The sequence below is a fragment of the Lycium ferocissimum genome, chromosome 7, assembly GCF_029784015.1.
Source record: "Lycium ferocissimum isolate CSIRO_LF1 chromosome 7, AGI_CSIRO_Lferr_CH_V1, whole genome shotgun sequence".
NCBI classification, from domain to species: Eukaryota; Viridiplantae; Streptophyta; class Magnoliopsida; order Solanales; family Solanaceae; genus Lycium; species Lycium ferocissimum.
Genome location: NC_081348.1, coordinates 33,757,872 through 33,901,542, shown reverse-complemented (window position 1 = coordinate 33,901,542; position 143,671 = coordinate 33,757,872). Strand labels below are relative to the sequence as shown.

General features: G+C 35.4%; 13 protein-coding genes across 16 annotated transcripts in view; 6 read left to right on the top strand and 7 right to left on the bottom strand.

Moving 5' to 3' along the window:
- The window catches only part of LOC132064543 (uncharacterized), an 8,837-nt gene extending 2,052 nt beyond the window's left edge, over window positions 1-6,785 (bottom strand). Inside the window, exons 1-7 of the mRNA XM_059457552.1 lie at window positions 6,467-6,785; window positions 5,775-5,831; window positions 3,546-3,623; window positions 2,394-2,447; window positions 1,370-1,452; window positions 862-961; window positions 724-786 (exon numbers count right to left, since the gene is read on the bottom strand). Coding sequence (XP_059313535.1) covers window positions 724-786; window positions 862-961; window positions 1,370-1,452; window positions 2,394-2,447; window positions 3,546-3,623; window positions 5,775-5,831; window positions 6,467-6,721 — 690 coding nt within the window. The 5' untranslated portion in view covers window positions 6,722-6,785. The remainder of the gene's footprint in view (window positions 1-723; window positions 787-861; window positions 962-1,369; window positions 1,453-2,393; window positions 2,448-3,545; window positions 3,624-5,774; window positions 5,832-6,466) is intronic.
- Window positions 6,786-14,144: 7,359 nt separating this feature from the next.
- LOC132062740 (agamous-like MADS-box protein AGL19) lies at window positions 14,145-15,342 on the top strand. Its single transcript, XM_059455248.1, has one exon. It carries the CDS (start codon window positions 14,187-14,189, stop codon window positions 15,192-15,194), a length of 1,008 nt encoding a protein of 335 aa, XP_059311231.1. The 5' UTR covers window positions 14,145-14,186; the 3' UTR covers window positions 15,195-15,342.
- A 1,151-nt stretch (window positions 15,343-16,493) lies between these two features.
- On the bottom strand, window positions 16,494-22,919 carry LOC132064541 (YTH domain-containing protein ECT1). Its single transcript, XM_059457548.1, has 10 exons — window positions 22,763-22,919; window positions 21,603-21,658; window positions 20,915-20,976; window positions 20,262-20,388; window positions 19,362-19,411; window positions 18,876-19,271; window positions 18,183-18,692; window positions 17,758-17,970; window positions 17,153-17,323; window positions 16,494-16,973 (listed from the first exon to the last, which is right to left on the bottom strand). Exons 2-10 carry the CDS (start codon window positions 21,628-21,630, stop codon window positions 16,842-16,844), a joined length of 1,689 nt encoding a protein of 562 aa, XP_059313531.1. The 5' UTR covers window positions 21,631-21,658; window positions 22,763-22,919; the 3' UTR covers window positions 16,494-16,841.
- Window positions 22,920-26,697: 3,778 nt separating this feature from the next.
- On the bottom strand, window positions 26,698-32,185 carry LOC132064540 (leucine-rich repeat receptor-like serine/threonine-protein kinase BAM3). The gene is made up of 2 exons (XM_059457547.1): window positions 29,271-32,185; window positions 26,698-27,409 (listed from the first exon to the last, which is right to left on the bottom strand). Exons 1-2 carry the CDS (start codon window positions 31,873-31,875, stop codon window positions 26,991-26,993), a joined length of 3,024 nt encoding a protein of 1,007 aa, XP_059313530.1. The 5' UTR covers window positions 31,876-32,185; the 3' UTR covers window positions 26,698-26,990.
- A 40,874-nt stretch (window positions 32,186-73,059) lies between these two features.
- Window positions 73,060-77,354, top strand: LOC132064539 (large ribosomal subunit protein uL3y). Of its 3 annotated transcripts, none has more exons than XM_059457544.1 (6): window positions 73,060-73,197; window positions 74,776-74,878; window positions 75,600-75,710; window positions 76,019-76,323; window positions 76,439-76,848; window positions 76,938-77,354. In XM_059457544.1, exons 2-6 carry the CDS (start codon window positions 74,794-74,796, stop codon window positions 77,194-77,196), a joined length of 1,170 nt encoding a protein of 389 aa, XP_059313527.1. In that variant the 5' UTR covers window positions 73,060-73,197; window positions 74,776-74,793; the 3' UTR covers window positions 77,197-77,354. The 3 variants fall into 3 exon arrangements, with proteins under 3 accessions (XP_059313527.1, XP_059313528.1, XP_059313529.1); XM_059457545.1 differs by having other exon boundaries at window positions 73,070-73,183; window positions 74,762-74,878; XM_059457546.1 differs by having other exon boundaries at window positions 73,077-73,197; window positions 74,785-74,878.
- A 4,226-nt stretch (window positions 77,355-81,580) lies between these two features.
- LOC132064538 (uncharacterized) lies at window positions 81,581-83,843 on the top strand. Its single transcript, XM_059457543.1, has 3 exons — window positions 81,581-81,922; window positions 82,616-83,001; window positions 83,378-83,843. Exons 2-3 carry the CDS (start codon window positions 82,702-82,704, stop codon window positions 83,519-83,521), a joined length of 444 nt encoding a protein of 147 aa, XP_059313526.1. The 5' UTR covers window positions 81,581-81,922; window positions 82,616-82,701; the 3' UTR covers window positions 83,522-83,843.
- Window positions 83,844-84,266: 423 nt separating this feature from the next.
- On the bottom strand, window positions 84,267-91,975 carry LOC132064537 (MACPF domain-containing protein At4g24290). Its single transcript, XM_059457542.1, has 7 exons — window positions 91,178-91,975; window positions 90,226-90,464; window positions 89,457-89,658; window positions 88,334-88,402; window positions 88,052-88,238; window positions 86,478-86,644; window positions 84,267-85,188 (listed from the first exon to the last, which is right to left on the bottom strand). Exons 1-7 carry the CDS (start codon window positions 91,436-91,438, stop codon window positions 84,508-84,510), a joined length of 1,806 nt encoding a protein of 601 aa, XP_059313525.1. The 5' UTR covers window positions 91,439-91,975; the 3' UTR covers window positions 84,267-84,507.
- Window positions 91,976-100,274: 8,299 nt separating this feature from the next.
- Window positions 100,275-108,219, top strand: LOC132064536 (coatomer subunit delta). The gene is made up of 12 exons (XM_059457541.1): window positions 100,275-100,370; window positions 100,994-101,052; window positions 101,200-101,239; window positions 102,995-103,218; window positions 103,456-103,698; window positions 103,812-103,992; window positions 104,796-105,100; window positions 105,623-105,815; window positions 105,919-106,072; window positions 106,897-106,959; window positions 107,048-107,144; window positions 107,912-108,219. The coding sequence occupies exons 2-12, from the start codon at window positions 101,050-101,052 to the stop codon at window positions 107,999-108,001; spliced, it is 1,593 nt and encodes a 530-aa protein (XP_059313524.1). The 5' UTR covers window positions 100,275-100,370; window positions 100,994-101,049; the 3' UTR covers window positions 108,002-108,219.
- Window positions 108,220-114,099: 5,880 nt separating this feature from the next.
- LOC132064535 (uncharacterized) lies at window positions 114,100-117,254 on the top strand. Its single transcript, XM_059457540.1, has 2 exons — window positions 114,100-115,184; window positions 116,074-117,254. Exons 1-2 carry the CDS (start codon window positions 114,839-114,841, stop codon window positions 117,012-117,014), a joined length of 1,287 nt encoding a protein of 428 aa, XP_059313523.1. The 5' UTR covers window positions 114,100-114,838; the 3' UTR covers window positions 117,015-117,254.
- A 126-nt stretch (window positions 117,255-117,380) lies between these two features.
- Window positions 117,381-122,212, bottom strand: LOC132064534 (stromal 70 kDa heat shock-related protein, chloroplastic). Its single transcript, XM_059457539.1, has 8 exons — window positions 121,545-122,212; window positions 120,228-120,480; window positions 119,667-119,746; window positions 119,410-119,552; window positions 119,220-119,318; window positions 118,913-119,102; window positions 118,429-118,827; window positions 117,381-118,200 (listed from the first exon to the last, which is right to left on the bottom strand). The coding sequence occupies exons 1-8, from the start codon at window positions 122,091-122,093 to the stop codon at window positions 117,793-117,795; spliced, it is 2,121 nt and encodes a 706-aa protein (XP_059313522.1). The 5' UTR covers window positions 122,094-122,212; the 3' UTR covers window positions 117,381-117,792.
- Window positions 122,213-125,724: 3,512 nt separating this feature from the next.
- On the top strand, window positions 125,725-126,297 carry LOC132062739 (histone H3.2-like). The gene has a single exon (XM_059455247.1). It carries the CDS (start codon window positions 125,773-125,775, stop codon window positions 126,181-126,183), a length of 411 nt encoding a protein of 136 aa, XP_059311230.1. The 5' UTR covers window positions 125,725-125,772; the 3' UTR covers window positions 126,184-126,297.
- Window positions 126,298-127,140: 843 nt separating this feature from the next.
- Window positions 127,141-131,283, bottom strand: LOC132064533 (phosphoribosylamine--glycine ligase). Its single transcript, XM_059457538.1, has 4 exons — window positions 130,942-131,283; window positions 129,996-130,369; window positions 129,152-129,682; window positions 127,141-128,035 (listed from the first exon to the last, which is right to left on the bottom strand). The coding sequence occupies exons 1-4, from the start codon at window positions 131,162-131,164 to the stop codon at window positions 127,628-127,630; spliced, it is 1,536 nt and encodes a 511-aa protein (XP_059313521.1). The 5' UTR covers window positions 131,165-131,283; the 3' UTR covers window positions 127,141-127,627.
- A 2,338-nt stretch (window positions 131,284-133,621) lies between these two features.
- Window positions 133,622-141,836, bottom strand: LOC132064532 (shaggy-related protein kinase kappa). 2 transcript variants are annotated; one of them, XM_059457536.1, is made up of 12 exons: window positions 141,565-141,836; window positions 140,649-140,741; window positions 140,513-140,572; window positions 140,169-140,441; window positions 139,140-139,214; window positions 137,681-137,737; window positions 137,453-137,593; window positions 137,321-137,371; window positions 136,425-136,520; window positions 134,969-135,052; window positions 134,774-134,876; window positions 133,622-134,088 (listed from the first exon to the last, which is right to left on the bottom strand). In XM_059457536.1, exons 1-12 carry the CDS (start codon window positions 141,709-141,711, stop codon window positions 134,000-134,002), a joined length of 1,269 nt encoding a protein of 422 aa, XP_059313519.1. In that variant the 5' UTR covers window positions 141,712-141,836; the 3' UTR covers window positions 133,622-133,999. The 2 variants fall into 2 exon arrangements, with proteins under 2 accessions (XP_059313519.1, XP_059313520.1); XM_059457537.1 differs by lacking the exon at window positions 137,321-137,371.
- Window positions 141,837-143,671: the final 1,835 nt, after the last annotated feature.

The window sequence follows — 143,671 nt, the reverse complement described above, 5'->3', positions numbered from 1 at the left end:
TACAACAAGAGTAGAAAAGAAGGATGGTAGGAGAAGTAGAGAAACTAGCCATGAGCTACTAAGATTACAGCGAAGTTCCAGCTGAATCGACTTAGGCGTAATTAGCATTTTCACAACAGAAAAAAAGTACGCCGAACGTCCCAATTTGTGTGGCATATTTGACTAGAGACGGAGTTTAAGAAAGAAATGAAAGACTTTTGATACTTGTGGTCTATCTAAAAAAAGCATTAAGACATTTGTGTGGCTATAAATCATCTCGTTAAGGGTAAAATGAGAATTTTTAAAGTTGCAAATATAGAGAAGTTACATTCTTTTTGGGATAGACTAAAAAAGGAAAGCATTCCCACATAAATTGGGACAGAGGGAGCACAGTATTTTGATTATATCTTGATTTTGAACTATACTTACATATCATTCAAGCTGTTACAAGGCCTATTTTCACATGATACAACTCGAAATGAAGTTTATTTTGTAGACATTATTCATCCATGTCATGGAAATGACAACGCCTCAAGAAGGAAGCCCAGCTAGCATTAGAGGACAATTAAAATTATGGATCTCCTTACAGTGGCGAGACTTCATCCCATAGTCCAGTTTCTAGTTTTAAGGTACGCATGGAAAATCAAAATTAAATAAAAAAACACTGCACGTGGCCAAGGAAAGACAAGTTGCGCGTGCACAAGGAAAGAAAAGTTGCGCGTGTCCAAGGAAAGAAAAGTTGACCTGACAAGCAGCTGCTCTGAAAGAACTGAAGTCATGACGTCCAACAAGAATGTTGCATGCCTTCTGGAAATACACAAACAATTTCGTTATATGGGATCATAATACCAACCTTAAAAATGATATGTGCAGCTAGTCAACCTGCATGGCAAGAAGATCCAGATTCTCAGGCACATGCCAAGCCCGGTCTCTCTCAAAGCTTGATACTGGCTCCGGCCCAGAAAACAAGCGGTAGAAGTACCTAAAACAAGATTCCCAATAACCAGCACTCAATCATTGATCTCATAAGCACAAGTGTCACACGGAAAGACGGGGGAAAACAAATTTAGCATACAGTTAAGTATGTGAAGGGGATAATCGAATAGAGTGTTTCAGCACCTTATGCGAATAAATAGTTACTTTTGAATATAACCACTGTTATCCTGTTAAACATCGACTCTCAAAATGGATTAAAGAACAATCAGGAGCAGCAACATACATACAGATAAATAACACCATCCTAGCTGGACAGAAGACTATTCACTGCAGCTAACCTCCCACACACATCACAAAAATCAATTTTAAGAGATGGGATGTCACATGGATCATATATGCATGGACAGATTGACTATACAAACTAATTCTACGCAATCAAGATATTGGTGCCTACGTGCGTTCTTGAGCTTTGTATCTGGCATGAAAATCGGGTGGAACACGCCGAACATCAATAACCATTATATCACCCTCATTCTTCTGCAACCAAACCATAATGAACAAAAATGGTCAGTACTTCCACATAGAAGATTAAATACCAGCTTGGGAACATGAATTACTTAGTTGAACTATCAATGATTACTTCTAGTTGTTTGGTACAGAAATTAGTTGGTATATAGGCCTTTCCAGCCCTTCCTCTTTTTTTTTGAAACTTCTCTTTTATGTTCCAACCGTGGGAAATGGCTCTTGTCCTTCCACATTTACTTTCACTACTCCTACCTGATTGAATTGTAATCTAATCCATGGGAACTGACTGTCTCATACGTTACAGTTTTGCCCCTATAAGTCTATATAACCTTGTTCACCACATAAAAGAGTTCTAGTTTATTTTCCATGTAAACTCCTTTTTTTTGCCAAAAGTTTTGCTTTTACACTGACCAGTTATATCGCCCATGGTCCATTTGAACCAAAATTATCCAAGTATGAATTCAATAGCGACCTTTGTATTCCACACTACATGGTGAAAGCTACAAATTGGCTGTAACCCACATGGAGAGATGATGGTGCGATAGATGTGGTAACCTTGTGCATTTCAAAAGAAGATGCAAACCTTTTGGAAGCTTAAAGTGAATGTAATGACCTTCATACTTTCTCTAATTAAGATTAGGTGCATTGTGAGAAAAACACTTTAGCCCACCAAAACTGTCCAACAGTTGCACGCTGTGCACTAAGGATGAGATTATTAGACAACCCTAAAAACTCTGCAGATTCATTCTACAGAGATAGGAGAACTTAAAGATTGGAACTTTGACGAGCCCCCATACGCGCATAAAAAGAAGAGAAGTCCCCAAATAAAAAGAAACTGAAAGATAGTTCCTCAAGCAAATTCATGGGAAGATCAGCAAAGTTCAAAATCAAGACTTTTGGAGGATTGTACAAAATTACAAATATCAGGAATCAGAATTTGTTAGATAATAGACCTGTAAAAAGTGGTTCACAGCTCTTTTTACCACCAAAGGTTCATGAGGAGGTAACTGCATGAGAAAAAATCAAGCAATAAGGATTTAACAAAGCTAACTTAATTGGATAAGAGGTAGAAACAACTTTAAAAGACAATTATTTAGTACTGGAATCAAGCAGACTTGAATAGTGTGGAAACAATAGAGAGGTTTCATATACCAACTCCAAATGATTTTGAGATTGAGGCATAGGATTGATTGATTGAACAACTAGTTTTACATCATTAGTAAAGTAATTTTATGAAAGCCAATTGTACGTATGGAAGAAAGAATAAATAGGATTCATATTACTTTCTTCTGGATACTGATTACCAAATAGTTTTAAAAAAAATGTGTGGACACAGTTCATAAAGAGAGTTAGAATGAAGAGGAAACAGACTATCTTTCTTCCGAATACTAATAACCAAGAATTTGAAGAAAAGTTGGATATCGTTGATAAAAAACCATTGTTATTCTGTTGACATCATGACGCATCCACATGTTCTTTGGCCAGTGTCAATCCATGACACATCCAAGTCTTGAACTGTCAGGCGGCAGGAAATTGATGTCAAATAATATGAAATTATAAAAAGTCAAACTTGATGGGCATAAAACCAGAATGTATTAACCACAGTTCAAAGACGTGTATAAATCTATCGATGTCTGACATGTCTCTAACACTCAAGATGATAATATTGGATAGTTCATGTTCCCTCATCCAGAACTGTTGTTCTCCACAAAGAAGAGATACTATATAAAAGCTCATTGCAAATAAACTGGAACTCAGTGTCAACTTTTTACTGCATAGAAGGTCCACTTCCTTTTTTTTTTTAAATTATCACAGGTTATGGATAGTGCAGGTCAGCGGCAAGATTTAGCATGAGGTCATGCAGTTAAACAAATTAGAATTTAGTTAGAGGCTTATATATTTGCAAGGAATAGCAGAAAATTGGTCACGCAATCGCTAGTATAGAAAAGAATGCGGGGCAAATAATACAACCTAACAGAAACAGGATGATAGCAAAATTTCACTGCATTAAATAAAGGATTGAAGGTGCTCGTGCAGTGCAGATATTGTGGAACTTCAGTTAGCATAAGATGAGCATTTTATTAAAAATACAAATAGAAAAGTACCACTTCACCAGGTTTCCTTTTGCTTATCCTTTCGACATCTACATGGCAAACATTTGATAAAGCATGTACTCCAGCATCCTAAAGATAAATCCAAGCAAGTTGTAAGTGTGTTGATATTGAACATTTTGGAAACTTCCCGAGAGCTAGAAAGAAGACATAGATAACCAGCTTTCACAGGAAATGAGACCCACAACAGAAAGGAAAGAACATAACTAGTAAAAGGATGTCCCCGGAAAGCGACAGTCATTTTTTTCTCTTTTGAAGTCGCACATCTCTACAGAGTCTATTATACAGTCGTAATTTCTAAAATAATCTTTTTAATAACCAAGAAATCCCAGAAGGGTTAGGATGCACCATTCGAAACTCGCTGGATCATCAGCCCACTCCTCTACCCTTCTCCACTTAAATACTAGGCTTTTCTCAGCAGCAGAGTTCAAACTGTGACGTGTGCATAACCAACAGGCTACATATCACATGTTGCGCTCTTTTTTTTAATAAGGTATGTGTTGCGCTCTTAGCACTAGATCAAAGCCCTGGGCGTTATTTCTAACTGAGCGTTATTTCTAAAACTTTCATTAAATTAAATGTTCTTATATTAAAGCATCAGATACTTCCCAATAGAGAGTCTTCACGACTTTTATCTGACTAATGCATGTAGGTTGCTATATCCATGAATCTCAGCCAGAATTAAAATCAAAGCCATTGCATCTTCCTTTTTTGTGAATAAGAAACTTGCTTGGTAGATAATGAGCTCGTGCCTCTATCCTTTTCCACTTAAATACCAGACTTGGTTCATTGGCAAACCCATAACGTGTACCTAGGACACATCCCCGGCAAAACTACTTTTCATCCTTTGTGTTTGAACCAAAGTCCTGGACGACAGAGCTCCATTATCTAATTGAAGTCTATAAAATGCGACAATTTTTCATCCAATGACCAATTTATGCACATTAACCATAAAAGCCCTGTTCCAACATTTCCACGACAATGTTGGGGCTAATATCTACATCAAACTCTACCAATTCAGAGAAATATAATATGATGGAGATGGACACCTTGTGCTGCTTCTAACTTCATTTTTGTCATTTTACATTTTTGTACACAATGCCTTAATTTAAGAGAAAGGAACTAAATAACTAAGAGACTGCAGTTAATAAGGGGGTCTGCTATTGTTAACTCCGTACGACAAAGTAATTGAAGAGAGTCGATACACATTTAATAAACCACCTTTTAGAAGTCTTTTTTTTTTTTTAATGACAGAAGTCAATTTATTTTTTCTTTTACTTTTCTAAAGAACCACTATCAGATGCTATTTCGCTCTCTTGTTGTACCACCATGGAACTTTTACTCGACCTTCTTTTGGCTTAAGAAGGTTGTTGTGAGATTAAGAACCATTTCGGAACTCTAGATGAATGGGCATTCTAAGGCAGGACTTTTAGAGATTTCCCCTTCTTTTCCTTGATATTGATGAGAGGAACTAATTCCATTTTGGACGAATTTGTGCCTCTTCCTTACGAGTTACAATACCTTACAGAAGATATTTCTTTGACACCTCTCATTCTCCAGTGATTTCAATTGCAAGTTTCTGCCAATGATAAAATAGGGATGGAAGAAAATAGAACTGATTTATATAGTTCTACTGAAATAACTGAATACGGACACATAGGAAAAAAGGTGGAAAACCAGAAGGAGAGGGGGTAAGAGCTAAGTTAACTCGGACTCTTCGAAAGTGTTGCCGCACCCGGGTTGGATCCTCCAAAAATACACTACTTTTGAAGGGTCCGACACGCACCCGACCGACATTTTTGGATAGTCCGAGTAACTTAGGGTAAGAGTATAGATGAGAATGTGTAAGAACCTGCTACAATACTACTATTCCTCCAATAGCAGTAAGTAAGGGGTACATATTTCATAGAAAGGAAAACAACATGTTGTTAGAAGTCTAGAGGAAAAACTCATGTTGATATTTCCATATTAAGTGGATTCTTTTTCTTAGTATTATTATTCTTTTTAAATTTGGTAAGGATTTCCATATTAAGTAGATTTAAATTCAAAAGGTTGAATTTTGAAGACAAATCATAAACATTTCCTAATACTCAAAACAACCAATATCGCATCTGAGCTCCGGAGAATCCACGTTACATTTCTGATGCAAGATATGAAACAGGTTATAACAATACATTCACACATGGTTAGGCATAGCTTATTACAGTTAGAAAAAAAACTTACAGTTCGACTCGAGCAAAATACTGATACTGGCTGTCCAACAAACTTCTTGAAGGCTTCCTGCATAATAAGAAAAGAAGAGTAAAATTCAATATCTTATTGCCATTTTCACACCAAACACTGACATAACTAAATGCCACCAATATATACATGCGCTTGTGTAGCAGGTAGATGACCAATCATCAGAGAATTTTCCAACATGTATTCTCAAAATCAACAGATAAGAAAATATGTTTCTCAAGTGATGAATTTATCCAACAGAAAGGGTCATATACAATCGAAAATAAGCTATATTTACCCTCCGTTATACTTTTTCAACGAATATACCCCTACAGGTAACAGTCGTACTTTAGAGTTATATTTACCCCTCACCCGTCAAAACTCGCTATATTTACCCCTCACAAGTATCAAGTGATGCATTTATCCAAAAACCGAAAGCCTTACTCATTAACCTATACTCCCTGCCTCTCAAAATACTTGGCGTCCTTACTAAAATACTTGTTGCTTTATTTAAGTAAGACAAAATTAAGTAGCTTATTCCCATTTTACCCTTGTATTAGTAGCCACATTTAAGAGATGTCATCATTGATTGAGGAGAGATATGTTAAGAGGGTAAAACAGTCAATATGTTACATTATTAATGAAAAAAATGTGACAAGTATTTTGGGAGGGAGGGAGTAAATGATAAAGTAAACCTGAAGAACACCAACGACAGTTCTGCAATTAGGTTGTTGCTGTGCACCAGCAAAGCGAGTTCCTATATACTCGATTGCTATAAGGTAACGCTGTAGCTTAGGATTAGGATTCATTGTTGACTCTTTCTTATCGGTGATGTCGTCGTCGTTTACCTTGGCCAGTTTCGACGGGCGTAAGGGAGATTCAGGCCGTAGATCCAGCGAGTGCTTAGTAGTTTCAGAGATCAACGGCTCTGATTGATCGTTGTTTGTCATTGCAGACTTGTGTAGTTTCTCAACGTTCGAAATGTAACGAGGGTTTAAGGGAATGACTATTGGATCAGCCCCAACGTCTTTTAATTTTCAAACCGTTTGTCCATTTGAAAAGATAATTCAAATTTATTTTACAATTTAGTCCAATATCAATTTCAATTTTTTTTTGTTTAAACACAACTACTCCTGTTTTGAACTATATATGGAATTACAAGTCTTCAACTTAACTTTGGAAAGCAGGAAAAGTCATTAAACTAATCCTTAACCAATATATTGTAAATTTATGGTTGTGATATAATTAGAAAAGATTCATGATTCTGAAATTAGATCGTGTGATTGAAAGTCTGTAATACCCCGTAAATTCGAGTTAGGTGTGAATGTGTATAATGGTTGTTAATGTGATATTTTAACTATATGAATTCCTTCGGCATGAATTTAGGTGAAAGATAGTTGTTATGAAGTCAATGTTATGAAGTCAAACCAAATGGCGAAGTTCGTAAGAGTTCTTAAATTCGTTTAAGTCTGAGATAGTCCTCACTAATGCCCAGTTTTCGGCTAGTTACGTTAGGAATCTGAGAAAACTCAAAACACAAAAGTTGTAGATCTTTGAAATACCTTTCCAACCATATATGGTGGAGTTCAATCGAAGCTCTGTGCTAGGCGTTAATTATGCCCGTTTTACTGGTCACTATGCGGTTTGCGCGAATAGGTTCCAGCTGCGCGATCGCGCACTGGAGGCAGTGTTATTGCCTTTACTGCGCGGTTGGGCCGCTCACTGAGAACGACACTTTAAAAGCCTAACTTCTTTATAAATTTTTCCCACTTTGTTTTGGCCGACTTTTTAGAGGAAACGAACCCTAAGTACCTCTATCAAACTCTAAGGTAAGTTCTTGCTCAAACCCCATTGATTATTACATCACTTTAACATTAAATTAACACTAGTTCATCCTTCAAAACCCTTAGATTCATGAAACTCAAGAAAGAGAAAAAGAAGGGACGTTTGAAAATCCTTCAGAAAGGTATGATCCTTTATTTTTCTGATGTTATTGAAAAGGTTTAGATTAGTGTAGGGTATTAGAAACAATAAGAATCCATGGGTGATTCATGGGGGAAGCAAGAACACGAAATTGACTTAAAAACCCTAGTTTCGAAAAAAGGGTGCAAATTTTAGGGAAAGGTGAAAAGTTCTAATCTTTATCATCTAAATCAATTGTAGAGTGATTGTTGAACCTCGGAAAACCCATTTGGTAGCATTATAGCGGGAATTAAGGTATGTCTCTTTTTCGAACATACTCTTAATCGTTTCTTTGGCAAGGTTTCATGTGCATGAGGGACAAGCCCTCATGGAACCTTTGGTGTATTACACTATACATTATATTCATGATTTTGTCATCGAAGGTTTATTGGAACTGATTTATGAAGCTTTGAACTTTGAACATGATTTACCCCTATACTTTGAACTTGATTTCGGAAAGCTTGGATATTTCACGTGTCTTGCCCTATGTATGAATTTTGATGAAATTGAAACTTACCTAATGACCTGAACATGGTTTTTAAATCTACTAATGACTTGATGTACCCCTACTAACGGAATGTTGAACGTAATCCATAATAAGTAATTCGGCTTCCATGTTATGATTGTGATTCGACATTATGCCATGATTCTATTGTTTGTGTTTGGCCTAGCTACTCGGGAGGAAGGGTAGTCACTATGGATCCTAGTGGGGTTAGCCTATCCATTCGGGAGGAAGAGTGGTCATTGAGGCTTCATAACCCTGGTGTGATTTTTTCCTAGCTATTCGGGAGGAAAGGTAGCCATTGTGGGTTGATAACGCCGATGTAGTGCTTCTATGCAGTTTAGGGAACCTCAAATGGTCATCCCTGTGTTCTATTGATTTGGGCCTGTATTGGCATGTGATATACTTTAGTTGCCTGTGAATGGCTTGTTGATATTCTTGAGTTCAGGATTGAAAAGAATTAAATGGGATAAACGGCATAATGAGTTAAAGTTGATTCACTTCTTCTTAAATGATTTCTATTGATGGTTATTAAGTTTGATGATTTATCCTAACTCTGAATTTCATACTACTTTAATTGACAATGTTTTAACGATCCTTATTATATTATTTTGTTATATTAACTATTGTCTCCCAGACAACCCAGTACTCAGGCATACCATTGTTATATTTGATGGTGTGTCAGGTAACGTTGAGGAGCAAGTTCGTGACACGCGTGTAGACTAGAAGAGCTTGCTACTTCCAGACTTTTGGTGAGCCCACACCCTTGTTTCGTGGGACGCCCCTATCTTAGTTATTGCTTTTAGTTTCTGGGTTGCGTCTCAAAGTTAGGCTATGCTTTATTTATCATCTTAGAGGCTCCATAGATAAACGTTAATAATGTGGGTAGTTGTTGAAGTCAATGTTTGACTCATTGAGATTTGCTACGTTCTTATGACGCTACATTTATATTAGATTTCCGTTGTTTTATTTCATAACTGTGATCATGTTCAATTAACTAGTTATAATTATTGGAATAAATAATGAAAGATTGTTAAAAAGGAATTTGATGTTTATTGATTCATAAGGTACTTCCGGTGTAGATTATAGCATCGGATGCCTGTTATGTCTGGGGTCGGGTTTGGGACATGACAAAGTCATCGAAATTTTGAAGGAAAAAAAGAAAGAAAGAAAAAAAAAGATCCTACAATCCTAAATGAGAAAATTTCATGGTGAGGGGTGCAAAGGGGGCAAAACTAATCCATGCAAAATAAGCTAATCCCCTTGGAAGCAAACTATGATCACCCAAAATCAATCAATCGAATGGACGTTATAATAAAACTGATACACCGCAAAATCTAAAGAAAGAATTCTATAAAGCTATTTTTGTAGTCTTATAGCTCTAACATTTTATTTATACCTATTAAACTAGAACATTCTAATAACCACATAGATGCATTTGACACTATTGAGAATATATTTCGTAACATTCATTCATACTTCTTCATTTAGAACATTAAGTTTCTCTTGGTTAAATTTGTGATAAAAATAATAAAAAATTAATTATACATATATATAATCTCTGCAAAACCGACGGCTACGATTGTGTAACAAATCTTTTTCTTACTAAGAATAATTATTGATTTTGTTGCTAATGATCAAGGGTCTAAAAATAATAAATCTAACAGTTGGAGTTATTAAAGAACGGTAGCTGATCCCAGCATAGTGGGTCTTGAAAATAACAACGGTCTTCTTATTTCAATACTTACACGCTATAGTTCGTGAGTTGGAGGCTCAAGCTGCTGCTGGTTTGGGTTGCCCCCGTGTCCCGTGTCCAGTCCTACAATTACATGGTATTTCCGAGGGTGGCTGAGTAGGGCCTTTGTGTCCAATCCTACCAGGACATGGACGTGCTAGACAACACGCATGTCTTATTTTCGAGGTTGGTTGAGCTGGGCCCCTAGGTCCAGTCCTACCAGGACATGAACATGCCGGACAAATATATGGTAATTTTTTCAACAATTTTGACCAAACGGACTTGTGATCAAGTAAGAATCTAAGAAAATCAATTAATGGGATACAAAATAAAAGTTTACGGCTCTTTCCTACTTTCTTCAATTAGTTCTTTCTCTTCCAATAGTACTTAACATTTTAGGTTTTTCATCATGGCTTTTGCTTTCATGCTTAATGTTTTTTTTGAATTTGTGTTCCTAAATTGTGAAACAAAGTGCACCATTACAAACTTCACTTTCTTCTAAACATGCATGGTTGCAAGGACATTTTAATCCGGGGCCTTAAGTATATACACATACACAAAAAAAAATTAGTAGTGCTATTTTTTCATGCTTGTTGCCTTGTACTTTACATAGTAACACAAATATTTTATAATAGTGAGGATTAATTCAAAGTAATAAGATATTAGTCATGTGTTTTAAATATATTACCTTGGATGTCGTTGTAAAAACTTTATTTAATAATATGAAAATTTGATTAGTTTAATTAAAAGTTCTAAAATATATATATTTCTCTTATACTGTGTGTATTCATGTATTCCAATTGTTTTTATATTTTACTAGTAAGGAACGATCAGTTCAAGAAATTATGAGCTTCTCAAGTTGGTAGTTTCCAATTTTTTTGGTTCTTTAAGATTCTTCACAACGTATAAATTGTAATTTCTTGTTCTCTTCTAAATATTTTTTACTGAAATTTAAAAGACCGTTACGTTATTTTTTGGTAGTTGATGCCTGATGGTAACGGCTGTTGAATAGGGTGAGCATAGTTTGGGGGTTTGCTCTAACATCCTGTTGGATGGTTGTTACTTATTGTATCACATTGTTAATTTAAATGTACAATGTTTATTTTGATTATTACTTAAATTATATTGTATAGTATTGCTAAATTCGTTGTTATATAACGACAAAAACTGTCATATTATGTAATGATTGATTTGGTGTGATCGTGTCGTTACTTTATTTTTTCATCTTGCTCTTACTTATTTTTAGTGACTCTACCCTGTACCTTACTCCTTTTTCATAATAATATAAGTTTATTCTTCATATTGCACGTGTGTGACATTACAAAATGATGAAAAACCATACAATCAAACTAAATAGTTATATTCAACAAAACAATATAATACAATACATTATGAAGTTACATGTAACAACCATCCAAACAAGCTGCAAGGTGTGATAGGTTCAGAAAAAACAAAGAAGAATTCTTTCCAGAATCACCCAATTGCCAGATCACATGTCATTAGACATTTAGAATAACTCTTTGAAGTTTAACATTAATGATGTTACATTTAGGTTTTACTAGAAATAGGCTACAGCTGGCAGATTTCATTTTACTGACTTGGCATAATCCTAAGCAGGTAGAGCAAAACTGGAAGGGATCTTCTCCCCTGTTATGCACTATGGAATTAGAACTCTTCACTATAACTTTAGAAAGCAGGAAAAATTCATTACCCTCAAATAACATATTGTAATTTATAATTATGATTTAATTAGAAAAGATTCGAGATTCTGAAATATCTTGATTGAAAGTAATTGAATTTTTTTTTCCTACAATCCTGAATGAGAATTTCACGGTGGGGGTGAGGGGTACAAACGGGAGGCAGAACATGCGGAGTTTTATTAGCAAAACCTAAAGAGAGAACTCTATAAAGTTATTTTTGGAGTCTTATAGCTCTAACATCAGTTATCTACACTTTACTAAAATAGAACATTCTAATATAACCACAGAGATGCATTTGATACTACTTCCCCTCTAGAGGGGTTGTTCGACAGAAAGATCTCCATTTCCAACCCAGCGTTGAATTAAGTACCGAGAAGAAAAAGGAGAGCTCCGGAGGGGGGGGTGGGTGAGGGATAAAAAAAAAATACTATTTTCTCCGCCTCAAATTATATGTTGTGGTTACTAAAAATAGTTGTCTAGTTATTTGTCATTACAATTAATTATTTCTTCTCCATTCCAGCATTAGTAGAAATTAGACATTAATGAAGATGACACATAAATAGAATAAACATTTAATGGAGAACAATTATAATTTAGACACAAAAGTAATCAGATACTCCTCCTAATTAATATTTCAAGCGTGTAAACAAAAAAACAACAGATAATTTGAGATGGAAAGAGTATTGGGAACATATTTGATAACATTCATTTATACTTTTTTAGGACATCAAGTTTCTCTTAGTTAAATTTTGTGATAAATTAATAAAAATTTAATTTTATATATCTATTAAATCTCTGCAAAATCGACGGCTACATTTGTGTAGCAAATCTTTTCTTACTGAGAATTGTTCTTGAAAATAATTAGAATCTTGGGAAAGCGATTTTGTAACCGATGATCAAAGGTCCAAAATTAATCAATCCAACGGTTGGGTGTTTTTTTTCTTTTTTCTTTGGAACGGCAGCTGAGTCTTGAAAGTTGGTTCATTTTTTTTTTTTTTTTTTTTCTTCTCTTATTTATCTGAGTAAATATCACAAAAGGTCACTCAACTATGAGAAATTATGTAGCAAAATCATTCAACTTTGCTTTCTATCAATAAAGTCACCCAACTTGGGTTTTTCATTTATAAAATCACTAATAGCCTGTTTGGCCAAGTTGGCGAAAAAACAACTTATTTTAAAAAATACTTTTTTCAAAAAACAGTTTGTGTTTGGCTAATTAATTTAAAAAGTATTTTTGAGCAGCAATTAGTGTTTGATCAAGCTTTTAAAAAGTGTTTTTATGTGTATTTTTCTCAAAAGTACTTTTCAAAAAAGTGCCTTTCGGCAAAAACTATTTTTTTTAGCTTCTGAAAAACTGTTTCTGCTACTCCCCAAAAGTACTTATTTTCTCCCAAAAACTTGGCCAAACACTTCACTTTTTTTAAAATAAGCACTTATTGAAGAAATAAGTACTTTTGGGGGAAAAATAAACTTAGCCAAACAGGCTATAAGCCAAATTTGTCATAAAAATATCTAACATGACATTAATAAACAAATTTTTAATGTCATGTAGACATGAACCCCCACAAATAAAATAAAATTAATGTGTTTTGTTCTATTCTTATTCTCCTTTTCTCTCTTTTCCTGCTTCATCAAACTGGTGAGTAGTTATTTTGTTTCTTCTTTTTTTTAAAAAAAAAAAATTAAATCGCTTTTGATATATTCTTCTTGTTGTTTCTGTGAGATACAAGAGGTTTTGGGCTTTATTCATATACTAGATGCAATTATAAAAAGAATTGAATGTACAAAATACAAATATATTATATATAAGGTAATAAAAGTTGACCAAGTAAGAATGTAAAGAAAATCAGTTAATAGGAAGTAAGAATCTAAAGAAAATCAATTAATGGAAAGTAAAAATCTAAAGAAAATCAATTAATGGGATACTCCATAAAAGTTGATCCTCTTTCCTTTTAAAATTTTGGTAAACATTGGTATTTTATTTTAAACAAAACATTAATTAATGCATACACATACCTTCATTAATGTAAAAGAAACCCTTTTCTCCCTTTTATAAAAGGTTGTAAACGTTCCTTTTAGTTTCCTTTGTTCATTGAAGCCATATTTGAAAGGGAAAAAAAAACTCCAAAAGGTACTTTCTTCATATACTTCTTTCTCTTCCAATAATAGTTACTGGCTTTTGCTTTCATGGTTATATTGTGTTTTCAAATTGGTGTTCCTAAATTGTGAAACAAAATTTACCATTACAAACTTCACTTTCTTCTCCTAACCTCCATCTCTATTTGTTATTAAGTTTTTTTTCACGTTGGTTTCTACTTTTGTGTAGCATTCACACATTCCACAAAACAATACTTTTTCTTTTGTAGATTTTAGTTAGAGAATTTTCTTAGTACATAAACGTTAGTACTATATTGTTTTTGTTTATGGAGAATCTTTTGTTTGAGTCTCAAAACACAATAATTTGCTTCACTTGAAAATTTTGCTTAATTTTTTGTGGTAGATCAAGAAATAAGGAGATGGGGCGTGCAAAACTGAAGATGGAACTAATAAGCAAGGAGAAAGCAAGGAATGCAACTTTCAAGAAAAGAAAAGAAGGCCTATTGAAGAAGTTGTATGAATTCACTACTCTTTGCAATGTCAATGGACTCATGATCATGTATGGTCCCAAACAAACCAATGGATCCAATTCTGACCCTGAGATTTGGACAAATAGTAGTGGGAGTAGTACAACTAAGAACTTACATCAACAAGAGATTAAGAATCTCATCGACGAGTACAAAAAAGAGAGTAGTTTGCAATCTGGTAGTACCAAAACCTTTGCTTTGTCGGATTATTTTGTCGATCGAAGCAAGAAAGTTGAGGAGGAGTTGATCAAGTTGAGAAAGATGAACATGGAGAAAAAATACCCATGTTGGCTAGAGTTCATGGATCAGTTCTCTGAGTTTAAGTTGAGAGAATTTTTAACTTTGTTGGATGACAAAGTTGAAAAAGTGAAGTATAGAATTAATTTGCTCAAAGGGAATAATATTGCTAGTCATGAATATTTGATGGGAGGAACAATGATTGATCTGGGAGGAGGACAAGCAACAAGATTAAGCCAATTGACTCATTACAATGATAATGTTATGGTCCAAGGAGGAATGGAATTGGGAGGTTATCATCATGAACAATCGCAAGCTCCAATTTATCCTTACTGTAATAATTCCATTATTAATCATCAAGAAATGATGATGCTAATGATGAATGAGAATGATTGGCAATGTAATAATGGTGCATCATCCTCATCAAGTGGCAGTTGCAACAATAATATGAGGTGCGCATTGATGAAGTATGAGACTATGATGATTCACAACGACAACATGATGAGTAATAATCAATTGACATATTCACCGTATGCAGCTCCAACAATCCTGCAGCAAGCCCCATGCATGATGATGCCAAGTGCTTTGCCCCAAATGCAACATTCTTGGAGGGATAACGAGCGAGATGAGAAAGTAATATTCTCACCTTATTTGAGGAAGTAGCGATATAAGTTTGAGTTTTGTATGAATTCTTAGAATGAAAGATCTTCCTTCAGCTTCGAAAGTCAGACAATGAAACCATTCCCTCTATCAGGAATTTATTAGCATTTTGGTTATAAAGGATTACACTCTTTGGTTTTAGTGTTTTGAAGTAAGAGTGGTCCATTTTAGGACTTGTTTTTATTTCCTGTGTTAGCAACTTATCATGTCTTCAGCACTCCAATTCATTTTCTTTAAATCTAATCCACAAATTTCGGTTTAGAAACCCTTGAAGAAAGAATAATAATAACAACTTAGTGCAAGGAAAATACCAATCGATATTTTCAGCTTCAAACTTTAGTATCTTTTGTCTTGTGATGCTCTTTTTCCGTTCTGGTTTTTCCTATTTTCCTGCTATGCAAGTTTTAAGTGATAGCGAAGTGATTCTACTGGTCTGTTGGGGAAGGGTGGTGTAACTTGTGCTATGCGGTTTAATTATGAAGTTATGCTCGGGTTTTTCTTTTGTTTATTGATTTTGCAAGTCTATTTCAATTTGCTGTACCTTGTTCCAGTTTGGGTTGATAGGTATGTACTGGTTACTTGAAAAGGATATAGCTTGAAGTTGAACTTGGCGTTTTGGGAATTATATATTTTGGAGTTAATTGTTTTTATTGTAAAAGTGTGGTTGGAGCTCCTATGATTTGTTGGATTGATTGATTTGGAACCATCTTAGTTTGTGATTGATTTTTGTGTAGGTTGTCGTTATCTTTGGGAAATATATGATCATGGATTGTTATATACTATGTTATTGTATATACTATGATTAGCGACAGTTGGAAAGTTGTTTATTTTGGTATTCTGATATTTGAGGGAAAGCTCTTTCCTTTCATTGAGTCAAACTCTTTATCTGTAATGTGGCTTTAATGGCGTCTGTATAGTCTTAAAGAGTTGGCGTCCAAAGGAAAATGGTTCCTACTTTTAACAGACGTATAGAAGAGACAAGAATTTACCATCGTTAAGAACAATTGGTCTATAATGTTAGAACCATCAATACAATTAACTACTACAAGATATATAACGAGACAAGTCTTCAAACGGACCGGTTTTGGATACAGAGCGAACGAGAATCTTCATTACTTCAAGCTTCAACGAGGGTCCCTAACACATTTTAAGTTTTTTTTTTTTTTTTTCCTTTTGTACATAAACAAATTCTCAAGATTGTATGAAAATTTGTGAGCAGTCTAGCAAGAAGATACACGGGATCCCAGAAATCCCTCAACTGGTCATCTCCCACAGAAAAGTAATATGATGACAAAAAGGAAATATAATAGAACTTAAATTCTTTATCAAAGTAAAGCGAAGCAAGCACTGGGAGGTGGGGGTCACTTTTTTCTTTAACATCATCAATACTGCAAATCTAAAACAAAAGTAGAGATCTTTTGGGAGTAAACAAACATAGCAAAGTCAACAGAAAAGAAACTGAACCCTTTTTCCTTCCTTAAAGATGAGGCAAAACTAACAAAATAACTAGAAAATAAACCCATCCCAAAAGCCACCAGCGGGAGGAGAGTATGCCTATAAGCTAATTAACAAAAGCAAAGGAAACGAGGACACGTTTGATACTTCACGACTACCTAGTCATAAAAAAGCCTCTTGGAGGCAACCTATGATTCACACACTACTTTTGAATGGCCTTGAATTAATTGACAGGTTTTTGGTGAGAGAAACGAGAGATGCAGTCGGATCAGCCGAGTTGATCTTCAGCTCCTCCTCAAGTACCTTGTCTCCTCCTTTGAATTGCTTCTGCACCACAGCAACATTAAAATCATAACGATACTTTGAATTCACTACAGATGTTGTCTAAACGTATTTTTATCTAGTGTGAGCTTCAAACAGAAACAACTGTAACATGTAGGATCCAAGCTAAAATGCAGAGCTGCACTACTTGGTGAAGAATATAAAAATGCACAGGAGAAACTCACAAGAGATTCAGCTTTTTCAAATACATCAGCTTGAATAGCTGGTTTTGGACTCCTTTTAGCCTTGAGCACTTTCTCACGCTTTTCATAGAAATTGAAATCATCCAATATAGATGTCTTCTCTGAGTAGTTCTTAAGTATGTTAAGCATTTCCAAACCTTCCTTCAACCCAATCTGGAATGACAGCATCCTCATTAGATCTCTAACTTTATAATTAAGAATCGAAACAGAAGTTGAGAGGCGGGGAACAAATTCAGAGAGAAAACAGTAACTTCAAATTCTTAGAGGCCGTTTGGATTGGCTTATAGCTTAAAGCTGTTTGCAGCTTATAAGCTGAAAAAAATAAGTTGGGGTAGTCCAACTTTTTTTTTTTTGGCTTATAAGCTGTTTTCAGCTTATAAGCTGCTTTAGATAAACTAAGTTAAATGGGTCCAATTATTTTTTTGAGCTTATTTTAAGCATAAAATGACTTTAAGCTGGCCAGCCAAACACTCAAAAAAGCTGAAAACAGCTTATAAGCCAACTTATAAGCCAATCCAAACGGGCTCTTATTCTCCCATTCCAATAAGAGAGAGAGACTGAACCAACTATTAAAAGACTGAATATACCTCCTGAGTATCTCTGCTATAGGTCACAGGTCTATTATCATTGTTTTCAAGGATGATGTGCCTGAACTGTGTGTTAGGGACATCTTTAACTATGTGCCACTTCACTGGGAAGAACCCACTCCACTTATCAAGCTGCCAAAAGTCCATGTTTCTGTTGAAGTCAACCTGCCCAACCATCTCAGCTACACCTAAAAACTGTCCACTTCCGTTAACCTGAAATTCCAAAGAGAAGAAACTCAGAAAAGTTACAGTAACACCACCCATAACATTTAAATGTGCAAGTAACATGCAAACAAAAACAAGGGGAAGAGGAAAGAGCTTTTATACTGAGCATCCATTTGAAGACACGTTCACAAATGAGAAAATCAAGTTCGGATGTAATTATTTCTTTGTAAAGGAAAAACATGAGACAGAGTATAACTTACTGAAAAGAAGAGGAACACTGGACAGCTTGAACCAGTTCCACTTGCTTTACCCTCAGCATCACGGAAGGCAGTATCCAATTTCTTGTTTCCATTAGGAGTACTTGACCATACATCATATTTGACACACTTGTGAATATCATCTTCACTGTATGACTTGATAACGTAAAACTTTGCATTATCATACTGACTCTTGAAATCCTCTTTGTTATACTTCTCCCTCTGAATCATTGGCCCAAGCTGTTCCTCCTCCGCAGATGGTTTTGCAGGGGTGCTCCTGCTGTTGGCGCGGGGACCACGAGGTAACTCATTTGAGGCCTCAAACAGACCATTTCTGGTGAAATTTCCCCGTGGTTTACTTCTGTAGTTCACATTCCACATTCTACTGTTTGTTTGATAGTTAATGGGATCATAAGGCATGAAAAAACCTTGATTTTGACTGGTGTATGATGGGAAATCCCCAACCATATGAAACCCCTTAACCAGGCCACCAGACTGGACATCAGACTGAAACTGCCAAGACAGGGGAAAACTTGTTAAAACAACAACACGAGAAAACACTCCTTCAAAGTCATCACTAATGACACTAGAAAAAAGCAATAGAAAATTAAGAACTTTGGCATAGATCTTCCGAAAGGCATGAATACAGTTAAATAGTTAATGAAACATTGACCTTCAGGGGAACATTAAACTGACCTTGTTCACTGGATTGAAAGGCTGAGCTTGATGGATAGACTTTGGCGGATTTGACATGGCAGTAGACGGTCGACTCTTTGGGTTAAAAAGAGTGGTTGCGTTTTTGCTTGAGAAAGAATTATTCACTTTTGAGGAATTAAACCCATTTGACTTGACTGGATCATTTCGGCCAAAAGATGATTTAACATTCCCGGATTTGGGAGCAGTGTTATTGGCGATATCTGTGCAGTACGTTGAACCCCATGAATAACATGGCATGGAATCTGAACCATATGAGGCAGGATGCTGAAGATATCCAGAATAGGGCTGCTTCCCATCGCCTCCCACAAATCCAGCACCGTAAGGATTATAGCCAGGCATATAGTAGAGAAGGGAACCGTTATCTGATTGAACACCCTGATAACCACCATATTGCGTTTAAATTGTCAATCGACAAAGCAATTTAAGATAACACACCACTTCAACTTATAGAAATGGTATACTTACCGCATTAAAGTAAGCTTGATCATCTAACTGATTAAAAGTCCCATTATATCCTGCAAAAAGCAAATTCATTACACATTATCATCCCAAACGTTTTAATAGTTAATTAATAGCAAAGCAAAAACATTTACATCCACAAATCGAACTTTAATGAAGGAGTAAAGACCTGAAGATTTAAAAAAAATTAAACGGGGCCCAGGTTGCTATCCAACTACACCTAAACTATCCCCCTAGTTGCACTTCTTCGCTTCAGTGATCGGCTCCTGCTATTTCTGCCAAATCCTCCTAGTCCTTTTTACCTATTAGTCTCGGTAGCATAGAGAATTACCTACTTCCATAACCAGTAAAAAGAGTTAAACACCCCTTCGCCCACCCACAAAAGCATGAATTCATTGCTTGCTTTATATTTCCACTTCCGTTAGTCTTTTCTTTTCCAGTGTTGTCAGTTATAATTTTCTTGACAAAATTTCCATAAAAAAAAATTGAATATGAAATGCACCACAATTAGTAAAAAAGTACCAAAGGATGTAGGAATCTCTCGCTAAGAATATATAAAACATATGTTAAAGATGCAGTTTGTCATAAGTCAACCCTAATAGAATGTAACAAACATAGGCTAACGTGTTCTTCTCAGCATTCTAGACAACTCTGTCTCAGAAGCTCATCTCCCTAAATTTGACTACTACTTGACAACTGATGGAACGATAAGAAAACAATTAAATCTCTTACAATATTTAGCTATATGTATATGATATACAAACACGCACATACTTTTCATAAAGATAACAATAACCAGTTTTATGACAAGTAAAAAACAGTTTTGTGGCATATTTTTTCCATTATGAGTGAAATAGGAGCTGATTCGAAAACTAAAGGAACAATGACAAATCCAATTTATCTAACCTGGGTAGTAGTAATCGCAATAGCTAGTAGGTGGATAATAAGCACCTTGCTCTGCAACTGGTGGTTGATCAATTTCACCCTTGATGCCAGTCACAGCTCCCAAGTCAGAAACTTCTTTTTTTGGAGCCTGTACACGCTATGTATTTTACAGAACATCAGAAGAAAAAAGAAGGAACGAAAATGTCTACAGAAAACGAGACGATACGCATGATCATTTAAGTCAACCAAACAAATGAAGACGCACAACTGAAAACATGAGGGGTTTAAGACAAAAGATGTAACGACTCCTCAAACCTAGGTATAATATTTGTGCCCAACCAACCGCCCCACTCAGGTCACAATCCCCTTTTCTTTCCAAAAGAAATGGATCAACAATAGCAGAAAATAACCTATGACTTTGGGCAGAAAAGATAATCAAGCGACGAATGCAGAAAAAGGGTGAGAATTCCAGTCTAAGAAACAAGACCTTCCAGCAAAATACAAAATAAAAATGGGGAAGCTAATTGCTCTATAGCAAAAATTATTCACATACAACCCCTTTTTTTTTTCTTTTTTCTTTTTTTTTGGAGTAAGGTAACATATTTTTACATACAACAATCTCAGTACCACAAATATAGCATGTGAATAAGAGAAAGAAATGAGTTGCTGCATACCAAATCCTTCTCCGTCAGTTTAGTAGAGGAATCAGATTTCAGTCCTGGAGCAACAGCTTCAGCTTAAAAAAAGTTAAGTCATGACAATAGTATATAAGTCCGTACTTCAGGACTTGACAAAAGAACTAGTACTTTCAAATGGAGGACCTCTTTTAAAAGGAAAATCCAGATTTAAATAGGGATATTGGGTTAAATTCAAGCGTGATAGTCTTATAGACAGTAGTCATCGCACATCTGCTGCAAGCACATGCACCTAAGACTAGGACAATAAATTTTTGCAATGGTAGTCCCTTGCTATTTCAGTGTGCAATTTCTATCCCCACATAGGAACTTTAGAAAACAAAGAAAAGAATAAGAGATCAAAGCTGTTTCGTGAAAACACCCTTTTTTTTTTCAATCGGAGATCAAAGCTGTTTCCTGAAAATACATTTTCAAGTGTTCAGATTTCATAGATTACTGTACGGAAATTGTTGTCGGCCACTTCTTTGAGAAATTAAAAATTCATATATTATTCCCAGTCACCTCCTAACATTCTGAAATCTGCTTATCAGCAAAAAATAATCATACTGTGGAGCAATCCAGGTCATATTAAGAACCACGTCCCAAAAAATTTCAAACAAGCAGTCAAGCAGCGAGAAATTGTATACAGGATTCACGAGCATTCCAGAATAATATATTAGCAGGATACGTTTTTCTATTATCTTCTCTCCAGCCATTATAAAGCTTCAAAACCCAATTCCTGACCTGCGACCAGTTGACGAAATGCATAAGGTAAAAGTAAAACAGAAACTTGGAGAACATATAATCATAAACAAGTTCTTAATAATTAAAAACGAGGCGAACAATTTTAAGAAAACATAATTGTTAGCTTCAAAATCACGATATTACGAAAAACTTTGTTTTCGTGACTAGAAAAGAAGAAAACAACCCATGGAGACAAGAAAGAGCTTTGAATTAAACACATGCCTTAAAATCATATGTAGACAAAGAAAGACAATAAAATTATGTAGATAACAGAATATGTAAAAAGAATCAAAAAACAAGATAAATTCATGCCTAAATATATGGAAGTAAAAGATAGCCTATCAAATGTATTGTAACGAGTAAAAAAATGGTTGACCAATGAAGATAAAGGGTGGACCTTATCTAATTTCCAATGATTACCCACAAACAATAATTGCCCATAAAACAAGGGCAAAGTAAATATAGTCCCTCAATCCTATACTAGTGGTTATGCTTAACAAAAATTCAAGAATACCAGCAAACTAATAGGAACAACCACAAATAATAGGAAATTTTCTGGAAAAAAATATATCAATTTATAAGATAGACTAAACTAGGGTTAAAAATAAATCACCCAGGCCTTAAAAAATAAATGGAACACAACACAAACGCTTCAAGAGTTGAATGTCACACGTGTGTTCACATCTTCACATGAAAAAAGCCACCATAAAGTTTTTTACCCCATACAGAAACAAGAAATAAACTCACCTATAACTCAATAAAAATAAATAACCTTGTCTAATTCCAGTGTAAAATAAGCAACAAAAACAAAGGTAATAGAGCAGTCAAACCCACCCCCCCCCCCAAAAAAAAAAAAAAAAAAGAGAGAGTATATCATGTGAAACTCAGTAAAAATCTTTCGAATAAAGAAAGTTCAAATCTTTTTTTTATCATGTGTTTCGTAAAAATAAAAACCCAAAAACACTTTTTTCCGATAAAAACACATGAAGTAAAACAAACCCACAAAAAATCTTAACGTTGTAGATCTTTCTAACCCTACCAACAACTCTTTTACTTTTTAACAGCAAAAAATAACAAAATAAAAAGAAACAAACAAAAACTAACCTTTTACAAGAAAATAAACAAAACCACCGATCCGATAAACTGGAAAACCGCTGTTGTAATAGAAAAGCGGTTTCCCTGTATTGAAAGGTTTTGTTTGGGGAACGAAAGAGGGAAAATGAAGGAAGGACTGCGCGAGTGTATAATAGGAGGCGTCTAGTGTAAAGCTACTGTGACTAAACCCTTAATTTTGATCTAACCGTTGATATTGTTTTCTTGATTTGGTTGTCAACTGATCTGGGCCGTTGATTTTATAGATTCTTTGTTTTTTCTTATTTGAATGGTGGACAAGCACTATTGGAAGAGTCCAGTTGTTTATTGAAAAATCTAATTGTTTTTTTTTTGTATTATTGAGGAGATATTTTAGATATTTAATTTTGATTGGGATATTTTTAAATTGAATTAAAAAATGGATCAAAGTTGTTGAGATATTAGGTTTGATAGTTAGTGACAATTGACATCTTTGTTTTTTTTTCTCCTTACAATTTGGATTTAATGAGAAAAGGAAAGCATGTGCATTAGAATGAAAACATGACACATAATCTCAAACATTCCTTATCTAGGCAATGTCTTTTTTTGATAAATATCAACGTATAGAATTGAAATATTAATATCAAGAAAAATTATCTAGTTTATTAACTTGTCTTTTTAGAGTAAGAATTTACAACAAAAGTATTAGTCTACTTAATATCAAATTTAAAATAGCTCGACAAAGAAAAAAGTGGACTCACAAGGTTTTTCTTATTTATGTTTTGACGAGATTGAAAAAGATATCCTTTCTTAAATTAATTGTAAAGAAAAATACCATGAAAAAATAAGGCGATAATATGAATAAAAGACACTAAATATTCAATGGAATATATATATATATATATCAACAATCAATTCATACTAAAATCCATAGGTGTGGAATCATCTATAATTAAGAAGTCTAGGATAAAGGTAACATAACATTGCATAGAATCTCATTTACTTTATGCATATTGTATAGGATTATAATACTATTTTTATATTTTTCAATTAATATTATTGTATTCATTTTAAAATGGGAAAAGGACACTGTGTGTCCACTCAGCCAAACTAATCCCACATTTAACCACTGTTTGGGGTTAATCCCACTAGGTATCCTGTTCTGCTCAAATTAATGTTAAAAAAGTGGCTTAAAAAAAAATAATGTTAAGGTCGGCCCAATGACTTAACAAAAAAAAAAAAAAAAAAAAAAAAAAATTGTATCGACTAAGTCGCCACAAAAACGTCGCCGCTAAAGGGCTGCTACAGTATATATACATATGTTGGAATTATATATACACTTTATATACAAAAATTATACAGTTTAGATACATTTGCTGGAATTAATCATACATTTATTATACATAAATTATACGTTAATTATACATTTATTATACACATATTATACAATAATGATATGAAATTTATTTTAACATATACAATAGTGATACATATTATATACTACAATGATACGGTTTCTATAATACATTTTTTATATGTATGGTACACTTTCTATACAAGACTGATACAGTTTATATACACAAGCTGGAATTATATATACACTTTCTATACAAAAAATGATACATATTATATACAAAAATGAAACAATTTTCTATTCTGTACAGGACAGTTGCACTGTGTTGATACATATTATATACACAAATGATACATATTATATACAAATATGATACATACCTTAGAGATTCATATTTTATACATTTTCTATACATTATAGATAGGTATTGATACATATTTTATACACAAATGACACATATTATATATAAAAATAGCATCAAACATTTTTGTGTTTGGCTTTTTATTTGAAAGTTGCCTTATTTAAGTTTTGGCTAATGGATGGGATTAGCTTAGTGGGTATAATTTGGGTTTAGAAGAATTGTGGCGCCGGGTGGAATTAGTTTCACCCGACCGGCCAATTATGTCCTTTTCCCTTTTAAAATTTATGATTTGGGCCTCGTTGAAGTGTTCAAGAAGGATACGAGAATCCGAAGGCGAAGCAATGTTGAAGATTGGGCTACTCGGTAATTTTTAGAGTCTTACGGGCCTCAACATTGGGCTACTCTGTAATGGCGTGCGACTCTTGTGAGCAGGACCAATATTCGGGCAATTTGCAGGATTGGCCTTCGCTGGGGGTGGTCTTTAATTTTTGGCCCTCAAATTGGTGGTCTTTAGCTTTTATCCTTCGCTAAAAATTTCTTGATTTCGGGTTCGAACCCCCGCTCAATTAAATTTTTTTTAAAAAAATCGCAAGGTAGAGTTTGGATTCGCAAAGCAGAGTTTTGGCCTTAAGACAAATTTTGCAAAATTCTGCTAAGGCTTGCGGATTCAAACATCTGCCTTGCGATTTTTTATTTTTTTTATTGAGCTGGGTTTCGAACCCACAACCTCGGAATATTAAGCGAAGGACAAAACTTAAAGACCACCAATTTGAAGGGAAAAAATTAAAGACCACCCCAAATGAAGGACAGTCCGCAAAAAAATGCCAATATTCGAATGGTTAATTCAGTAGCCAATTGTAAAATGAGAAACTTACCTAAATGTACCCTTCGGCCATTTAGTTTACCAAATATGGCCGAAGTATACACTATCTATACACTTCGGTTGTATAGGTATGTATATTGTATGTATAGATATACATATGATATGTATATGTATGTATACTATATGTATAGGTATGTATAATATATGTATTGTTTATATACTTTATACACTACCTATACACTGTGTACATATTTTGTAAACTAGACGACCAAATGGTATTTGAATGTAATTTTCTCTTGAAAAATTAAACTAATTCTCCATACATAATGATAAAACCAAACAATATCAAAAGTGTGAAAAAAATGGTCCCACATTTTCAGTTGGGGAGTCATATAGGAAAGTTACAGAATCTATAATAGATCAATGTACAAAATTTTGTAATTAGTTACAAGGTATTTCACTTCTCTTTTCTAAATTTTAGTATTGCCCGAGTAATATTATGGTCGATCGCTCATAATTAGTCATAAAAATAGCAGCAAGACGACTTCTATCTATAGTACGACTATTTCTATTCTCAACTACTCCACAGTCCACTGGTCCACTGTATGTGGGCTATTAATTCTTTGTAGGAATGTGAGAATATTTGGGAGCCTTATCATTTGATAATAATCCTTGTGATCATTTTCTCAGATGTTAAACTTAAGAGTTGATTAAATAAAAGGTTAAGGTAAAATACAATCGAAATTGATATGGATGTAATACTAAATATACGTATCTAGCAGACGGAATCCCCCAATTCATTTGCTTGAGGCCCGATAGAACAAACACTTGATATGTACCCTGATCCAGTCCACGTTGAAAGACAATGTGGGGACAACCGGACAATTGTACATATAGCCGATTTGAGGATCACTATTTAAGTTATAGCCATATGTGTTAAATTTATAAATTTTGGTAAGTTTAACCGCTTAATAATCAACTTCAGATTTATGAAATTAAAGTTTAAAAATTCATCTCTGAGGTTACAATCTCATATATACAAGTCCGAAGTTAGACATGCCAAGCCTAACTTCAGAAAAATGTGTAAAGTTTGGTGTATTGTTTGTGCAAGTTAACTTAAAACATTTTTTCGTACGATATTTGGCTTGACAATCTTAATTTCATATATTTTGTCTAAAGTTTGGATTGATATTGCAAAATCTCAGACTAATAGTCTCTATTAGCTTGGAATTAAGGAACTTTAATTATCCAAATCTTCTTCATTGTTAAGTATTATTCCTTAGGTATTGGATATCAATATAATTAACATCCAAAATTTTCAGGTTTCCTCATACACACATAAACAAAACGCAGGGAAATGAGATTTACTGCCTTTTTGAATTTTGAAAGTAACAACACCAACAATAAACAATTAAAACTTGAAGAACCAATTCACCCGTAAATGGAATAATATATACCTGTATATCCATATGATACAAAAAGCATACAAAACCAACTTGGGCTTGCCCTGCCCTTGCCAAGAAATTAAACACCCCCAACCCTAAGAATTAATCAAAAGCAACTAACTACTAGTACATAATACTAGTTATAGTCCTACTTCTCTTTGTCACAAAAACCCTATCCTTAAACAAGTAGAAAGAATAACAAGAAGTTAAAATTATAGAACTATAGTGAACTCAAGCACCTTCCAAATTAAGGACCATAAAATAAAATTGAAGATTGGTTAAACCAAAAGTTCTTTCCGAATCTTTGGACAAGTTTGGTCTTTCTCAAGGCTCTTTAGCTTTTGAGAAACAACTTTCGAAGAGGACGGTTGGTACTCAGGCGATTGTTTCGGGAACTCTGACAACATCTGAATGACTTCCCTCATTTTTGGACGTTCTACGCTATTTTCTTGGATGCAAAGCATAGCAATAAAGAACAAATGCATGGCTTCATCTTCAGGCACAGTGGTTAGCCTTGGATCCACAATGTGTGTCACTTGTTCTCTTTTACAATTTGTTACTCTTTTACTCCATTGCACTATGTCCACTCCATCACCAAATTCACCTACTGGACGACGCCCTGTGATAAGCTCCAATAGAACCACGCCGAAACTATACACGTCGCTTTTTTCGTCTACTCTCAATGTGTATGCATACTCTGCAACCAATTTAAAAAAATAGGTTAACATTTGTGAAATGTATATGGATTTAAGGTGGGATGAAAAACAGATAATCGAAGTTATTAAATATGTTTATCCCATTCTGCAATTGTGAAATGTATATGGATTTAAGGTGGGATGAAAAACAGATAATCGAAGTTATTAAATATGTTTATCCCATTCTGCAATTGTTGCGGTAACCTGGTGACTTCACACTTGGAGCTATACGTGTCTAAGGAGAGTCAATTAACACCCCTTCGTCGTAAAATTATATTGTGTAAACTGTAGATAAGTCTTTTTATTTTTTATTTTATGTATATACTATACGATGAATCTACTTAACTTATTCATGTGTTTATTTTTTTTTATATTTTGAATTTCTTAATTATTTTTGCACTACCAGGTTGAAACATGTAACCACAAATACCTTACATACTTATAGAGTAACTACCATTACTTGTAAAGGGTGAAGCAATATTTAAAGTTTATAAAGTATGAACTTGTCTTTGAATGCATAACTTAATTTTAGTTACTAGGCAGACACTTAAATATTTATACGTATTTAATGGATTTTCTAATACAATTCTAAAGTCAAAAAAAATTATTGAGTTTTGTCAAACTCAAACCTAATATTATACTCCATCAGTCCCATAATAAATGTCACTTTAGCCAAAAAAAAATTATCCCATAATAAGGGTCATTTTAGGAAATCAAGACATAAATTGACTTGCTTTTATTTTCAATTCTACCCTTGGACAATAAGGTAACATCTAAATGATGATCGGAAAAGCTACATAGTAATTTGGTATTGTTGGATTTCCATTATCAAAAGGATTACTACTTGTGCATGCTCTAATCAAGATAAAAAAGTAATTTGTTTTATCATATAAGAGTAATTTAATAAACTTCACATTGCATTATTAATTTATTAATATGCTTGTTTTTTTGTTAAAGTGACACTTAGTATGGGACGAAGGCATTAGTTTCACCCCTAATTACTAATTAAATTGAATCCTTTTTAAGAAGTGCATGTTGATTGTTGAGTTGGCAAGCACGACAATCGACGGGACCTATCTTGTGTGTCAGTCAAGTCAGATTTTTGACCCACTTTTGCAGACTGATCTTCTATTGGGCCCCCACTAGGACTCTCTTTGGCACAGAAATTTAAGTTTTATAGTGCTCTCTCGTAAAACGTGGCCGTTAGATACGTTACAATTACCCAAAAAATTCTAAACAAAGCACTAAACTTATTTCATTCGCTGCCTTGAATCACGGGTGATCTTGGGCCTGTCACTTTAGCCCAACGAGGCTACTCCCTTACGGCGTCGTTTTCTAGTAACTAAACATTTTTCCTACCACTTAACTTTCATTTGTCTCTTGTTGAAGAAACTCCAAACCAAGAAAAATATGCAGTAAAATATTTAACCTAATTTGTTTTTCCTTTCAAAGTCACTACTTACAAATAACCAAAAGGTCCAAGTGAAGATGAATTGAGTTTTGAACAGCGGACGACATGTTCATGTACTTCAAAGAGATATTCTATGACCGATTGATAAGACTAATTGTTGGGTATTAAAAGTCAGTCGGCCCAGAATTATGCATTATTTGTACGACCATACAAAAAAATGAGTATGTCAGAGTAGATATACCTAACTAAATTAACTAACCAGGGTACATATATGATTGTACACAATAATTGCTCCCCTCACCCTCACCCTCCCCCAACCCCCAACTCACAAGGACTTAAATTTCGTACAGAATGTGTATTTTGATATATTATAGCAAATTGTGTTTTTTAGGCTATTAGTTTCACTTATTATATACGATTATCTGTAATCTATAGAAGTTGAACTAACGTACCAGGGGCAATGTAACCATAGGATCCAGCAACAGCAGACATACTCTCTGAGGCACCACCATCCACCAAGAATTTAGCAAGTCCAAAATCTGCAACATGAGCTTCAAAGTTTGAATTCAGCAAAATGTTGTTGGATTTAACGTCTCTGTGAACGATCAACGGCGAACAATCGTGGTGAAGGTAGCACAATCCTTTAGCAGCTTCCATTGCAATTTTGTATCTCAAATTCCAGTTCAGGAACCCTCCTTTTTTCCCATGCAACGCCTCTCCTAAGCTCCCATTCCTCATGTACTCATAAACAAGGAGATTAGTTTCCTTGTTGGAACAAAAAGCAACTAGTCTTACGATGTTCCTATGTCGAATGTTGCCTAGTGTCCGAATCTCCGCTCTGAAACCATGATCATGGCTGTTGTTGCCAAAACCAAGAAGTTTTTTCACTGCAATTTCAACCCCACTTGGCATTTTCCCATGGTACACAATCCCGGCTCCACCTCTGCCTATCACATTTCCATCTTTCACACATTCAAGAACGTCAGCAACACTGAAATCAACCTTTTGAAATGCTGTCATTTTCCAAGAATCCGCGCCTGTTTTCTTGAAAGACTTGGCCTTGATGATAGCCGCAGCTGCAAAGACTAGTGAACAGATTAACAACCCGAGGGCGAAGATTAGCTTGAAATCTCCACGAGACTTTCCTGGCGGATCGGTAATTAGTGTGAAATTGCAAGGGTTGTTTAGTAAAGAGCCACAGAGTCTAGGATTGCCCGCGAAAGAAGTGGCATTGAAGTATGCAAATTGGCCTGATTCTGGCAGCTTGCCTGATAGATCATTGAATGAGAAATCAGCAGTTGTGAGACTTCTCATTGTACCAATTGACTTTGGTATGGTCTCATTCAAGTGGTTTCTTGACAAGTTCAAGTAGTTCAAGATTCGGATTTCAGATATTCTAGGTGGAATTGAGCCAGAGAAGTTGTTTTGGCTCAAGTCTAGGTAGGTCAAGTGGACACAATTGCCTATTTCAGGGGGAATTTCACCATAAAGAGAGTTTTGACTGAGGTCAATTTTTAAGGCTTGTGAGAGTTGACCTATAGAAGGAGGAATAGGACCAGAGAATTGGTTCCCTCCAAGTGAAAGGATTTGAAGGGAAGTGAAATTAGAGAGGGAAAATGGTAAAGAACCTGAAAGTTGATTGTTTGATAAATTTAACTGACCTAATTTGGCTGGTTTTGAAGAAATGTTACTATTTTCTGATAAGATACCAGACAAATAGTTGTTCTGCAGCTCAACTAAGTTTAAATCAGGCATGTAAATGAATCCATTTGGGATGCTACCATTCAAGTAGTTTTGTCCTAATCTCACCCTAACAAGACTTGAACATGTGCCTAAATCTTCTGGAATTGGACCAAAGAGGAAATTCTTGAGTAAAATCAAGATTCTAAGTTGCTTTGAGGCGCACAAGTCTTTAGGAATTGTACCAGTGAGCTTATTTGAAGACAAATCAAGCTCTTGGAGCTTCTCATTTTGGCCTAACTTCTCGGGGATAGTACCGGTGAAATTGTTCATCCAGAGACCAAGAACCTTCAGGTCGGGATAATCAGCGATGAAATCCGGTATTGAACCATGTAATTTGTTCATGAAAAGATTGAAAAGCCTTAGCTGCTGGAGGTTAATGAGCTCAAATGGGATTTCACCAGTAAGTGCATTGGCTGAAAGATCAAGATTGACCAAGCCAGTGAGGTTTCCTAGTTCCCTTGGAATTGGACCTGAAAGAAGATTGATATGCAAAAAAAGTGTGTTAAGCATTTTCAAGTTCCCTAATTCAGGAGGAATTGAACCATCTAATTCACAACTAGAAATATCCATGTGAACAAGATTCTCCAACTTCCCAAATTCCTTAGGAATCCCACCTACAAAGACATTGAAATATCCCAAGTAAATCTCTTTCAAGTTGGTGAGATTCCCCAAGGATTTAGGGATTCTTCCATGCAAGTCATTTCCAGCAAGTGACAAGTACTCCAACTCAATCAAATCCCCATAACTTTCTGGAATTCTGCCATAGAAATAGTTGCCACCCAAGTCCAAGTACTTGATTTTCTTCAAGTTCACCACTCCAACAGGAAGGAAAGATGAAAAATTATTGTTGTAAGCATCAAGAATCTCCAAATTAGCCAAACTTGAATAGTTCCAATCAAGATTTCCACTGAACAAGTTGTTTGAAATGTTGAGAGACTGAAGACTGCTCATATTCTCAATCTTGATTTCACCAGTGAAGTTGTTGCCATCAATTAAGAGCTCTTCAAGCTTATCTAGGCTTGAAATGGCAGGGGAAACAGAGCCGTAAAGGTCCATGTTAGACAGGTTTATCGATATAACTCGGCCTTGTAAGCATTTGATTCCCACCCAAGAATCACAAACTGAGCTAGGATTTGAAGTGTCCCAAGAACTCAAAGCAGGATTTGAGAAGTCAAAGCCTTGTTTTAGGCTCACCAAGGCATGAAAATCAGTACCAATAAGAGGAGAAGAAGGAAAAGAAGAAATGGAAGTACCCACTAGAGTAAAGAGTGTGACAACAATGAGGGGCAACATATTTTCTTGGAAGTTTTTCATGGAAAGTGAATTTGGAAGGACTTGAAGAAGAAACAAAGGGACTTATTATGAGGCTTTGAGGAAATGGATTTTGTGTAAAAGGAGGGAAAAGTTGAGGGAATCTGAGAAACTTCAGGTGTAGATAGATTTAAAGAACCAAACATCTTTCAAAAGAAAGAAAGTGAGTCTTCAAGATCAAGGAAGAAGCTAAGCCTCCCCTTTTCCTCTCTTTGCTTTTCCCTTTTATCTCTCTGTGAAGAACACATCAAAGAGGAGATCAAAGTTAGTTTTTTAGCCTAAAATAAATGGGATTTCATTAACTATTAAGTGTATATATGCAGTAATGAACTTCTTTGAGCAAAGTAACAAAGGGGAAAAAAAGAAAGACAAGGAAAGCAGGGTCCCTACTGACTTTAAAAAACAGCCGTTGGATGGGGAAAAAACAGAAATTTAAAGTTCAGATTATGAGACAAGTAAAGTTGATACTCTCCGTATTCAATATGACAAGAATACCCTTTAACTTTAAGTGGAAAACACACTTTAACTTAAGTGAGAGATGATGAAGTTGCACTTTCAGATAATCATTCATGAAGAATGGCTGAGTTGGTATCAATTTTCTGATATGATAACTATGGATAAAGATTTTTGCCATTGCAATTAAAAAAACTCAAAGAAACAGGAAAAAGGTATGCATATGTAATCAATGCATGCCACTATTACAGAGTGAATGTTGACCCAAGATTGATAATGATTAATGACACACAATGGAGGACTATAGATTTAGCATGCTAGCCAACCAAGCTAGCTACTGTCTGATCATGTGGAGAATTAGGGTGCACAGAAGCCTTCACATCTATTATTTTTAATATTATAACGTTTAATATGCTAACAATATAATTTTTCCTGACTTTATCAATGTCTTTACTTGTTATATATAACAAATAACTTATCTTATTTTTTGTGTTACTAATCCGACTTATTACGAACCGTTATATAGAGAAAATTTTATGGTGTCTGTGTATAAAAGAACTTTTTTCTATATTATAGACACTCATATGGATATACATGTTTAATTTGGAACTCTATTACTTAAATTTCCTTTCTGTCATAATTGAGCACTAACAAAATATCTACATCTAAGATTATAATGACATATTTTTTCCTCTCTTTTTTTTTTTTTTTAATTTTTAATAGTTTTAGTATTCGAGCCAGCTCGGGTACACACCTTAATTAGTTTCCAGGGATATATCTGCTACCTAGCTCCCACCAGCACAAAAACTATAATGACGTCACAAGCGTTCCATGCATGCATAATATCTATAATGCAAGGGTGAAGAAGTAAATTACTAGTGATTGATCCTCTTTTCTTATCTTGGGATAACTTTTTCTGCATGAGGTATGTTCTGGCAGTAGATGAAATAATTAACCTAAAATTAGACTAGAAAAAATACAATTTGTGTACTTCGTATAGAGTATCTTATGCAAAGTAAGAAGGGGTTAGTTTTCTAAGTCCTAAATTGTGATTCTTTTCTTACAGTACAGTTCCTTGAAGTTGGAGACATGTGCCTGCAACAAACAGGGGTAAAAGATGATGATTATTAATATATCATTACAATGTTTTGTGAGGAATGATCAATATATAATTGTGTAGTATGGATAGGTTGCATGGAAGAAACAACCAGAGAAGCTTTTTTGATCTCTTCTTTTTCTTTCTTTTATTATATGGTAAACTTGCTTTATTCCTTTCTCTTGTTGCTTGCCCTACAGAAAAAAACTGGACCAATTCTCCATGTAAATGTGTGTATTATTTGGGCTTTATTAGAAGATGGAATAGTCCTAAAGAGAGGGCTGCAAAAGTTAAAGCAGGAGAGGAAGACCATATAAACATTTGCTTTTGATCTTCCACGTCAAAAGAAAAAGCAACATCAAGAGAAAAGAAAAGAAAAAAAAGGGAAAATAATGAAACAACTTGTTGATCTCCCTTCTCTTCACATGGAAAAGCGTGCTCTTGTATTGTGTTTAACTTGGAACACTTTCAGAAAATCCATGGACCCCATGCATGGAAAACAGTGCTGTGGCAATATCTGTATGCAGTTCCAACAGTGATCCTTTTTTCCTGTTCTCCAATATCTGCTTTAGGTCCTGATTTATTTGGATTAGTATTGGTAAATCTCACCTTGAAAGGTAAAAGAAGTGACATACCAAATGTCATTTCATTCGCATGACTTGAATTGGAGACCTCTTGTCCTTATGCATGAGTACTTATACAACTCCAGCAGGACAGTTAACGGTCGTAGTTCCAATAGTATGAAATGAAAATTATGAGAGATTAAAAATTCAAATCTCAATATAGCCAAAAAGTTATCAATAATTCTTTCTATTTAAATAACTTTAAGTGATTAGAGTTATGTGATATTTATGTTGTTGATAATGATAACTGATGAGTATAACTTAGAGAACAAGCGTAAAAAGTTTTCAAAATTTAAAGAAGTGTCTAGTAGATTCACCTTATCATATGTTAAGGTGCTCAATCAAAACATATCGTAATTCAAATGTATAAATGAAATTTACTGAGAAATGTATTCAACCAAAAAAATTTGAGATACGCGCAAGTTAACTGTGACACTATCATTATTTAAAAGAAAAAAGGAAATGTCCTTAGCCAATATATACTACAGAATAGTGGAGTGGCTCCACTCATGTTTAAAACTCTCATGCAAGGGTAGACTATTTTTATTGCGGGGGTAAGAGTGCTCTTTTGAGGTGTCCCTGTCCATCAATTTGATGTGCAGCAGATCTACTCTTGTGAAGGGTCATTTTCATGTGCCTATTGGCCCCTTAATAAAACTATACTAGCTAGAGAATACATGTTGTCCCAATAGATTCAACAATATGATCATCTTATGCTTCAGGGTCCAAATTAAAGTCACACCATATATAGCCTTTCTTCTTCTTTTTCGCTTCAATTTCAACGCCATAATCAATTCCTATGTATGTGTAGACACTCACACACTATAGCCAGAAGCAGAGCCAGAATTCGAAGCTTGTGATTTCGGAGTTCTAATTCTTTAAAATTACTGGGTTCTTAATTAATAACTTGTACATATTTGAAAAAAAAAAATAATACGAAATAGATGGTTCGGACAAAAGCTACTGGGTTCGGCCGAATCCATGCCCCAAGGGCAAGCTCCACCTCTGATCATAGCAATATAATTCAATTATCCAGGACTGACTAAAAGAAGATGAGTACTAGTAGTATTACCCAAAAAAAAAAAAAAGGGGCAGATGCAATGCTTCAAAGATTTATGTGTTGAAAGCTTGCATATCTTTGGTATTCAATATGCACTTCATACATGTCGGAGGAGCACTGTATTCCCCATGTGAATATCATCCATAATATAGTTGCGCGGAACATTACTAGGGGTGTTAGGTTTTCCATAAAAGTATAAGTGTTCAATTGAATGACTTTTCCGTAAAACTACACACTATTAGAAATTGAGGTTTTTCCCTTCGATATTTAGTAAAAAATTTGTGTAATAAAATATAATTTTCCATCAAACTAATTTACTAGGAAAACGCATGGTCAGAAACATATTTTCATAGAAACGCTAGGAAACTTCCTAATTTTTTCGTGTGAAAACACTACTATTTAGATTTTTTCCACCAACATTAAGTGGGAATAGCCACTGAACATTTTCAGTTGGAAATGTCAGCGAAAAAACAGTGATTTTTCAATAGTGACAACTTGTTTATTTTACCCGATTTATGTTACACCATTCACAAATGTGGATTAAATGTTACTAACTGTAGTGATAAACATTTCTATTATATATAAGCACGGTAGGAGGACGAACACAGCTCCCAGCTTGTACCATAAGCTTCACAAATTGTACACGCAATGAATGCTTATACCATAAACTATATAACTTGTACACTTTATTCAACTATTTTTATATCTCACGTGTACATATGTCATAGTACTTAATATTTATTCCCTTCTCATGTATAGACGTATGCACTTCAATTTTAATTCTTCGACACATTTATTTCCTCGGTGCACTTTTACTTGTTCACTTTTGACTTTTCATGTTCTTGCTGAATATTTATTCTCTTCTCATGTATAGACATATGCAATTCAATTTTAATTCTCCTACACAAATTTATTTCATCCGTGCACTTTTACTTGTTCACTTTTGACTTTTCACGTTCTTTAAGAATTAATAAATCCCACGTGGATATATGCCATAGTACTGAATATTTATTCTCTTCTCATGTATACACGTGTGCACTTCAATTTTAATTCTCCGACACATATTTATTTCCTCCGTGCACTTTTACTTGTTCACTTTTGATTTTTCACGTTCTTGCTGATAGAAATGCACTTCAATTTTAATTATCCGACACATATTTATTTTCTCCGTGCACTTTTACTTGTTCACTTTTGACTTTTCACTTTATTTAAGAATTAATAATAAAGTAATCCCTCCGTCCCATATTTCTTGGCCACATTAGTTGACTTTTCACTTTCTTTAAGAATTAATAAATGAAGTGCTTTCTTCGTCCCATATTACTTGGCCACATTACTATACTTGACTTTTCACGTTCTTTAAGAATTAATAAAAATGAAGTACTCCCTTCGTCCATATTACTTGGCCACATTACTAAAAATATGTGTCTATTTTTCTATTCTATATTTTTCTTCTTTTCTATTTCTATCTAATATATATAAGTGTGAAGAGAGGACTAACACAGCAATAGAAATTTATACAACAAGCTATATAAATTGTACATTTTAACCAACTACTTTTTTATCCCGCGTGGTCATATGTCATAGTACTGAATATTTATCTCTTCTCATGTATACCCGTATGCACTTCAAATTTAATTCTCCGACACATTTATTTCCTCCGTGCACTTATACTTGTTGACTTTTGACTTTTCAAATTCTATAAGAATTAATAAATAAAGTACTCCCTCCATCTCATATTACTTGGCCACATTACTAAACTACTTTTTTATCCCACGTGGACATATGTCACAGTACTGAATATCTATTCTCTGCTCATGTCTACAAGTATGCACTTCAATTTTAATTCTCCGACACATATTTATTTCCTCTGTACACTTTTACTTATTCATAAATGAAGTACTCAACACTACTAAAAATATATGTCCAAATTACTTGTTCATTTACAAAACCAAGATAAAATTAATTAAATCTTTCATATCTTATCCCTCTGTCCCAAATTACTTAGCCACATTACTAAAAATATATGTCCAAATTACTTGTTCATTTACAAAACCAAGATAAAATTACAAGACAAAATTAATTAAATCTTAAATGTTCTTGAAAATAGTCAATTTTGATTCGAATGTATTTATTAGAGAGAGATATGGGTAAGCTAGTAAAATACATCTTTTATTTCTGATTTCTTAAAGGGCGTACAAAAGGGAAAGTAATAAGTAATATGGGACAGAGAGAGTATATATTTTACCAAAATATTCATATTTATTGGTGTAAGTCTCAATAACCTTCGAAAATAATTTGAAAATGAGTAATTAATGTGAAGGGTAAAATTAATAATAAGAACACACAAATATTCACTCATTAATTCCATGGAAATCAATGGCCAGCCCCTTCTGTATGATTCTCCCCACTCTTCTTGCGTTGCTTAGCTTGATGATCCCCAACAAACAACAACAACAACATACCTAGTAAATTCCCACAATGTGGGCTCTGGGGTGGGAGGGGGGGGGGGGAGAGTGTACGCAGACCTTATCAAAGGTGAGGAGGCTGTTTCTGAAAGACCCTCTGCTCAAAAGAGAACAAGACAAAAGGTCAGACAAGGATAAGCATAACAAAACAATATGAAAACGAGAAGTAACAAGAAAAAGGATAACATGTATACAAATATGTACGCCTATAATATATGCGTAATCGTTATCTTTATATACAATCAACATAATTGAAGTATCGTACTAATTAATAAATACCATATTGGTTTCTTTCCCTTGATATGTTAACGTGGACAAGTAAAAGTAAACAGAGGGAGTGACTTTTAACCCCGTTTTCCTTCTTTCTCAATACTTTAAACGTGAAGAGAGGACGAACAATAGCAATGCAAATTTGTACCAAAAGTTATTTTAATTCTCCTACATATAACTTGTTCACTTTTGACTTTTCATGTTCTTTGAGAATTAATAAATGAAGTATATATTTTATCATAATATCCATATTTATTGGTGTTGAAAATGAGTAATTAATGTGAAGGGTAAAATAAGAAGAAGAATTTATTTTCTTGATATGTTAACGTCAACAAGTAAAAGTAAAGGGAGGGAGTGACTTTTATCCCCGTTTTTCTTTTGTCACTTTACTTATTTACTCTATTTTGCAGTCTCTGATTATTGTTTCTTTACATTTATAAAATGTATTACTTTATATTTTCATTTCAGAATTAAAATTTGGTAATTTACGATATAACATATATCTTTATAATTTTGATTTCTTTGTAACAGTTTGTTTTATCTATAATTGTTAATATAAAAAATTATATTATATTTTTTAATTAATTTAATAAAAATATTTTATTAGTTTTGCTTTTAAAAAATTCAATATATACAACAATGGTTCTTATGTTTGGATCTGAACAGTTAGTTAATTAAAATGGATATCAACCTGTCGGTATACATATAATATATTAAAGAATTTTAAAAGAAAAAATCTAGAATCAAAATATTAATTTTCCCTCATATTCTTAATAATTTTCTTTTTCACATCGATGAACAACTTTCATTGTCATGACAATGAGAAAAAAGTCCGACTCTTTCCATCTCAAAGACTTAATTCCATCATATGTTTTTAATTTTTAAACTCCATTTTTTAATTATAACTAAAGTGATGGTACATAAAATACATTTTGTATATGTTGCTATATGTAATAACAATTAGAATGTTTTTAAAAGTTATTTTCAAAATACAAACCTTAAAGACTGACTAATTAAAGTGAATAGACATGTTCGGCCCGTGCATCACACAGGCATGTATTTCTAGTCTTTCTCTAATTGTGGTTGATACATGAGTTATAGAAAACAAAACTACATAGATATATAATCACGCCAATACTCATATATATAGGGGCGGATCCACCCTTAGGGTGGAGGTGGCATGACTCTCCCTAGATTGATATATATTTTTATATAACTATGTTGCAATTTGTTTAAACAAGGTTAAATATTTGATCCTGCCACCCGCAGTGGCAAATTAGACAAAGGTGTCATGGCTGGTAGACACAAGTTTAAATCTATCTTGAACATTTTTCGACTTCCGTTTCTCTTGTGCTTTTTAGTTCATTTGTACCAGTCATTTCCCTTTTTGGCTCTCCCAATTTTCTATTTATCTTTTTATTATTTATATTGTCTTTCCTCTATTATATTATTTTATCTGTGATCTCTAGCGAGAACACACAAAATAGAAACTTCAAAATCCCTTACATTAAGCTCTTAATCTCAAATCTGTGAGTATTTAAATCGAAAAACTTGGGTCACAATGAGAATTTTGGATTGAGATCAAAAGTCAATCTTTTTATAATTTCTTTTATTGATTACTCCCTCCATCCATGTTTATTTGTCTATGTTTGACTTGGGACACTCTTAATAAGCAATAAATAAAATGAGAAATGAATTTGAGTACTTAATAATAAGGGTAAAACAGGTATAAAAAGGTAAATTATGTCTTGGGTTTTCAAACTATACACTTACATGTAAAAATAGACATCTATTTAGTATAGTGAATAAATAAAAATGGGCGGAGGGAGTGTATTATAAAAATTCGTGCTTTTCTATAATTTTTAAATTCAATTTAAATCACTTTACTAATTAAATTGTGATGGAAATTTCGTAAGCATTTCTTAGAAAAAACATGAAATTTATGTTTATTTTTGAGAACTTATAGTTATCTAATTCTACATTTACTTATGGGGTGTAATTTACCTACTGAAGAGTTTTTCTATTATTTTTCTTATTTTGATTGGTGTAATTCCCTTATTGAAGATGTTATTTTACTTGTGCAAGCTCATTTTTTAATAAACATAAAATATTTAAGTTCTTTCTTTGAAAATGTTGATTTACTTCTGTTGTTAATAGGTGTGGTTCCTTGTTTAAGATGCTAATTATGTTCGTTTCTTGAATTTTGAGATATAATTTTTATATTTGCAAATAACGGCCTATTAAGTTGACCCGAATAAACTCAAAAGAGATGAACCCGACCTAAATACACGGTCTTTGAAGAAAATTGTGGCACCCTCTCCTTCAAATCCTAGATCCGCCTTTGCATACATATATAAATATATATATTCTATTTTCGTTCATAGTTCTCTTCATCGTAATCATTAAGTAGAATTAATAGGAATTTAACAGCTTTACGCGTACAACATATAGAAACACTTACATAAAAGATAAAATAATTGACCTGCGGTGACAAATAAATATTAGTACAATAGTGTAAAGTATGTTTTCTACATTTACAGTGGGCAGAGCAGCTCAATGCACAAAGCATCCCACGTTAGCGGGGTTCAGAAAAGAACCGCACTCCTAAGGGTGCATGGCTCAAACTCATAACCTATGAAGACAACTTTACCATTGCTCACAGGCTCTCCTTCGTTGTCTACATTTACGGTGAATATGATTAATTAAGTCCAATCCAAATTGTTATGTGTCGACTTATCATGTCAGTGAGTCAAATTAAATCAGTGGGTCGAATGATGTTGGATGGCTGCAGACAGTTACGAATGAGGGGCATATGATGTCTGTATATGATGGTGCAGACGTGACATATTTACGAATTATTTTTCTTAGAAGTATTCATTTGTATTTACTTACTTTAGATTCCATCAAAGAAGATTCCAAAGTGATGTGTATCCACCATTTTAGGACATGTAGCACAGTACCAGTAGCGGAGTCACCTTTGTTCAAAGGATGTCAATTGATACTCGTTTGCACAAAGTTAAATTACTTTGAATATATAAAGAAAAAAAATTGTGTATATAGAATTATTATATGTCAAAATTTATTTAATTTCTTTATATATATATATTGATTATTCTTAATGAAAATTCTGGTTCGGTGGTTGTACAGTACTACTTGCTAAAGTCAGAGAAGAAGAAGTCCACATAAGGTGTCCCTGAAAATATTGGATCAATTATTGCATGTATCATTGTTTTGATCAGAGATTGCGACTTGGGAAACATCAACTTGCATAGGTTAAAGATATTAATAAGAAAAGCTTTTTCTCCTTCTCAATTCAGTAATAGCAAGAATCATACAAGGAGACTTAACTACTATTTGTACATATATACATGTAATGTTTTCGGTCCCCTCTGTCCTGGCTAAGTCGATCGATGATATATAACTTTGGTGTTTTTTAATTACCATCCAAAACCTAAGAGACAAGTTAGTGCTACAATACAAAAAAAAAATAAAAAAAAATTACAGTATCAGATTTAACCATATGAGAGAGAAATATGTATCTGAAAAATGTAATGATATTCTAGTCTATATATAGAAAATCAAATTAATCTCGGTTTTCAGTATGAATGAGATTGTCGGATGCGTTAACAGTTTACCAAAGTATTTATTCACTACATAGTAAACCATTTCGGGGAAACATCTTTAATTAAAAAAATCAGTGAAAAAAAAGAGATGTGAAATATTTCAAATTGTAGAAAAAAAAAAAGGAATCAAAATATTGGATAAAAAGAAAAGATATGGTAAAGTGATCACTTCATGTCCGCCCAAAGTTTTGCCTTGTATTTAAATGCGCTCTAACGATAAGCGAAGATAGAAAGAAAAAAAGAAATAAAGGTATAAAGTATAACCATTTGATAGAGAGGATCAGATTCTAATCATAATAATGAATCAAATTTCAACATCAACTCTTTTTGAATTAACATTGTACCAGTGTGGTCTAGTTTCTCTTTTCTGTATTATTATAATTATTTCCTTATTATCTTACTCTTCGATTTTAGTATTACATGTTTTCTTTGATTCAATTATTGTATTTTTTTTTTTTGTTACTGCTCTTTTCTCCATTATTTTCATATCTGGTTTAATATGCTTTACTTAAGCCGAGAATCCATCGAAAACAACATTTCTACCTTCACAACATAGGGATAAGCTTGCGTACACTTCACGTTCTCTATACCCCGCTTGTGAGAATATACAAGGAATGTTGTTGTTATTGTAACATTGTACAAGGAAGAATAAAATCATCATCATAATAACCTTAAACGCCTAGAATGAATAGTACTGAAATTGAACAACTAGGACTAAAAGGGAGATATTTATGACTATTGTCCTTTGACTAAAAGAGGATGTCCAATTAATGAAAAAAGATAACACTGAAATAGTGACTCATCATCAGTCCAAAAGAGACGGCTTTGTGTCATTTATCTTTCCCTTTGGAACATATTTGGCTTTAGAGAAATGGTTTTGTGAAGCTTTTTTCCCAATCAAAGGTGGGCTTGTTTTAATCAAAGAAAGGGACGTGGAGGAGCATCTTTGGAAGGTGGCATGTTGTTTTGGGCCCTATTTTGTTTTGCCTTTAATTGTAAAGAGGAAAAAGGAAAAAAGAAAAAATTGGAAAAGAATATGTCTCTCAGAAAGAGAAATCGTACATTTACTTGAAAAATATTAGGCTCTAAATCAGCCCAAAGACACCTTTATTAATATGGCGTAACGATGTATGGTTTATGTTAAGTCTGCACTATTTTTTTCAAAAAGACCTTCACTGCATTAAATGAATTCTTGCAGCTTATGTGATAATGTGTAACTTTATTTGATTGACCGCCCACTTAAGCACTATTCTCTTTGATTTAAGTTTCACATGCCCAAATTACCATGCCCTCGAAGTAAGTTTCACATGACCCATTATCTCATGGTCATGACTTATATTTTGTGTTATGACGAAGTGCACAAATAACTGATTTCAAGATACCATTTAAGCCATAGCCGAAGTTTCTAAATTTTTACAAGTTTAGCGGCTTTTAAATCAACTTTAGCCGCGCTAGTTTAAAACTTAGATATACGCATGTGATGTTTGATTTGCCAAAGTTTAATTTTACACATTTGAAAGTAAGCAACTTCAGGCATTTTACATAAAGTTGAGGTCATAGACGATTGAACTTCAATTATGTTTGCATGAAGTTCAGGCCATATATAAAAGAACTCACTTCATGTTAGACTTTCAAGTGATGTATGATCCTTTCCATCTCTCAGTGTGTATATGTCGACAACAAAGTAACTCAAAAGAAATATGCATTGACACCAAACAACAAAAAGATTTAAACTTCAAAAAGGAAATAAGGGAGAAAGGTAGTGTAACCTTAAATGGGTATGGATATAAACCAAATTAATACTCCCTCGTCCTGTTTTACTTGTCCTGTATACTAAATATAATTGTCTATTTTTATTTGTCCAGTTTGAAAAATCAAGAGATAATTTATCATTTTATTTCTATTTTACCTTTATTAATTATTGGGTTGGAAAGTTTACGAAACTTTTAGTGATTGTACAACTTTAAAGTATGTTTAACTGATTTCAATCATTAGATAACTTAGTAATAATTAAGGGTGATATAATAAAATTGTCAATCTATTTATGTCTCCTTAAGAGGCGTGGCAAATCAACACAAGTAGAGAACAAATAAAAATGGACGGAGGGAGTAAGTGGTTACGCCTTTAATGGCGTTGTGCGAATAAGCTACCCCATGAAATTACTCGATGTGTGTTGTCACTCACATTGTCCAAAACCCACAATCCAGCTTCTTCTCCTGTGTTTCTTCAAACAGCGGGTAAAGGTAGTAAGTTGATCAATACCCAACGTCATTATAAATCTGCCATTTTCATACTAGTCGCATCAGATTATAAGCTTTGATTTCCGCTGTAGCGCTAAATCAGTTCAAAACACACTTAACATGGTATGATATTGTTAAAATTATTTTACATACATTATATATAGGCTTAATGCATATGTGGCTTTCTAAACGTGCTTCGTTTTTCCATTTTGGCACCTTATCTAAGTGTTGTTCCTATTGAACCCTGAACTTGTCTTCAAGTGTTTCTATCAAACACAATCCGACTTACATAGTATTCCATCTTCAGTATAGCTACAAGCTAATATATATATATTCTAATTTAAGTATGCCAACTTTTAGCTAAGATTAGCAACAATTGATAGGGGGAAAAAGAGTAGCTCTTAATTGCCTAGTAGTGGAAGAGCAGAACATGACCTAAAGAATAGCTTACCACTTGTCTAAAATATCACTCCGCCTTCATTTTCCCAATTTAATTTCGGCTTCTAATAAGAATCAGATTTAGGGGGTTTGATTGACACACTTGATGACGAGTTCAGACGTTCAATAAGAACAACACTTAGTTGAGGTGTCAAAATGGAAAAAAGAGATAAGTTCAGCAGGCCGCATATGCATTAAGCCTTACATATAGTTTCTTTTTCATTTAAGTTATATGTGTGAGACTTCCGTTTGCAAAATTTAAGAAAGGAAAAAGAAGTTCAAAGATCTTTGTTAATTTATGAATAAATTTGTGATATTGCGAATGACGGTAGAGATTATGTTTATCGGTTAATCCAGTTTGTAGTAGTGAATGCTGACTGCTGAGTGTGAGACTTTTGTTTGCAAAATTTAAGAAAGGAAAAAGAAGTTCAAAGATCGTTATTAATTTATGAATAAATTTGTGATATTGCGAATGACGATAGAGATTACGTTTATCGGTTAATCCAGTTTGTAGTAGTGAATGCTGACAACATTCATTATTTTTAACTTGGATACTTTATATCCTATGTGATTTTTTGCTAGGATAATATTAATAAGCAAGAGAGGTTCCGTCTTTTACTTTGTTGAACGCAATTAAGTATTGAAAAGAATAATTGACAAAATAAGCCTAAATGTAATTGAAGAATTAGTTTAGATAACCGTCCATCCAATCATTTAAATTAAGCATAGCTGTAAGATGTATAATATATGTAAAATGTATATATTATATAACATGTATAGTTAATGTACAATCTATGTATATCAGCTCCGAAAAATAAATAGCAAATCCGATCGGCTATTTGGATAAAGATCCCAATAATTAATTAAGGATCCAATAATCATCCGATTGAATTTTGCTGTGGCGTTTGCTGCAATATAATTGTGATGGCCATAGTCAATGTCAAATTCATGGAATTAGCACACACAGTATGCAAGATTCAAAGAGTTGATGATAAATGAAATGTCATTTTCCCGGGGAAAGCATTCTTCTTGATTTTGCGAATCTTCCAACACTTTGTCAAAGGGTCCCAACTACAGCTTACATATGTACCACTTTAATTTTACTTGCTCTAAATTTAATCAAGTGAATAGCATATTGATTGTGTTTATGAAATTGCTGATTTTATTATTTCATCATGCTTTCGTTATGGTTAATTATTGCCTAATAGTTTTTACTATAAATATAAATATTCATCAGTTGCATACTAAAAATACACCAATCCTATTTTATTTAGCCAAAAGACACCAATCTTTGGTGATGAGCTATATGGTATCGCGCTCGAAAGATTTCGGGCAAGTTTCATTTTAGATCATGTGCTGTGTCAATTAATTTAGTGATGCATACACTCGTAAGTAACTTATAAATTCACACTTGAAACAGTAAGCTCAACATAAAAATGTAGACTAACAGTACTATTCATTCTTAAAACAAGTTTGGAAGTTAAATGGAAAAATATTGTCGGGAATGTGTTGGTAAAATATAAGGTAATTATGATCCTATTTTTCTAAAGGAAGTGATCGACAAGCGTGCAAACCTTAAAGTCAGAAGGTTAGACTACATTTATGTGAACTTCATAAGTACTTATATCAGTAGTGATGATAACATATATAACTAGGCTCCAATTTGACGACCACCTCACATGTATCCCATTGTTAGGACTATGATTTGTAGAATATCCTACCTAAGTTACATTTTAAAAGTGTGCGTGTATCTACCTTATTGTAATTTGATTATTTATATGGTATTTTGTTGAGCTGATAAATACTGGTTTGTCAAGTATGTATAACTATTAAAAGTAAGTATGGATTTTCGAAATTATTATATCCTAAATACTCCTAAGGTAAGGTCGTGTCGGCCTATCTTACAACCAAATAATGATTTAGCCTCCTTCTCTTTTGGAAAATGACCCCTTATGACATGACTTAGTTAATTATTCTCGTCGTTTAGATAAATATGTAGACACTCTTCATACGTACAATGACATGGCTAGCTTGTGGACGAGGATTCAATTGAAACTACTTCACCCGAGGATAATACTCCATAACTAGAGTGTAAATAATTTTGTTAATTAATTGTATATAAACTGTTGAATTTCCTTTAATGTAGGCCTAGGAAAATTAATAATTAGTGGCAAAGGAGGTTCAAAAATTACTTTAGGCTCGGTTTTTTTTCTTAGATTGGATTCAACTTTGATGTGTGGCACTCTAATTATTTTTTAATCTCATTATAAATTTCTATCCCCGTCACTCATAAAGTATAATGCTAACCTCGTCGTCTTTTTGCTCATTGGCAAAGAAAAAAGGTATCATGGTAGTTGAATCCCGCGATATGGTTTGAGATAATCCTTCTGATACCATTTAGATGCACATTGATAGGTGAAGATAATTTTGACATGGAAATCTATCTCACACAAACTTAATCGTAATCCTTTACACCTGTGCATTGCACACACAACTTTAACATACATGAAAAACAAGATTGTTACTGTCTTAAAAGGACCAAATTTGTAATTTATATATGGCTACAAGACAAAGATTCACGTCTTTGAGGAAAATCTCTTTACAATTCTTGTCGTTATATAACCACTTTCTCAATTTGCTACCCAGAATCGTAGCACATAAACCTCTTCAAAATCTTTGTCCTTTCTTGTATATACATAATTTTCTAATACTAGTAATTCGATCTATCTCTTACTTTTGTATACGGTAAAAATCGGGTTAGCGTTTGACCGGTGAGACCGGGGGCCGACAAAAGAAAGAAGGCAAACAATAGCGCTTGATCAGACGAAGTTTGAAGAAAATCGTTGGGTCCGATTTATCCGGGGACAACTCCTTAGCGAAGTTGGTCCAGTTTCTCCATGGCCGAGTTGATCATGGCCGTTGGTCCGGTTCACACATAGCTGAGTTAGTCGTGGCCGTTAGCCCGGTTTCTTCATGACCGTTCTGATCGTGGCTGTTGGTCCGATAAATCAGTTATTCGCTCGCCACGTGTGGAAATCATGGTGTCACCTGTTTCTGACAGTCGTACGGGTGTCAGACCGTACTACCCAACCTTATCCATATTAGGTCTTCTTTATTTCTAAAAGGGCTTTATGATGATGAAGGGCCCATAGAAAAACTATAAATAAAAACACTTCCTTACTTTTAGGGGTTGGTTTTTCAGATAAAAAAGTATTGTATTTGAATATATATATTGAAGCTCACTCTCTCCCTCACTTTCTCTAATTTTTGGTCCGGTTTATAGCTTGTATAATTCAGTGAATCATATTATTCAATATTGCACGGAATATACACAAAGATCTTAGCTCAAATCCATAACCCCAACATATTTATCCAACCATTAGTATATTGTTTTATTTACACTTAAGTCGTTTGTAAGCAAAACATACACATATATTCTTCGTTCATCAAAAAGTATATTAAAGTGCCCACATATCCTATACCCCATTTACAAATTCAACTTATTATCCAATTTCGGGGTAAACAGTTTGGCGCCCACCGTGGGGCTAGGATAATTGTGGTCTTTGATCTTGGTCTCTATTTGCTCACACAAAGTTTCAGTCCTTTTGTTCGTCTCTGTGAAAACGGACCAAATGGCAAGCAGTGGACAATCTGGTCACGTCAACAACGAGATTGTGGCCGAAAATGAGAACAGTGGCCTACGGGGATTACCAGTGGATCCCGTTGACCCAGATTCTGTCGATTCGAGGGAGGGCCTCAACCGACAAAACACCGTGAACAAGGAAAACGCCGCCCAGCCGGCTACTGATCCTTTAAATACTCTCGGTCGTCACTTTGTCCCGAGCACAAGGCCGAAAGTGCCAAATACCCGGATGATATTAACTTACGTCTTAGTTTTGAAATGTTGCAGGAACAAAGAGCAGCTATTGCCGAACAAGAAGTCGCAATAGCCCAGTTGCAGAGCAAAAATGATGAAATGACTCCGGAGAAGATTAAGGGTGTCGCTGAACCCAGAAGAGAAGAAGCTCGGATGGTCGAGAGCAATGGCTCCGGGGCTGGTTCGTCCACCGAAGTATTGAGAATGCTCGAGACATTGGCTAAGTGGGTAGACTCAACCGAGAAGAGGGTGGAGACCTATAACTCCCTGGTGGACCAGATACCGGGGGCTCCACTCATTCTGAAGGGACCGGATTCGAAGAGGTACATTCAGAGGCCTTTCCCTTTGAGTGCGGCTCCTAAGTTGATCCCAAAGAGGTTCAAAATGCCGGACATCCAGAAGTATGATGGTACAACGGATCCTCAGGAACACGTGACTTCGTACACTTGTGCTATAAAGGGCAACGATGTCGAAGAAGACGAAATTGAATCCATGTTGTTGAAAAAGTTCGGGGAAACGCTGTCAAAAGGAGCATTGACTTGGTATGACCATCTGCCCGAGCATTCAATCACTTCTTTCGAAATCTTTGGCGGATGCGTTCATAAAAGCTCATGCCGGTGCCAAAAAAGTCCAGGCCCGTAAGGCAGATATTTTTCGGATAGCCCAAAGGGATGACGAGTTACTGCGTGAGTTTGTCTACCGTTTCCAAAGGGAACGAATGGAACTCCCTCCGGTTCCAGAGGAATGGGCCGCACAAGCATTAACCAAAGGGCTTAACCCTCGAAGTTCGACGGCCTCGTTCAAACTAAAGGAAAATTTACTGGAATACGAGGCTGTGACCTGGGCAGACGTGCACAACACATACGAGTCCAAGATTCGGGTGGAGGATGACCAGCTCGAACTTCCTCCGGGTCCCGTAAACCTGAGCAAAGGCTCTGAGAGGTCTAGGAAAAATTATGACCCAGAGACATGGCTATCGAGGGAAAGATACCGGTCGTACTCTCATTCAGAGAAAACGAGCTTCAGGTCGGAGAAGTCGAGGACTGGTCCCGGTCAATTCTCCAGCAAAGGAGATAGAAGAACTGAGCGGTCATCAAATAGCCGAGGGTTGTTATTTAGAAGTGATGCCGGAAGCTCGGCAACTAACAGGGACCCACCAAGGATATCAGAGTATAACTTTAGTGTCAACACCTCGGACCTTGTCTCGGCCATAGGACGCATTCCAGAAGCAAGGTGGCCGAGATCATTGAGGTCGGATCCCGGCCAGCGGGACCGGAACATGATATGTGAATACCACGGAACTCATGGGCACAGAACTGAAGACTGTTGCCAATTAAGAGAAGAGGTGGCTCGTTTACTTAAAAATGGTCACCTTCGTGAATTCCTGAGTGAGCGAGCCAAAACCCACTACAAGGAGGAGTCGAACAAACGGATTAACCGGTAGAGCCTCAAAGATACAATCAACATGATAATCGGGGGTACAGATGCTCCTAGAGGGCCGGTGATGAAGCGCACCAAGGTTTTCATTGTTCGTGAAAAGCGCAGCCGGGATTACGTACCCGAGGGTTCCATCACTTTCAGCAACGAGGATGCAGAAGGCATCATGCAACCGCACAATAATGCATTGGTAATTTCTATTCTCGTTTTTAAGTCACAAATTAAACGTGTTTTAATTGACCCAGGTAGCTAGGCCAACATCATCCGGTGGAGAGTGGTTGAACAGTTAAGGCTACTCGACCAGATCGTATCGGTGGCCCGGGTGCTCAGCGGGTTCAACATGGCGAGTGAAACCACGAAGGGTGAGATTTCTCTGCGGTCGGATTGACGGCACCATCCAGCAGACGGTGTTCTATGTAATCGAAGGGGATATGAAATACAATGCATTGCTGGATAGACCATGGATACATAGCATGAGAGCCGTGCTATCGACGTTACATCAGCTGCTGAAATTCCCGACACCGGAGGGGGTAAAAACCATCCGGGGAGAACAACCTGCAGCGAGAGAGATGTTCGCGATCGAGGAAGCATCACCCCTACTCCAAAAGCCGGGTCAAAAGGAAGAATCAACCGGGGACAAGGATTCTAAATAGCAACTACCGTGCACGGGTCTAGCGACGGAGCAAAAGAGATTAGACTCGGGGGCACGAAAAGGACGACTTCGGCATACCTAGATCATTCATCTTGCCGAATGAGTCGGATGCGACAAAATCTACAGTGGAGGAGTTGGAGCAGATCACCTTGTTTGATCATCTACCGGATAGAAAAGTATACCTGGGCATGGGGTTAACCTCGGAGCTCAGGAACAAATATATTAAATTCCTTCAAGCTAATGCCGATTGTTTTGCATGGTCGCATATAGATATGACAGGTATACCGCCAGAAGTAACAACTCATAAACTCAGCCTCGACGGGAGATTTCCCCCCGTGAAGCAGAAACGGAGGCCTATGGCAGAATCGAAGCACGCCTTCGTGAAGGATGAGGTAACGAAGCTTTTAAAAATAGGCTCTATTTGGGAAGTAAAATACCCGAATTGGATGGCTAACGTAGTGGTGGTGCCGAAAAAAAAAAGGTAATAAATTTCGAATGTGCGTTGATTATAAGGACCTAAACAAAGCATGCCGAAGGATTCATTTTCAATGCCCCACATCGATAGAATGATCGATGCGATGGCCGGGTGAGATGTTAAGTTTTCTCGATGCTTACTCCGGGTATAACCAAATTCGGATGCCTCGGAAGGATCGAGAAAACATCGTTTATTACCCAATATGGGACTTATTGCTACAATGTCATGCCTTTCGGATTAAAAAATGCCGGTGCAACTTACCAACGCCTAGTTAATGGAATGTTCGAAGAATAAATAGGGAAAACAATGGAGGTTTATATTGATGACATGGTTGTTAAGTCCCTGGAAACATTTGCAGGAAACCTTCGACGTGCTCCGAAGATATAACATGAAGCTCAATCCGGAGAAATGCGCTTTCGGTGTCCGGTCGGGCAAGTTCCTCGGTTTCATGGTGTCAAATCGAGGAATCGAGATTAACCCGGACAATATCAAAGCAATTGAGGATATTGAGGTGGTAAATAACGTCAAAGGAGTGCAGAGGCTTACCGGAAGGATAGCGGCACTGAGTCGGTTCATATCAAGGTCTTCGGACAAGAGTCACCGTTTCTTCTCCTTACTAAGGAAGAAGAACGACTTCACTTGGACACCGGAGTGCCAAAGAGCCTTACAAGAATTAAAAGAGTACTTGTCCGGCCACCTTTTGTTGCACACACCGAAAGCGGATGGCCGGCTTTTCCTTTACCTTACCGTGTCCGAAGTAGCGATAAGTGGGGTTTTGGTCCGAGAGGTGTCAGGTACGCAATTCCCCATTTATTATGTGAGTAGAACTTTGGGGGATGCGGAAACCCGTTATCCCCACCTTGAAAAATTGGCATTGGCACTGGTAAGCGCTTCTAGAAAGCTCAAACCCTACTTTCAATGCCATCCAATATGTGTAGTGACTACCTATCCATTAAAGAACATCTTGCACAAACCGGAATTATCAGGTAGACTAACTAAATGGGCTATAGAGATAAGCGGATATGACATTGAATATAAGCCTCGGACAGCCATCAAGTCCCAAATCTTAGCCGACTTCGTGGCAGACTTCACCCCGGCCATGATCCCCGAGGTTGAGAAAGAACTCCTGCTAACCTCGGGGAAAGGCTCGGGTATTTGGTCATTGCACACGGACGGGGCCTCAAACCTTAGAGGTTCCGGGCTAGGAATCGTCCTTAAAACCCCCGCCGGAGATGCGATTCGGCAATCCATTAGAACTGTTAAATTAACTAACAATGAAGCCGAGTATGAGGCTATGATTGCAGGATTGGAATTAGCTCAGAGTATGGGGGCCGAGGTAATTGAAGCGAAGTGCGATTCCCTCCTGGTCATCAACCAGGTGAATGGCGTCTTCGAGGTCAAGGACGAACGGATGCAAAGGTATCTGGAAAAGATCCAGGTGATACTCCACCGGTTCAAAGAATGGACCATGCAGCACGTACCGAGGGAGCAGAACAACGAGGCCGATGCATTGGCCAATTTGGGGTCTTCGATCGAAGGGGAAGAAATTAATCCCGGGACAGTGGTGCACTTGATGAATTTAGCAATAGAAAACGGGCATGTCGAAATAAACACGATGGGTTTAACTTGAGATTGGCGCAACAAATACATCGACTATTTGCAAGATGGAAAGCTCCCGAATGACCCAAAGGAATCACGGTCACTGAGGGCAAAAGAAGCACGATTACTCGGTGGATGGCCGGTTATACCGACGGTCTTTCTTCGGTCCTTTGGCCAAATGTTTAGGTCCGGTGAAACCGACTACGTGATGAGAGAAGTACACGAGGGGACTTGCGCGGCAACCGGTCTTGAAGCTTTAGTTCGAAAAATCATCGAGCCGGTTATTATTGGAGCCGGATGGAGGAAGATTCGAAGAATTTTGTCGGAAGTGTGATGGGTGTCAAAGACACGCCCGATGATTCACCGGCCGGGGCTACCGCACTCGGTGATATCGCCCGGCCCTTCATGAAATGGGGAATGGACATTGTTGGTCCGTTACCATGGGCACCAGGTAAGGCCCGTTTTATTTTGTTTATGACTGACTATTTCTCAAAATAAGTTGAAGCGCAGGCCTTCAAAAAGATAAGAGAAAAGGAAGTTATTGACTTCATATGGGATCACATTATTTGCCGATTCGCCATTCCGGCCGAAATAGCTTGTGACAATAGTCCCCAGTTCGTTGGTGGTAAAGTCAATGATTTCCTCGAAGGGTTGAAGATCAAGAAAATTGTATCAACTCCGTATCACCCGTGTGCTAACGGACAAGAGGAATCCACGAACAAAACAATAATTCAGAATTTGAGGGAAAGACTTGAAACATCGAAACATCACTGGAGGGAAATACTGCGGGAGCTAATGTGGGCCTACAGAACCACATAAAAAACGAGTACGGGAGAAACACCTTTCTCGTTGGTCTACGGGGCCGAAGCCCTCATTCCCGTAGAAGTCGGAGAGCCAAGTATCCGATTCAGCTACACCACCGAGGGATCAAATGAGGAGGCCATAGCCGTAAAACTCGATCTCACGGATGAACTGTACGAAAATGCGTTGGTCCGTATTGCAGCCCAGAAACAGAGAATGAAAAGGAAATATAACCGGAGGGCTAACTTTCGACATTTCCGAATTGGAGACTTAGTGCTTCGAAAAGTTACCTTGAACACCAAGAATCCCAACGAAGGAAAACTGGGCCCAAACTGGGAAGGGCCGTACAAGATAACCGAGATAACGAGCAAAGGGTCCTATCAGCTGGAATCCATGGACGGGCAACGGTTGCGCAACAACTGGAATGTGGCTCATTTGAAGAGATACTACTGTTAAGGAAGCCGAGTGCCCGGTATGGTTAGTTTCTAGGTCTGAAAACACGTGTTGCACTCTTTTCCTTAGTACGGTTTTGTCCCAAATGGATTTTCCGATAAGGTTTTTAATGAGGCAACAAGTACAACGTGTTACTAGAAGAAAACGAGGATAAATACCCGGATACTCAGGGTAACACCCTACGAGTGGGGGCTTGATAGTGCTTACCCGACTTTGCAGTTCGAATAAGCACTAGGGGGCTACGGTCCCCACATCTCGGTTTACCCCGATTAGTTAGAAACGGAGGAGTTCAACAACGAACACCGCTGGGACCTCATGAACCGGACCTCCAGTATTAGATTCCGATGCAAGGACCAAACGATCAAAAACGAATCGTGTCCACTTAATATTTGCTACGGCAGAACCAAAGCCGGACCTTCTGTATTAGGTTTTGATGTAAGGACCAAACAATCAAAACGAATCGTGTCCACTTAGAACTTGCTACGGCAAAAAATAGAAGGAAACGGATAAAGCCCTCATATGATGTACAAATACTTGGAGTTTATTGAAAAATCAAGTTATTACATTTCGGATATGTCTTCATAGTAAAGCACATTGCCCCGAAAATCAGGCACCATTTTATCCGTATACCCGACTCCGGGCATTACAGTCGAAATACAATAAAGGCAACAAGGTCATAGTGAACCGAGCCAAAATCTCAACACCCCTGAATGGGGACTGCTGCACCAGAAATTGGTAAAGCAGAGATTCAGGTGCCCGAACCAAATCTAAAATAAACGAATAGCCAAAGATTATCGGCCCTAAAAATGCCTAACGTGATTCGGAGACGTCTGAATTCACAAAGCATAAATAAGTCCCACGGGCAAACCACTCTATCCAACTCCTGGATAAAACACACCGGATGAGATTAAAAACCAATGTATATTGAACAAGTCCGAAAGTGACTCCGATATCCACTTATCCTCGGAAAGGACCGGCAGTTTGGACAAGAATCATAACAAACATTCAAACAAAAGAATAGTCAACAGAAAAGATACGCTTTTCATATATGCAAATCTTTTACACTTGAAATTTGGCGAAGTTCAAAAAAAAAAAAAAGAGAAAAGTGCACAAAGCAAAACGAAGGATAATACAAAGCCCTGGCCTATCCGGTATGGCTGGAACTAGAATGTTCGGACACTGTCCGCTCAGAGTCCTCGGGGTCGGAATCAAGGGCTGTTTTTGCTTCTTCTTCGATCCTTCTATCCTCGAGAGTGAGGTCCGGAAGTTCAGAAAAGCCACGCCCGGCTTCCTCGAGAGTGATCCTCCGAGACCTCCATCGTTCATGCTTTACTGCGACCGTGGAGTAAGCCTCGGCAGCTTTTACACTTCTCAGGGCTTCTGCCAAATCAGCTTCAGACCGGGCCAACCTTGTTATACCTCGCATTTTGTACATTTGGATATTTCGAGTTAATGGCGGAAAGTTAGGGACAAGGTTATAATTTTTTTTTTTAGAATGCATGAGTTGCATATTCATCTTTTATTGGTATGGAGTATTAAGGGTAAATTTGAAATAAGAAAAATTAAGGGCCAAGAGTGGAAACAAATTATTTCATAAAATTGCCACAACTAGCCATGTGGCCGTGGGACCCACACATGGCTAGCCAATGGTTTCAAGCCATCAAGGGGGCCATGTGCTCATTTCATATTTGTAGGGGGCATGTATAAATATATGTATATAATTCATGACCATGCAAAACTAGAATTCATCTTTGACCACTTAAGAGAATTCTAGAAAATTGGAGAAAATTGGAGAAAAAAATATAGGGGCATGACCGGCCATGTGACATGCTTATATATATATATAAGTGATGTCAACACAAGGCATTACTCATCATTTTAAACCTTGAAAAATTTAAGAAAGATGGAGAAAAGAGAGAGAGAGACTTTCGGCCAAGGGCTGGCCGAAAGTGGTGTCTTTCAATCTTGATCAAGGAAATTATTTTCTCCTTATCTCTCTACTAATTAGAAGGCCCTCGTCAACGTGGAGTGGTTGTTGGGACAAGAAAATCGTTCGTTGTTGTCATGATCACTTCTAGCCGTGGAGAAGTTGATTGGAAGAGGTAAGGTTTAATCCTTATTTTCATATGTTATGCAAGGTTGGTGGATGTTGTGGAGTGTAGAAATGAATGAAATTCGGGAAATTATGGTGTGTTGTGAGTGTCCGTGTATATAGGTGTGTTGTGTAAGAATGATGAATTAAATTACTTGGTATTTTAGTTGTTGTTGTTATGGAATATGTGATGAAAATGAAGGGTTGATGACTCAAATTGAAGTTGTAATTGTTTGTGGGCTGATTTAGAAGATAATGTGATTTCAATATGCCTTCTTGAATTTATGAAAATAATATTGTAAATGAATGGATTATTGGTGTCATTGATGAATTTGGAAGAAAGAAATGTATTGTCGTCGTCCCTATGGAAATTGGTGATTTCGGGTTCCATGGCATATTGTTTGGAATGTTCTTAAATCTTGTTTGAATGGTTGCGGACTAGTGATTGAATATGTGAGCATTGGTATTGAATTGATCGTATGTAGTTTATTTGAATATAATTGAAATGTTGTCGAATTGTGTAGAAAGGAATTATTAACGTTAGAATGCGTTTTGAATCACTTATGGATGTTGTTAGTATGGTTGTTGTTGATTTGGCCGAGTTGAATTCTCGGGGTGTTGGATTTATAGGGGAGGTGCTGCCCAAATTTTTGTAAATCGGATGTTAGCCCAAAATTGGATTCCTAAGTGACTATGGCTAATGTTGGTGTCTAATGACATTATTGTAGATCGTGAGAAGCCGAGACGTAAGGTTGGACTAGCGTAGGAAGCGAATAAGGTATGTAAAGCTCAACCTTTCTTTCTTTAGCATGTCTTAGTTAAAAGTAAGTTATGACACGAGTCTCGAGGTAACTATATTCTTGCAATCCGAGCATCTCTATGATTTGTATTTGTTTCTTGATATCCGTATTCTTAATGTAGTCGAATTATGGTTCTTATGTTTTTGTATGACTAAGTTTCAAAAGTTGCATAAAAGTTTTGTTTTCAAAAGAGTTTTGTTCTTAAATGATTCCGTAACTACGAACGACCGTAACTTTCACAGAAGGGCTCGGATTGCTTCGATATGTTCGTAGGAAGTCCTAAGGTGAATAAGGTCCGTAACTTTCGAGCGGACTCGGATTGGTTTGACGTATGACTATGACCCCTACGGTCTTTTGATATGCTTATGATGTTTGTTATGTTTCCGAGTAGTGTCTGAAAGATATTTGATATAACTTTTGTCCCGATTTTCAAATGTCGACTCGCTTTGATTACTTCATTGAGTCTTCGATAATGTTTTATGTGCATATGGTTTCTCACTACTCTGCTCGTGCCAAGCTCAATATGTCTTTCACTGCGTCCCGGGCCAGGGCATGTATTCGTGCAATTCCACTGCATTATTCACCGCGTCCCTCACTAGAGGGCCGGGGCACGTTATATATCGCGTCCTCATTAGGGGGCCGGGGCACGTTATATGATATGATGATATGGGGGAGGTGGCCGGGATGGCATATGATGATTCCTTTTACCGCGTCCCTCGGCTGGGTGGCCGGGGCACGTTACATGTACATGCATATGATGATTTTAATTACCGCGTCCCTCCTTAGAGGACCGGGGCACGTTATATGTACATATGATGTTTTTATGATATCGACATGCATGATTTATGTTTTAAAGGCAAGTTTTATGATTTTCTTTACTCTTTACTTCAGTATGATCCCGCTTACTATATTTCATGCTTTACATACTCAATACATATTCCGTACTGACTCCCTTTCTTCGGGGGCTACATTTCATGCCGCGCAGGTACACCCAAATGAGCTGAAGATATTAGTAGAAGATGTTCCAGCGGGATTAGCGAGCTCCACTTTCTCCGGAGTGCTGCCGAGTCAGCGTATTATGTTGTGGTATCATGTTCCATGTTAGAGACTTTGCAGACAGGGTCATGTGTAAAGCGTGTCAGTTTGTAAGCGGCTCCATAAGCCGATGTATTGTTACGCATTGTTTTACAGATTTTATATGATTATAGACTTCATTTGATTTGAAAAAGTATGAAAAGCATATTTGATTTCCGAAAACCTTTCATGATTATATTTATGTTATGATTTAAGGGCCCAGTATGATTATGAGTGTTACGAGTCAGCGGGTTCGCTCGGCCCTACGTAAGGGTCGGGTGCCCATCACACCCTATCGGATTAAGGGTGTGACAAGCCTAGCCATTAACTCACCCCTCTCATCATCGAGGATCCTCTGATTTTGAGTGGCCGACTCAAGCTCAATTTTGAGAAGGTCATTAGCCTCGACCGTCTCCTCAAGTCTGGTTCTTAGCTCATCACATATTCGGGCCCTGTCCTCAGCCTTTTGCTCGAAGACCCTCATTCTCTCTTCATACTTGGCACTCTCGGACTCAAGCCATCGGTGCCTCTCGGCCATGTTCACGGCGTCAGATTTGACCGAGTCGAGCTCCCCTCGGAGTTGGGAAATGATGGTTTAGAGCTCGCTAAGTTTGGAGGAAAACCAAGCGTTATCTTGACTGAGACCGATTTTCTCCTCCTCTAGACTCCGATTCCTCTCCACAATCCCGGCTAGCTCGCCCTTTAATCAAAAGTTCTCAGCCTTCGTTGCATCAAGCTTGGGCTAAAGATTGGTGAGGGCCCTTTGCTCGGCTCAGCTCATCCTCCTTTAATTGCAAAAGGTGCTGGAACTTTTTCGTTTCCCGACCTTGGGCATCCAGCTGGCCTCTAAGGTCATCTACCTCTTGCTGGGCACGAATAAAGGCCTCATTAACAAGCACCACACTCTGCAAAAGAAACGGAGAAGTTAGATGAGAAACTAAAATTCACAGAGAACTATGCGAGGATAGGCTGATAAGCTTACCCGGTTGCTCGCATGCATGCCTTCGTTAATTAGGCACTGCCAGGGGACACCGGCCATCTTGCTCTTGTCCGAGTCCGAAACGAGGGGCCTTAAATAGCTCGCTATTCCCACCGAACGGGACAGAAAGCTGCAGTCCTCGGGAACGGTAACCACAGCCGACCTGGTCCTTCTAGGTTCCACACTTGGAGCTGGGAAGGTGCGCACTAGGCTCTCCCGTGCCCCAATTTTGGTGGACCGACTAGCTGCCCTCGTGGCTCGAGGGATTAGAAGATGACCAAAACCAACAGCTTCCCCGGTTGCAGGAGATGTATCCAAAAATATGTCATCGAGGTTGTCGGACCTCGGAGCAGTAGGAGAGGCCGGGACAGTACCAGCAGCCTCCGTAGGAGTCGGTGCTTCGAATCCGGCAAGCGGTTCTTCGACGGGCGGTGGGCGGTATCCGTTGGGGCCTCAGTACCGGGTGTCGACTCAGCTCTTGGTCCGGCCTCAACAGTCGAGTCAGGCCCGGATCTTCTCGATCTTTGCAGGGGAATCTCCTCAGAAGAAGCATCACCTGAAATATCAATGAATTCAATGGACCTTAGAGGTGTTGGGTAAAGTATTTCATCCCCACCTGTTAGAGGAGCCGGAACGGAAGGTCCCTCCTCGGCTGAAGGAGGTGGAACGATAGCTTCCTCCTCCGGGACTGACTCGAAGGATGGGTCCACGCCAACCCGGCGAATAATCACATCGGGCTCTTCTTCATCCCTTATAGACCGGACGACGCTCCTAGCCCTTTTTCTCGGTTTCTCCCCTTGTCCGAGGGCTTCCTTCGTTTTTTTTCGTTGCGGCGATGACACGGGATGACCCGAATCGAACGTTGGTGCGGCACGATAGCGTGCTCACCGTCGCCTCCCGGTCCGGATTCACGGAGCCGCCCGGTAAGCCTTAAATATCGAAGAGGTTATGGAAAGAAGAAAGGGCAAAAGATATAATATAACGTAACTCAGAAGTAGTGTTACCATGATTTTGGGCAACCCATCGGCCACGCGACAGGATTCCCCATGTCAGCTCTTCGTGGGTGTGTTGATCGAGGAGCGCTTCAACCCACTCGTTCATACATGGAATGGCCGGAGGTATCCATGCCACGGCTGGTGAAGAGAAAATGGGAAGTGTAAATACGAAGGGTTAAATAAAAGAATTGAAGCGTGAATTAATAAAGAGGGAACTGAGAAGCTTACGATTATCATTCCATTTCTCCAGGAAGGGCATATACTCCTCCGGGATAATGTCTGCGGTCCTCACCCGGACAAAGCGCTCTAGCCAACCCCGGTCTCTGTCTTCGTCCATTTTGGAGAAGATCGGATTTCGGCCTCGCTTGGCGAGCTTTATTACACCTCCCCGGAATCACCTCGGGGAATACAAGCGGATCAAATGGGTCAGCGTGAATTCCTTTTTGGCATTGTTAGCCAACAGCCGGAGACAGGCTACGGTCCTCCAGATTATCGGACCAATTTGAGCGAGGGTTACATTGTAGGTCCGGCACATCTCCAGTATGATCGGATCAATTGGGGGATCGAGCTTGAGCGTGAAAGGATAAGTATAAACGTACAAGAATCCTTCCCTGTGGTAGGTGATTGTTTCATCAGGGCCGGGGGCGAACACCTGCACCGGGCGGTTATTCCATCCACAGTCGGACCGAACCAGATCAAGTTTGTCCTCAGTGACGGATGAGGGATACCGTCTTACATCGTACCCTCTGTCCGAAACCAAGGAAGGCTTATCGGCTTCAAATTCTTTATTATAGTTGGGCTTGGATGGCACTATATCTAAAGCCGTAGGTTCGGCTACGTTTTTTCCCTTCGGTTGAGTTACCGGTTCCGCTCCTTGAGAAGAAACCGAGGGAACGTCTTGGGAGGTGGTCTCGGTGTTGGCAGACATAATAGATGAAAAAGGTTGAAAATTTGATAAAGACAAGAGGTTAAGAAAAGGGAAACAGCAAGTGAAAGAAATGAAGGTTACGAAATGAAGGGATGAAGTAACGCCTTCAATGGAAGAGCAGCATTTAAGTAAAAACGAGTTTCTTATAGTTTCAAGCAACGAATAAGGGTGTTGAAATGGCTGAATCAACGATGAAACGAGGAACAGAAGTGAAGAAGAAGAAGTGAAGAAAACTGAAGTGAAGTGGTAAAAATGAAGTGGTGAAAGTGAAGAATGGAGGACGTCGAAGGCCTTATATAGGCATGGGTTTGGGGCGGTTACAAATCCCGACCAACCGGGGGACGCCACGATCCCATAATTAATGAGATGTGATTTGAAAAGACGTGCATAATGGCGGTTGCAGAGATTGGCCGTTCGGGGCGCGACACGTGGCGGATGGCAGAAGGATGTGACAACTGTTCCCGCCAAAATGAGAAGATAAGAACGAGCCAACGGAACCACCGGTTCTGTGATCCATCCACTTCCCGTTACTCCGGCAAAGCCTCGATTTGGAAAGTGTGGGGACTATTTGTATACGGTAAAAATCGAGTTAGCGTTTGACCGGTGAGACCGGGGGCCGACCAAAGAAAGAAGGCAAAAAATAGCGCTTGATCAGACGAAGTTTGAAGAAAATCGTTGGGTCCGATTTATCCGAGGATAACTCCTTAGCGAAGTTGGTCCGTTTCTCCATGGCCGAGTTGATCATGGCGGGTTGGTCCTGGTTCATACATAGCCGAGTTAGTCGTGGCCGTTAGCCCGGTTTCTTCATGACCGTTCGATCGTGGCCGTTGGTCCGGTAAATCGTCCCGATTATTCACTCGCCACGTGTGGAAATCATCTTTGTCACACTATTTCGACGATTCGTACGGGTGTCAGACCGTACGACCCAACCTTATCCATATTAGGTCTTCTTTATTTCTAAAAGGGCTTTATGATGATGAAGGGCCCATAGAGGAAAACTATAAATAGGGGGCACTTCCTTACTTTTAGGGGTTGGTTTTTCAGATAAAAAAGCATTGTATTTGAATATATATATTGAAGCTCACTCTCTCCCTCACTTTCTCTGATTTTTGGTCTGGGTTTTATAGCTTGTATAATTCGTTGAATCATATTATTCAATATTGCACGGAATATACACAAAGATCTTAGCTCAAATCCATAACCCCAACATATTTATCCAACCATTAGTATATTGTTTTATTTACACTTAAGTCGTTTGTAAGCAAAACATACACATATATTCTTCGTTCATCAAAAAGTAGATTAAAGTGCCCACATATCCTATACCTCATTTACAAATTCAACTTATTACCCAATTTCGGGGTAAACAACTTTATCCTGCTTTACTTTTGAAGATTTTCGAGCTTGATTTGAAATATTTGTCAATCCGTTTTAAGGATTGTTTGCTTTTTATGTAAATGCTATTTACATATTTCTTTTTTTCTTTTATTGAAAAGAAGGGAAGGGCATGTATATATCATCTAACATTGCTTCGTAAAAATTATGATTAAGAAATAAGAGTATTTTCAATGTATCATGATGATATAATGAATCCACGTTACACAAGCAAGCTTTTTCATAATTGTTAGGAGTATCTTTTATTTAACCTGCAAATTTATAGTAAATATGATATTGATTAAAAGATAGAAGACGTAGCAACCCAAGAGAAACTACTCAAAAAACTTCAATCTTAATCGATTTTTTAGTCATACAATTCAAATATATATATATATATATATATATATACTAGTGTCATTTGGCCCGGGCTCAAACCGATGTTAAAAATTTAATTCGTAGATATATTTAAATTTTTTCTGCTCTTGCTTCTTTGTTTTTGTAACACCAATTTGATACTTTCCAAATAATTCTAAAATATCAAAGTACAAAAACGTATCTGAAAGTTAAAGGAAAACATTTTTCTGAGTTTATATACTATTAGATTTTTATTTTTAACAATTGAAAGCTTTTCTAATTTCTATTGTACTAAAATTCTTTGAGATTAAAGTCCTCGATGATCCAATGAGTTTTTCACATGTTAAATTAATCTCATTAGTTTCTTTGAATTGAACCCATATTGTCTAACATATTAGTAACCAAAAGATATTACATCATTCAATTAACGCCAAAAATATTTAATGTGAAAATGTTTTTGTATGACGGCATCAATAAAGTTAACTCATAAATACATATAAAGAATTAAAAGCCTTGTATTACAAGATATTTTTGTAGATGCTCTTTCATATTAAATCACATAGAAAAGTGCTGAAAAGTCAAAAAAATTTAAATTGTTCTTACTTTAAGCTTTGTTTTTCCTTCCAAAATATGCACGTTAAAAGACAATATTTTTTTCCTTTTTCTTAATTTAATGAACCATTTTATGAAATCTACATTGTAATAACTTTTTCATGTTGAACTTAACTATTTTGTCATATATTATATAAGAAAATTATTTATCCGGTATTTTGCAAAATATTTTATTATTAGAAAAAGTAAAAAATATAATTTTTGCAATTATCTGGTATTATTACTATTTGGAGATAAAATTGCATTTTCTCTCTAGTATTGTTACTATTTGGAGATAAAATTGCATTTTCTTTAACTACAATATTTTTCCAAATATTTTTAGAATATATATAAAAATAATATTTTATAGTTCCTCTTTTACTATAGTAATTTATTCGATAAATTTTATGTTAAAAGTGTGAGCACATAAAATTTGATTAATTAACTACCTTACTTCGGAGTTCATTTTTCGATTGAGACAAAATTTTACGTAATAACATTTGTGATGCATTTTAAAAGTATTTCACAATGATATAAGAATTTATTAGACAAATTTTATGTTAAAAGTGTGCGCACGTAAAATTTGATTAATTAACTACCTTACTTCGGAGTTTATTTTTCGATTGAGATGAAAGGACTATAATAACATTTGTGATGCATTTTAAAAATATTTCACAATGATATAAGTTTATTCGTATTTATTTTTAATTTAAAACTTAATCCTACCTTAAGTGAAATGTTTATTAATTACTTATTTTTGGTAGCATGTGCGACGCAAAATTACAGTAGAAAATAAACAAAGAACTTTACATTTAACGGAACGAATAAAAATTGAAAATAACAACTAATAATCGGTAAATAACATCAACAAATAATAAATAGAACTATAAGAGTAATATTTTAGTTCAATAATTAAGCCTATATTAAAATATAATTTGAATGACGGGATAATTCTTTACGTGTCTATAATAAATTTTAAGGAAAAATATAAATTAAAACAAATTTAATAATATTTCCTCATAAAAGACTCAAATATGTATGAGTATGCTTTGTGGGGGCCACTTTAATTTTGTCATGACATCATCATTTTAAGTGGCATTAAAGAAGTCCTTAAACTTCTCAAATTTTACCAAAATGTGTGAGTATTCATAAAGTCACAAAAACTTCAATTTGGGGTAAAAAGAGACAATTCATGTGAGGATAACAAAAAATTGTTATTTTCTCTTATATATAGTAGTAATATATATAATGGTAAAACTAATGAACTTCCATATTTCCTCTGTTACAATTTATATGTCTCACTTTATTTCTAATTTATTTTTAGAAATCACTTTTTATATTTAGTAACTCTTTATTCTAACATTTCATGTGCCATCTTTAAAGCACCAAGATTTATAGGGCAGGACATTATATGCAACTTAACATTAAGAAAACAAGATTCAAAAGCCTCCAATATTTTCTAAAAAACAATCGTGAATAAGGCACATAAAAGAAAACCAAGGAGGTATATTTTTCAATAACGAGTTGATCAAATGACTTAAATTTAGCTTACCAATTCATTAAATAAGGTGCTTATTAAAAGTACTTCTAGTCAATTAAGACATGCGTGCAAAATCATCACAACGGAAGAAAAGAGTAAAAATGTGTAATCATTGCTAGGTGCAATAACAAAAACATCAGCCGTTAAGTACCGTCTATTTCATAGGAGTAATTAATTTGATGTTGGTTTTAATAACTGATTTGAGATTCTGCTGTTTTGCTTTTTGAAACAACTTTCTCAGAAAAAAAGATTTTGTAGTAATTGTTTATGTCCATTATAAATGTTCCATTTCAAGAACATTATCACGTCATTAATAAAGAGAGAATATATTCTTGGCTAAAAAAGAGTCATGAATAGTGGGGATAAAGCCTAAAGAGAGGCAATGGCAAAACAATAATTCCATAAAAAGAAAGCCTAGCTATATATATATTCTCACAAGTCTCAAGGTCTGCATCTATTATTATTATTATATATATATAAAAATAAATAAAATGATGAGAATATATATTGTCCCCATTTGACATTATGGGAATTGACTTTGGTTTTTGTAGGGTTCATTAGCCTCTGCCATTGGTGGAATTCCAACTCATGTTCAATTGTTTTTGTCTACTCCTTGTCTTTTACAAGTATCATTGTCACTCATTGCCCCCATACTCCACTCATCTCACACCCCCAAATTTCTAAAAAAAATAAAAAAAATAAAAAAATTATAGAGTATTGTATAAATAAATAAAAAAGTTTTTCTCAATTTCTCACTCTTAAGATTATCTTTTTGTGGATAAAAAGAATTTCAAAGTATCACGCAAGTTGGTCACCAATTACTCGACTTATTAACTCTCTCTGGAGTCACGTAAGAACCTGTAATATATCAACTATACGAATTTTAATATAATGGAGAACTTTAAAATTAAGTAGAAATTTTTATTATTTATTTCCTTGTGGAAATTGGAGAACTTCTTTACAATCAATAAAAGTGGGGAAAAAAGACAAGTATGAAAGGCAAAGGAATATTGACTTACTAATATTCCTACATTCACAAAGCAAGGAATATATTCACTAATCTTTTAAATTGCTACAACTTTTTTTTCTTCTTTTTCATCAAAGTTATGAGCCATAATCCTCACTGGCAAAAAAGATGAAAATGAATATAGGGGACAGGGCGGTTAGCACTTAGCATGCAAAGTGATGTTTCCTATGAAAGTTTTATCAAGTGGAGGTAAACCCGTCAACCGGTTCGGTTTAACCGGTTCAAACCGGTAACCGGACCGGTAAAACCGAAACCGGTTGAACCGGTTAACCGCATATTACTTACCGGACCGGTTAAACCGGTGAAATTAATTTTTTTTTTTTTTTTTTAATATATAGCCGTTGGGCTCAGCTGTCCGTTATTGGACCGTTGGCAACGGTCCATTTGCAAAAATGGCCGTTGCCAAACGGCCATAAACTCATTTTTTGCCCCCCCCCCCCCCCCCCCCCCCCCCCCCCCCCCCCAAACTTTTTTTTAACATTTTAACCCATCCCCCACCCCTATATAAACCCTTCTTCATTTTCATTTTAATCCACACCAATTCACTCTTCTCTTTCTCTCAAATCTCAATCTCTCAATTATAGTTACTTTGCAACAATTAACCACTTTAAATTTCTCTCAAATAAATATTATAAAGTCTTATTATAGTTTCAATTATTAATTTTGCAATTATAATATTATTGGTGGAGTTAGTGATTTTGCAACAATCCGAAGTAGCTTTGGTGGATTTGCAATTCTAGCCGCCTTCACTTTGTTGGAAATTAATCGGCAAATTTGGTACCTTCGTTCCAACTCTATCTTTATTTTTTGCAATTTATTTTCTTGTGATTTATTTGAGTATGATTTAAATTAATTCTATTTAATAATGGCAAAGAGATTTAGACGTGGTGCCGGTAGTAGTAGTGGTATTGTTAGGGGTGGGCTTAATGAGGAAACATTTGTGGAAGAAACACCTAATTTAGGTATTGATGTTGGTGGAAATAATCGGTATTGATGTTAATGGAAATAATCCACTTTTAGGTCATGAGGCAATGCAACAACATTTTACCGACACTTTTAATGAAATTGATGATGATCATCATGATGAAACACAAGCTCCCGAAAATCCCATAGGAGATACATGTCCTGCACAATCACATACACAAGACAAACCGCCTAGAACTCGTAAGCCAACCGCTAAAATTTGAAAATTTATGACTAAGGATAGGGAAAGCCAAACAGTTAAATGTACCCTATGTGGACAAGTATTTGCTTTTAGGCAAGGAACTAGTAAGGATGGTGGAACGGGTACACTAAATGGTCATATGAGAAAGAAACATATGGATGTTAGGGGAGAGCAAACGAGTTCAAATGTGGGGGTATTCAAATGACGATAGACCCACGAACCGGTAGAAATTTTAAGTATGACAAGAAAAAAGAGCTTGTAGAAATAGCTAAAATGGTAGCTTATGATTGTTTACCATTTTCCTTTCCTTCGGGTTTGGGGTTTGTTACTTACATTCAACGTTGTTATAATCCGTTATTTGATGGTATTCCTAGAAGTACTTATAGAGCCGATGTTATAGATTTGTATAAAAAATATAGATTTTATTTGCGCCATGTATTTAATTTTTTAAATTGTAATGTTTCTCTTACCGCTGATTTAGGTCTTAGTCTTAACAAATTAGATTTTTTTGCTATTACATGTCATTGGGTTGATGACAATTGGATTATGCAAAAAATAATTATAGCTTTTTTATATGATGAAGGAAAAGGTCGTCACGATGGAAAATTTTTAGCGGATTCAATGTCTACTATTATGAGATTTTTTAATATTTATAGAAAAACACTTTGTATTGCTTTAGATAATGCTTCTAATAATACAAAGGCGATTGGTCTTTTAAAAAGATAATTAAACCCTCTGCTAAAAAATATTTTCATGTGAGATGTAGTTGTCACATTTTAAATTTTATTGTTAAAGATGGTCTTGTGTGTTTTGACGATTCTATTCAAAAAGTTAGAGATGCGGTTGCGTTTCTTTTTTGTAATGCTAATAGGGGAAGACTTAGAGATTTTAAGAATGCTTGTGTGGAAAATAACCTTAAACCTAGGAAAATTCAAGTAAAAATTGAGACTAGGTGGAACTACACTTACATTATGCTACAACAAGCATATGAGTATAGGATTCCCATACAACAAGTTCACAACAAACATAATATTAATAGTGATGATTGGTTAAATTTTACACATTGGAAAAATGTTAAAAAATGTGTTGAACTCTTAGAAATTTTTTATAATGCAACTCTTGCTTTTTTCTAAACAATTCTATCCCACGATAACTGAAATTTTAGCCTACTTAGCGGAAATAGCTAGAGTTTTACAAGAGTATAAATATAAACCCGATTATCAAGAGGCTATTTTTGAAATGATAATCAAATTTAAGAAGTATTTTTTTCCATCGCAACTTTATTTATATTGGGTTCTCTTTTAAATCCTTGTTTAAAAGTGTCTTATACTAAAGCATTGGTTGGTCAAATTTATACATTTTTAGAAATTGAACAGGGAGTTCAACCATCTTTAGCTGAAGCCGAACTCGCTATTGATGACGAGTTTAGAAAAGTTTTTACTCATTATTCTAATTTGGAAGAACGTGCTATACCCGTTGCTCCACGCTCTACTACTTTTCAAATAGCAAAAAGGGCTTGTCGGGTTTATCGCATTTAAAAGTTTTACATTCACAGCCAACTCCTTCTTCTAGTGCAAACTTTGATGAATATAACTTTTATTTGATGCGACCAAATGTGGATATCAAGGAACCGGATGAATTGGACGTCTTAGCATGGTGGAAGAAGTACAAGGCAAGTCATCCGATAATCTCAAGAATGGCTCGAGATATCCTTACGGTTCAAGTATCAACCGTGGCTTCGGAGAGCACATTTAGCCAAGGAAGACACAAATTGGAGACCATGAGACACTCATTATCCGGCTTTAGCTTGCAAGAACTAGTGTGCATTCGCGATTGGATTAGATCGGAGCGACGCAACCAAAACTTAGAAGCGGAGGAAGGCGAAGAGGAAGAAATTGAAGATTTGATAGCAAGTGGACCGGACCAAATGGAAGACTTTGAAGATATCTCCACGGCCGAATATGATATGGGGGAAATTAACGAAATAATTAAGAATTGGTAATTTTATTATTCTACTATTTCTTTGTAACTCATGTATTATTTGCAAGTTAAAAAAATCTACAACTTGCAAATAAATGTTATCCAAAAATAAATAAAACATATGGCTCATTGAGCTTTCTTCTATTTACTTGTGTTCATATTTTTACTTATATTAAGTTAGGAATATACCTAAAATATACTACGAATATACATCTACTTAAATTAAAAACTAGAAAGTTATATACTTGAAAAATAATTAAAATATACTAAGAATATACTTATAATATATAGTATACATATAACTTAAACATATATATATACACACACACACACACACACACACACACACACGATATATATATATGAATTTATAAACTTAGAAAAAAATTAAGTTATAAATAACTTAAGTTATAATATATAAGACTATAAGTTATAAGTATATATAGTATACTTATATATATATATATATATATATATATATATATATATATAAAAGTTATATAACCTAAGTATATTGATATATATAAGTATATTCTTACTATATTTTAGGTATATGTAATTATGTAGTATAAGTGTATAACTTAAGTATATATAATATATATATATATATATATATATATATATATATTAAGTTATATAACCTAAGTATATTGATATATATAAGTATATTCTTACTATATTTTAGGTATATGTAATTATGTAGTATAAGTGTATAACTTAAGCATATAATTTATATATATATATATATATATATATACACGTATATCTTTATTGCCGACTTTCAATTACGTTAGTAAATAAATATTTAAACTTTACTTATAAACTTATATAACATATGTAAATATACCTACAATATACTAATAAATACTATAATATATATATATATACTATACAAAAAACAAAAAAAAAGGGGTTTTGGACTGTTTGAACCGGACCGGTTCCGGTTTTGGATTTGTAACCGGTTCCGGTTTTTTAACTAGAAACTGGCCGGTTCCGTAACCGTTTACCGGTCCGGTCCGGTTTGAACCGGTTGACGGGTTTAAGTGGAGGGAAGTATCTTCAATTAAAGTACTCTTTTGTAGTATTTCTTTGGCTACTATTGCTAAGTTGATGACTCAAATTTAGTCAATGTCATTTGCTTATTCCACATTTTTTAATTTGCCGTATGGTTTAAAATGCAAATTGCACATGCTTTTGATTTTCTTTACTTACTTTCTCCACTCATGCAAACAAGCATCTCGGTGAATTAATTATAGCACGAATATCTTAGTCTTTATTGGGTAAAGAAAGGGTAAAAGGAATATCTTATTACTCATCTAATTCATTTGGGTTGCCATTACTTTACACGTTCAGTAGTTTAGATTTTATCTATAGCCATATACTGAGTGTTCATGATCGATTATATTTTAAAATCTTTTATCTCTTTTACATGAGATAAATTTTGTCCAAACTAGTTCAAATAAACTTTGTCCAAACTAGTTCAAATACTATGAAAATTTTGCCGTTGGGTATAAGGTCTTGCTTGAATATATATTATAACAGTCTCGAGTTTCTCCATTCTGCAACTCCCTTCTTTTGAAATTGTTTGAAACAATAACAAAGCACATAAGAACAAAAATATAGACAATGGAACCGAATTTTATAAATAATGGAGCAAATAAAATAAACTTTATTTTTTTTTAATCAACTTCGTGAATATTGGTAAAGCATTTGTTTGAGTGATTTGGAGAACATTGAACTTTGGCAGATTACGGCCCACGGGCCATTCGCATGATTGTGTTCGGCTCAAGAGTGTGGTTTACTCTATTTGGGCCTTAGTCTAAGCTGAAGATCATTTACAGATCACCAACTCAAAAACTGGGCCGGACCCAATGTTTCATGCAGTCGTCTCGAAAAATGACAAGATGCACAAGCCCGCCTGAGCGGATCCAATCCATTGAATTTGGTTATCGTTCTATGCCCAAATTCAACTGGAGTCATCCCCTCTTCTCAGAGTCAATTGTTATTAGGAATTCTTGCTCAAATATGAGAACTTGTTAATCATAACTCATAAAACTATTCTTTTCCAAAAATAGCTGGAACTTTAACAAAATAAATATAATCTCCAACAAATCTAACATAATTAATGATTTTATCTTCTTAGGAATTCTTGCTCAAATATGAGAACTTGTTAATCATAACTCATAAAACTATTCTTTTCCAAAAATAGCTGGAACTTTAACAAAATAAATATAATCTCCAACAAATCTAACATAATTAATGATTTTATCTTCTCAAATATTTGTTAATCATAACTCATACAACTATTCTTTTTCAAAAATAGTGGAACTTTAACAAAATAAATATAATCTCCAACAAATCTAACATCCTTTTACACAAATCCGTTGTCCCCATCCCACCCGCTAGCCATGCTGCCCCATCATCATCGACCGCTTCTCCACCGGAAAAATGCTAGAGCTTCTCTCCCTTATCCTTTTTTCTTTTCCGCCGATGTCCCTATCCCACCGCCCAGGTTGTTTCCACAACTTTTCTCTCCATGTACATTTGTATATGTATGTCGTATGTTAATGTATATACTTGATATACACATAACAAATAGTGATATACATTGAAATACAAGATATGCACGTGACATACACTGAATATATGTTAATATACACATTTGTACGTCATGTATGTGTCATTGTATGTGAGGTGTGATATACATGATATATAGTATTAACAACCAGACATAACTAGATATACACCGAATATACATTCATTCAACCTACAAACCACCATAATTACCATCCATTCCACCACAATGATACAATAACCACTTCCATGGGATATATATGTTCTTTGGAAAAAACTTGTAGCTTCGCTATTGATATTCGTACTTAAAAAATTTATAAAATTTGGATGCTTGGCTTAAGGATAAAATATAAATTTATTTTTCAGTTATTGTCAAACTCTAATAAGATTCTATAGTTGTCAATGACAAACTCTAAATCCAGTATGATCCCACAAGTGGGTCTGAAGATGACGGGGCTTACGCAGAGCTTTTGTGTGTGTGTGGGGGGGGGGGGGCGTGGGGTGGGGGTGGAGAGCCTGTTTTCAATAGGCCCTCAGCTCCAGACTTTGTCACCACTATTTCACAAAAATATATACGGCGTATATATTACTAAATATAAAGAGATAAGGGTCAAAAACACACCCTAACTATTACTTTTTTTTTAGTTTCATACCTAAACTATCATAAGGTTGAGAAAACTACTTAAACTATCACTATCTAGTTTGCAAAACACACCTGAACTAGATGTGTGAACTCACTCTCCAAAAGCAAGTGAAGTTCTCGAAATTTTCTCAAAAAAATTGTCCACACTTGGCATAAGTAATGCTATGGTGGCACCTACATGGAAATAAAAAAATAATATTTTTTTATAAAAAAAAAATATTTTTTTAAAAAATAATATTTTTTTTTTTTAAAAAAATCAGCATTTAAAAAAAAATCTGAAAAAAAATGATTTTTGTAAAAAAATATCAAAAAATTTAGAAAATCGGAAAAAAATGATTTAAAAAAATGGAAAATTTGATTTTTTTTTTAAAAAAAAAAATGTGAAAACTAAATAATCAGTTTTCTTTTAAAAAAATAACTTTTCCAATTTTTAAACTATTTTTTTATTTTCTATAATTTTTTATATTTTTTACAAAATTATTATTTTTTAGTTTGTTTTTTAAAACAAATAGTTTTTTTTTAATTTCCATGTAGGTGCCATTTTGACATTATTTATCCACGTGGACAACACTTGGCAACATTTTTATATAAAATGGAGAGCGTAGATCACATGAGGTGTGTTTTTAACCCTTATCTCAAATACAAATGATATCATCAAGATTCATTTATTGCACTCAATACGCACCCATGATTGTAAAACACTCCCAAAAAAAAAAATATATGATGTATTAAAAGTGATTCGAACATATCTTGTTATACATGAGATAAGTGATGTCAAAGTTAAGAACATCACGCACAACCTCAATACATTACACCATTTTTCAAGTAAGTGGAACATCCATTCAACTTCTACATATGGCTCACGCCCGAACTGATTTTTCAAACTAATATCTAAATTTCTAGTATTACGCACACACAAGAAATTATGAGATCAGTCACTTCTTATCTAATATTCATATCATGTGCTAGTCTAACAAATTTGTCAATCCATTTTTAGGTTAAGACTTTCAATCACAATACTCAAATTTATTGCTCTACTAACACACCGCGAATAAAATTACTCTCAAATACCATATCACATTTAAATATAATTAGATCAGGGCATATTTCCAACAACTCCTTCTTTTGTGGTTAGATTTTTTCACAAAATTTAAAACAATTTTAAATCTATGCTAAACAATAAATTTTAGACTAGTATATTAAAAAAAAAAAAAAAAAAAAAACTAGAAGTGTTATTTTTCTTTTTTCATTCACTAGGGCTCATTTGGTTGGGAAACAACTTATCCCGGGTAACTAATTCCGAAATTAGTTATTACACCCTCAAGGGCTACAATCTCGAAATAACTAATCCCAGAATTAGTTATATCAAATTTTTATTCCAATCAAATATGAAATAAGGAGGACTATTTTTACTTATCCTTCACACCAAACGACTCACGGTAGTAAGTGCAACTCGCCTCACCCTTATCAAGTTGCGGCACACCAACGAGGCTAATAGGGGCAAATATGTCAAAAGACAGCGAGTAGCAAAACCCTAGTTATATCCATCCCTTACTCTATATATATATAAAGTAGCAGAGGGTTAAAATTTCACTGAAAGGCAACATTAGTATTGAGGCCGCCAATTCCCGTTAGATCTCTGAGGTAACATCGTTCAGTTTTCGATCTATTAGCTTTAGCATAAATTTTCTCAATTATGTTTCATTTACATCGAATTGTTAACCATATATTTACTGTATTATTTATTTGCTTATATACTTTTTCTTGGATAGTGATTAGTTACAACTGATTTAACATATTCTGGACTGTCTAATGGGTTTATAACTGAGATCTGTACATCACGAACGAAATCTGATCCGTTTAGCTTCGATTGTACGTACATTTTTAAGCACTTTTTGTAAACACTTAGCATGTTAGTCCTTTTTTGAATCTGGAATGTAATTGTCTCGAGTAAAAACTGATATAAATGGCATATAACCCTCTAGTTTAGTGTGGTGTTGAGGTCTTGTTGATTGATATGTTTTCCAAATTCAAGGATTTTATCTCAAAGAGAGTGTTTGTGTTTTTTATTCTGTTTGAAATACTTAAATGTAATATCAAGTGAACAAATTTAGAGTTATTTGTTTTTTTATTTTTTCTTAAAACATTTTTAGACTTTAGTACAAGTAGGCATGTTGAGTTTGCCCAAATTCCCAGGGGTGATGAGAAATGTATTCCCTTTTAACAACTTGAAAAAGTAATCAAGGCTGGAGTCTCAAAAGGGCTCTTTCACCGGGACACCATTAATTTGGTGTTTTTGGAAAGAAAGACAATTGAGCCCCGAGAATTGGCATGTTTTACGTGCCATAGGCCTTTGGTCAGGGAGCTTTTCTATTCATCTCCAGGATTGGTGTTAGATTCACATGTATTACTTGACTAGAGCATGTTGTTTTTGATATTCAGTGATCCTTTTCCTCAGTGTGAAAATTGTCGTGTTTTTGGTCCAGAACTCTTCATTTTGTTTGAAACAAAAATTACATAGGACCCGTTTGGCCATGAGAAGTATTCACTTTCTTCCCGATTATTTTTTTAACTTTATTTGAAAATTAGCTTTTGGCTATGAAAATCAAGTTGTATTTGGAATTTGAAAAACACCTAAAACCTTGTTTTCACTTTTTTTTCCCTCACTTTGAGTACATTCAAACAACCCAATATTCTTTGCAAAAACTATAACCAATCACAACTCTCTCGTCAACTCCAACTTCATAAATTCCAAAGCTGTGAAATTTTTGTCCCCAAATAGTTGACGTCCTTATATTCACTTTATTTTAATAAACTGTATAGTTTCTAAATTGTTTGAATGTTGAATCCTGTTCTTTCCCATCTTTTAATAAGGTCCAGTTCTTTCCCATCTTTGCATTTTCTTTTCATTATTATTTAGATTGATATTTCCATGTGAACTTTATTGGTCTATTCGCTATAGTGATTCCAATAAATTTGGGAGGTTTTTGTGTATTACATTACCAAATTAGAGCAATGAAAGCCCGTCCTGCAGAGATATGACATTTACCTTCACCCTAAACATATCACTTCATTTGGAGGTTCCAATTGTTATTTTGAAAACTAATTTTCTGTTTGATTTAGAATACTTTTTATTGTTCTCTAAGCTAGAAATGAGTACTTGGAGATGTTGGCTTGTTTATTCTCCTTTGAGGTTGAGGCCACTTAGCCTTTTCGTGTTGGCTATTACAGGTAAGAAGAATGTCGCATCGTAAGTTTGAGCACCCAAGACATGGTTCCTTGGGATTTCTTCCAAGGAAAAGAGCTGCACGACACAGGGGCAAAGGTTTTAATTCAAATCTTTACCTTTACTTGTTAGATTTGCATTTTTGCTGCTGAGGACGGAGTTTTATATATATTGGAGCAAAAAAATATGGCAGTCTTGGCTCCCTACTTGGAATTTGTCTCAATGTTGTTTTAATTTTAAATGGAAACTAATATGCATGCTAATTATGATTGTAATAGTAGCTCGCTTGTGTTAGGAGGTGATGTTAATTATTTGATGACCTTGTTTGGTTGGTCTCTGTGTGTATCCTTGCCATTTGGTCCCTCGTACTGGGAATACATTTTTTCTAGAAATTCATGTTTGTGTGTCTGTAACGATGGACTGCAACTTATACATCACCTTATTTGCAGAATCCTGAAAATGTGTACTGCCTTGTTTGCTCTCTGGTTTTGGCGAGAGGGATGCTTTGTGTTTGGGCAGCTTTTATATGTTTTTTGGATTTTTTTTCCCACTGTTCTTGAATTGTGCAAGTAACATCACTGCTTGGGCAGCTTATATATGATTTAGTCATTTGGCTAAAATAAATAGTTGTTCATCTGTAACATAGTGGTATCACAGTCACTGTGATGATATTCAATTGCACAAATTTGCAATAGTTGGCGAGGACAATTTTTATCCTGCAAGGATATTTGTCCAACAAACTTTATGTCAGCAGTAGATGTAATGCTTAAAATGTAACCATGGAATCTAATCTTTTATGCTCACCTCTTTGTTTATGCAGTGAAGGCTTTTCCCAGAGATGATCCAACAAAACCTTGCAGGTTGACAGCTTTCCTTGGATATAAAGCTGGCATGACTCATATTGTCAGAGAAGTTGAAAAACCAGGGTCAAGTAAGTATTGCTTACAATATCAAAGATTCAGCTGCTAATAATGCCAATGCAGTACCGGAGTTCTCTTAAGAAAACTGATTGGGCAATTAGGGAACTAGGTTTATACAACTTAGAGCCTTTTCACCTTAGACAGCATAAGGTTTTTTGGGATGTCCGGATAGGGAACTATACATTTTGCTGCTTGGAAAATGCCCATATTAAGGTTTATTATTAGAACTTTAGGTGATTAACTGCATTGTGGAAGAAAGTTGTCTTTTGAAGTAGGCAAATACGCATAATTCTGTCATTCATGAGTGGCATTTTTGCAGAGCTCCACAAGAAAGAAACTTGCGAAGCTGTTACCATAATTGAAACTCCTCCTATGGTTGTTGTTGGTGTTGTTGGATATGTGAAAACACCACGTGGCCTTCGCTGCCTGAGCACTGTCTGGGCTCAACATCTCAGTGAAGAAATTAAAAGGAGATTCTACAAGAACTGGTGCATGTCCAAGAAGAAGGCCTTCGCAAAGTACTCAAAGAAGTATGAAACTGATGATGGTAAGAAAGATATTAATGCTCAGTTGGAGAAGATGAAGAAATATTGTTGTGTCATTCGTGTTCTGGCCCATACTCAGGTAGTTTGCTCACTATAGCTCTTACTGCTCCGTGCCTCTCTTTAAAGGCTATTTTTTCACCTTATTATCTTCCGAGGCTCTCAGGATCCCACCCCCAACACTTTATGCTTTGCAGATTAGGAAAATGAAAGGTCTCAAGCAAAAGAAGGCACATCTGATGGAGATTCAGGTTAATGGTGGGGATGTTGCTCAGAAGGTTGATTATGCTTATGGCTTTTTCGAGAAGGAGATTCCTATTGATGCTATTTTCCAGAAGGACGAGATGATTGATATCATTGGTGTGACTAAAGGTAAGGGGTATGAGGGCGTGGTGACTCGTTGGGGTGTGACCCGTCTTCCACGTAAGACTCATCGTGGGCTTAGAAAGGTGGCTTGTATTGGTGCTTGGCATCCAGCTAGGGTGTCATTCACTGTCGCCAGGGCTGGGCAGAATGGTTATCACCATCGCACTGAGTTGAACAAGAAAGTCTACAGGCTGGGCAAGGCTGGCCAGGAGTCTCATTCTGCCACAACTGAGTTTGACAGGTTAGTCCGTAATACATATACAATATGCCCATGTTTCTGTTACTTGGATATCAAAATTCTTAATTTGAAAAATTTCCTGTCTTACTCAGGACTGAGAAGGAGATCACCCCAATGGGTGGATTCGCTCACTATGGTGTTGTGAAAGAAGACTTTTTGTTGATTAAGGGCTGCTGTGTTGGACCAAAGAAGCGCGTTGTGACTTTGAGACAATCATTGTTGAATCAGACATCTAGGGTTGCATTGGAGGAGATCAAGCTCAAGTTCATTGATACATCCTCCAAGTTTGGCCATGGACGCTTCCAGACTACACAGGAGAAGGCAAAATTCTATGGACGTCTTAAAGCTTAAGAATTCGTCAAGACCATATGGGCACTTCTTTTTTGACAGAGATAGACTTCTTTTATGAGATGCTGTGCTGCTTGATTTGTGTTTTATTTAAGCTCATACTGTGGCAATTTTGTCGGATTAAATTTGAAGTTGGTTATTTTAATAAGCTATTTTGGATATCGACCTTTTTTATGTTCCATATCTTTCTAGATTGCTGCCCAACATTTTCACTGGGTTGCTTCCTTTCTGTAAGATCATGTTCACCAAAGTGGTTGGTTTTTTTTTGTTTTCTGTTGTAACCACTAACAACCCTAAGCAGAGATTTGTTTCCTTAAACTAACTGTAAGATGGATTTTGACGTTTACCACTTTTGCTACTCCCACAATTCAAAGCTTGAAATGGACCTGTGGCACATTTCTTCCATTCAAAAAATGGGTTTGGTTAAATTGGTGTTGGTAGACTTTTACATATTTTTTATAAGAAGATAGATAGGTTAGGGGTTGGTGAAGTTTTACATATTGTGATCGATTTATCATTCGGGGAGACCGACATATTGGAATGAATTTTAATGGTACGTGTAGTTACCTCATATGCCATTAAATTTGCTGATGTGATCGAGCCTATCATAGTTTTGTACATCGAAGGATGGGTTCATACATGAAAGCTCAAAATTTAATGAGTAAAACTGAAGCCTCCATTCGATTTACACACTGTGCTATTGAGTAAATAGCTCCACGAAATTGGAAAACGGAAAGAATTGTACAAATTGTAGGTATAGGTGGCTCGTTTTTGCAAAGATGGTCTGTTGAAAACATATGAGAAGGTAGGATAACAGAGAGATCTAGTATGGATAATACATACATAATGGTTAGGATTGCACTTCTTTCAGCAAACATTAATATAAATAATAAATATTGAAAGATATATATATATATATATATATATATAAAACTTTGTGTACTTGATAAATAAACTACGGTCCTACGTTAGATGTACTTAATATAGGTTAAAAAAGGCATCATTTCACATGGGAAGGAAGAACGTCAAGATAAGTATAATGAGAAAAGAGGAATGGAATGAGTGGGGTTTTATGCCCTAAAAAGCTAACACAGGAAACCTACAATGTGGAAAAGAAGCAACTGATATGAATCTCTGTTCTTTGAATAATAGTAACAAACTTCCTCTTTGCTTACCCTTCATTTTCTAATGACTTTATAACGAAGTCTAGGGGTCAGCTTTTGCACACCTCAGCTAATGCATCGGATACCTGCTATATCCCGCTAACAACACTGAATAACTCGATCCATCAAGAATCAGTCAAAAACTTCTGTACACTTCAACTCATTCATCATGTACCTGTTACATATTATCCTTCTACCATTTGAGAACTCAAGGTAAACTCTACTACTCTGTAGAATTTGGAACAAGGAAGTGATAAGTTTGTCTCATTGGAGAGACTTAAGATAAAAAGAAAGAAAAAGGAGATTGAGAGTGGTTGGGGACAAAGGAAAAAAAGCAGACAATGTTAAACAGTTTTCAACAGTGCTTTATTCTTCTTCTTGTCATGGGCCAACCAGACCCCCAAAAATGTCTTGTGCTAAAAATTTGTGCTCTTTCCTTGATATGACCCCAATATAAATCTTCAAGAAACCAATGGCATATTACTTCCAACTCTAGTTTTACTTCTCTGTGACATCTTGCACACAAGTAAGCTTGGTTCATCAAATTATAGGTAAAATATAGCTAAATGAAAGAAATGGGATGATCAATTACACTATACAGAAATTTATGCAAACTTTTTCACTTTAACCTTAATTTTCTCTTCTTTTTTTTTGCGAATGGGCTTGGGATTTGGATGTGATGGTGGTTGTTGGTGTTCTCGGGACATCATGCACATAATAGCTTAATTAGTTTTGTAATTTTTCTCATAGCTTTTGACAGACAAAGCCCCTTATCTTGTTAAAAAATCCTCACTCAATGAAAAGGAGGAAAAAACAAAAAGATGGTTCCTTCCCCGCTTTTCCTATCATCTTCTTTTGTATCCTGAGCCTATTAGATGCCGAATCAGATTAGTCAGGCCAGTAAATAAGAGATACGATATTACAATACGCTTGAGTTTATTCGGTGGGAAGTCAGATTAGTCAGGCTAGTGAGTATGAAATGCAATACGTTTAAGCCTATTCAATATGAAATCAGATTAGTCAGGACAGTGAGTATGATATACTGTACAATTAAACCAAAAAAATAAAATCTTTTACTTTAATAATTTTCACATTTATACTTCAACAAAATCATCATAATTTAGGCCGTTCTTATGGGGAGGAGAGTTGAGGTGAGGTGGGTGCATAGAAAGCTTCAATCTATAAAAGGGGACTTTGCGCAAATAATTCAAGAAATTTAAGCTACCAGTAGTGCTTCTGACAAAAAGTTGTGGGGTTTATGAGACAAAGATTTTAGCAGGTAAATTGAGGAATAAATGAACAAAATGGTCTCTATCAAAAGATTTTTCTAGCTTTTCTCCTTTTTGTGTTGGAGATAAAAAAAAAACTTTAGTGTTCTTTCTTCAATTGAATCATGGCTCTTCTGGTATAGCATTAGCTGTAAGATTATCAAAAACTCCACCTGCTGCAGCCTTATTCTTTTTTCTTTATTGGTAGCTTTTCCTTATCCTGCCTATCTAGCGGGAGATCATGTTTTTTTTTTTTTGGTATGTATTGCCAATTTTGAATGATGAAACCTTATGTTTGTTTTTGTCCATCTACTTCTATGGAAACTTTATAAATGATCTCTGACTATACAATACTCCCACGTCACAAAAAGATTGTCTTACTTTCCTTATTAGTTTGTCCCAAAAATATTGACACGTTGCTATATTTAGAAACAATTTAACTTTATGAGATGATTTACAACCACAGAAATATCTAAGGCTTGCTTTTGACCATACATTACAAAAGTCTTTTTTTATTTCTTAAACTCCGTACCAAGTCAAATTAAGACATTCTTTTTGAGACGGAGGGAGTATCTTCTTGATAAAGAAAATTCATGGCTTTATACGCCTTAAATAAAAGAGAGTTGCTAAATTGCCACACCAATTTGACTCAAATTTGGCCACACTTATGTAAAAACCACCATAATCTCTATTGTACAATTTTAAATTAAGATAAACTTTGAGAAGAAAAGATAGAAATGATATTAAGTAAGCATAAATTATTAAATTTGACCTAAATAGTCATATGAATTAACCTCATTTGGGCCATTGTGGTCAAAATAGTATGGCCAAAACACCTTATTGTAAATAAAATATAAAACATGACTTTTCTTTTTTGAATCTTTTCTTTTTTGAACATCTTAATTTATCGAAATTGACAAAGATCCTGCACTATTTCACCTAGTACTAAGGCTCTTTCAATCTACGGTCCCTCGGAGCGAAAGGTTAGACATATAGTATGGGTCCTCCGACTTTCAGTTATGTGTTATGCGGCTCCCAGGAAGCGAATGAAGAGTTTCCAGGGGAGCTTACGCTTACTCGCAACCTCTTTAATTGGTAGACAATGGGGTCACAATAGCAGGGTAAGAGTTTGCAACTTGGAACTTTAATCGACCCATGATCGGGGCAAACAAATTAATAATATGCTTAACTTCTATAAATTGATACTGTAAAAGTTTTTTCACAATATCAGCTCCCCTAAAAGATAAATATAAATAACTATCCATACTAAGTGGAACTAATCACTTTGAAAATAAAACATTCAACCTGCCAGAATAAGTTAAATTATACTAATGATCTGGGGCGGAGCCGAGTGGTGGCCAGGTGTTCACCCGAACCCCCTTCGGCAAAATATTACCATGTATATATAAGGTTAAAATTATTTTTTATATATAAATAGTAGATGTTGAACCCCCTTGGCTTCCTCATTTCTTCCTCTTTTATATTTTTGAACTCCCTTAGTGAAAATTTTGGCTCCGCCACTGCTAATGATATAAGAAATTTTTTACACTATCACTGTATATACGTTATATTCAAATATACTTACTAATTCAGAAGCGAAAAATAGGGTTGTATTTAGCTAACAGGAAACCATCAATTATGGTATCTTGAAAGCGAATGCTTTTGCAAGCATCAAAGAGGGGTCACACTCTTGCTTTAGGCTCTGCAGACAAAGAGGGCCAACACTTTTTGTTTTCTTTAAGTTTGCTTCCCTAAATGTTCAAACAAAAGTATAGTACTGATTAAGTTTGGCATCAAGATCATGTACAACAAACACCATAAGGAAAGAAAGGTAAAATAAAAGAAAACAAACATAAGGAGTTTAACTTTTGTGCACTGATAGTCAACAATTTTTTTATATTATCAGGTTACGTTAAATAAGTCTATAGTAATCTTGATTTGGTAAAAAAAAAAAAAGAATATAATAAATAACCCGCTATAACCAGTTATGATATATTGATAATGTAAAAGTCCTTTATTTAAAACCAAACAAATGTCTAGCAACTAAGATTATCTTATAATTTTGTCTTTATATTTGTTTGCTGCTAGGTATAAAGCTACCTAGTTTGAGCTGTGTTTCTTCAATAAAATTGGAGTCATGTGTCTGTCTGTTTCTTCCATCACATGAAACTATAGAATATATAAAGTTCTTAATATTGGGTCTTCCTGTTCTCAGGATATTTAATTTATCTTTCAAACATTTGTTTATTCATCACATACTTATTTCCAAGTAGATAACATCACAGAGGAAGATTCAAGGTAATAGCCTGAAATTATGCCCTTTTTCCTCCATTTTTTGCAGCACATGATTTTCTTGATTCTTTGTTGTTAATTTTTCCCTGCTATATTTCAATCTGTATTCATATTATCTCTTACCTGCATTTTAATGGTATAATTGAGAATCTTGTTGTGTGATATTATTTTAAGAGTTGCAAAATGAGAAACTTCTATTTCAAAAAAGCTGATCCATATATAACAGCATAAGTACAACCAAAAGAGAACTGCTTGATGATGAACTGAGATTCCGTATGTTTACAAAGGTCATAGTTTCTATTAAGCTACTTCTCTGTATAATAAAAAACAAGAAAACATGATCATGATATTTTCAGAAGTAAAATAGACCTGTTGATATCTCTTCACGTCAAAGCTACTAACACAACTTTTGCTACCATGAAGTTGTTTTCTTGAGCTTTATCACACAGAATAAAAGTTCTAAATTCTCATGATGAAATGATTTTTTTTTCCCTTTAAAAATGTACAAACAAAATGCCATTATATGCTAGCATTAGCTAAACCTCTGACTTATATATTTTGTCCTATCAAAGATTTATATGTCAGTAGAGAGAGAAAAAAAAAAAAAAAAAGAGAACTTCTTGTGCTTTTGCTTGTTGTTTTGATTCTATTTTATGTAATATTGAACTGAGCTAAGCTTATATGAATTGACACGAACAGTGAGGATTCATACAACACACCAACTAGCCTGGTATTGAGGATAAGTTATAGTTGTTTTTGTTATTGATCAATGAAACAAGTGGATTATGAATATGAGTGAGCTTGGGTCAGAAAGATCAAATCCATGGAACAATATTCACACAAGTTCAGAACCTAGTCCTTCCCAAACACAAGTCACTAGAGGAGGACAATGGAAGAACTTTGGGACATCAATGGATGCCATTTGTTTCGGCTTTGTTGCTACAGCTATCCTCATATCCATGTTTCTCATCATGGCCATCTTTGAACATCTTTTCAAGCCTAGTCCACCCTTCTCTTCGCCTCGAGATAGTAGACACGGTTCCTTGGAGTTGGGGCCGATTCAGAAACGTGCAAGTTCAGAAATGGTAAGTTCCTCAACTACATTCAAGAATTAAATTGTTTTTTCTTTCTTTTTCTTAAAAGGAATGTTGATAAGTTACATAGAAATCTTTCATTTTTCCAAGTCTTGAAAGTCTGCTAGTAAGTTTTCTAGTGCTTTTCTTCTATTTTCTTCCAGAGATATCAACCCTATTTATCCCTTTATGGTTCAAACATCTTTCACTCTACTTGCTTTAATCTTTATAGGTCTAGAATGAGCTAAATACTCAACTCAAAGAGATCATCTGCAACCATGTGTAGAAACTTTTTAAGAAAATTATAAATTAGAAACAGGGAAAAGCAAAAAATAGTTATGAAAATCAAAGTACCAATCTAATTAATGATTATGTCTTGTTTACGCAGGTACAAACGCGATATTCGTCAGATTATACAGTTTTGATGCCAGGACAACAGTATCCTACCTTCATTGCCAAGCCAACTCCATTGCCTTGTCCAAGAGAAAGGGTTTATTGGCCTTCCCATGAACATAGTTTTCCCTTCTCGTAATGATTCTAAAAGACTAATTATTGTTGTTATCATATATATGAATCATTAAAAAAAATTATGTGACCATCAAAAAGGTTCACCAATTGCGCAATTTAGCCCTCTCTTACCCTGCTCTGACCTGTAAAATTAGCTGTCGGGCGAAAACTGAAGCTTTGCACATTGGGGAGGAAAATGTGTGGTGACATTTCATTGTTTTTGTGTAAAATATTTGACTAAGTTCCCCTATTTAGTCTTGCCTTTTCCAATATGTGAGTTATGGGCAAGATCTGGGAAGTTCAATTGGCTAAGTTTTCAGTTGTTCTTTTGAAGTAAGCTTCTTTTACCATGTAGTGCTTTACCTAATCTTTTGACTATTGAGCTTATGAACTTCATCCTACTTCGATCAGCTTTATGTCACTTGATTCAAATTCCAGGATTATGACTAATGTTTTTATGCATAAATCTGGGATAGATTAAACATTTTACCACTAACAGTCTTGTGAGAATTGTGATGCGAGTAGAAAGAGCAACTCTATTAATAACGTGACCAAACAAAAGAGGAAAATCAAAAAGTTCGATTCAGCAGTTAGCTCAATATCTCCTGCCTCCGGGTACAAATTACAAGTACATCTGGCTTCAAATTTTGGCAAGCCAAACGCACGTTCTTATCCACGCACCCTGGAATCTGGATTCTTGCTAGAGTTGATCTCAATCAAACAATTGTGACTTTTCAAATTGGTTAAGCACTAAAGTAAGCAAAGACAGATTTTTGGAGAAGTGAAAATTATATTACAACCAATATTGTCATGATTTACATTAAGAGAACAATATCAGAAAAAAGATTACAGACATCTAGTACAGAAGAGTTGCTTCATCCCCTTTTTTGGCACTTTCACCAAATTTGTACAACAGGTGTTTCAACATCGTAAAAATCAGCAACAAATTATGCTACCACTTCTCCCTGTAGAGTTTGCATGTGAAGTATAACTTAAAGAGAATCTTCTCAACTACTCTGATATTTCATCATCCGGTTGTATTACAGTTAGCAAGGAATATTTGACCCTCACCAAGATCCTTCCTTTCTCAACCATAAGCCTTGCACCTGAAACAACCCAATAACCAGGAGGTTCCTGTGGTCCTCGAGTCATCTCAGTAGTATCGACAAATTTCAAGAGCTTCGGGGCTTGGACGGGAACAGGAGGACCACCGGGGTAAATGGCAGAATTTATGTTCACATCAGCTGGCTGCGGAGGTGGCTTCTGTACTGATGTAAAGTGCTGGCTAATGAGAGTTGATATCAGTCCAGATTTGCGGGCCAACCCAGGGGAACCATCCCACTCAGGGTGCTTTACCATAGTAGCTCCCATGACAGTCGAGAAATGGAGTCTCAGAAAGAGCACCTTTTTAAACCCGTAGTTCCCTACTTCCAGTTGTGCTCCAGTAACTATGTTAAGATCTTCATCAGATTCAACAGGAGCAGTGCAGACATGAGAAAAGTTCTTCCATTGAACTTTTTCATAGTATTTGCGATCATATGATTCTCGACGATAATTGCCATTTGGATCATCTTCAAGTTGGAAGATTTTAGGAAGAGATGAAAGATGCTGCAAATGGACAGCTAAGCGGTTACTCCTCCTACCTTCAAGGTACAAACGAAGCCCAGTCACCGGCCTCTTGCCAACATCAACCTGCAATGAATAACACGAATCACATGGACGCCTTGAGAGAAGATACTCAGCAGACTAATCAACAGTATTTCCCCTCCTTTTTCTAACTTTATTGAGCCCGGGCATTTGGTACAAGACCAAAGAAACTAGTGAGGGGCCGCCATCTCATGTTGCTCAGTGGACTTAATTAGAAACTGTAATGGAAGTTAATAGAAAGAGTCTTTGTAAGGATCGAAAACAGTTAGCAATGCACTCCGAGCTGCTCTAAACCCATAATAATTCACAGGCGCAAACATTGTTATTTAAAATGAAGAAGAAAAGATGTAATCGTCTCACATCCTTCGCGAAAAATATTATTACTAGGGATCATCCGTATTAAATATTTGCAGAAAAGCCAAAATCCTACAAAATCAACAGATGTCCCAGTCTAATGTCTACCTCTAACATACCCACAGATAGCATGTCTTTTGTTTTATATTCCTTGAGCTGTTGCAAACAAATTGGAGATAATGACGAGATTTTTTGTGGGAAGGAAAGAAGGGGAAGGAAAAAACTATATTTGGAAGACCAGAAAAGTATAACGACTCCCAGTTCATTTGGGGTTAGGATTTGGATTGTCCTCAAGATGGTGCTACCAGGGAAATAGTTAGATTTGTTTGAGAGGATAAAGCTTTATGGAAAAAGATAATAGCCACTAACTAGGGTTACATAATAGATTATGAGAGCGAAGAAGTTTATAAATTATATTGTTGATAGAAGAAACAGGATACTTTAGGAAGGATGTTTAACTTTGAAGGATGCATACACACATCAATCGGGTATGGTGAATGATAGAGGGACTTTGGTAACTGATTATTTAAGAAGATTAACTTATCAAAAACAGGTTATTAAAGGTGACAAGGGATCACATGGGATATAAGGGTCACTAAAGCCATCTAGGGTTGAAAATTGACGAGATTGAGTACCTGACGAACGTTTATGATAGCCAGCAAGGTGAGCTGGAAGAGAAGATTATATAGTCAGGGTCGAGAACGGAAGCCTTAACTGTGGGATAAGATTACATGGAGTTAGCTAAGGACGGGAAAAAAGACGGTGTGGAGGAACATATGGAACACCAAGGCCACAAAGAAAAAGTAGTTTTTTTCCTTAGGGAGGTGTGATATGCAATGTTAATGGTGAATAACTTAAGGAATATGACACGGTTGCATTGAGTTGGTACTGCAACATAAGAAGTTCAAGGAGGATATAACCAAATTTTACTCCATCGTAGGTCTATAGAAAATTGAGGTGTTAAAATTAAGGGAGCTCACAGGAGTGGTGTTCACGTAAAGCCTGGGGCCCAGTAAACTAAACTGCAAAGATGCAAAATTTAAATTCCTTCTCTGTGGACCAAGTGGAAGATCACTGAAGACTGGTGCCCACTGCCTTGGCAGTTGAAATTCCAAAAATTGGTGAAGCTCTTCAATTGGTGGTTTATCTGCATAGACAACACTTTATATAAGGGTAAAGCATTATGAACATAGATTTCCAGGTAATTACATAATAAACATCCCATGAAGTTAATACATTTTCAAATTCCTTAAGAGCCATCTCGCAAAACTTGTGGAGAAAGCCTTTTGAAAAAATAGATCAAAAATAAAACATGTTTAGGTAACTGCACATTTTTGAAGACTTATCGCGGAAGAAGATTTTTTCTCTGAAATTACCCTAAAACTACTTCTTTATTAAACAGTATATTGGAAAAAACAACTTGTGAGAAAAGAGTTTGGATAACATTTGAGTTGAATTTTTTCTTTTAAAAAAGGGTATTTAGAGTTCAAGTTAAAAGAAAAAAGATTGTGTAAGTTGAAGTTGCGGACATTAACTTCCGCTTGAAAAATAAGTTGACGAGAGTTTAAGATTTGTGGCTGAAAGTGAAAAGTAATATTTCTAGTTACAAACGCTTTTTGACAAGCATTTGCCGCAACAGGTCGTGTAAACCAAAATCCTATTAATAAATAGGAACACAGCCCAAGAAAGAGCTCTTAGCTATGAAACAAAACCGCATGTTTCTTTTTTTTTCCTTTTTTTTTTTTTTTTTTTTTTTGGGACAAAAGAGGGATTCAAGGTTATAAGATATCTAATGAAACCGTCACTGGAATTGAGATCATATTCAAAGAGAAAGATCTCAAATATCTGGAGTTCCTTTTTGTATATTATATGGATGATCCGATCCGCAAGGACCATGATTGGGAATTGTTTGATCGTCTTTCTCGAAGGAAGAGTCGAAATAGAATCAACTTGAATTCGGGACCATATTTCACTTGAAATACACCTTCAAATGCAAGCAATAGTAGTTACACCAAAACAGGCCAGCCTAAACCTTTTTTTTTTTTTTTAAATGTTTTTGCAATTTTTTTTAAAAATATTCCAGGAACAACATATTAATATTTTGAGAAAATACAGACATATTTAAAATCAGCTATGATCCTTTAGCCGCATAATTAGCAGGGGCTCAAATAGGCACTCCAACCAGTGGCGGAGCCAGAATTTTCACCAAGGGGTGTCAAAATATAAAGAAGTAAATACACAAAGAAATCAAGGAGTGTCAATATGTAATATATATACATAAAAATAAAAAATAAAAAAATTTACCTAGTTACACAGTGTAATTTTCCGCCACTGACTCCAACGTCTTATTTTGATAAAATCATTATTTTGAGAAAATCCACACATAAAGGTGAAAAATTAACTGGAACTCAACAGGCCCTCCTCCCTCTTATTGTTTACCCATAGGCCATAGCTATTAAACGGAAATGTAACATTTAGCAATTACCTAGAAGTCTAAAACTTATATCACGTACAAGATAGAAGCAAGAAAATAACAAATGATGCTCTAACTCACAGCGTAAGTACAGATTTATAGCATGACTTAAAAATCCACTTCCTGAGATGCCATTCAACAGTGAAGTTATAGGAATGAAAGACATTGAGATCACATCAGGCTCCTGATCCACACTTTGTAACCACTGATTATGCATCAGGCCTCTGTTATCACTTCCACCTCTCCTCTTGCAAATACAAACAGTATCCTGCAATTTCAGTAGCCAATGGGCAAATTGACAAACTTGTTCAGAACTCTAAAGTGCAGAAAATTTAACGGACATGAAAACCCTATGCTACCTACCTCCTTATGTGCATATGAACCAGATATATTGGGATCAGCGAACCTCAGTCGGTGCTCCCTGATTTCAAACTGAGGCAACATTATCAAATTAGAGACTTAGACAATAGATTCATAATAATTGTGACGTAATAAAATGTCGTGAAATTTTTTCCAGTAATCGATTTAAAATCTGACAAGAAGGATTTCAACTAACATCCAATTGTAAGACAAATGACCTACGAAGTAAATCCATATGCAGATATTGGTTGACACTGTCTCCGCTGCCATAGAAGATCTTATTACGCATTTTTGATCCAGCCAATATTGTGGAGATTTAAATTAACATTTCAAAAAACAATTTGAGAGAGAAAGGACTTCCCAAAATAACCAGGAATAAGAAAGCTTGGCAATTATGACCATTCAAGCAACAGCGATGAGTAAACACCCTTAATTGTTTGGGTCAAAAACACTTCGAGTCATAAAGGGATAAGAGAAACAGAAAAACATTAACTTCATATTATCTTGTTTCTGAATCCAAAAGACCATCAATTTGGCCTTTACAATCCCTTTTTCACAACCTAGTTAGTCCACCTCCTATAAAAGCAAAAGTTTAATGGTTCCATGTCAAAGTGAATAAATGTAGATGACTGGCAATAATCATCTTTCTCCTTGGTCTTTTTTTTTTTTTTTTTATAAGGATCTTTTTCCTTGGTCTTCGTATTCCTGGACATGGGAGTTCATTTCAAAATGCAGCTCCAAAGGAGCTTAACTGTCCTGAGATGCATGTATGAAATAATATGCTCAAAGGTCATTAAGACCGTCATTGCTTCTGCCTGTAATTAGCACTTCAAAACTGACAACCTAAGTTGGAACTTCTAATACAAGTTCAACCCACCAGATAGAAGGGGCCAGTGTTGTTTAGATGGTCAGAGATATAGATGCTTTAACACATACCAAAATTCTAGAGTATTTCTCGGTTGTGTTGGCATTTGGCAAAGTAAGAAAAGTGTGGTCACCTCGATAAAAGAAGTAAGAAAAGTGCAATCAGCATACAGTCTCCAAAAGCTCCATATAAAAACATAATTCATGTGTCCAGGAATGTTTTTCATGATTATAGAAATTGAGGGTTAGATGGGATTAAGACCTTCTCATTCTGATGTGCCTGCTGCGATTCTATTCCGCCTTGTTCATTTGCACCTGAAAACCTCTTATCTGCCATTGCCTTCAAACGCTTTTGCACATCAGCAGGCAGAAGGGACGAGGAGTGCTGCTGTTTCATATATATTACATCTTTTCCCCCCATCTTTATACCAACAATGACATGAGTACCAAATTTTTCAATAAACCTGGAGAATGAACATAATTTCAGAACTAGTATGACAAAGTCCAAATAGGCTAGAACTTTCCAGTAAACAATGTGTTGCTTGTACTTGACCAGTTTATACGTGACATAAAGGTAGATACCAAATAGTGACCTAACAAACAGTTGCATCAAAGCCCTCTTACTCCAAGTTGTAACTTGGAGAGCTCTGTGATTCTGATCAACTAGAATGCCTCAAGTAAATAAAAAAGAATATGCAAAAAACTCAAAAGGACGTTGAGGTACATTATTTGAGGTATCGTTAACTGTTTACATTCCCTTCTCTTCTCTTGCATATATTTTTGTTTGGCATTAAAAAGGGAACAGAGTTGGCCAAAAGTTGATTAAACAGTAATGGAAGGAATTAAAAGCGAGAGCCAGATAGAGTATGGATCTAAAGTTTTTTTTTTTTTTAATTGGAGCTTGGATCAGGAGTAGTTCTTTACTGCTAACCTCCTTCAGACAGAAATCCAACTAATGGAGACTGCTCTTGAAATAAGATATCAAAACACAACGCCAATGTTTAACAGTTTAAGTAAGTAACAAATATTACCTTGCTAATGCCGCAGGATCCCATGTTGATGGAACTTCCTTTTTAACATAATCACACAGCACCATTTGAGATTTTTCTAAAGCAACAGAGTACAATGTGATGAACACACCATCAAAAGCAAGGGTTTTAGTATACGCTGCATCCCTCTGCCAAGAACCAGAAAACTCGAACATAGTATTGAAGAGCCCTGAAGGAATTTTACCATTCACGGATACTTCCTGATTGAACTGCTCTGACATCTGCAGGTAACAAAAGGAACTCTCAGATTGACCACAAAAACAAGACAGAAAAATTTGCCGACAATTGCTACTCTGCCCAACTTAATAATTAACAGCAGAGGAATGATTAGAAGTACATATACAGAAGTGAATTATATTCCCATTTATGTTTTCTTCTAACTCTTAACAGTGATGGAGGAACTAAAAGACACTAAGTCGTTCTTCCTACTGTAAGAATTTATACATCAATATATTCCAAACTCTTAATATAGAAAACAGCTGGCATCATAAAATACAGATAAAAGAACATATCCACACGCTACAACCACCAGAGAAGAGCGCGTTTGGCCATGAATAGTTTTTTTTTTTTTTCTTTCTGGAATATTATTGCAGAAAACTGCTTGAATATAGAATTGTTACAATTTTAAGTTGAATTCCGGAATTTTCTGCTATTTGAAAAACTCCAAAAAGCTGTTTTCACAATTTTTACTCCAATCACTCACAAAATCCAAAATCAACTCCAATGTATTCATGTCCAAACACGACTCCAGTTTCCAAATATCATTGTCAACTTGAAAACAAATATGAGTACTACTTTCTTACAAATTTCACAATTCTTATGTCCAAACGCCCACTAAGTTTCTAACCTCTTCACATAAAAGCAAATAACATAAGCAAAACAATAGCACAATAGATTTCGACCAATGACCAAATGCAAGTATAAACAAAGATACCTGCTGGAAAGAAAGAACATCAGAACGAAACCGCGTAAGTTCTCCTTTATCACATTTAATAGATTTCGACACATTAGGTATCGAAATACCACCAAGAAGCACAACGTCCCTACTCTCATCTTCATCAATTTCGATTAAACGACTGTTATTCGGATAACTTTTACAATACTTTAACCTCAAATCCAATGATATATCATATCCACATCCTATTGACTGAATAGCAACCTTAGCTGCTTCAACAGCAGGTAACTTCAACGCCATTCGTCACAGCATTCCTTTAAATGTTTCAACAATTAACATACACGCAAAACATATAAATGAACCAAATGTTCCTAGATTAGTCAAAATGACAGCTGTAAACTGAAGAATAGTCAAAGGTTCGGAAACCTTAATGTATCAATCTAGAAATTTGGAAAATTATATCCCCAGTGATGCTATTTTGGATCAAATGAACTAGACAAACCCTAGAATCACGTAGTGCACGTGCATTTCCTTGGTAAATAATGAGTATTCGATAGCATTACGGACTCGAAACCCTAGCTGAGGTGTATTGAAATGTGGAGTTTAAGATCCGAAGAATTCGTATTGACTTTGAAGTGAAGCTCAGATCTAGAGACTAGCTTTGAAGATGACTGCGACGAATTTGCGAAGACGATTTTGAGGTTAAAGAGGGAAGAACGTTTTTTTTTTTTTTTTTTTACTGTGTGTGTGTGTGAGTGAAGATTTTAACAGTGACAGAAGTGGAGTGCCGTGGTCAACGAGGGATACTGAATTGACTAACGTTTTACGTCTAAAGAGGGCCAAATCAGTGAAAGCAACTTGTCTGGACTGGTAATGTTCTCAACAAAAGAGGGAAATTGTCATGTTGTACTAATTAAGAAGGAAGGACAAAATATGGATTGTGGCAAATGATAGTGACCGAATAGGGTCGGACTAAAGGCAAGTTATTCATTTATTAATTTTTACATTAACTTATATCATATTTGATAGTTACTAAAGAGATATCTTATTCATGTATTAATTTCTATATACATATACCGCTTTTGATAGTTAGTTAGGAAGTAAGTTCTTTCGTGTATAAAATTAGTAAGACGTTTGGTTTGCAATTTAGAAACCCATATAACTAATACATGTATAAATTATGAGGGAATTTATGTATTATTTTATGCGAGGTAGCAGATGGTATAACTAATACATGAATAAAAAGTTGAAATGACAATATTAAACTTATCATTCCCCTCTCAAATACTTTCCTTTTCTCAAAAAATATTTTTACATAATTTTTTAATATAATATTATACTATACTATTTTAATATTTTTTTAAAAATAATGTTTTAATTTTAATTGTAAATATATATTTTAATTTTTAAAAGTATATAATATTTATTAACTTTTAATATAACAAACCAATCCAAAGAAATAATTTATGCATAACTAAACCTTGCATAACTAGTATCAGCATTACTAATACCTGCATAATCCTAACTAGCTACCAAACGACTCCATAGTATTTCCAATAAAAGAGGGAAACTATCGTATAAGAAAGACGGGCGGAATATGCAAGGCCGAGCCAAGAAGGGTTGAGGGGCCCCTTCGGTGAAAAATTACACTGTTTATATATGGTTAAAACTATTTTTTCTGTATATATAGTAAATGTTAAATCCCTCTTGAGCCGAAGGTATTTTCGAAATAGCTTCCCTTCATTGTAGAAGTAAGGTCTGCGTACACTTTACCCTCCCAGACCCCACATTGTGGGATTTCACTGGATACGTTGTATAGTAAATGTTAAATCCTTTTGGCTTCTTCGTGTGTTTACTTTTTCATATTTTGAACCCCTTTAGTGGAGATCATGACTCCGCCGCTGAAAATATGTACGTATATACTTAAAAGTTATTGCATATGATAATGATCTCTAACGCCCCCAACAAAAGAGGAAACCTCTAAGAAAGACGAACTAAATGTACATAAACACTTACAATTATTGCAAATGGTAATGATAAATAGACCATATGGATATTTTCTTTTAGTTAAAAAAGTGTCTCATGAACATTCAAAACTGGCCGCGCCATTGATGTGTCAAATGGATAAACCAGTGAATGATGGATGCGACTTCAAACAAAATGTCTCTATTCTTCTTCCAAGTTAGCACAATCCCTTCTCTCCCTTCCCCTATTATACTCCTTCCAGAATTAATCACGGACCCCCTTGTTTCTCTCATCTTTTCTTTCTGTCCCTGCTCTTCTTCTTCCAAAATAATCCTCAATTTCATCTTTTCTCAACCCCATCCACCCCTATCATAGCTACGTTTATTTTGGTAATTATGTGATAAAGTTTTAATATGATGTTGAATTGTTAGTTATTGAAGCGTGTATTTAGTAGTATTATTCTTTGTTGGAGTGATGTGATTGTGAGAGGGTCGTAGTGTAGCTGTGCTTGGTTGGGACGACTTGAGGGTTGATGGCGATGTTGTGACTTGGAGACTGGTTGGGTGAAAACGTGTGGTCCATGTGGAAAAAACAAAAAAAAAAACATAATTTTAAGGGTCTTCACCCCTAAAGTTAGTGGAACACACACATTTTGTCATGTCCGCGTAATAGGTAATGACACATTTTTACCGACTAGTCTTAAGTGCACGTGCGTCGCACGTTTGTAAATCAATAAATAATTTATATAAGAAGAATACATTTCTCATTAAAATAAATGCCAATTGTCTAGGAGATGAAAATGGATATTATTATGCGGACATAATAGTTGAAATCAATATTTACTGAACGTGCAAACAATGGAATTTAGTTAAATTAAATATATATTATTTGTAACTATAGATATTTTAGTAAATGAGAGACATTATATGTTATTGTACCCCACGTAATATTTTTTTATAGATGTTCTTAGCGTATATTATGTTCCCTTATCAAATGATAATCTTTAGTGGAATTATGTTTTTCAATGACATTAAATAAAGCACACTGTTAAACAATAGCTAATGTGAATTGTATTTGTCGCAGTATATTTTTTCGCATGGACAACTAAGTTGCACTATTAAGGGGAATATCAATATCAATTACAAGAGTTTGGTCATGATAGAGTAGACAAATCGACAAAATGCGTCATACAACAAGAATATCATCCATAAAGAAAAATAGTATTTTTTTCCATACTTATCCCCCACCTTAAATAATATAAACAAGACTATTGGATTACAAATGGAAATATTCAAATAAATGGTACTAACAAATAAATACGACCTTATGAGAAAAGTTCATGTGCTTTGGTCTAAAACGGAGAAATCATTTCATTATGTAATAAGACCAATTGCATTAATTGACTTCTTGTTAAGTTAACATTTGAAAAATAATAATTAATTATTTAAGAAATCCCCAATAAAAAAAGATAATTGGAGTAGCCACCACTTTTAACTATCTGGAACTTCCATATATAGAACCTAAAATCCCGGAAAACAAAAAGAAGAATATATGTAAATAACTAAAAATTTATAAACACTACGACAAAATATGAAATTTTGCAGCATATTTTTACCAACAACCAATAGTATATCTTGTTGGTTGATTTCAATAAATGGCAACAATTTAATTTTATTATTGTGATATTATATAACTTTTAACTACAATGTTTTTTCTTTTTAGTAAATAGTGTAATTTGATTTCTTATTCTACGATTAATATAATATATTTTGAATAAATTAATTGAAAATAACTTTTTTATTAACAACCATAGTGTTATTGGTTATTTTAATAAATGACAATTACTTGATTAAGTTATTGCCACATTGTATACATGGTAAAGCGCAGCTTTACACGTGGCGACCAGCTAGCAAAACACGTGGCGGTTAGAGTAGGAAGCGTCGGGTCGTTTCAGCAGACCAAAGAAGAAGACTACGGTTTTACCCGAGGCAAATCCACCGTAGCAGATCCACTCTGAAGTACAGCCCGACAAGCTCATTAAATGAGGATATTATGTCTTGCGTACCGTTATTCAACCAGACCAGATTCGGTGCAGACGTTACAATTGGTATTCAAGACGGCATTTAAGATCCTTTATTAGTCATTATTGAGAATGGTTATGGGCTAATTGCTGATTCATGTACTACAAATTGGGACAAGTTATTTGTAATCGATCATCAGGAGATACAAGACAACATTATAATATTTTACTTAAACTTCAAATCACACTACTGAAAGAGCTCTTTTTATCTTTTAGCAATTCAATTCCCTTCGTTTCCCTGAATATTTAAAGCCTAAATATTATTCGGAGGCATTCTTTTTCACAGAATTCAGTCCGAAAGCTCACAGAGGCCCAAACCTGTTCTTTAGTTTTAACTCTACCTTTTATGTATTTCATACAAATTATCACATATTTAAATACTAACTTCGGCAAACCAAATCACATATCATTTAAATCGCGTACAAATTCAATTGTACCCTTTTCAGGGATAAACACACGTCATGAAACTTCTGACCACAAGTTTTTTTTTTTTTTTTTTACCAAAAAGTTTCGGCTCTTAAATTAGGGGTAATACATTCAATTTAGGATATAAACATAATTGGTAGTAATTTTTTTTATTATTGGTAACACACTTAATAATCTCAACAATTTGTGTGGGTTGTGAGCTGAGATCTAACTTCATAGAATGTTCACGGCAATCCAAGCATGTTCATGTTAAGTCTTAATTAAATTAATTGATAGTTAAGTTAATAAATAATTAATACTGAAGTTGTTAAATCAATTTGAATCAATTGGATAAAAATAATTACAGCAAAAGATTAATATAGAGTCAATTTGATTTAACAGCTCCAACATTAAACTTCACACCAAGGAGAGATGAAGAATAGAAGAAGAAGCACATTCCTTTTGGTGTATGCATTCATTATATGATAAATTACATAAGATAAAGATAAATAAAAAGAGATCATAAATTTTTACCATCGAGGGAAAACTATAGTACTTTGATTTGAAAGTGTAAAGTCCTAAACCTAATTTCCTTAACCTAGTTTATTGTAATTTTTATTTTGAAAGGACTCCTAAATATTACAAAGACAATTAAATAATAATTTGAGAAAAATAGTAAATGACAATTTTGTCTATTGTGGGGTCTTTTAATGAAGGGTAAAAAGTTCAATCAACATTTTTAAGGCTCTTCGTGCTTTTAATATAGTATAGATAGATAAGAGGAATCTATATGATTACTACAAAGTTAAGATATCTATTTACCCTTCATTAGTGTCTATTCATGCATTTTGCCAAAGTGAAGTGCACATTTGCATGAAAGAGACTAATATCACTACAAGTTTGAATCTCAATATCCTCCTAGCTACAAAGTATCTATTATATATATTTAATCATTTCTTACTCTCATGTTAAGGAATATTAAGGGCTAATATGGTCAAATAGATGGAAAAGCGCAAATTTTAGTCATCCTCAATATATTATGGACATTTTTTTTTTGGGTAATTAGACTTTCATTAATCACCAAAGTATGAATTACCAAACTGAGTCAAATATCACATCTGACTCTTTCAAATTGTTAAAGGCAGAGCCTTCTGACCTACCTACAATTAAAAGAAGTACTGATCTAAATAAACCCTGGTAGCAGGGGGTGCTCTAACATTACAAAGGCAGGCAACTCTTCTAGCTACTGTTTCCTCAGCATTTCCCTTGTGCTCAAACACTCTCAAGTTTCGTTCAATCCACATGGCATGTATGAACTCAGCGTGAACTAGGTTCAGAACTTTGCCCTTAGTTTTGACAAGCAACCACTGCTGGTGTCATGCCTATGTATGTCCAGTTGGTTGGTGCACTTGAAGCCATTGCATTAGTCGACTCCATACCTTGTACGCACAGGGACACGTAACAAATAGATGATCTCTAGATTCCTCCTCAGTCTTGCACATCACACACTTCTTATCTACTTGTATCTTTCGGCTTAATAACCTGTCAGCAGTAAGCATTCTGCCATGAAGTTGTAACCATAGAGTGAAGATGGCCTTAGGATACAGATCAATCCTTTCTAGCTAACCTTTGGGAGATTTGGCACCATTTGTAAATAACATTGCCCGATAACACACTGTGTACACAACAGTTAAAGTTGGATGTATCCTAGTCTGTCCCTTGCTTCAATAATCTTCCGAATCATCAGCTTGCTTGTTTTGGTATGCTCATTGTTTCCGGCATTTGTCCTTTGATGTAGTAACTATGGATGCATATCTTGCTTCCTGGCTATATTCCAACAAAGTCTTAGTTATAGCTGCTTTGTTCCATATCTTGAGATTTGTGAGATTCAAACCACTAGCTGCTTTTGGAGTATAAATTGTGTCCCATCCCACTAATGCTCTTTTACTAATGATGTTAGCCCCACACCAAACATAGCTTCTACAATGTGCCTCAATAGCCTTCATTACCTTAACAGGAATAATGAATAACTGAGACCAGTAAGCTTGCACCCCAAAAATAACAGTTTTGACAAGTTGGATCCTTCCTGCATAGACAATTTTGCTGTCCAAGATGAGATCTTTGCTACTATCTTCTCAATTAAAGGTTGCCATTGCAATATAGCGAGTTTCTTGGTGGTCAAAGGGATGCCCAAGTACTTGAAATTACAATATCGCACTGTATTTTCAACTCCGACTTTGAGCTTTACAACAACAACAACAACAACCACCCAGTGAAATCCCACAACGTGAGGCCCTGGGAGGAGTAGAGTGTCGCAGACTTCGACTCCTACCAAGGTAGGACTACATTTCCGAAAGACCCTACTAATAGAAAGCATAAAAGCATAACACGAGGTCAGATAAGGCCAAGAGATTCAAAGCGATATGGAAATGCAAATAACTAAAGCGACTAAGGATCCGACTTTGAGCTTTCTCCTCAAAATAGTTTTTAGGCCATCAACAATCTATAATATAGTAATTTTTTTTTAATTTTTTTTTTTTTTTGAAGAAAGCAACTCAAACAAACACTTAAAAAAAACAGAAACTTAATTTGCACACTCAATTTTTGAAAACTCTAAATAAACGTCATTATAATGATATTTTCAACGCTACTTGTAATTTGGCCTTCAATTACATGGCCCTTTAAGAGAATATCTAATTGGTAATTAATATTCCGACTCTTCATGGACCTATCGTTTATGAAATATTTAGAATTTCGCTTAAATAATTTTTTAATACTGGTGTTTGTTTGATCTTCTTTTTTCAAGCAAAACTTTTGATTTTCCCATATCTAAAATATTAATTATTACGAAGGTTTGTTAAACTTTTTCTCGAAACTCTTCAATTCTTACAAACTACATCTTCTACGAAAACGACAAATTTTCAAATACAAAACTCTTTCAATTCTAAGTAACTATTTTTTTTAACTTCTTCAATTAATATTTTCTTCAATCAACTTAACTTTAAATATCATCCAATTAATAAGAACAATGGAAGTAAAAGAAAGAAGTGAGAAAAAGAAAATTAAAGAAAGCGTCATAATGAGTTCACGAGTTTACTGGATTACGATAGATTTATACAAATAGCCACATTCCCTGGTTTGTATTTAAAAGTTGGATGCTTTTCAAAATTAAATATGTGGTCAGTGGTGTGCAATTCAAAAGTGTCCACTTGCAATCCAAAACGAATATTCAGGCGGTCTAATATTTAAAAAGTAACCAACTTTAAACACAAGGCTATTAAAATGGCCACATGCTGTAAATAACACTTGGATTATGCTGTTAAAATCAAAAGTGCAAGCTCACCGAAGAGCGAAGACTGAAAAAGACTTTAACACTTTTTTGTGCGGATTGGCCTTCTTTTGGGATGGTCTTTAATTTTTGGTCCTCAAATTGTTGGTCTTTAAGTCGTGTCCTTCGCTTAAAAAGGTGGCTGAAAATATCTTAAGATTCTGTGTTCGAACTCCCAACCAGTCAAAAAAAATAATTTCACAAGACAAGATTTTTGCAAAAAGCCTGCCTTATGCGGCAGACTTGCTTTAAGGCATAACTAAACGTTTGCCTTACAAAACAAAGTCTGTCGTCTCCGGCATAGGTTTTATGTAACTTCGCCCGAATATACATAGATTCATAGGTTAATTAAGCTAAGAACAAAAATTAAAGACCAGCGAATTGAGGGACAAAAATTAAAGACCAGCCCGTATGAGGGACAATCGTGCAAATTGACAAAATAGTATAGTCTCTTAACTTTTTTATTTTATAAAACTAGATGTATTTATTTGCATATTGTTGGTTTAGTTAAGATATTTTTTTTCAAAAAAGATAACCAAGCTAGACCAAATCAGATCAACTCGGATGAACATGGTTTAATTAAGATATATATTTTTTTTTTTTAAAAGATAACGAGTCTAGACCAAGAGCCTGTTTGGATGGGCTTAAAAAAAAATTATAAAAATTTCGTTTTAAACTTATAATGCTCGCTTTTTTAAGTTTAAGTCAACGGACCAACTTATTTTTTTGTGTTTATTTTAAAGACAAAAATGACTTATAATTTCAGCCATTAAACACTAAAAAAAAATCAAAAAAATTTTTTATAAAATTAAGCCAAACGGGCTCCAAATCAGATCCACTCGGATGAATGTTCACCACTTTCCAAATTTAACACAAAAACATACTAAATTAGATAGCAATTTTTTGTATTCGGCTTGAGCAGACATTGTTAGTATAGATTAGCAATCAATCCCCTACCCCCCACCCCCGAACTAATATTTTCAATTTCATATGACTCAGGGAATCAGGACCTCCAACAAAGTAAATGCTAATATTCTAATAATTGAATTACCAATATTACCATTAAATTGATTAAATGATTATTTCTTAGATTTAACTATGAATTAAATTATTTGGCAAAAATTTATGTGTAGTATAATTAACTAAAATACTAAATTAATAATAAGGATATCTACCCACCTTTTGTTATAAAAGTATTCATGTAATCTTTTACAATAGACATCACACATTAATACATGTACCAAAAAATTAATTCTATATAAAAAATTTAAATTGCATTTTTTGCAAAATAAAATAAAATTCGAGCTTGCTTCAAAATTAATTGAAAAGTAGTGTCGCACTGTAAGATCTTGAACTCCCGGGTCCTTTCATATATAAGCTCCGAAAACGCTTGTTTTCTCTTTTATTATCATCTGATTATTATTACTCTTCGTTAGCAAGCATTCTTCACTAAGGTAACTGCCCATTTCTCTCAATAATACTTCTTCTCACTATTTGATGTTTCTCCAATGTTCTACTTTCTATTCTGATCGTTAGATCTAGGGATTTATTTACTGTCCGATCTGATTTTTCAATTACTTTGCGAAGATCTGATCTGTTTGCGTTGATTTCACCGTTTTATGTTGTAGTTTTAGTGAATTTGTACAGTGTATGTTGTATTTTATTGTTTCTAAATTTTATCGCAATGTTGATGCCTGTGAAATGAATGATTTTAATCTGTGCGAAGATCTGAGCAATTTGCGTGGATTTCACCGTTTTTATGTTGTAATTCTAGTGAATTTGTACAGTGTATGTTGTATTTTATTGTTTATAAATGGTATCGCGTTGTTGATGCCTGTGAAGTGAATGATGTTTTAATCTGTGCGAAGATCCGAGCAATTTGCGTGGATTTCACCATTTCATGTTGTAATTTTAGTGAATTTGTACAGTGTATGTTGTATTTTATTGTTTATAAATATTATCGCATTGTCGATGCCTGTGAAGTGAATGATGTTTTAATCTCATGTATACTTGTCTGTCGTTTGTTTGAATTTTTTTCGATGTTCCTTACAGCTTTGAATTTGCGTTCAAAATCCAGGTGGTATACGATCTATTGCCTAGGATCTGATACAACAAATCTACTAAGCAGCAAAGATGGTAATACTTCGGTTCATAAATTTGTAGCAACATAGTTGTGTAGATTGGAATGATTTATCATTTTTCCTGAAAAAAGAAGAAGAGATTATTAGCTTAGAAGAGCACTGCGATGATAACTATACACCGTTGTTGTATTATGTGCTGCAGGTTGTTCTAGCGGCTTCCATAATTTCTAAATCTGGCAAAGGTATGTCGCATTCTACCTATGATTTTGAAATTATCTGGATTGTAGAGACTAGTGTGATGTTAGTTGATGTAATTCTACAGCCTCTCTACCTGCCAAGGTAGGTGTAGGTCTGCGTACACTCTACCCTCCCCACACCCCACTTGTGGGATTACATTGGGTATGTTGTTGTTGTTGGTTAATTCTACTAAAGTTGGTACATGTACACAAATTACCACACCCTCATTTACATTTTATGTGTTTGTGTTTGATTGGACATGGAGTTTAAGAATAGCAAATTTTCAATGGCAAAATGGGAATGTTAAGAGTAAACTGTTTCTAGATATAAAAAAGTGTAATTTTTTATTGTGAAAGAATGCTGTTGGAGTCTAAAGCTCGAAATAACAATTTGGTGTTATAAAAGAAGTTGCCGTTTCAGTCAATTTAATATGTCAAATTTCTTTCTTGAGATAACTGTGAAAAATGCAGTGAATTTAGGGGAAGAAGTTCCATTTAGTTACAGCTAGAGGCACAAGGTGTAAATAACCTCTAAGACACGTGATTTTGGACATGTAAAATGTCCACTTGCAACGGAGACTAGGCTGACTAGTGTGCAGTGAAGTACTCTGTAGAGGAGTTGGAATGTTTCAAGTTAATCATCCTTTGATTGAAAAGAGTTTGCACCATTTCACTCTTGTTTAACCAGTCTTAGTTGCAAAAATGCCGGAGGTGTTCACATTGGTATCATTTGATTATTTTTAATGGTTGACACTTGCCATCTTGTCCTCAAAAGAATATATTTATCTTTATAAACAGCAGTTATTTCATGGAAAACATGGTTGTGGTGTTATTTTTTGTAAATATTTTTTATGATGCCTTTTGGTGTGTTGCTAGTGTATGGGATGTCGTAATATTTGGTGTTTACCTATTAAAGAAATTTATTTTAAGAAAGAAAAAAAAATTCTAACGCGTAGGGGACTGCTATTAGAAAGTAGTAATGTTTTCTCCTACTTAATTAGTTTGGATAGTACAGCACTTTAAAAGAAATGTGACAGGTTTCCTGCATTATTCTTCTTTTTGAGAGAAGAAGAAAGAGAAGGGAAGAGAAGAGACAAGTATTTGTGCCGAAATTGCTATATTCTTCTTTAGTAGTAGTATAGATGTGACTAATAAATATAAAATAACGTTTTCCTAGAAGGGGAGGAAAAGGAAATGAAAGTTATGCAGAAGAAAGCAAAAAATCATGGAATGCAAACTTAAATTAGAAAGAAATGGGCAGGGAAGAGATAAATGTTAACCCTCTAAAAAATGAGAACATAGTTGTAATTGTTTGTCTTTTGTGGCTGCTGTGTTCGAGCGTAGTGGTACAATAACGAAAAAGCTGGGAGGGACAAATTGTTGGAACCACGAGGGGTTCTATTTCCTCTGTTTGACTTTTCGCTTAACTGTGATGTTTCCATCTTCTAATATCATAGGTCTAGGTCAGAGTTTTGTTGTATAATAGATTCTTTATTTATATTTTCATTTGAAAGGTAAGAGCTTCTGTCCACTATGATATCCCTCTTGTAGGGAATCAGTAGTCCCATGATGCTTTCCGTTTAATAGTTCATTGATTTTCTGCTTTTACAGAAGCAACTTCTTTTGTTTGTTTGTGTTAGGACTTAGGATATGTCATTCAACCATCTTTTGCATCTTGATGTCCAACATTCTTCTATTTATGTAATAGAATGGATTTGCCACTGACCACTATTGACTGTATCGTCTCATCATCTTCTGCAGCTCTTGTCTCGAGGCAATTTGTTGATATGTCTCGTATAAGAATTGAAGGATATCTTGCAGCTTTCCCCAAATTGGTTGGTACAGGAAAGCAGCATACATATGTTGAGACTGAAAATGTGCGATATGTTTATCAGCCGATAGAATCTCTGTACTTGGTCCTTGTGACGAACAAACAGAGCAACATTCTTGAAGATTTGGAGACACTGAGGCTGCTGTCTAAACTAGTATCCTTTCTGTTTTTCTGATACTGAAGTTAGATTATCCTTTCTTCTCAGCTCTAGATTGTCTTTATCCGTGTCTGGTCATAGAATATTGCTGCTTTTAAAAAGAATAGTTTTTAATTTCTCCAACCTGCAAAATGTAACTCCAAAATTCAATCTAAATAAATACAACTAAACAAGCTTTCATGTGCGCGCAGAATTTTTTCTAAATTTTTGGGCCATTTCCTTGACGGTTATTAGGTGCCTGAATATTGTTATTCACTAGATGAGGAAGGAATTGGCAGGACAGCTTTTGAGCTTATTTTTGCATTTGATGAAGTGATCTCTCTTGGACACAAGGAAAGTGTTACGGTTACACAAGTGAAGCAGTACTGTGAAATGGAGAGCCACGAGGAAAGATTGCACAAGTTAGTCTTACAGAGCAAGATAAATGAAACTAAGGATGTCATGAAGCGTAAAGCCAGTGAGATTGACAAAAGCAAGGTAGTTCAAAAGGCACACGTCACCTGTGCTAAATGCTTAATTTCTTCCCTTTTCATGTCTTGTGTCTATTTGATTGTACTGTAAACATAATTTCCTACACATTTACTTTGCAGATTGAGAAGAATAGAGGTGAAAAAGGAGGTTTCATGTCACTGCAATCCATGGGTTCTGGAAGAATCGATACTGGCTTTGGCAGCGACTCAGGCATATCTAGCACCGGAGGCAGTGGTTTTGGTAGTGGTTCTGGATTTGGTCTAACCCCTGATGTGGACACGTTTTCTACCAAATCCAAGGGTTTGTATTTGTTTCACCCTGTCAATGTTTTGTGTCTTTAGTTCGTTGCTAGACATCTGTTGGGGGGAAAGGGGGGGAGGGTGCATTAGCCGGTTTTGCATGTTTTGCTCGTGCAACTTCTTTTTTCTTAGGTTACATATGTCATTATTCTTTAGACACACCCTTTTGATATTTTAGGTGCATATACTGTGTGGGGAAGCAGTACAATTTTGATAGGAAGGAATTAAAGCCACCCTTTATAATAAATGTTGAGCTGAGTGTATAAGGAATGACCCAAAAGAAAATAGTATAAAAGAAATGCTTTTATAGGTGATGAAGAAGAATGAAAATGAAGGAGAAGGACAACACACAAATTTTCTTCAAAAGTTATCCTCGCAGAATGTAGGAGGTTGATAAATGTGACAGACTCGGGAAAATTATCAAGAATTCCTACAAAACCCTTGCCTTAAATATCCCTTAAGAAAGAAGGGAAAATGAAACCTCCTTTTGTTTCAGCCTTTGTCCTTTAAATTGTGAGAGTTGTATATTTCCGACTTGCTGTGTTTGTGACAACTTATTGAGTTGATGTTTTCTTGATACATTCTTCTAGAACTTTTCTTTTGTGTGTGTAGTTTGATGCCCTGAAATTAGTCGGTAGGTCTGAAAAGTTTTGCATCTATATTGAGTTACTCTCTGTTGGCTATGAAACACATTTCCGTTTATCCTTTGAAATATCAAATTTGCTGGTGCTCTGTGAGAACCTTGAGAAAATTGGTGCGGAACCAAATAATGAGAATGTAGCTTATGGCATTTGTGTGCATCAGGTCGTCCAGCTGCATCTGCTACTGCTCCACCGAAAGGTCTTGGTATGCAGCTAGGTAAAACACAGAAGACCAACCAATTTCTGGAATCCCTGAAAGCTGAGGGTGAAGTAATTGTCGAGGATGTGAGGCCAACCGTTGGTCAGGCCAAACCAGCTGCTGCTCCACTAACTGATCCCGTCACGTTGACTGTTGAAGAGAAGATTAATGTAACACTAAAGCGTGATGGTGGTGTCAGCAACTTTGACGTCCAGGGTACTTTGTCTCTCCAAATTCTGAACCAAGAAGATGCGTTTATCCAAGTGCAGGTCCTCTCTCTCTCTTCAAGTATACTGAGCATCTCATGTACTGAGGTTCCTTGGAAAAGTCTGTCGAGACTATGTCAATGTCCAACGTCAACAATTTTATTTATATTCTCTTTCTATGCAAAAAAATAAATAAATAATGAACTATGCATGTAGATGTTCTTGGTGAATCGGAGTTCATCATTTATGTCCTCTGCAGCTAAACACTGTTTCCAGCTCTACTCATTTGATATGCGACTGGCAAGCAATTGAAATTTGAAAGAGGATAAAGAAGGACCTAATGATTTTTCCCGCACTTCCTTGCAATACATATGACTTCTTCTCTAAGAAAAATTGTAAAACATTTCCAGTGTGCACCCTTTATAATAAAGCTGAAGATTCAACTAGGTCCCTCTCCATTTGAAATGCTTGTCTAAACTGAACTCTCTAGCTGTGCATTTGGAGGTCTATCTGACCTCAGAAGGCATTTTGCTTGTGAATTTTATGATAGTGTAGTTTACTGTTCATTCCATACTATATGTTCAGATTGAAACCAGTGGTAATCCAGCAATCCTCTTCAAAACACACCCAAACATGAACAAGGAGTTGTTTTCAAATGAAAATATTCTAGGCCTTAAAGATCCCAACAGGCCATTTCCCACGGGTCAAGGTGGTGATGGTGTTAGTCTTTTGAGGTGGAGAATGCAAAGCACAGATGAGTCAATTTTGCCTTTGACAAGTAAGCTTTGTGAATTTCAGTTGACCCTTCTCTAAATCTCTGTGCTGTCTTCTGTGTTTATTGATATTATCCTTTATCATTGATTTCAAATATTTTGTCTCAGTTAACTGCTGGCCTTCAGTTTCTGGAAGTGAAACCTATGTGAATATTGAGTATGAAACCCCCGCACAGATTGATCTACAAAACGTTGTAATTTCTGTACCCCTCCCAGCTCTCAGGGAGGCTCCAAACGTACAACAGATAGACGGAGAATGGAGGTGATCTTTTAACCTTAACTTTTACACTTATGCTAGTTTCAAATGATCACCCTTTTTATCAGTTCTCATGGGATTATAAAACTTAATCTTACATAGATCTTCTTATGATAGAGGCTTTCAAAGCTGAAATGGCCTTTGCACAGAGACCATGCTACTTCTAAGATGCTAATTTGTTTATTGCTTTTAAAAATGCCCAGTTGGATCACTGCAGTCAGAGCAAAGCAGTTATTTCATGTTTATTAATTCATTTGGTTGCATGTTATAGATAGAATTTTTGTAGAATCATTGGTTTGGAAAGTTCACACATCGTGTAGCTCTTCAAAGGAGGGATGGATGTCACTTAGTTATTCCTTCCGATGCTAGCTTTCAATTCCGTTTGCTTTCCTTGAAGAAGAAATATGAACTATCTTCATTTTGGTTGCACCATGTAAGAACTATCAAATAAGATTGTTTGCTAGCATGCATATAGTTGCTTAAGCGAATTTGAGTAAAAACTAAAATGAAAAATTAACTGGTAGTGGGGCCACTGGTTGCAGCTAAAGTTATATTGTTGTACTTGTTTGGTATGATAGTATCGAGGAAAATGTTAAGTCAGTGAAAATGCAGTGCAGAATGTGTAATTTCATCCCTTTATTCATAGACCTAGTCGATAGTTGGACAAGGACCTGATACGAATTGACCAAAGATATAATCTAATTACTTTTTTGAGGCATAGATGATTGACTGACCTTTTTGACTGGGAAGTTGTATGGAACTGCTGGATTGTGCTGTACCTATTGTTGAATAGTCTATATAATTTAATATTTTTCACCATCCAATTGCAGGTATGATTCCAGAAATTCTGTTTTGGAGTGGTCTGTAGTTCTCATTGACAATTCAAACCGCAGGTTAGCTTATGTTAAAGTTTGTCCTTTTGAAGCACACAGCCATTAAGGCTTGTTTGTCTTTCTAACGTGGAAGTTGGAAACTTTGCAGTGGAGCACTAGAATTTGTTGTTCCAGCAGCCGATCCGTCGGCTTTCTTCCCAATTTCTGCACGTTTTACTGCCTCGAGAACCTTCAGTGACGTCAAGGTTTGCTCCTAATCTTCCATGTGATATTGCTCAGTTATTTTGGCCTTTAGGTGGCGTGGCTCTAATTTTTCCCAGTTTATGCTGACCATTCGGGAGCTAGTGTCTGGCGATTATCGATACTCTTGCTACATGTTTGTTGCTAATTTTGATTTATTTGCATGCAATCCTTATATCTGATCTGCTATTATGCTTGTTCATTTCTGTGAAAGAGTCTTCTTCTTGTGGTTGCAATCCTAGTAAACTGTTTGTTTTTTTTTTTTTTTTTTTTTTTTTTTGATCAAGTAACTTAACTGTTGATCTTTACTGGTGCAATCCTAGCAACTGTTAAAGCAGTGTTGATTGAATTTGCTGTGTTGTGATGCTATGCAGTTGGTCTTTACTGGTTTATCATGTATGAATTTCCAGTTGTGTGACGGAACTTGCATATAGGAAATTTAGACAACAATTGTTTTGCTGGACGGTGATACAAGTAACATCAACTCTAAATATAGCCCCCTAATTTTCCCCCGGATTACTATGAAAGAAGTACTATTGCTGTAAGGAAAAGATATTACCGAATATTGATAAAGCTCCGAGAGTCAAAAGACTCCTCTCTTTTCTCCTAGAGTCGCTTCACAGTATGGTAGTCAGCTGATACCTTTTGTACTTGAAAACTGGTGTGTTTAGTTTTTTCACTAATACTCGGTTATCTGCAATAGCTTGTATTAACCCATGAGCCTGGAATTGGTTGTTTATCTGATAACTTTGATTTGGTATAAAATTTTCAGGTTGTCAACATTTTGCCTCTAAGAGGCGGGGCTACTCCCAAGCATTCTCAAAGAACAACGTTGGCCACGGAGACTTACCAAGTTGTGTGACTATAAGGCCAGCACCAGATTGTGCCCCTATAGCAACATTATAGGATTCATATTTTAGTTGATTTTTGTTCAGACTTGTTTGCCTTTTCCTTGTTCTCCCTTCCAACTTTTTTTGCAACATGATCATGTACGGAGATGGAATGACTTTGTTAGGTTGAATTTTGGAAGTCTTGTGCATTTATAGCGTAAGGGATCAACTTTACGGCAATTGAATTGTAGGGGCCCGTTTAGCCATAAGAATTATTCACTTTTTTCCCGATTTTTTTTTCCACTTTTTTCTGGAATCAGCGTTTGGCCATGAAAATTCCATTGTATTCCGGAATTTGAAAAACAAGAAAAACTTGTTTTTCAAGTTTTTCACAACCAAAACTACATTTCAACAAAAAAAATACAATTTCAAAAATTATGATAAAACACAACTCCCAACTCCAACTCCAAAATTCCAAAAAAAGTGAAAAAGTTTTTGGTTTCTATGGCCAAACGCCTACTAAGAGTACTTACCAGTTTGACATACAGTTCCTTATGTACTCTCTTTCTCTTTTTCTATCATTATTTTCTTTTCAAAAACTCAAATTTGAGCCTTCTCTAAACTTTCTTCCTAATTATTTTGAATTGTGTTATTTTCATATTTGTTTTTCTTATGACGCTATTCACGTGAGATCTCTCTTTGGTCATTGAAAATGTTTCTTATTTATAATTCTCTAACCTTAAGTTGAACTTATAGTAATGCCAGAGTAGTGTTTTATTTTTATTTGTACTTATATTTCAACAAGAGATTATTCCTAATAACAGATAATCTTTCAGGATAGTTAAATTTGTTCCTACGCTTTTCGTTAGAGCTGTTAAATTTGCAGAATGCTACGGATTATTCAAACCAAACAAGAAAAAATGATATGGTACATGGTATATTAAAAAATTAACAGCCCCTTTCAATTCCCAAGTCGAAAGTAAAAACGATTAACCCCCTTGAACATCGAATGATTCTCTAAGCACTTTTGAACTCTTAGACATTTGTATCAAGAGTTTCAAATTTATTGAATTAAACCAGATAGCACTAGTCAATTTTTCAAGGAGAAGAAAGAAAGTTCAACTTCATTCTTATTTTGAAGTGTCAGTCATGTGTCTATATTTTATATGCGTGTACACACCGAGAGGCGAGAGTGACGCAAACCCACATGTGTACATGCATAACTTACTGAATTCACATAGTAATATACATCAGTCAACTATTTAAAAAAGAAAACAAATGAAACTTACAGTACTAGACAGCTGTATCATCTTGTGGATCCTTTGTATGAAATGATGAGAAAATGTTGATTTTGACTCTTCCATTATGGGAATATGGCAGAAAAACTTAGACAACATGGTCCCTATTCTCGAATCTCGTATCACAAAAACAACTGGTCGGTGCGCTTTGATGTGCTATTATAGGATCCTCACCAGCTTGTATATTAATTGCTTATATAAAATCTTCATGTAGCACGACAGGTGGTATAGTAACATTTTAATTCTTTAATTAAACTGATAAAAGAAGTAAAAACATGTACTTCACACAAAAGTTAATTCACAGTTTATTATTCACTTATTATACGAAGTGTGCAAATCCCTCTCTTTCTTGGTCAATAATGAAAGATTATATCAAAGGCAGAGCTCCATGATTTCAATATTATGAGTTCAAGTTTGAAATTTCTATCGTCGCCTATTTGATTTACTGGGTTTGAATATAATTATTTGTACTTATTAAGTTAATTTTTAAACACACATATAATTTGAGCCAAACCTATTACCAGTAATAAGTTAATTTTTAAACACATTATATACGATGCGAAGCCAGATCTATTGCCGGTAAGTTCTTAACTATATCCACCCATGGATTACATAAGGGGGCTAATAATTCATACTACATCAAAAGATTACTTTAATCCCTAGATGGTGACATAATATCTTATCACTTTATGTGAACTTACCTTCCAATAAACATCATTTTTTTGTCCTCTTTGTCCTCACCATACTTTCTAACCCTTAAAAACCTATCTACCTCATTTCCACATCATATTTATACACACATACATAACACACACATCTTCTTGGACAGCTTTGAGTATAGAGTCATAGGAGACAGCACAAGAAAATGGATGGATACACCAAGATCAACGGAACCAACAAGTCAAGATCCAAGGATTTCTCAGATCTCCAATCTTTCCCCCAACCCCAAAAAACCAATGAGAATCTCAGCCCAAATCACACTGTTTTTCATGATAACATAGATCTTGAATCCATATCCAAAAACCAACAAAGCAAGAACCAAGAAACCCATGATGAGAATGACAAAGAGAATGAAGATGTCATTGCCTATGAAGAAAAAATGGAGAGCAACAACAACAACAATATTCCTAGTGGTGTGAAGTTGAGCAGAGCTTACTCTGTTTCATCAGCAGCTTCAGCAAACAGGTTTAGGCTAGAAAGACAAGGGAGCAAGAGGACAACAACTACATCAACATCATTTCAATCAGTGAAGAGAGTTTTCTCAATGAGAAGATCTTCATCAGTTTCTGAGAAGTATTGCAGGATTCATGATCAGGGATTCACCATTTCTTCTCCAACAATGGATGATGTTGCTGAAGGTCATGAGGGTATGGACAAGAAGAAGAAGAAAAGTGGAAGTGGCAGAATCCTAAAAGCCTGTAAGCGCCTTTTTAGAATCTGAAAGTCACCACAAAATGAATCATTTCATTCTTTTTCCTAGAACAACAAAAAGTATTTAATTCAGTACTTCTGCTTTTTCAAAGTCAAAAGAGTTTGGTAGTCACTGGGGCTACACTCTGAAGAACATATGGAGTATTATGTATTGTTTCATTACTCCCCACAGTCACCACACCCAACACTTTTGGCCAAGCTCATGAGCAAAATGGATGTAATCAATTATATATTTATATTTTTACTTATTTTGCATATGCACAGAATTTGAGTTGGAAGTTGTGAGTTCAATTCTATTCGCTCAACTCGGTCTAAATCTCCCTCTGAATTCATCCATCATAAGAAGAAAAGTTTGTGTATGTACTCAAGAGAGGCCGTCCAACTTATATCTTGAGAATGTTAAATCTTTGGCATTTTATATATAGTTTCTTATATTTCTTCTTTAGCCTGGGTTGGAGAAGGGTCTTCTTATTGAGCGGCACCTATGTCTCAGGTAATTTTTGCAAGCATAAGGGGTCTTATAATCTAGAAGTTACTAGTGCAAGTTAATGTTTTAAGTTAATTTGTTCAAGTTTGGTATTCACATGAGTTTAATATCTATGGAAATAAAACTCGTGATTTGTGTGAATTTCGAGTGTTCAGTGATCTTTAGATGTTTAACTCCTGATTATCTAACTGTCAAAGTCAAAGTTACATTCAGATGTTTGACTATGAGAAAGCTGATTGAGATCCAAATCTAGGCATAAACTAATGACTTTTCAATTCAAAGCTTTGCCAGTAGTTATAATAGTGACTTAACAATTGTGGGAAAGTGAGAGTGAAGTTCTGAGGGAACATGGGTCCAAAAAACAAAAGAGAAAAAACAAATAAAAGTCTAGATATGAAAAGGAAAATGAGTGAAATATCAACAAGCATGTGAACATCACAGAACAAAGACAAAAATGGAAGTACCAAGGCTTCATTTGGTTTCACACAGTACCCTTTATGAGGCACAAACTATTAAACACAAAACAATACTGTTATGTAACCTATTCTTGTCACTGCTATCAAAATCAGACACTGGACCTGTTTTTTAATTGTTCAAAAACGATCAAGAAGTGGAGAAAGAAAACTCAATCTAAGACACCTTGAATTACAAAATTTTTGTAGTTAAAAAATGATTACAAATATGACAATAGTCACAATACATTCAAGACAGAGTGATATAACATTTTCAGAATAAAATCTTGTTTTTGAACAATCTATAAACCAAAATGTATAATGTACGACACTTATAAGGCCACCTTTTCGAGTCTTCACTAAAAGTTCATGTCAGCACTGTTTGATGAATCAAAATGTTACTATTTGAAGTACTGTGTTCGTGTCACCTGAATCAAGTGACCCCTTTGGACCATTGTTACCTAATAGTAGAGTCTTTACCCTTTTCCCATCCCATATGTCTAATTAGAATATACCACGAAAAAGTTATATAACTAAAATAAAATTTGTAATGGATCGATCACAAAATCAAATCTCTCATAATTCAAACGCATCATTAATAAGCCGGAATCAACACACAACTAAAGGAAATAGTTTCATATGCATTATACCATGAAAAGTCGTACAACTAAAATAATACTTGTAATGGATCACAAAATCAAATCCCTCATAGTTCAAACGGATCATTAGTAAGCCAGAATCAAAACACAACTAGAGTAATATTTTCATATGCCAATATACCATGAAAAAGCCATATAACTAAAATAATATTTGTAATGCAAAATCAAATCTCTCATAATTCAAAGGATTGTTGATAAGCCGGAGTCAACACACAACTAGAGGAAATAGTTTCATATTGCAATATACCATGAAAAAGTCATATAACTAAAATAATATTTGTAACGGATCACAAAAAGCAAACCTCATAAAATTCAGATGGATCATTAGTAAACCGGAATCAACACACAACTAGAGAGAATAGTTATCATATACAAATATACCATGAAAAATTAAAAGTCATAAAACTAATACAACATTTGTAACGAACGACAAAATCAAATCTCTCACAGATCACTAGCAAACTGGAATCAGCACAACTAGGTGAAATAGTTTCATATCCCCACTTACAATTCTAGTAGAAGAAAACAACACCTACAATATTTCACTTACACATTATCTCGTATTACTTTTTACTCCACTAATCTCTCATAGTCTCAATTAGTAGTAATATTCTAATACCAAGCACTTAAAACCCTCCCAATTTCAAAAGAAAGATAAGCATCAAGGCAAGCATGACATATCTGCTTAGCACTAAGCAAACGTTGATCCGAACCACTCATCGTAACACTCCTAGGTTTCTCAATCTCAATTCCCAAAATCTCCTTCACCAAAACCTTAAGCCCAACATTCCTCAATTCCTTCTTCCCCATCTCCACCACAGCCCATTCCCTTAAATCAACACTATTCAACACTTCAATCCCATAATTTCTCCACGTCAGCACTTATACCAACACCAACAAACTTATAAGTTTCGTTTTTAAGAAAGTTTCGGAGTTTACGTGGAATGTTGGGGGAATGGGCAATTTGGACCAATACAGACGTGAGACGACTTATTCCCATTTAGAAGATTTGGTGAAAAGTGTTTGCTCAATTGGAAGAATGAAAAATTATATTGTCACACGTTTTATAAGGCGGAGTATTATAATCTTCATTTTATCTTATATGTCGTGTAAAATTGCTTACATGTCTTGTTAGATTGACAAATTTTACCTTGTTCATAAGTTGTACGGTGTGGGGATAACTTTGATACAAATCTTCATTTTTACTTACCTGGTTAAATTGTTCATAGGTTTACTGGTTGCCAATTGTTTACAAATTTTAAATTTGCCGTAATGACTTCCCTTGATACTATGTTATTCTACTTATCTTGTAAAGTGTTAACAAATTTTGTCTGATTGACAAATTTTGCATGTGTTATTTAATTATTCACAAGTTTTATCGTACTGGCAAGATTAGGTATTATTTTCATTCCACCTATCTTGTTAAATTGTTCGCAAATTTTATCGGATGGATAAAACATGCCTGTAATGTTCAATTTTTCATATCTCTAATATTTTTCTATTCAAATTAGAATGCATGACATGAGAAGTTAAACGGATACACAATGCAATTTTTTTTAATTTCAAATGCTTTTGCAATGGGATTGCTTATTTTCTAGATACATACAAATACACAACAACAAAGAGAGCTGCCATGAGAAGATGGAGTGAGAATCGGGGAATACACATCAAATTCTCACTAGAAATAAATTAAAGTTTGAGCTAAATCACATTAGAAATAAATCCATCGACTATAAATAAATCAAGACAGCCATGTGGGACTGATTTAAACTCGGGTTTGTACATACATAAAATGAATATGATTTGTATAAGTTTCACTCCAAACAAAGATACAGGTTCGTAAAGTTTTAAATATTAAGATATTATTCGAGACAACTTTAGATAGAAAAATACACATTTTCCCGAACAGGAAAAGTCATATAAAAGATAAAGTAACTAAGCAAATGAACGAATTACTAGTGACATCTGAATATGTACATGTTAAGTTTGACAAAGAAATACTTATCGGCATTCAATTGGGTCCAAATGATTGTCGTACCCTATTTTTCCACTTAACTTCTGTTGTAACGATTTGTTAATTATAACAATTATATGTGCACCTGGTACATTGACCATTTTCTGGTTTATCGTTTCAATTTTATCCAATGTCCTCCGTGTAAATTATAGTAATATCTTATCCTCGTAACTGTTGCAACAAAATAGGTGTCGTACAATTCTTTGACACTATAAATACCATATGTTCATAAAGCAGCTCAATGAATGTAGGCAACTGAATCATATTATCAACCTTTGATTTCCTGAATACAAGGGAATTTTTAAATCCACTTTTGTCCCCTCAAAATCCGAATCAAAACGTAAGAATCCTCAGAATAATACGAAATACCATCAAAAATACACAAATTAAAAGCCTTGTTTATCCTATATACCAGAAAGTCCCTTCATGGTAATGCCATTTCATTATCGTTAGAACCAAACAATCAAATCTGTGGCAGAAAAAAAAAAACTAAAACCAATTCTACGTATATAAATACACAAATCCTCAATGTTCTTCTCTTTGTCATCTCAATTCTTGAAACATAATATTATTCTTATTCTAATTTTAATTCTCCCCTTTGTGTATATAAACTTTTTAGCCTTTTTCATTTCATTTTTTCTTGTTGGGTTTTTCGCATTTGATTTGAAAACGCCAACAGAAGGTGTTGTGATGGCGGAGGAACCTGTTTTATGTGGTTCACCATTGGGGTCCACCCCAAGCTCCCCTAAGAGTAGGATTAAATTTCTGTGTAGCCATGGAGGAAAAATTCTTCCTCAGCCAGCTGATGGCCACCTCAAGTATGTCGGGGGCGAGACACGTGTCATCTCCGTTCCTCGGGACATTAAACTTACAGGTAAATATTTTATTTGTTGCATGGAATTGAATCCTGAATTGATTTGCCTCGTTTGGACCTAAAATCATACATATTCCGGGAAATAATAATAGTACGTTATGTTTGCATAAGTGGTGCACTTTTAGTCAAACTCCCAAATATTTTTTTTTAGAAATTTAACGGAAAAGAACAAAAATGCCCCGAACTTTTAGAAAAGGTATAAAAAATACCCTTTATTCATCTATTTTGCTAAAACTACCCTCAATTCAACTTTTTGGCTCATTCATTCCATTTGACTGTACACATGACATTTTATTATTGAAAAAATTGATTTTTTTATTAAAAAAGAAATGAAAAATGTCCATTTTAATTATTTAAATGAATATGCTACATTGCAGGGAATTGAATCCTGAATTGATTTGCATATTGTATTTAATTGGACTTCGAATTATGAACAATTTCACCTTCTTCTTTATTTCATATCAAATCCAATTGCCAACATTCTTTTGCTCATCTTTCTGTGTTATATTGCCTTTGATAGTTCTAAAGAATGACATTCTAGGGTCAGACAGATTTTGACATGTATGATGTACCTATAATTGCAAAAAACTAAGATTTTGGGGAGTAAAATTAAAGATTTTGGTAGAAATAGGAATAAATTCAGTTTGGTTTTAGGTTATTTTGAGATCAGTTGGCAACTTGTCATACACCATGAACTTATCTAAATGCCTATAGCTCTAGGAGTCATTTATAACTGACAAGGCTGTAAACATCCTTAGCCTCATTGACACTTGATTTGATTCAAAGAAATTTAATTATTGAATTGCATATCAATGTCTCAGTTCTTCAAAATTCTAAAGTAGAATCCGAGTTTTTGAGTGAATAACATGACTGTTGTGCCACATTACAGAACTCATGAAGAAACTCACTCCCCAAATTGAGGGTGACATGGTTCTCAAATATCAACTAGTACACGAGGACCTTGACGCCTTGATCTCAGTAAAAACAGACGAAGATCTACGCCACATGTTGGACGAATATGATCGTTGTGAAAGTGCAGGGATCCCGAGGCTTCGTGCCTTCCTCTTTCCAGCAAAGCCCATCGTGGTGGACCACCACACAACCCCACCAGAACCTCTAGAACAACGATATATCGATGCCATTAATGGTATAATCCGTTCAAGGGAAGCAGGGCTTAGGATACAACATCCTCTAAGCATAAGCCATGCTTCTTTTGGCTTTTCCTCTGCTTGTTCTTCACCAAGATCTCCTGAGAGTTGTACTACTGATGGTGTTATCCACGAGTCTTTGCTACAAAGTATTTTTCAAAATAGAAGCCAATTGCACAAAGTTCAGAGTTCCCCTAGCTTTTACAATGTCAATAGCCAGCAGCAACCTGGGTCCCATCATAACCATCAGTCGCCGCAGCAGCAACAACATCATTATTACAACTATAGGCAACCGAACTACAACGGGTACCAGTTAAGCAAACCTCCACCTGGTCCTGGTGATCCAGTCAAAGGGCCAGACAGGCTGTTTTCTGTTAGGTCTGTTGGTCGAGCCGAGGGGTTAAGGTATCAAGCGGATCATAACCAACACTACTATCAATCACCCATGAGGTACAGCCGTGGCAGTGGCTGTTGTACAAAATGTATGCATTATGATGACTATGGCCATTGTGGGGAAAGGAGAAATGGAAGTATATCACCGGGCAGTTACTCTATGGAGATAGGAAATGGCTGTCCTTCTCCAGGAGGTTATTCCGTGGAAAGAAGAACTAGTAGTCTCTCCCCAAGTCCCATTCCGTTGAGTCCTCGCTTCTCCAACATGGCTGGATCAGGGGATACTTAATACTCTTACGTGCTCTGCAATTCCAGTGTTTCCTCTATTGATGACTCCGTTACCTTCTCAAAGCACATATGTTTCCCAAGAACTTGTCTTCCCACTTTGGCATACGTTACTGTATAGTCAATAATTATTGTATCGTCAAAGAGGGGTGTACATTCATCTTTTGTGTTTTTACATTTGAACTTTTGTATAATAAATAAACACTGACATTCTTTATTGGTACCTCAGGACATTTACTTCGTACATACATTAAACATCAGCTTATCATTTTTCTTGATTGAAATGTATGCTGATAAGAGGCTTTAAGCTGAAATACTTACGACAATTCATGCAGGAGCTGCGAGGAGCTGGATAAGACAAATCACACTATTTTATGCCGGTACTAAGAATTAAATTCAAAATGAATCACTCCAATAACAGCATGTCTGATAAACAAGTAATGAAAACCAAAAGGAACTTTAGGGAAGGATCTTCTCAAGTTAGGGGATGGTACGAGTGAGAGACCACAAAGAGCAGCTCCTCTAACCCTTCGGTTCAACTGCTAACATCGCTAAAAATATTCATGGGTTCACACTCTTTCATTTTGCAATCAAGAATACCCACCTACCTCAACATTTCTAACCTCTAGTTCCCTGTATGAATTTATCTTTTTCACATACTCCATCCACCAGAAACTGTCCCCCAAAATCTTAATTGTGCAAAAAGTTAACCCCTTATACACAAACTAAGAGTATAATAAGCTGAAAATCACATATGGTCTCAAAATTGCTCTTCAATGCTCTCACTTGCTGTCTGTGAAATCAGCATCAATTACGTCTTCATCAGGTCCCTTCCCTGATGATTCTGCAGGCCCATCGGGACCCCCCGGTGCTGGACCAGCACCTGGTGCAGCACCTCCAGCACCCGGCTGGTTGTAGAGCGACTGACCAAGCTGCATTACTTCTTGGTTAAGGGCAGCCATAGCATCCTTCATGGTCTGAGTTGAGCCCCCTGAGATGGCTTCTTTCAGCTCTCCAAGTTTAGCCTCAACTTTCTCCTTCACCGGCCCTGGTACTTTGTCTCCAAGTTCCTTCAATTGCTTTTCTGTCTGGTAGACAACAGAATCCGCCTGATTCTTTGTGTCTATGGCATCTCTCTTCTCCTTGTCTTCCTGGGCAAATCTTTCAGCTTCTTTAACCATTCTCTCGACCTGTTCCCATGCAACCAAAAATATGATCACTTATGAGCAGTAAAGGGAATTATCAAGAAATGATATGCAATATGTTGCTTTATATACAACCAAAAGTAATAAAAGGAAAAAATAAAAAAGGCAAAATTCAGCAACTGATAAACACTATACAGCTCTTTGCACAACTACCTAGCTAGAATTGCTAATGGAGACCTGGTCCTAGTACACAATTGGAAGTCAAAAACATACCTCATCACCGGGCAGTGTGCTGGCACCAGTAATGGTGATGTCTTGCTTCTTCCCAGTACCCTTGTCAATAGCAGTGACGGAGAGAATGCCATTGGCATCAATGTCAAACTTCACTTCAATTTGAGGAACCCCTCTTGGGGCAGGAGGAATTCCATCAAGCCGGAAGCTGCCTAAAGATTTGTTGTCCCGGACAAATTCTCGCTCCCCTTGGAGGACATTAATTTCTACACTTGTCTGACCATCAGCAGCGGTAGAGAATACTTCTGATTTTGAGGTAGGCAATGTTGTATTTCTTGGAATGATCTTTGTCATCACACCACCAAGTGTTTCCAAACCAATGGATAAAGGTGTGACATCCAAAAGAACGATATCGCTGACATCTCCGGCCAACACTCCAGCCTAGAAAAATGAGAAAAATGAGAGGTGCACCAAAATACTAATCAAGACATAGAATACAAGAACCAGGAACAAACAAGGCTCTTACCTGCACTGCAGCACCAAGAGCAACAACTTCATCAGGGTTAACTGTAACATTGGGGTCTTTTCCTGTCAATTTCTTAACAAGTTCCTGAACAGCTGGAATACGTGTAGAACCACCAACAAGGATCACCTCGTCAATATCGCTGAAGGAGAGCTTGGCATCTCTCAAGGAATTCTGAACAGGAGTTTTAAGCCTAATTGCAGAACAAGAGCAAAAAAGCTGACATCAAACCCTCTCTATCTTGTAAATGGCAAGGCTACTTAATAATTAAAGTTGACGAGCTATAAAAACTGAGTTCTATTGCTGTTACCTGTCAAGCAGATCGGAGCATAGTTCTTCAAATTTACCACGTGTGATAGTTGTCTCAATGTGTTTAGGACCATCAGCAGTGGCTGTAATGAATGGCAAACTACAAAACCAAAATATATCATTTCAAAATCAACAGATGGAGAAGCCCCAAGGGGAAAGAAGCAAAATGAAGGTTATCACGCCACACATACCTGATGTTAGTCTGTGTGAGTGATGACAGTTCCATCTTAGCTTTTTCAGCAGTCTCAGTCAGACGTTGAAGAGCTTGTTTGTCTTTCAGAAGATCAATACCTTCATCCCTCTTGAAACTTGCAGCAAGCCAATCAACAACCCTCTGCATGAATGAAACACTTGTAAATGAGTTCTCGCAGGAACTAAATATTTAGAGTTAAATTGCTCAATCAACTAACAAATACATTTCATTGGCAGGGAAAGAAACTATACAAACCTTGTCAAAATCATCACCACCAAGATGGGTATCACCAGAAGTAGAAAGCACCTCAAAGACACCATCACCAACCTCAAGAACTGCAAGTAAATAAATTATTACATTAGTACACATATGCATTAGTATGCACGGAGGCATGAATAGTCAAGACATTGCAAGATAATTTACAATAACATCCCCTAAACCACATAAGAAAGCTACGACTGCCAAAAGGCCACAGTACAGAGGTTATACTACTAAATACAGAAAAAACATTTAAGAATTCACAGCTATCGGCTCATTCCTGATATGCAGCTCAAGCTTTAAATGTTGCTCGATAAAAGAATTAGCAGCAACGTCCAAACCTTTTATTTTATTTCCTGTAACTACCCCTACAAACTGGTTTAAAACATATGCCTCTCCTTTAAATTGTGGATGCATGCACAGCATGATTATTGGAAACTCAAAATATGGAAATCAACTAACAGGACACAACAACAAAGCCAAGCACAGAAAGCAGGGAACAGCTTCAGGACAGAAGGAAGCTAACACCACAAGAGGGAACCATAGCGCCATCATTACCTGATACATCAAAAGTACCACCTCCAAGATCAAAAACCAAAATTGTTTCATTATTTTTCTTTTCAAAACCATAAGCCAAGGAGGCAGCTGTGGGTTCATTAATGATCCGAAGAACCTCCAATCCAGCAATGCGACCTGCATCCTTTGTTGCTGTCCTCTGAGAATCATTGAAGTAAGCAGGAACCGTGACAACAGCCTTGGAAACCTTGTCATTCAAAAATTTGGATGCATCATCCACCAACTTCCTCAGGACCTAAACCAGAAAGAGAATTAAATCATTAGTAAGTCAACATAATTGGGGAAGCAATAACATCCCTAAACATAAGCCAGCTCACTTGACTGTGGAATTTAAAATAAAAACCCAAAAAGTATCTGGCAGGACGGTCAAGCCTCTATAAGCACTCTTGTCTAATCAACTATGCAAGTGCATCATATAACTAATGCTTTATTGGATCATATTATTCACATCAAATCCAGCAAAAGCCATGTGAATTAACAAACTTCAAGATCTCAAATCATGAAGACAGTTATAGTACCAGTGCTTTTGGCATGGAGTAAAAGATTGCCTAGGAAGATGTTCACCTTCTCCCTTCTGGAGTATGGATGAATATTTTCCTGGACTTGTAGTGTATGTTACCTTAAATTGTGGACTATAGTCTCAAAGGTAAAATAATATTCTTTTAAATCCCCAGACTTCTACTCCATATCTCTAATTTCAATCAATACTTAAATATTATTGTCCACCTTTAATAAAATTATGTTAAAACACTATCCTACACCTTGCAATATCATAAGTTATCAACTTTTTTAGATGCTCCATACAAAAAGCATCCAACAAACACTAGTCTAGAAATGCAACTGAAGACAAACTATACGCGTTAATAAAGGTTTATGAAGCAGAATACTCCCTCCATTTCAATTAGTTTGTCTGACTTTCCTTTTCAGTCCGTCTCAAAAAGAATGACTCTTTCCTTTTTTGGGCAACTCTTCAATTCCAACTTCCCACATGGCATATTTAAAATCACAAGATTAAAGGACATTTTGGTATATTTTACATATCTTTTAATTTAAGACCACAAGAATCAAAAGTCATTCTTTACTTTCTTAAATTCCGTACCAAGTCAAAAACAGACAAACAAATTGAAACCAAAGAACAAATTATGTTAACAACACTATCCTTAACTTATCCTACACCTTGCAATATCATACATTGTCAATTGTTTTTACATACTCCATACCAAAGCATCCAACAAACACTAGTCTAAAAAATGCAAGTTAAGACAAACCATAAGTGTTAATACAAGATTATATATATACCTGAGCTGAAATTTCTTCAGCAGCGAATGATTTACCAATAGCAGGACAATCAAGCTTAACATTTCCATTCTCATCTCTAATAACATTATACGAAACCTGCTTAGACTCCTCATCCACCTCATTCATCTTCCTTCCAATAAACCTCTTCACCGAAAAGAACGTATTCTCAGGATTCACCACAGCCTGACGCTTGGCAATTTGCCCAACAAGCCTATCACCACTTTTCGTATACGCCACAACTGAAGGAGTTGTTCTCTGTCCTTCAGCATTGGTAACTATGGTGGGTTTCCCTCCTTCCATAGCTGCCACAGCTGAATTTGTAGTCCCCAAATCAATTCCCACAACCTTCTCAGCCACCACACGAAGACCACCGCCGTTGCGACGGCTTGAGCTAGTGCTCTTTTTGTGGTTTAATCCGAAGTTTAGGGTTCTGTTGTTTAGGTTTTGTCCTAAAAACACTGTTTTTGAGGGTTTTGTGCGGGTAGAATTTGAGGGAGTTGTGAAATATGTGGCTCCAAGAGCGTGAATTTGAGCTGTTGAAGACGCCATAGTTTAAGGTTTATTGATTGGAAAAACCCTAACCCTAACCCTAAGTGGAAGAATTTGGGGGGATTAGAGGAAAGTGAAGCGGAGAGAACAAAGGAGTGAGGAGGAAGAAGAGTAGAAGAAGAGAAGATAAGGAGAGGAGGGTGAGGGTTAGGTGAGGACACGTGGACGGTTCTAGAATGGTCTATTCGTTTGTGATTGAAATTCAAGCTTGTGATTGGCTGGTTGGGTTTGGGTCCTTTTGTGAGGCCCAATGGATCTCCTCCTAGCTTATAGGCCGGCAACCGCAATTTTTCGTAGGCATTCTTTTGCACAGATTGTCCTTCAAAGGCTTTGGTCTTTAATTTTTATACTTTGCTTAGAAAAAGGGCTGAAAATACCCGAGATTTTGAGTTTAAACCTTCACTCAGTAAAATAATAAAAAATCACAAAGCAAGACTTAGCGAAAAGTCTACCTTTAAGGCAAAGGTTTGCCAATTTGCCTTAAGATAGATGTTTGTCTTGTGAAATCTTGCAAGGCAGAATTATTATTTTTTTACTTTGCTAGAATTCCAAATATGCCTACTTTTGCTATGAAATTCTGCCTTCCGAAATTATTATTATTTTTTGACTAAGCTGGATTAGAACCTAAAATCTCGAAATATTTTAAGCGAAGGAAAAAAACCTAAAGACCAGCAATTTGAGCGTCAAAAATTAAAGACCATCCCCCCAAATAAGGACGATCGTGCAAATTGCCCTTCTTTTAGGCTTTGTTGAAAATCTTTTTAGTATATTTTAATTCGTAGAGTGTTTGTATAGCTAACTTTTTATACTTTTTTCCCTAATTTAAATATGTATAAAGTATGAGGTGAAATTAACTAATGTGGCAAGTGAGCATATTACTAGTTGGGATTTAGCAATTAACCAAGCTAATCCTGTTAACTAGAGGGCTTCGATGTTCTTGGATTTCATTGTTTTGCGCAGATTGTCCTTCTTTTAGGTTGGTCTTTAATTTTTTGTCCTTCACTTAAAAAGGTAGCCGAAATACCTTGAGATTTTGGGTTCGAATTCCCGCTCAGTCAAAAAAAAAAAAAATCGCAAGACAAGACCTTTGCAAAAGACTCTACCTTAAGGCATAACTAAAAGTCTGCCGGAAGTTATGCCTTACAAGGCAATTTTGTCCGAATAGGCATAAGTCCATCAAAACCTCTGTCGTGCGAAATTATTATTATTTTTTATTTTGTTGGGTTTCAAACCTAGAACCTCGGGGTATTTTCGGCCACCTTTTTAAGCGAAGGACAAAAATTAAAGACCAGCGAATTGAGGGATTAAAATTAAAGAGCAATCCGTATGAAGAACAATCGCGCAAATTAAGTAAGGAATTAATAAGTGGGCCAAGCCCATAATCTTATTAGCATAGTTCTTTAGGGGCAATTTGCAGGATTCTCCTTCACTAGGGATGATCTTTAATTTTTACCCCTCAAAATGGTGGTCTTTAAATTTTGTCCTTCAGGCAGAAATTCTACCTTAGGCCCAAATCAGAATTTGCATTGGCAGATTTGAAAATTCTGCCATTGCGATTTTTTTTTTTTAATTGAGCTGGGATTTAAACCCACAACCTCGGGGTGTTAGGCGAAAGGCAAAACTTAAAGACCATCAATTTAAAGGGCAAAAATTAAAGACCACCCCAAATGAAGGGTAATCCACGCAAAAAAAAGGTTCTTTAAAGTATATAGTGTGAATTATTATGTGAATAAAAGGTCGAGTTAGTTTCAATAAAGAGGTGACAAATAAATCTAAGGGTTTTTACTTGGATATGCAAAATTATACAAATATTTGTTCAATTTAGCAATAAAATCTATTTTTCAAAAAGTAGCAAGAGTATTTCACAATAATATACAATCCGTTCAATAAATACAACTTTTTTGTATAAAATCCAGTCAAAACATACAACTCATATACACCTTGCCTACAATTATGTGGTCGTATGTATTTTATATGTCGTGCATATGCCACTTTATGTCCAGTGATACATTGGACATACAAATAACGTACACTTTTTGAATACAAAAAACATACAACATATTTATACATTGGGATCTGAAAAAAACAATATCATTCTTCTTTCTCTTGAGTTTCAATCTGAAAGTCTAATAAAAACCAACTCAAATCTTCACCAAACTTCCACAAAATTGATATATAAACTCCAAATGATATTCGCAACCGTTTGCAACAACATCTAATTCAAATAAACAACAATTTGGCAAAACCCAAATTTCAAATTCAAAGCTTTAAAACTTGTTAATGGCTGTTAATGGAGCTTTTCTCGGCCGAGTGTGCTTGGTGAGAAAAAGAGAAAATGAGGAAGAGTATGGCTTAAAATGGAAAAGATTGGAGCCTAATCTTTTACGTTTGCTATAATTGATAAAGTGTTATTATATATGTAATTAAATAATTACCATGAAAAATAGTAATTAAGTCTTAAAAGTTGTACCCATGTAAAAATTTCATAAACCGAATCCAACTTATTAGGTGAAATGCCATTGCCAAAACAATAAAAATTAATGAAATATCACTGCCAACATTAAGGGCCCGTTTGGCCATAAATACCAAAAACTTTTTCACTTTTTTTGGAATTTTTGAAGTTGGAGTTGGAGTTGGAGTTGGAGTTGTGTTTGGTCATAGTTTTTGGTAAAATATAGTGTAAAAAAGTGAAAAAAGTGAATTTTTTTTGAAAAACAAGTTTTCCTTGTTTTTAGTATTCCGGAAAAAAGTGAATAATTTTTATGGCCAACCGCTAAAAGTAAAAAAAGTGAAAAAACTTCCGGAAAAAAGTGAATAATTTTTATGGCCAAACGCCCACTATATTGATCCAAATCAAACTACGTACGCCCCTAGAATTACTACCCGGAAAATCTTGAACCTTGACATGAAGATGCCAAATCAAACTACTTACCCCTAGATGTAATTGAATTTGTAATTAGGTATAATTATGCAATTTCGAATTGTTTGTGTGGTTAAGTAATTGCTTGGTCAATAATGACATTCGATGTAATTGAGGGAAGCAATTACACTCTTTAATTCTCAAGGATGTAAAAATTGCTATTTGCTGGTAATTCTATGGTGTAATAAGTAAGTGACTTTTCACATTCTATTTTATTCTTATTTTTTAAAAGTATAATTTTTCTTTTACACTCTATTTCTTTCATTTCAAATGGGTAAGGCTAGTGTTTAAAAATAATTTCGTGTTTACTAGCTTTTTTTCTAGTTATTATTACAAATACTCATTATTGATTTTTTTTTTTTTAAACCCATCCATATTCTTTTGTTATTTAAAAAGGAAATAAATAACGAATTAGATTATATTCAGTGAGAAGATATTTCGATTACTCTATATGAAACTATTGGTTAATTTATAAAAGCAGAAGCACATGGATCGCGATCCGTGTCATCTATCTGAAAGCACAACATCGCCGTCCATTTCTACACAATCAAACGGTTCACATTAGCGCCCCCCTAGAATTTTCCACTAAATTTTAAACTTCTCCCTCCACATTTTAGTGGTCCCCCTAGAATTTTCCACTAAATTTTCAACTTCTCCCTCCACATTCCTCTAATCTTCTAAGTATATATACACAGCTCTCCTCCTCACCACAATCATCATTAACACACAACAGTTTAATCATTTTGTCTCTCAGAAGAAATGGCAAGAACAAAGCAAACAGCACGAAAATCGACAGGAGGAAAGGCACCAAGAAAGCAATTAGCAACAAAAGCCGCAAGGAAATCAGCACCCGCAACAGGAGGAGTGAAGAAGCCTCACCGTTTCCGTCCTGGAACTGTTGCTCTTCGTGAGATCCGTAAGTACCAGAAGAGCACTGAGCTTTTGATACGAAAGCTACCCTTTCAAAGACTTGTTAGAGAAATAGCGCAGGATTTCAAGACGGATCTGAGATTCCAGAGCAGTGCTGTGGCTGCACTTCAGGAGGCTGCTGAGGCTTACCTGGTGGGTCTATTTGAGGACACCAATTTGTGTGCTATTCATGGTAAAAGAGTAACCATTATGCCTAAGGATATTCAATTGGCTAGGCGTATTAGGGGTGAAAGGGCTTGATGATGATGTTGTTTCGTTTTCTGGGTTAGGGTTGTAATGTTCATAGTGAAAGTTTGATAGGTTAGTTTTGCTTGTAATGAAAGCTTTGGAAATGAAATCAAACTTCACCTTGAACTCTCCTGTTTAATTTGCATTTCATTTGTTGTTAGTTCAAAACAATATACTACCATCAATTAAATACAAGTGGAATGGTAAAATATCAATTTCTATTAGTTTCTGATACTAGTTCAATAAGTACTAAAATGATCAATCGTATTCTTCCTTATTGTTCACATGGTGCTATTCTTCACATAATGTTTTTTCAGTTGACTTGCTAACCATAAACGCAAGTACATGCAATTAAACAGAGGCAGTAATTTTGCCTTAGGTTGAAATTATGAAAAACTGCCACCATTAACTTGGTTTTCTAGCTATTTATAGAGTACATGCTAAAGTCTCTCTTTCCTAACTCTCACATGCATCAGGTACCTGGACTTAACAGTTACTAAGACCACAAAGTTGTCCCATTTTCTTCCTAATAAGGATCACGTGCACTCTTGTGGGAAGAGATTGCTAGTGTTTCCTCAAAAAATTTAAACTTTAATCTAAAATCAGATCTAAACGCCAATTTTAAGCCTTGTGGATAGATAGCTTATTGCCAAGTCCAAGTCCATGTAGAGGGTGTCCAAGAAAACTAAGCAACAATACAGCACCCTTGGCGTGCAAGAGAAAAAGCGACTTGCGTGGTCAAAACATGTTGATCTGCTAAACCATAATTTAGTCTCATCATTTGACAAGAACTGAGCACCATTATACAGAATCCTGTGACCAGAATTTTCAAAATGTAACTTCGAAGGCATCACCACCTTTAAACAAAGGCAGTAAAAGAACTTTTTACGCCACTATTATGCTGTATTTTTCATACAATGAGAACTGACAAAAGATGAGCAATTCTCTCAACTTTGGAGGAACCAAAAATAAAGAAAACGTTGAAGTAATTTATTCCATCATGCTTTTTCATACAATGAGCAACAAATTGCTTTTGTTGAAGATATGGATAAGATACAACGAACAAGGGTCGCTAAAGGGACTACACCAGCAAATACGAGAGCATTGTTCGTACTCCTAATCAGAGCATTTCATTTAAAACTGAAAGGGGAATAAGAAGAAAAGATTTAGGATACAACAGCTTCCTTTTTAGTTTTATCAGCAGCTTTCATTAAGCAATATAGAATGACCTTGTTAAAGAGTTCTACTGTCAATTCAGGGCTCTCTATCTATTCCTGGACCCTTTCCTCACATCTAATATTGCATAGTTCTCAAAAGAGCCATGAACATGCTTCAGTCCCCATAAATACCATGCCAGATGAGTACCCCGATATAGTCAATGCCGAGCTGATAACCATATCATGCTACAAAATGTTATCACAACCCCAATGAAACGTATGATTGCAGGAGATCGCCCTTAGGAATATTGTTTTTGAGGTAGTGCTCTCCAGCCAATATCTCGTCTATAAAAACCTCCAGGCCAACTAATTTGTTCAACGGCTTGATAAGCTCTATCCCGAGCCTCTTCAAGATCCTTTCCTTTTGCTGTGACTCCAAGAACACGTCCCCCAGTAGCAATGAAATTTCCATCCGTATCAAAAGCAGTTCCAGCATGGAATACTTTAACCGACGGAGCAACTTGCTCTGCTTCCTCAAGCTTATCAATGATTGTTCCTTTCTGGTAACTGCCAGGATACCCTTTACTTGCCATTACAACCACCATGGCTGACCCAGGGGACCAGTCCAAAGACACCCCATCTAGCTTCCCACGACAAGCTGCCAGCAAAATTTCTATCAAATCAGACTCTAACCGGACCATCAACACCTGCAAAGCATAAGAAAAAAGAGTTCAAAACTATTTTGTGGGATAGAGTAATTACACTGAGCACAATGAGATCCCACTCTATTTCCATTACATTGTTCGTCATGTTAAAATTCTACTCTTTTCTGTGCCCAAAATTGCCCTTCCCTACAATTCTGCTTTCCTGAATACACAAAACATAGGACAAACATATAGGATGAACTTACTCAATTACCGTTGCTTTAACTAAACAAATATGGCAAAACTAACTGCACACAAAGCCATCCGTCAATTCTTTTCAATCTTGAAATGTGGGAAAAAGTAAGGTCTCTGAATCACCTCTCTCACCACACTGTATTTGATTTCCATCGATTTCCATCCTAGTATAGGTCAAAAATATCACTCACTCTTTGGGATAATAATTACCCCAAAAAAAGGCTCTACTGAATGTTCACTTGAACCCCTAATTCAACTACTCAAATTGCACTCTAGACGCAAATAAATAGGAAAAATGAGGATCAGAGTGAGCTAATTCTATAATTTAAGATCTGTCTTAGAAAAAAAAATATAGTTTTAAGGGAGTATAATAGCTTCCACTCTTCAATAAAAACGTGATGAAGCAGCACTGGAGAGGTGTTCTAATGGGACAATAGTGGAGTAACTTGTCATCCAAAATAAGAATGCCAAAAGACTATTGAGTCATATAACAGATCAGATATTTCAAGTTCATAACTGAAAGAGACCACCCACTTACTTAGCAATAACACCTCCAATTATCCACCTCCTGAACCAATCAGTTCTCTACACAAATGATTTTGTACCAATTTAACAATTTTCTTTGCTTGTAGGAAACAATGGTAATAACTCTTTTTTCACCCAAAAAAAAAGTATATGCTACTCTTAGAATGCATCTATCGCTGCTGAAAGACTAACACCTAGTCTACTTAGCAAATACCAAATCATGTAATCGATAGAAAGCAAGAATGTTTCACACAACATATTCATCGTATACCAAAGTGAAGTAGCAAAGGGTCCGATGCTTTCCTAAGCATAATTTGAAATAAGAATCTATGGTAATGACACAACTTTCAATACGAAAATGACAAGTTCTATTGCAACTGGCAAGCAAATCCAACTAACCTGACATTCTGGATCTCCAAAGCGCACATTGTACTCAATTAACTTCGGCAAACCAGATTTCTTCTCGATCATGAGCCCAGCATACAGAACCCCAACAAATTTGCAGCCTTCTTCAGCCATTCCCTTCACCGTAGGGAAAATTATAGACTCCATGACCACTGATTGCAGTTCTTTTGTCAAGACAGGAGCCGGAGAATATGCCCCCATCCCACCAGTATTTGGTCCTGTATCGCCATCGCCAACACGTTTGTGGTCTTGAGCAGATTCCAGAGGTATGGCATGCTCACCATCTACTAGAGCAAAAAATGATGCTTCCTCTCCTTCCAGATATTCCTCTATAATGACTCGAGAACCAGCTGAACCAAAAGCATTGTCTACAAGCATAGAATCAACAGCCTCGTATGCTTGCTCCAATGTCATGGCAACAATCACACCTTTACCAGCAGCCAATCCATCCGCTTTAACCACAATTGGAGCACCTTCCTTTTTGATGTACTCTTTTGCAGCAGATGGGTCTGTAAATGCTTGATACTGCAAACATATCCACCGCAGATGAAGTCAAGAGATGAAATGAACCAAGTACAGTCAGACCTCTCTATAACAGCCACCCTTTCATTATAAAAGTCAAATCTTTTTCGGAACCGATTTTTTACCATAAATTCTACCCCTCTATAACAATTTTTAACCAATAACAACATCCGTCTTTATAATCGTACACTCTTTGTAAAATTAACTCTCTATGACATCTATTTTTTTTTTTTTTTTGCAACATAACAACATAACATTACATTTTGTTTAACAAAAAACAAGTAAATGTAGATGAAACTGGATAGAGGGCGCGGACCTTTGCAGTAGGAATTCCATATTTGTCACATAAGCTCTTCATGAAGTTCTTAGAACCTTCTAAAGCAGCTGCTTCTGAAGAGGGTCCAAAGGTAGGAATTCCTACCTTAACAAGGTCATTAGCAAGACCTGCAACAAGCGGAGCCTCTGGTCCAATCACAACCAGCCCAACTCCCCATTTATGACAGAAAGCGATCACAGCTGAACTATCTAAAACATCAAGGTCCGATATGCAAGTCGCATCACCTGAGCTGGAAATTCCAGCATTACCAGGTGCACAGAAAATAGCATCACAAGAAGGGGATCGCCTCAGCGCATGACAGAGCGCATGTTCTCTCCCTCCTCCTCCAATTACCAAGACAACCACCCTTTCCTCTATAATATCAATTAGAATGTATCAATAAGTAATGCTCAAAATTATAAGGAATTCCACACCATATCACAGATCAAGGTTGCTAATTATGCTATTTAAATAGCTAGCACTTGCCAGATAAATGAAAACCCAAAAAAAGGTACTTTATTATAAAAAGAAAGGATTTTTTTTGCAATATCAAGCTATTGAATAAAAATCATAATTCCTTTTTTTTTCTTTTTCCACTTTAAAGAAAAGGGAAAATCAAAATTCAAGAAAAGAAGCAGGTATTAACATATCCATTCAATGTAAAGAAAATAGAATCACTTCAGAATAGGCAGAATAACTGAGATTCTGGAATTCCCAAGACATCTAGTAAATGCTAAAAATTTACCCAAACAAAGTACCAACATAGATTTCCAGCAGAAATAAACCAAAGAAGCAAAGCAAAGCAAGTAAAGATAGCTGCTTTAAGGGATAAAACCGAAAAGAATTAAAAAGCAAAAGACCCAATTTCTCATTTTTTCCTATTCTTACAAACACATTGAAAAAAAAAAAAAAACTGGAAAGACAAAAATGGAGTAGTGATTCTTACTGGGGTTGTCATTATCCACTGAAAGACTGTTAAAAACAGTGGCAAAAGATTTGTAAGTATGAAAACCACGACAAGAACTACGACTAACTCGAAGATTGAAACAATCCCAGTTGGAAGAGCAATATTGTTGTTTTGCTGAGAATAGCCTTGCTGACTGGTTTTGCCAATTGGTTACAAACTTCAATGAAGAAGCTGCACCAATATTGAGTGACATACATGCCATTTTCTTCTTCTTTTCCTTGTACCAATTCACCTACTTCACTTCACGAAAAAAAGAAGAAGAGAGAATTAAAAAATGAAGAAGAAGAGGAGGAAGCAGAGTGGTTTAGGTTTCAGTTTTAGTGATGTTTTAACAAAGGGATATTTTTGATACTTATATTTGGGGTTTTAGCATTAAGCCCATTTTTGTAAAGTGACGGCCGAATCAAATGGCTTTTAGGCAATGTTCACCAGAACTAAGTAGCCGTTTGGCCATAGAAACAAAAAAAAAAAAAAAAAAAAAAAAAAAAAAAATCACTTTTTTTTGGAATTTTGAAGTTGGAGTTGGGTTTGTGTTTACCATAATTTTTTGAAATTATATTTTTTTGTTGAAATGTACTTGTATTGGTTGTGAAAAAATTGAAAAATAAGTTTTTCTTGTTTTTCAAATTCCAAATAAGTTGTATTTGGAATTTTTATGATCAAACACTAATTTTTTTTAAAAAGTGAAAAAAAACAAATAATTCTTATGGCCAAACGGATCCTAAAACTAAGGTAATTATTTCTACAGTAAAATATAACTTCATTTATTAAGAGGGGTGTAAGGTCCATAATAGACAAGTAAAAGCAAAGTGAATAGAGGGAGTAGTTTTATTACCAAAAAAAATAATATCCTAGTTTGCATTTCCTATTTAGGGTTTTGCTTATTACGCAGAGAAAATCGTATAACATTTTTTTTTTTCAATTTATATTATTTATTTAAAAATTATGTCTCACAAATTGTATAATAAATCTTTAAAGATTAGAGAAAACGTGAAAGAAATAGAATTTATCCACCGTCATATTTCTAGAGTTGGAGTTGTACTAAAATTTAGAAGTTAAAAGGCTTTTTTCCTTTTGGAAATTGCTGGAACCAAAACCTAAAAGAGAAATAAAAGCTGAAGAAAATATTCTGTAAGAACTCCTCCATCACAATATTTTTTTTTTTTTTGAGGGATTACTCTGTGATAGAAGAAAAGAAAGAAAAGAACTAGTAAAAATATAAAGTAGAACTAGTAGTATAATAAAACTTTATACATCTATCTGTTCGAGAATTCCATCTTTACAGCTTTGCTTCTACTCCTTAGTTACATGAAAATCCTTCTAACTTGGCATTACTTATTTGTTGATGTGCAAATTTTCGAAGTATAATGAACTTAACGTAGTAAGCGTTTATTATAAATACCGCAATTTTAGTCTTTTATGTGGAGCTTCCCCGTAGTCAAGTGAAATTAAGAACTCTTTTAACGTTGAAATGCATCGGTTGGACCTCATCTATAACCTGATATATTCATTACGTAATTAAAACAATTTATTTTGGTTGTCCTCTTCGTTTTAATAAAAGTGGGTCCGAAGTAGAATATGTAGTGAAAAGAATTGTTTGGTAAACAATAATGCTTATAAGATATTTGTAAGAAAAAATTTGTCTATTGGGATTGGTTAATAAATTTTTTATACTTCAACAGGACAAATACATGAATTATTTCAAAGAGAAGACTGGCAGGATTAGCGTATAATTTAACGGTAAGCGGTAATTTGCTTGATTTCTAATATCACAAAGTAGTAACTAATGTATTCCCACGTCATAGGAATGTAATTTGCAAGTCAATAAAATTATTATAGTCTGGTAGCACTAGTGAAATCTCTGACACAATATGTGAGTTCAATTTTCATTGATTCATATCCCCCAAAACCTACCTCATCCCCAATCTAATAAAAAAGAACCTGAAAGTAAAATTTTGAACCAGAAAATAATAAATAGAGACCATACATTATCTGTAACTTTACTAATGCCCATAATCAAGAGGTTGCTCACTTCAATGTGATTTTGTCAATATATTCAATGATATTGAAATTCTTGCTTTCTTTTGGTCAAAACCGTCCAGGCAAAACGCACTTATGGGCTAACTGTTGTCAGCTTACAACTCATGAGTGCCACATCTTTTGTTTCCTTATTCTTATTTTTGATGAATTGATTTCATTGATGGTATCAAGACGATGCAGATAGTACAAAAGATAACTAGCACAAAATTAAATTAGTTAGTTTCATTACAGGGGTTCCCATACTAAATATAGGGAGCAAACAAAAGCCAAAAAAGTGCCAACAGATTTAATTCCTATAACAACCTTATCCTATTCAAGCTATGACTATAGCAAGGATTTCCAGAAACCACAATGCGGATAAGGAAGCAAATGACTTGACAACGTCAAGAGTACCTACTACTACTGCTCATCTAGCAACAAGGCACATACATCAATGCTCACCGTATAAAACCTATGAAAAACATTGCTATTGGCCACATGAGAATAGCTCTTGGAATATCAACAGTTTATTGGAGATATGATTATCAAAGCCAACAATAGTCCAATTTGCTGAAAACAGCTCTTCTAGTCTTAGAAAAGTAAGATTTGAAAATGTGATCGTGTTTCGCTGAATAACACATGCAAGGAAATACTGAAGACATATATCACCCTTTTATGGTATGAAAATTAGCTAGTATTGCCCCTGAAACAAATTGGTGCTAAAACAAAAAACTGAAACAATTATATAAAAATCTCTTAAGCTTTTCTTCATCCAAACCTAAAACCTCAGTGTTTTCGTACGTATACAAAACGTGCTTTGACATATATGCACAGTATTCGTTACAGCTATCAGGAACAAATTACAAGATGCTCTCTCACATACATGCAACGGCAAGTCTAACAGCGCTGTGAACTTGATCTACAACCACATTTAACAAGCACTTGTGGATGATGTCCAAACACCACTTTATCACATTGTACAGAAGATAGGGACAGTGGCAAAAATGTGAAATAGCCACTAGGATCGTAAAGCCATGAATAAATTCTGTCTTCGAGCATGTTCTGGAACGAGGCGCTGGAGAGTTTCAGTAGGAATTCCAGTGAGCTCTGCAAAGGTGCATGCCACAATAAAGAAGACACATACATCAAAAGAGCTAGAGAAAAATTTAGGACTCACTAATTGAGAATTTGAATATTCAGAGAGAGAGTAAAATATTGCCAAAGGTACTGCCCAAGTCTACTAGTCTTGTGGTCCAATCACTGGAGTATTAGCAAACCACATCTACACTTGACTTGACTGCATAGAAGTTAAGCTATTTTAATTTTTGAACAGCTGGACACATATGGTAGTTAACCGCATTCCTTAGAATCCTAGGTGCAACATATGTTAACCTACATGGTGAATAATTAGAGCAAAAGCAGTAAGATCCATGCTGGAGCAGAAACAGCTCAATCAACCAGCATAAGTCTGCCCGTGTGGTACTGAATTGTGTTTTTTTTTTTTTTGGTGATCAAAAAAGTTGAGGTTAAGCTTCCTTCATAATTAGAGAACATCATCATAATCAATAAACTACACCTCAATACGAATTAGTTGAAGTCAGCTATATGAAACCACTATAAAAATTCCGCCCAATTCAGGTCTCATCTTTTTCTTTCCCATCTGTGGTTGCAGTTGAAATAATGATTATTAGTCCCAAAGCCTCAGTCTGAAATCAGTCCTACCTAATCTAATAAGTCACCCACGTAATATGCTTACAATGTGGCAAAATAGCCTTCCTTTGGTGTACATTACCTTGGGGCTTAAAATTGTAAAGTGGTGGAAGAGGGCGACCATTGGGAAGACGGGTATTAGGATCCCTCAATTCATCAAAGAATGGATGAATACAAGCCTCCAACTGCATGATTAAAGCAGAATTAAATAGGCTACTACTACAGGCAAACCTCAAGATAATGAGATTGAATTAATCCAGAATGAAAGTAGACTTACAGCAGTGCATCTCAAATAGGGTGAGTACTGGAAAAACCGACAAATCAGGTCAACCGCTTCTGGAGGCAATCGCTTCTGGAAAACCTGAAAGATGCTTTGTGAGGCACAGTTAGACTTGCATAGAGGAAATAACTTACTAAAGGGATAATGGCGACAGAGAAATATGAACTCTGTATACGACAGAAAACAATCAGGAAACGAGACGCACAATTCATCGAGATATATGGAATAAAAGACAATAAATGAGAATGTTCCCATGGGCTAAATGGAAAGATAATATAGTCAATATCTTACTGCACTAGTCGATAGCACAAGTTTCTAGGTGCATCACATTAAAAGCTAGTTAAACTCATCACTCCACTAGTACTCTGACATGCTGTACATTCTTGATGCACAAAGTCTTGTTCAGGCTTGGAAGCATCTCAAAGGCTCAAAGAGCCTTGAAATAGAAGTATTTATAAATGTAAGACATGTCACATGGCACAATCAAGGCTCATCTAAAACTCTCCTAAGAATTTCCTATTTGACATTCTTCTCTGTTCGTCCACACACAATCTTTACTCCCATCTTTTGTTCTGAATAATTTGGATCTTACAATGCCTTACCATCGGACACATGTGAACCAACGGGAAGAATGTTCATGTCTTTCATGGTATTTGACAGACTATGATTTTCAAGTACTCCATTAGGTGCACCAAATACCACCATCCTCTACGATATTCTGGAACCAAGTGCCATATGTTCTCTATCTTTAGCCAACAGGTTGTACTTTTTAACACAGACTGCTCTCATTCTCAATTCCTGATTTTCAGTGTCCCATCTTTCCACACCATGGAAGGGTGGGTGAAAAATTACCCACCAGTCCTATTTGTTTCTTCAAAGCAGAAATTTTCCACTTGCTTCTAGAAATTTTAAAATGTCATTTACCATAGTAACGAGGAAGAGGGGCTCTCTTCGAGGAACTTTATACCATTGACTCTTCTCTAGAGATCGTCACTCCAGATCCAGGACAAGCAATAAAATGAGGTAAATACAACCTAAGGGAAAATCAAGTTATCAGATTTAGGCATGGCTTTCCCCGATTTTTGTTAATCTATATATGCCCCTTTTTTGGGCGCAAGTATCTTATCCACCTTTTGACTTTTAAGTCATTAAGCAGAAATAAGGAACTTTCAAAACTGTCCTTGACCAACTTTAATTGATTAACATCAGTATTTCTAATGTCATCCTTCATACTTGATGGAAGAAAAAAATGAACCACATTAAGTAGCCCATGGTTCTGGTGAACTACATCTGACTTTCAGTAGAAGGAAGAATAAAATAAAGGCTATAATCACAGCCCATTTTTCATCAAAAAGTAAAGAGATGGAATGACCAAGAGTACATAAGCTGCTGCAGGGAACACCAATAATCAAGCTTTATATATTGAATTTCAGCTTTACTTGACACAACATACCTTATGCCATGGATGTGGTTTTATTTGTGGAAATTTAAACTCGGTGTAGTTTGGGTTCATGCATTTTATCTCCTCTCTAGTAGGTGTCCCCAAAACCTGCATAGAGTTTGAAGCAGAAAAGGAAAGTTTAACTTATTATTAAGGCAGATGATCCATAGCAAATACTGGCATTCCTACAGCGAAGATATATGATTAAATCCCGCATGCATAAGTAGGCTGACAAATAACAATCCATCTTTTCCATCAACATGTATAGCTACATTATAAACAAAAGTACTCACAAAAATAGTCCCAAAGGGTATAAACAAAGAGGTCTCCAACCCCAACATCCACCTCAACTCTCTTCCAGGGGGAGCAGAAAACAGCAGTTTTAAGTGTATGACAGCACCACAGACATGAATTAATATGTTCATCAGCAAGAACCCCTAAAACTAGTTGGGAATTTCAAAAGTTAAAAAGTGGATGAGTGAAACTTCATTGACTCGAGGATAGATATCTAATATAGGACAAAAGTGGATGAGTAAAACTTCATTGACTCAAGGATAGATATCTAACGTAAGACAACAGCGGATGAGTGCAAGTTCCACAAATTTCTACAAATGCAGGGTACAAGATCTTTCTTTTCTCTTATTTATTACCCGTTGAACTACAAAAACTGGATATTTTTTTGTACAAACATTAGGTATCAATATCACATAGGCATTTTAAGTCTATAATCATACTGTGCAGAAGGCAAACTCTTAAGCCATAATGTGAAAACATGCTCTCTTTTTTTTAGAATTTGCCCCAAAAGGAGATATGCTCCCTTATTTACTGAGGCAACAATGGTCCAAGGAAATCAGTTAAGTATCCTTGAGAAGACAATATCAAGAATATAAAAGGTTTCTAAAATTCACCTTTATAATCTCTACTAATTGATCAACCCCACTCTCTCCGGGAAACAATGGCTGTCAAACAGGATTTATTAGAAGTATTAGAACAAAGACTACAACTAAGAATAGCACAAAAACATTAAGACAGGGACATACCTGTCCAAGAAGTAACTCAGCCATCACGCAACCTGTAGACCAAATATCAATGGCTGTTGTGTATTCGGTGGCACCAAATATGAGTTCAGGGGCACGATAATATCTCGAACAGATATATGACACATTGGGTTCACCTTTCACCTAACCAGTGGTCAAAGAATTAAGTCGGAAAACTGTAGCGAGTGTGAGATTCTTAAATGCAAAGTGGTCTTTGCAGAGAGAAATTACCAAAACTTTTGCACTTCCAAAATCACAAAGCTTCAGCTGATGCGTGTGTGGATTTACCTAAGTATTAAACAGTATTCCAGCTGAGTGAGATAAGAATATCACGATGATAACCACAAGATACCAGCAATAGCAATAACATGACACTACCCAAAATTAAGCTGACATCATCACGTATTCTACCATAAGATTATGCTATTGCATCTCTCTTTCTAAAGGTGTAAATGTATTGCCTCTTAGACGGTTCAACTTAAAAGGATTTGTATTCTTGATCTGCTAGATACTAAGGGCCCGTTTGTCAATGAGAATTATTCACTTTTTTCAGAATTATTTTTTCACTTTATGGTGTTTGGTCATAAAAATTTCAAATACAACTTGAAGTTGTATTTGGAATTTGAAAAACAACAAAAACTTGTTTTTCACTTTTATTTCCCACTTTTTTCACTTTCAATACATTCAAACAACAAAATATTCTTTGCAAAAACTATAACCAAACACAACTCCATCTCCAACTCCAACTCCAAAATACCAGATAAAGTAAAAAATATTTGGTTTTCATGGCCAAGCGCCTACTAAGTTACTTGGTTTCTCTATAGTCTGCTTAGTGCCTTGCCCAACAAATAATATTAAGTTAAGAAACCTCTTCAATGCTCTTTACCACTTCACTCGTTATGGTCTTAAGACTTTCTCCCAGAATTGAAGTATTCTACCGGGCATCACATATCATTATACACACATCATAAAACCCTAAATATACAATTTGCAATCATTTATGCAAAATGCTTGGGTGTTCCTCCTTTCAGTCCCTTTCCTCCTTTTTGCTATACAGTTTTACATTTTTATTAAATAAGGCTTTCTACGAGAACTTTTTTGATGAAGAATAGGGCTTTCTATGCGATATAAAAAAAAAAAAAAAAAAAAAAGAAGAGAGCCCGGTGCACTAAGCTCCCGCTATTTTTGATGAAGAATTTTTGCAAGAGGCATGGCTCGAACCCGTGACCTATGCGATAAAGTATAGAATTTCATCCACTCAGTTTAACCATATTTTTTTTAATTAATTTTTCTACCCCTCCCTAGGAGCTCCCACCTTTTTGCTCCCTCGGTGACTCGAACCCACAACCTTAAGATTGGAGGTGGAGGGTGCTCACCATCTGAGCCAGCCCCTCTTGTCATCATATGTCATCTAAATATATAATACAGAATCATATCAAAGTCTATTCTATAAACAAATAAGTACAGTTAGTCCAACTAGATTATTAAGTTGTAAAATCACATGCGCACATAATGCATTGCAGCTAATCATACACATTTAGAAAGAAAAAAAAAATCACCTAATTAACTAATCATGATTAGAGGGCCTTCAATCCAGAAAATCATTATCCAAAGAATGAGGTCAAGAGTAAAAATTAACAAAGTATTTACTTAAAAGAACAGAATCCACTATCATAAAGAAACATCTAACCAGTAAATTCTGAGGCTTGATGTCACGGTGACAGATGCCAATACAGTTATGAATATAAGCCAGTGCCCTGCATATCTGAGCCAAAAAAAGGAAAAAGGTATAGTAAGTGAGACATTAGATGGCCTCGAATCAACAACTAGTCCAGCATTAAATGTTTGAATTTTCTGTAAGTAGTTAATAGTAAATTTTCTAATAGAACATATCAAAATATTTTAAGGCCCTTTTCTTGTTTTCAATAATACAATTCATCTACGAACTAGCAAAGCTAGGTGGACAATCAAAAGGACAGAAGGAAAGCAATGGTCTAATGTCAACCTGTGAGCTATGAACCTTGAAACATTGACTTAATTTCAATACACAGTGGGCATATGAATCTGATGGACTTTTGGTCCACCATGATAGAGGCACATTAACCGTAGGTACGACAACAACTCATACAAGTCTAGATGGATAAAAAGCAACTTATAGGCAAATACACTGGAAGTTCTCTACTCTTTCTTTGACGGGTTTTCTAGTCTTAACATTTTAACCATCTTTGTTTTCCCTTTTTTGTTCTTTTTGCTTTTGGGGTTGGGGGGATTGTGTTGCAACTTAGAGACAATTGACTGGCGAAAAGATGTGACACTTATCATGCAGAACACTGACTGACTTGATAAACCATCACAAGGAAGAAAGGTCTAAAAGTCTAAACAAGATAAATTACAAGTTCGTGATACGCACCAAATGTATAAAATAGTTCCCAACTTAAGCTTTTGCACCATGTGACAATTCAATGGTGGATTCCCCACAATGTATCTTTCACCCACTCACCCAAATTAAATAGGCTAAATACAGTAATGGAAGAGGACTAAGCTACCAACAGGTACTGGATAGTAAAGAAGGAAAATAAAACTCAAAACTAGCCAAAGTAATATAGCACAAGCAGCACCAGCCAATGTCTACAATGAGAGATGCAATTCAGAGACAAAGGTTACATGACCAAGCTAGTGTCTAACTAACAGTTTAGATCCACCGGAAAATGCAACATACCTGATAGGTATAGAGTTTGACGTATATCAATGGCATCCTTTGGTTCATTCTAGTGTATTGTCTCGCAATACGATTGACAGATTCTGGAACAAAATCAAGCACAAGGTTGAGGTATACTTCCTCCTTGTCTGTTGTTGAGAAGAAAGAGTGTTTAAGAGCAACAATATTAGGATGATCCAACATTTGCATAATCTGCAGTTCTCTGTTCTTGTAGCGCTTATCTTGAAGAACCTTTTTAATTGCCACAATCTCTCCAGTCTCTCTACATTTTGCCTGTGACGATAGCAAATTTATATCAGAATAATATAGAAAAGTAAATAACCCAGAAATTATGCAGTGCTTACTTGGAAAACCACACCAAAAGAACCAGTTCCAACCACGTGTTCTGCAATGTAACTTACATCCTGTGAACCACAATAAAAATAGTCATTTTTCATCCCAACCACATGATAAGTAACACTTCTCGTAACTAACTATAACCTGCTTGGGTTGACCATTTCGACCACCAATACTGGTTCTGATAACATGCCCTGTTTCTGCACCCACACCATCAATTATATCTGGTTCGCTGTCCTGCATGATTATTCCAAAAAGAAAGAAAGAATGATGTCTTCCAGATAAATGATCATTGAAGCTGAAATGCTCTAATAAGCTGAGTGGAAGTAGTATTCTTGTGAGACACAAAATCAATATATATGTATACAAGAGCACTTTAAGCAAACAAAAAAAAAGAAGAGCAAATTTACTTGTTAATTCTAACAATGAAGAGAAGATAGGAAGTCTCAGAGAGAGAGAGAGAGAGCAGCTTGGGGGATAGAGACAGTAGAGAAACACAGGATTGTTAGAAAAGAATTCAGTAATAGAGTGAATAAGTCATAAGTGATAACTATACACAATTCCGTAGAAATATTGACTTCAGCCCTTAATTATAATTATCATTAAGATTTGTGTACTTATATAGTTACCATGGTTATAAGTAAGCATGTTTCTTGGGGCGTCGAACAGAAAAAAACCTTAATAATATATTTGTTGATAGGTCCATTAGGTGGTAGACATCTAGATTTACAAGGATATTTCAACATTAGAAACATATTTTTAAACTTTCATATGACTGCTTATCAAGTTCATTTGAATGAATACAATATACAGATTGATTTGAACTGATTTACACAAGAGGTGCAACCAAATGCCTCCATCCAAGGACTCTCAAGTGAATACTAAAGCAGTAGGAATATCAGGCAGACTATTCCTGAGAAAAACAAAAGTCAGAAAACTCCAGTAAAAGCATGGTATGTTCAATTAACAGAGAACATAGTTAGTGCTGTGACTAAGACCACTGGTGGTAGAGTCAACTATGGAGCATTGACTAGGTTGCAGTCAAAATTGAGAAGCTCACCCCGTCATCATCATGGTCCACCCTGTCTCTCAACCTCATCTCAAACATTTCTCTTCCCAGCCAGTCGACTGAACTAGATGAACTCTTGTATCCATTAGCACTTCTAGAACTGCCTGCTCCTCCGTGACCAAGGCCAGTGGACGCCATAAATGAACCTTGCAGAAGTCACTGACACTAATCTCTGCTCCTCTCAGCAAAATTCTTTCTGGCACAGCCCTCCATCCCATAGATGTTCCTGTCTACCTAGTTTGAGACAACGTCCTTAACTCAATATAGTTGAAGAGAACTTGTGACTAAAATTAAGCAGAATGAAGCTAGTCGGTATGAGTAAAAGAAAAGCACCGCAAATAGGAAGTGAAACACAGTAAGGCATAAAATATTGATTCATTGAGCATCAACCAAGTTGAGAAGACCAGGTAAGCAAACCATGCCAATAAATGCCACACTCAGATGCATTACATTTATATTCAACTGGAGGGGTCGGAATGAACCATCAATCAGGATGCTGAATGAAAGAGTCAAGGAAATAACCTCATTACGCTAGTCTTAAATATAGATTCTTATGGCAATATGCCAGGTTATATGTGTTCCAACATCAAGAAACATACTAGTTGTAAGCAAAGATTCAAGAGGTTAATACCTAAGAGAAAGGGGGAAATTACAGTACAGATATTCCAGATAAATAACAAATTTCTTTTTTGCATAGAAATTCTATTTGCCTATTAGTAGTAGAAACTAGAAAGTGATTGAGAAGACTATGCAATTAAGGAAGTCAAACAACAGCAAAAATACCATTATGTTTCATTGTATTATAAGATAACCATATATCAATCAATCACTAAGCCTCAACGCCAAACTATCTCGTTTTGGATATATGAATCCTCTGAGTATTTGTTCCGCTTTATTCAAGTCCAACTACTCATAGAATTCATAAATATAAACAGATCTATATCCAATATGAAAATAGCCCTTTATTAGATTAAACGACAGTGACAAATGTATTAGCAGAAGAGACCACAATTGCCCCATTATGTTTAGCACAGAACTCTCGTAGATCTTTAAGTCATCCTAAACAACGCCGGAACCTCTCAGACTATTCCACAGATTATCATGACAAAAATGAGTTGTTCAAAAGCTCAATCTCTTTCATTCGATATTGCTTAAAGAATATGAATATATAGATGAAATTCAACAGCAAGCATTTCAAACTTCCATCTTCCAAACTAGTTTCTCTCCAACAGATTGTTTTAGCCCTAAATCAACTCCTTCAACACAAACTTACACAACAAAAATTCAACAAACATTTTCAACGAAAAAGTGAAATCACACTAAGAATTTGTACGCATAATCCAATGAATTAAAGGAAGTAACCAAAAAAATTAAGAATAAATCCTCATTTCCACGTCTAAACAGTTACCAAAAAAATCGCCTAAGACGAAAGTCCTATTATTGCAAGCTCATAAAGTAGATAAACCACGAATCCAGAAAAAATACTTTTTCATCGAGAAAACGTGAAATTACAAGCAATTTCAACGCATACTTCAACGAATACATGTAAGTAACAAAAACAAAAAAAAAAAAGTATATGAACCACAAAATCCGCTTCGAAAGAGTTACTATTAAACGATCGTCCAAAATTTGCAAGCTAATAATGTAGATTGCAAAACTAGAACTAACCTCGAAGCAGTATTCAAGCATTTCTTCTTCAATGTTCGAAACTTTCAATCAATATACCACCAAAAAATGCATAATAAAATTGTGGAATTTCAAAAGATAAAGTCAGTTGAAGACACAAACGAATTTAATTACTTTTTCAGTTTTAAATTTTTTTTTTTTTTTTTTTTTTGGAGGTTTGTGAGGTTTGTGTTGTGGTTCTTTCTAAAATGCGAGAAGTGTGTGTGAGAGAGAGAGAAAGAGAGTTTATTGGGGTTTTCGATACTTGTGAGAGAGTGACAGTCTTCTCTCTGACAAGTGAATGAGTAAAGGATCACTCTTTCTCTTTCTTCAAACCAATAATCTGAAAAATATTATGCTGCTTCCACTCCCACTAATGGTTCTTCCAATCACCCACTCAATTTATTTCTCTTTTTCTTCCTTTTTTATTTAT

Bases quoted from the DNA above. Each gene is read 5' to 3' on its own strand.
- LOC132064537 (XM_059457542.1), bottom strand. From the start codon at position 91,438: ATGGCGTTGAAGTTACCTGCTGTTGAAGCAGCTAAGGTTGCTATTCAG. The intron at 88,403-89,456 runs GTCTTAATCCCA...ATGTTGCCTCAG, and splicing joins AGGCACATCAGAATGAGAAG to TTTGAAATCAGGGAGCACCG. The intron at 86,645-88,051 runs GTGAGTTAGAGC...TTGTCTATGCAG, and splicing joins TATAAATCTGTACTTACGCT to ATAAACCACCAATTGAAGAG.
- LOC132064540 (XM_059457547.1), bottom strand. From the start codon at position 31,875: ATGAAAAACTTCCAAGAAAATATGTTGCCCCTCATTGTTGTCACACTC. The intron at 27,410-29,270 runs GTACGTTAGTTC...AATTGGTTGCAG, and splicing joins CTATGGTTACATTGCCCCTG to AGTATGCATACACATTGAGA.
- LOC132064533 (XM_059457538.1), bottom strand. From the start codon at position 131,164: ATGGCATGTATGTCACTCAATATTGGTGCAGCTTCTTCATTGAAGTTT. The intron at 129,683-129,995 runs GTCCGCGCCCTC...ATATGTTTGCAG, and splicing joins ATGGAATTCCTACTGCAAAG to TATCAAGCATTTACAGACCC. The intron at 128,036-129,151 runs GTTAGTTGGATT...TATGCTTTGCAG, and splicing joins TTGGAGATCCAGAATGTCAG to GTGTTGATGGTCCGGTTAGA.
- LOC132064539 (XM_059457544.1), top strand. From the start codon at position 74,794: ATGTCGCATCGTAAGTTTGAGCACCCAAGACATGGTTCCTTGGGATTT. The intron at 75,711-76,018 runs GTAAGTATTGCT...GCATTTTTGCAG, and splicing joins AGTTGAAAAACCAGGGTCAA to AGCTCCACAAGAAAGAAACT. The intron at 76,324-76,438 runs GTAGTTTGCTCA...TATGCTTTGCAG, and splicing joins GTGTTCTGGCCCATACTCAG to ATTAGGAAAATGAAAGGTCT.
- LOC132064535 (XM_059457540.1), top strand. From the start codon at position 114,839: ATGTTCTTCTCTTTGTCATCTCAATTCTTGAAACATAATATTATTCTT. The intron at 115,185-116,073 runs GTAAATATTTTA...GCCACATTACAG, and splicing joins TCGGGACATTAAACTTACAG to AACTCATGAAGAAACTCACT.
- LOC132064541 (XM_059457548.1), bottom strand. From the start codon at position 21,630: ATGGCTGGAGAGAAGATAATAGAAAAAC. The intron at 20,977-21,602 runs GTATCCTGCTAA...ACTTTTTTTAAG, and splicing joins AGAGAAGATAATAGAAAAAC to CTGAAGCTGTTGCTCCAGGA. The intron at 17,324-17,757 runs GTATATTCAGTC...CTGTCATTCCAG, and splicing joins ATAGCAGAGATACTCAGGAG to ATTGGGTTGAAGGAAGGTTT.
- LOC132064536 (XM_059457541.1), top strand. The intron at 103,993-104,795 runs GTTTGTATTTGT...TGTGTGCATCAG, and splicing joins GTTTTCTACCAAATCCAAGG to GTCGTCCAGCTGCATCTGCT. The intron at 105,816-105,918 runs GTAAGCTTTGTG...ATTTTGTCTCAG, and splicing joins GTCAATTTTGCCTTTGACAA to TTAACTGCTGGCCTTCAGTT.
- LOC132064532 (XM_059457536.1), bottom strand. From the start codon at position 141,711: ATGGCGTCCACTGGCCTTGGTCACGGAGGAGCAGGCAGTTCTAGAAGT. The intron at 137,594-137,680 runs GTAATTTCTCTC...ACCACTGGTTAG, and splicing joins TTGGAAGTGCAAAAGTTTTG to GTGAAAGGTGAACCCAATGT. The intron at 137,372-137,452 runs GTATGTCCCTGT...CCTGTTTGACAG, and splicing joins CTGAGTTACTTCTTGGACAG to CCATTGTTTCCCGGAGAGAG.
- LOC132064534 (XM_059457539.1), bottom strand. From the start codon at position 122,093: ATGGCGTCTTCAACAGCTCAAATTCACGCTCTTGGAGCCACATATTTC. The intron at 119,747-120,227 runs GTAATGATGGCG...ATTTACTTGCAG, and splicing joins TGGTACTTTTGATGTATCAG to TTCTTGAGGTTGGTGATGGT. The intron at 118,828-118,912 runs GTAAGAGCCTTG...TCATTTTTCTAG, and splicing joins CTCTTGGTGCTGCAGTGCAG to GCTGGAGTGTTGGCCGGAGA.
- LOC132062739 (XM_059455247.1), top strand. From the start codon at position 125,773: ATGGCAAGAACAAAGCAAACAGCACGAAAATCGACAGGAGGAAAGGCA.
- LOC132064538 (XM_059457543.1), top strand. From the start codon at position 82,702: ATGAATATGAGTGAGCTTGGGTCAGAAAGATCAAATCCATGGAACAAT. The intron at 83,002-83,377 runs GTAAGTTCCTCA...TTGTTTACGCAG, and splicing joins AACGTGCAAGTTCAGAAATG to GTACAAACGCGATATTCGTC.
- LOC132062740 (XM_059455248.1), top strand. From the start codon at position 14,187: ATGGGGCGTGCAAAACTGAAGATGGAACTAATAAGCAAGGAGAAAGCA.